Below are 124,431 nucleotides of genomic sequence, written 5' to 3'. Positions count from 1 at the left end.
TTTTTCATATAACTATATTGTTATCATATAAATGTTTTGTTATAATTATGCAATTTATATGAATAAAGGCAACATAAATTAAATGCACATTGTTTTTATATAATTCCTTTATAACTCAAATAATGTATTTGATGCAATAAATAAATACCTATTTCAGATTTAAGTTTAGTTGAGTAGATTTAACCTCAATTGAAGTACTTATTCAAAGTGAGATTTAGATTGAGATCTCACGGTAATGGTCAAAACATTAATTTTTATAGTAGTGACATCCTACGGCCATGAGATTTAATTTGAGATCTCAGTTTATAATTAAGTTAAACCAAAAGGAACATTTAAACAGAACAATTTTAAATATAGGTACAAATTTTGAATGAAATCAGACAATTTTTTTTCCTTAAATTTTTTTTAGTAAACCTACAAAACCAGCTGTGGCGGTCAGGACAATTTTGATGAGATCTCATATAAGATCTCATGGCAGTCAACGTGTTAAAGTCATATGTGCCCGATTTGTACGTAATTTATTTTTTTTTCTACATTTAAAATAATTTTGATTAAATATAAATGATAAATATTTTCTAATACATAGATTCTGTTTCTATAATGAATAAAACATCTATCTCTATAGTTAATATTATAATCTTGTCATATATGTATTTGAATAAAATTTAATGCAAGTTCTACATTTTATTGATAGTTACAATATCTATTGGATACAAGTTTAATATTTTATAAATATTAAATAAAATAATTTTAACTTAACTCAGTTATACAATAAAATTATAAATTTATAACTCCTTATAATTACATTTCAATTATTCTATAATAAATACACCTTTAAATACTCAATATAATTTTTAAAGTATTTATGTGAATTAATAAATTATTTACTAACAATAAATTTATTGTTGATGCAAAAATATGTTCATATGTCATATCCTATAATTGTTTGCATTAAAGCCGCACCCTTAGTCACAAATAAATCCTTTACTTTATTTAATTTTATATTATTAGGAATCACTATAAAATATCGATATTAATTTAAAGTCTGGAATTATGAAAAATCTATTCAAATTTGATGACACAGATTAATCAACATTTTCGTTTTGCAATCATGCAAAAAATGAGTAATGATAAACATATTGTATTCAAAAAAGAAGAACAAATCCTCCATTAACCCCAGACTTAAAACATTAATAACTTTTAAAAATGGCACTAATAATATATTTATTTATTAGTAATAAGAATAACTAATTAATATTTAGCAATAAATAGGCTACAACAACAACCATTTACTAAAAGAATGTCAATATTTAGCATGTTCCTAAGTAATACAATATAACTTTAAAAACATACTTTTTTAAATATTTAATTTTAAAATTAGGCATATTATATATTTAAACGACTACTTAGTGATCATCATACACGCGTGATAGGTTTCTTTTTTAATATTTATTTAACATTTATACATAATATAATTTTATTATTATTATTATTATTATTATTAAATACATAAAATGTATGAATTAAGTTCTAATGATATTACATTTTACCAATGAAATATTAAAATTACAATATATTTGAAACTAACATTTTTTTTATCATTTTTAATTTTCTTTACGCATTATTTTTTTATAGTTTATAGTTTTCTTCAGGAATGTAGTTAAGAAAACTTGATTATTTTACATTTTTTTGAACTACATTATCTAAAAAAGAAAGAAAGTAAAAACCTAATAACTTGCCCACAGAATTAAATAATGTTACAGATAAAAAATATTTATACACACATAATTAATGTTATAAAAATAAAAAACAATAAAATATTTAAAAAATTTTAGTTTTCATTGTTCTCGAGTTTTTCGAATACAATAATAATTGTGGTGTATGAATATTCTTTAAATCATCTGTCCAAAAATATTCAGATTAGGTACATAGTAATAATTTTAGAATATCAATATGCAGAATTTTAATATGCAACATATATTCTGAATTAATAACTGAAACCAATAGTTGTGAAGTTATGATGCAACTTGTTAAAAAGTTATAAATTATATGAATTATATTAAACTATGAATATTACATAACAAATCAATAATTGTCAATCGATATAAATTTGTATAGAACTGACAAAACTGTAATTAAAATGTTTCAAATTTATTATTTATTAAAATTTCTATAGCAGGCTAAAAAATTAGTAAAACTTACCAACAAATTGTGCAATATTCTCGATGATACGCCAATTAGGTACCTACTTATTTAATTCACATGAGAAATACCAATTCGGATGATACTTAGGTTTTATTAAAATATAGTAAACTAAAATAGGTACATCATAAAAACCATATAGCTACCTATCATAGATAGTCATAATTTTAATTTGTATAACAATATTATACTACAGATTACAGAATAATAATTGTTTCAATTGTAATATGAATGTTAGCGTATGACGTGTTTAGTGTTTACATTAGTAATGAAAATAGTGAAATAATTCAATTATTTTCAAATTTTCAATCACAGAAAAAACGACTTGAATTATATTAAATGTCAAACGAGTAATGACAAGTAAAGAGTAAATTACTAATGAGTTTTATACTTTTATATTATTTTGTGCTTAAAAGTTTGAAGTTAACAACATTACCAAAGTCCACAAAGGTCCATAGTCCGTATTCGTATTGTAAGTATTAGCAGATACAAAACTATAAAGATATGATTAGGTACCTTGGGTCGAACGATAACAATTTATTATTTGACTACTGGTCTTTACAAACATGAAACAATAATTATGTTTTAAATTTTAATCAATGCCTCACAGCCGTAATAACCTGTGAGACAAACACATAAAAACCTCAAACCTTTTAAACCACCCAACATTGAGCAACTATAACTCGTTAACGATTAAGTTGAAACAAATAATTATAACGTTAAAATTCATAAAAAATAGCCCTATTATTATATGACATTTAAAATATAGATTGCCATTTCAAAATCAGAAGTTGATCACTATTAAGTAATAAATATAAACGTGAAAAAAAATAAATTTTTTCTATAGTTCTAGAAAAGCATAAAACTAAACAATTTGAAAAATAAATTGAAAAAATTCAACACATTAAGAAATAATGAGTGTTCAATGATAAAAGAATCACCTTGTATATACACTCATATATACTTATAACTCTTTTTTTACTCAACTTAATATTATACATTAGGTTAGATGCTATTTATTTTTAATTAATGAATAACTCTCATTATCATTAACTTAAGGAATAAATTAATTATGATATTTTTTAGCAAGTTTTATTTACAAATTTAAATTTATATGATATGATTCATAATATTATTTTTCTCGTTCACGTATAGGTGAAAGTTTATTTTATACATGTTGATAGGTTTTTAATGGATATCGTGTTTGTTTTCTTTGTATTTCATTATAAAAGTAAACATGTGGTATAAAAGAGATTACAACAAAACTATGTCTCAAATATTGTTCTATTACATTATGTATTATACTATGACCTCTAACATTCTTCTATCTTAATTTTAAAATAGAAATTTCTTGTGATGTTCCAGAGGTATTTTTTTATTAAAATGATCTTCAAGAATTGTTGCACAAAATACATTTAACACATGCATTTTTGAAACCGTTATAAATAAAATCTTAAGAATATATATCATAATATGATGATATAAATGATATAATAATATTTACGTCATGATATTTTATTTTTTGGTTTTAACAAATGGTTTATAATTAAATATGTGTCGAACTAAATTGAAAATTGACACCAATTTAAATCAACTTTAACTATAAAACATTTTTCTCGCTTAATAAATTATAACAAAAAATCTACTCTAATGAGTCTAACGTATGTCATGTATTTTAGAAATATTAACTTAAGCTGAAAGGCTAATAGATTATTTTACTTCTTATACCTTTCGTGTTAGTATAGTATCTATATAAAAACCCCTTTTAGAAAATTCAAAACATAAAACAAGTCAGCCTACAAAAAAACCATTATCGATTATATTTTATAAACGTTTTGCATTAAATTTAAAATAATATTTATAAAAATAATGTATTAGACAAATATTTATTTTGTTTTAGTATTTTTTCAAAACTATATAATTATTTATATATATATATATATATATGTTTTTATATTTCAGTGCAACGCAGCAGTGGGTATGAAAGCATTTTTCGATATGATGCACGAAGGACCGCATAAAGTAATGCTGTTCGGCGCTGCCTGTACCCAAGTGACAGATCCAATTGCAAAAGCATCCAAACATTGGAGAATAACTCAGGTAAATAATATTATTGACTTAACCCACTACACAATCATCTATCATTTTAATCTTACCAAAACCACTATCCTGCTTTTTAAATTTCAAAAATTTTCATTAGACAAAAATGTAGACTAATTTATAACTTTATTTATATACTTACATTTTTTATATTTATTATATACAATGGATGTCTAAAATTAAACTAAATATTAATTTTAAAAACTTTAATACTCGATAAACGTAAAGATAGCAATATTAATAAAAGTTACCAACTAAAAGCTCTATGACTTTCAATTTTATCTAAACTTAAATCAATCTAATCAAATAAAAAAAAAAAAAAAAAATTTAAAAAAAATAAAGATATACGATAGTATGATTTCATTAGTCTCGTAGTTTGTGCTGTATAAATTTCAAGGGTAGCAAAACTCTTTATATTAATCGTCTGTCAGATATATAAAAATATATATCTTGTGTTATTACTGTTATTTTTTAATATGTGATAAGTGCAGTGTACTAATAAACTAAAAATTCAATATTTCCATTAAGTTTGTGATATTGCTCTACAATAGTTATACAATAGTTTACTCTATCGAAGTATAGGCAAGGTAGAAGGTAATCTTATAATTACAATTATACTTTCTGTTGGGGTGCTACCTAATTATAAAATATTACTATAATTTAAGGTAACCCAATAATAATATAAAACAGCAGCACCGGATCTAGAGGGAGGCAATCTGTGGCATGTGCCCCGAATACTAGTCATAAAGGGGCGCAAATGTTTAATTATGTAATAAGAAAAAAAAAGGTTATTGGTATAAAAGGGCGCCAATTTCATATTTTGCCTCGGGTTAAAAAAATGTTATATCTGGCACTGTAAAACAGACAATTGTAATTTAGTGGACTGTATAATTAAATAATAAAAAATATCACACAAATAATGATGAAAGAATATAATATTTGAAAAATAAAAACAAAATGATGACTCAAAGGTCCAGTAGATATAAACATTAAACAGTGTAATAAATAACAAATATATATATATACATATAGCAATAAACAATAAATGTGGCACTATTATAATAATAGAATCTATGCCTTCAATGGTATTTTAACACATATAATAATAATAATAATAATAATATTTTATGCCTCAAACGGCCCTTATAACAGTATTATAATAAATAAAAATTAAGTTACTAATATACTATAATAACAAACCATGTGGTGCACCACGTACCTTAGGTATGAGTATGGTGCTATTCAGTTCCCAGATCCGTTTAATAAATTTAATTAATTACAATAAAAATAACAAGTTAATCTGGCACACTTAATAGCTACCGCTAAACATACAAAGAAGAAAAGAATCTGTAACCAACAATGCAATGCAAATGGACAAAACCATGCAACAATAACCACGAGTAGTCGAACAAAGACGATGGAATGCAAAAGAACTTTCTGCTAAGTGCAAATATAATATTGATATTAAATTGCCCAGCAGAAAGCAACCGAACGATACATACCAAAACCAATCGACGTTCACCGGAAAAATGACCAACACGTGTAAAAAAAACTAATACAGAAAAAACCAAAAAAAACCAAAATGGCTGCAAACAAAACTGACAGCAATGAGTAACGACAAAACGTTTTCGACCGCACCGAAAAAGACGAATCAAAAAGGGAATAAAAAAGTGGCAAGACCGAGCACCATAACGAACAAAACTTTAAAATAAAAAAGTGAACATAGGAACAAAACCCCAGTGCCACACACACAACCAGAAAAAATTCAAGAAAAACACCGTACATCTGGCGGCATTGACACAATGACCGCAAACAAATTCATAATAATAATAATAATAATTTAATAATATTATAATACAAACAATAACCAGTTTGGTTATTGTTATCCTGCTTGTGTGAGCGGGAACACTTTCTGTATTAATATTTGACGACTCAACTCGCACATATAAGTGAAATATTAATTTATTAAACTAAAATATATCAATTAAAACACCAATTAATTATCAATAATCAACATCTTTATTACAAGATCTGATGTTTTGTGAAAAGGTATACAGCCATTTTGTATCTTATTTTATATCTTTTCTTCTTGGTATGCTAACATTTCTTCAAAGAAATTATGCATGCCAGAAATTTTTTATATAGCAATAATTTTAAAACTATAGTTACAATCGATTAAAATATTTATTTTGTTGATAAATGTTTGTCCATGTAAACTAAACATGATAAAAGAATTTTATAAACATGCTTAAAAAGTTCATATTTTTTTATTTACATTAAATTACAATAAGCTTTTTGTATTCTGAAATGTTCAGTAAATTCTGAACAAATATTTATTTTTTTGTAAATATATAAATATATTTGTCAGCATTATTAGTCATTGATTCAATGCTCAAAGAATAAAAAAATGTTTTATAAACAACTCATTCTCCTCAGTACAATATGTATATTTATAATTTATTTTTATATTACAATAATTTACATAATTTTATATTTATTATACAAAACCTTCGTATTATTTTACAATATAGAATCGTATTATACTCAATCAAATTTATAAATAAATATAATCTATGAACAGTCGAAATAGTTATAGATGAAAATGGTTCACCTACATACAATGCACATAACTATAATACCAATGTACAGTTTTTTTTTTGTTTAAATTCAAATTATATTATACAGTAATTGTATAGATAATGCCCATCATAATCAAAGTATTACATATTTAAATTTAAAAACTAAAGTTAATGATAGTAACAATCATTATTTATTCTATGACAATCGATATTTTATTAAATGTTTCCCTCAATTCAAATTTACTTTATACTGGTAGACCTTAGATTTAAAGCTTATTTATTGACAAATCGTCTTAGTTGGGATTTTTAAAGAATAGTATAAACGTAAATCTCTTGACATTTATAAACTTCTTGCGAAAAGAAAACTTTGTGACGGAGTATTCCTGAATATTATGGTCCTAATAAGCTACTAAATACCAAATTTAAATATCTAACATAAGATAACTGTAATACGTATATTTAAAAAAACATAAAATCTAATAATTGGAATGAATTTTATATTTTATATAGGAAACTTGAATAATACTTTAAAATTTTACGATAAACAAAAAAAAATCAATAAATATTTATTTTATTTTAGATTAAATGAAATACATTTATATTTATTTACAATATTAATTTTTCAATAAAGATAGATTTTTATATGATATACACTTTTCATTTATGTAATAGAATTAACGCACTGTGGAGCTTTAACAAAAAATGTAGTGAAATTCTATACATATTATTTATATATGATATCAAAATAAAGTTAAAAAAATTAAACAAAATGCATAAAATGTATTAGGTAAAAATAAACAAATAGATAAGTAGTTAAATATAAAAAAAACATCAGAAGTTAATTAACTAAAATTTAAAAAAAAAAACTATTATTTGAAATATTTTATGTATATCTAAATATTAAACAAAGAAATTAAAATAATTTATAACTACGCATTATTTTAAATAAGAGGGTGTTCATGGATAAATTTAAAATAACAACAAGTTTTAACATTTGTCTAGCTGGTAAAAATTTGACATTTTATTGATATGTGTATATTTATTTATAAAAGTGAGGTACAGAAATCTCAAATGATATGTTCTATGATGAATTAGAAAAAAACACACAATGATTTAATAGGATATAACATAAAAATTGTATTAGAAAACTTAAACTCACAAGTTGAAAAAAAGATGATATACTTACCTAAAATAGGCAATGAATGTATATGATGAAAATAATGAAAACGGTACTTAGACTAGTTTAATTAGCAATCGATAATAACCTTATAGTGAGCAGTACATTTTTTTCCCCAGAATAATATAACAAATACACGTGAACCGCGCCAAATTGAATTTATCGAAGTAAAATAAACTACATCTTGATTGATAAAATACATAAATCATGTGTTAAAGATGAATAAGGTTAAAAATTTATTTTAAAAACTTAAGTTATGGCTGTAGTGGTTATACGTTTAAACTTAAATTATTAATAAATTTAAAAGAAGTTATTCATACACAATTAAAAGGTTTATTAACTATTTAGATCATACATTAATAGTTAACGAATAATTCTATTGATTTTCGGGGATTAATAGAATTTTGATAATTTTAAGATAATTCCCTAAAGACCTCTAAAATATTTTTCAGTATCACTCCCTCTTTTGCAATAAAGCCTACGCATCTACATATACATACACAAATAATATGAATAAGTAGTTTTCTATTTATACATGCATGAATAAATGTATATATTAATTAATATTTTTCTTATTTTTTTTTTTTTTTTTTTTTAATTATTAATTGATTTAATTTTTAGTTGTCATATGCTGATACCCATCCAATGTTCAGCAAAAGAGATTTTCCAAATTTTTTTCGAGTTGTACCAAGTGAAAATGCATTTAACGCTCCTCGACTAGCACTGCTGAGACATTTCAATTGGACACGGGTAGGCACTATCTACCAAAACGAGCCAAGATACGCGTTGGTAAGTTTCAAATATCACATATATTTGAAGGTATTTATTAATATTTTTACAATTATTAATATAAGCGTATTTTAGTAGACACTACATTAAAATTAAAACATTCACATCGTCTAATTAATAAACTCTAATAGATAGTATTTTGAACAAAAATATACAAAATTAAGCAAAAACTCTTAAGAGAGGTACCTTAAAACTATTTTCACATCGATAACATTATTATAATTAAAAAGTTAAATTCTATAATCTATATTAGTTTTTTTTTTTCAATAAAAAAAATATAAAATTAATATACTAGTATATTAAATCTATGGTATAACTAAGTAATACAAAAAAACTATATACATAGCAGTAATGTATATTAAAGATATCAATGAAGATTATTTGAAAAGAGAAAAATATCGTTATTTACAGAGTATTCCAAACTATTGAACTTGAACTGAGTGGGAATTCAACTCAAATTGTGCACTTGGCTCTCTGTTTGATTAATCAGGTTCCGAGTTTAAATAAACATATCAATAGATTTTAAATTAAATCTTACTTGATACTTTTTTTAAATTACAATACATATTTTTTTTTCTCTCTTTCAATAGAAATTATTGATTTAAAAAATTGTATAGGTAATTTGAAACCTATCTAATAATGTAAAGAAGTGAGCACTATAAATTCAGTATACTTAACGAATAACCACTTGGCTATCAAATATGAATATTTAATAAGTGTGTAAATTATACCTGACTTGAACATGTGTAGCTTTACACTTTTACAATAAGGCGATGCATTACAATTAGAACTTAGTCGTTATTATACAGATTATTATGTAAATTGCCTATATTTAACTCTTAAAAAAATAAAAATAAATTGACACATTGCTTTCATTTAAGTTTTATACTATAGAATGTTTAGATATACAAAATAATGATAGCCTTGATTTAATATTTTTATGATTGTTACTAAAATAGGTATCAATATTAATTGCGTTGTTGTTCCCTGTGTATTATATATAAGCCTAAAAATCAATATTCTTAAATATCATTAGAATTTTATTGTAAAATACATAACATGCTCAAGAAGATTTAATTTATTGTATACTTACTTAGTACCTACTATATATAATAATACTTTCAAAAACAGTATCTTTACTATTGCACTTTTAATAAAGACTTAGCAAACAAATTACACAATACTTAATGGATCTTTCATAAAACCCCTTGATTCATACTAAAAGTTATAGGAGAATTATACACGGAAAATTTTTTATACATGTCCATGAGCCTAATTCAAAATTCAAATGAGTAGTTTCTCAATTATTAAAATGTTTACACTTAAGATAAATGCTCTTGAAGATGAGTTTACGGAAATATAAAATAAATTAATATTAAATCTAGGTTTTATTTTTTATTATATTTAATTGAACCATTTTTACAAATTTTAATTACTAATACATTTTAATTGACTTATATGAATTACTAAAATTGTCAAATCGCCATTATAGCTCTCAAATTATCTTCCTAACCAACTTAACATATTGTCATGGACAATCTTTAGTATATACAAAATTAAATAGGTAGAAACTCAGAAACTGATTATTAAAATTTTAATTTTAAAACATCAAATGTTCAGAAAAATTATTCACTAAATAATTTATTGTAGAAAGCAGTTATCATTTGCAAAACAGAAGCTTGTTTATTTACAGCATAAATCTAAAGTAGTATAAAACATCACAAAAATTTAAAAACTTAGTTTTTAAAATATATTTAAAAATTTCAAAAATCAGATTTTGAATAATTGCATTATTTATATTATTGAAAAAGAAAAAAAAAGATGAGTATGTTTGATGAATCATTTTGTATGATATGTATGCGTTGATGACTTGATAATTTGATGGTTTTTTTTTATCAAAAAATGTAAGACTATTTATTTGGTATTCACAATATGTCATAATATGAATACAAATTGAGTATATTATACATTTTAAAATAATTACTTACAAAAATATTTGAATTGATAACTAAAAATAAAAATATTTTGCTTTGATATTTTATAGATATTAAAGTCTATTTAATATATATTATCAATAAAACACTTTATAATTAAAACCAGAAAAATAAAATTCATCACTTATGATGCTTAGATATTATTTTTGTTGACTGTTTTGTTATTAGAACAATCAGTAACAGAACATTTTTATCTTTTAACTGTAAAAAATATCAGGAATATTATAACACTTCAATAAGTGCGTATTAAAATAGAAAATTTATTTCTACAATCATTATTTTTTTTTAGAAAAGTCTATTTTAGATTTTATGAATTTACGTAGTGTAGTAGTTAGCTTTGTATCAATTAAAAAACAATACAATGGAAACTGTATTATTCAGTAAATAAAGAACCATAAAAGAATAGTATTGAAAATCTGGTGAGAATTTAATTGAAAAAACAAAAACAAGATGCAAGCCTATTATAAAAATTGAAAAATATAACAATATTTATGTAAGTGGTAGTTTTTTTGTTACTTCCCTGTTTATTTCATCAACTATTTGAACCTTATATATTGATAACAATCTCATATTTAGAATTGACTATTACATCATGCTATAACTATAATAAAATATTTTATAAGACTAACATTCTAGATTTCACTTCCCATCTCTATCTTCTTATAAATTTTCCATTTTGTTTTTGTATACCCTATAATTAATGAAAATAGTATATATTTCTCCAATCGTAGATTTTTAATAAATTAAAAAATATAATATAATAATATGTAATATATCTGTCTGTTTATACGTCTATAAACTATTTATTTATTTTTTAAACTTAATTTACATTAAAGCTTTATAATTCAACATCAATGGTAACTCTGTAAAACTGTTAGAGAAAAATGCATTTAATTAATAACAATTTTAAATTATCAATTAATTTAGTAATTAAGTTTTTATAATTCAATTTTTATTCTTTCTCCTAATCAATTAAAATAAAATTAGTTTGAACATCAATATTTAGGTACTTACATATCATATAACTCTTTGCAATCTACTTTGAAAATTGGATCATAATTTATAATAAGAATAAAGCATAGAAACAATTTTCATATAAAAGTATAAAGTTAAAACAAAAGTGTAATTTAATTTTAAATTGCGCATTATTAATAAAATAATGCATTGTAAAATTACCGAACTATCAATTCTAATAAACCCTAAGATACTTTTTCAAATATAAATACTTATAATTAATTTAATATTAAACTAAATAAAGAACAAGCGTCGAATATATTCAATTATAATTTTATTGGTATTATGACATAAATTTAAATATTTATTTTGTTCTTAATATACTAGTATAAACGCACGTAAATAGGTTATTAGTTTTAATTACAACTGATACAATGACAGAGTGATGTATACATTATGAGAATGACAGCATTAATCGTATAAACAAAATTCCAATATAATAATAATTTAATATACTTAATTAATAATCTGATAGTTCCTAAAATGTTCACGTATTTAAATATGCTGTCATACATCACATCATGTTATTTTCATATGACGTTACAATCTCGTCAATAGCTATTCTTTGGTATGTAAGACCGACAGCAGTAGTAGCCTAAAATCAAATAACATTTACAATAATGCAATGTATTTATTAGTTTCCTTCGTAAAATATCGTATCTTAACAGATTAATCTACCATGATTATTCATGTCAAAAGGATTACCCAAGAAAACATACTATAAATTTTGTCGTATACAAAATACATATATTCTAAAAATAAAAATTTTTGCAATAACGCTTATTTTAACAAAAAAGAAATTAAAAAAAATAATATCACTGTAAATTTGATATATATATTACCTTTCTTATAAGAATTTAATAAAATGTTTTTTTTTTTAGTTTGGTTTAAATAGTATACAAATAAAATGTTTAGCAACGTTAGTAAATATTGAATACAAATATTTGATAAATATTTAATATTGTTCTTGTTATAAAAATGAAATACTAAAATATTAATTTATTATATAATATTTTACAAGAATTCTTTATAATATCGTATCAATTGTTGTCAATTTTAATTAGTGGTGACATTTTAACAAAATACTGGAAAGTCTACCTTATTTTTTTAACTCTACAAAAGTGAACATTTTGAAATTAATTAAAAAACGTGACACTTTACTGATTTTAATTAAACAAAACAGCACTGTTAAAAAAAAAATACTTCTACTCTGTCTTCAATTAAAATATATCACCTTAAACATATTAAATAATTTTAAAACCAAGAAACACAATATTATTCTAATCTTCACTTATTCATATTCTATAATAACTTTATTTATTTGTTTAAAAATTGGTGCAGTACCTATTCACAAAATAGTTAATTAAATATTATATAATTTTATATTTTATTATATAAATTTAGTGTGAAATCACAAAATCACCAAAAACAATTAGATGACATGATGGAAGTGACACTATAATAGTGTGTGTTGGTCTTTATACTATATAATATATATATATATATTTTTTTTTTTGGAGATCACGTTTACAATATCTTCGTTGTATACGTTGTGCAGAATTATCTGGGAAAGTTAAAAATTAAAAATTATATACTTATGGATTTAGTATCTTTAGTGCCAAGTTGAATTTTTTATGGTGAACAAGACCAATTAGAGTGTAGAAATTCTTAGGTCATTATGAAGATTGTGATTTCGTGACATACACTACTACAGACCTTTAGTTAATGAACGTAAGCTAATTGGTTGGAAGAATTGAAACAAATTATTAAAATCATAGAATTAAACGAAGAGTTTTTGAAAAATAAGGAAGTAGAGTAATTATTCAATAGGACAAAAGGAGATTTAGAAATTCGTCTGAATTATGAATAAAGATAATAACAGTGTTTCCAATAATGATGGTTGTAAAATAAACGGAGGATAGAAATGTAGTCATAAAGATGTATGTAGGATGTATAATAATTGATTCTTACAGTAACTGTTTTATGATTCAATTTGTTATTAAGCCGTGTCTAGTCTCTTATTATTGAAAAATTTCTTGATGATAAGTTAAGTATTAATTATAGGATATACTGGTATATTTAGTAAATAATAATATTAGTAGTATTTGAAATAAAAAGTATTCAACATGTTCACTCTCAAGTATATCCGGATAGGGAATAATAGTTGAATTTAGAATCAAGACAAATTGTCAAAGAAACTATCTGTGTTAACACAAATAATTATCATCATTCATCATATTGACTTTATGCTTTGTAATAAAATGTACTCAAACAATTATATAACTATAACTATACAACTCATAATAACTATTTATCAAACTAATATTTTATATTAAAATTTTTTCATTTAAACTATTTTTTTTCCGTGAGTAAGAATTAATTAAAATTTACCTCATTTGGTTGACCTTAATTTTTAAATGAAAACATATTTTAAAATAAAAAAATAAATACAATCATTTAAAAAAATTTGAGATGAAAATCGGTGCAATAATAAAAATCAATATGAACATTTAAATAAAACTTAAAACTTCGCATTTTAAATCAATTTAACCTTTGATAAATAAATTTAACGTGATGTTTTTACAATATAGGTTAAGATTTACTTATTTATACACTAAATCTAAGTTATAAGTTTCATAAAAATTAATTTTAATATGTGAATAATACAATTTTATTAATTTTAGCCTTATGGAACTTTCTAAATTAGTTTTAGAAATGTATTACATATTTGTATCACAATTTTTTAAACTTTCTAAAAAAATATTAACCAAGCAATCATAAATTTTCATTTACCTAAATTAAAGCACAATATTAAAAAAGTAAACTGTAAACATAAAACGACAAAATATATAGGTTATACCATTAATTAATTATATTTTTAATTAAAAAGTATCCCTACTCCACTCTTAACTAATGAATAATAATTCAAACATTTTCATTTTTTTTAAACCTACATATAATATTTCAATATAATAATAAGGCGTTTTAACTCGTATACATATCCGCTTGCTCTCGTAACATATTAATACACACAGTAATAATGCATTTATTAAATCTCGTGTAAGTTTGCGGTACTCCTATTTCCGTATCCAGCTTAAATTTTAAATCTTACAAAAGTATCTATTATAATACTTAATAAAAATTAATGATTCAACTTATTAATTAAGTATATAAACATTAACATAATATTATATATTATTTATAAATCGACTTTCATCTCTCTCTCAATTTGTAACAAATGTGACCACACAAATGCATATTATTTAAACATAATCAACTACTAGAAATAAATAAAAACAATTATAACTTTATTATATAGTAAAAAATATATCTTAAGTTCATATTTAATTATTTATCACACTTTTACTTAATTCTTATAAATAGATATAAAATTACATGGTAATTGATTTCACAAATATTTCAAATTTTAAAATAATATCATTTTTATTTTACTTATTTAATTTTATATGACCTAAATATTAATTGAATTAATAGTAACTAAATAGTAAATACTTAAGTATTTAAGTTACTATTTATACATAAATATTATAATAATTATAACTTCAACTTTTTTTACTTTTTACTTTTTCTGGCAAGCCAGTAAAAAGTTTTCGTGGTATGATTTATTCAAACAACTAATTTCCAACTAACGACCAGTTAAGAAGTTTCCTCCCTTTTTATCTTCTAGCTTTAAAATAATATATGTTTTAAAAAAAATACGTAAAAAACACAAGTCTTAAATATAATGACTAGTCTCAGGTGCAGTGTTTGTTAAAAAAAATTAGAGAATTTTTTTTTACTTTCATGTTCTAGCATATTATTATAATGATGGTAATTGATTACAAATTTACATTTCTTTTGAGTTTCTTCTACTTTATTGTTTATTGTCAATTTATGCACTTTTCATCTCTTTAATAAACTCTACTTTGTCGAAAAATTAATTAAATCATGTATTTATCTTGTTATTTTCAATATCACTGAAATGTTAAAAACAAATACATAATAAGTATAATTTTTATTGAAAAGATATTAAAGACTTTTTAAATATGATAAAATAATTTAATTGAATTATAGAAAACTGTTAATTGAATAATTAATGGCAATTACGTTGAAACCAAATTTGACGTAGTTAATAACTATAAAGTAATAACTATAATTTATATAGTACATAACACAGTAATTTTATTAATAAGCACCATTTTTGTTTTTTTTTAAGATTTAACAAAGTACAATTCATTTTTTTAATTTTTTAATTCTAAAAATATTATTTATTCAAAAAATCAGAGAATTTGCTTTGCTGTATAAAAGGTTTTGCGTATATAGTCATAGAATAAGTCACTGTAATTTGAATTCTAGATTAAATCATTGTAAGCAAAGTTAATTATAAATAGTGACGGTATGTAGTCCCAATTTTTAATAATATTTTATAACACCTATGTTAAAATTACTATAAGTAATTTATTTTTCTAATAATACCACTATAGGTTGAACTAATTTATACCAAAAATAGATCACATATTTATAGTAGTTATTATAATATTTCATATAAAATTACTTGTTGTTATTCAGTTTAAATAATTTATATTATGTCAATATTAACGAACCACGGAAGGGTAAAAATAGGTTAGTGGTATAAATAGTTTAAAATTAATCTAAATACTTTGAAAGTTTCTTAGTATATAGTGAATTATAATATACGTGTTCAAAATTGATATAAATATTTAGGGATTTTCATTCTTCATATAAATTATATATTTTATATTTTTTTTTTTATTTTTTTTTTTTATTAGGTAAAAGAAAATATACAACTATACAAAATTTTGCACAAAAAGTATTAATGATGTAGATGGTTTACATATCGTGAAAAAGGCATGATGTAGGAGGGCTCCCAATGGAGCTACTCACTTAAGGGAATTTTTTTTTTTCTGGAGAAAATAGTAAATTATATTTTTAGTAATATTTTTTAGATAATAATAAAATAACAAACACTGTTTGAGGATAAATCGTTATTGCATGTTTGAATATCCAATATATACAATATTTGAAATTTAAATACTTATTTCTTTTTATGCATAAGAAATAACTGAATTTTTATTTTCCATATTTTTTAATTCTTTTACGAAAAACTTATGAAGTTAGTTATATTAATAACTAACAAAATTTAAAAATTAAAATATAAAAAATTTAAATTTTCATTATGTCTGTTATCATGTATTGTGTGTTTGCCAATTTAGGAAACTTTAAATTTCTCGACCGGATTAAATTGGAATAAATTTAATTTTTTTTTACAATTTAGTGGTATATAAATATACATTTATAAATAAATTTCAAAATTTTTATCATTTCAATATACAAATGCCCAATAAAAATATTATTTTTATTTTTGAATAGCAACACCTATTTTAAACACTATATTCGGATAGGCCTAATTCTTCTAAGTAATTTTGATGTACCTATCAACTATGACTCTAAATTAAAAATTGACTGAATAAAAGCCATTTGCTTTTTAATAAATAAATACATTTTTATATTTAATTTAATTGCATTTAAAATCATTTTTAATTATTTATTATTAGTTAATTTTTGAATATTTTTACGTATTTTTTTTTTTCACGTGTTATACTAAGATTTACATAATGTAAATAAGGTATACATACATATCGTACATTTGTTTATTAAATATAATTTTTAACAGTTATTTTATAACTAAACAATTTATTAAAGAAATTGTTCAAAGTTTCCTTCATTATTTTCTACGCATAATTGAAATCGTTGTAGACATCCTATATTGGTTGCTGACATTATTTGACTTTCAGTTATGTTATTACATAATACACACAACCACGATTTTGTTTTTTAAATTTGCAAGACTGACTGATGGATCTTTATAAAATATTCTTTCTAAATTCCCTATAAAAAAAAATCAAATGAAGTAATATCTGAAGATCTTGCTGGTCATTGAATGAGTCTTATATTTAATACAAGTATAAAAAAAAAAAAATACGTAAAAACATTCAAAAATTAACCAATAATAAATAATTATAAATGATTTTATACACTTAAATTAATCATAAAAATGTATTTATTTATTTAAAAATTAATTGACTTTTATTCAGTCAATTTTTAATTTAAAACCCTAGTTGATACATCAAAATTACTTTAAAAAATTAGGCTTATCCGAATATAGTGTTCAAAATAGATATTGCTATTCAAAAATAAAATATTTAAACGGTAGTTTCTCAGACTATAAATGATTTTAGTACTTACATTAATAAAATACCTATAAATATCGATTCCTCTATGTATTATGTCTTATATAAATGTTATTATACCTATATAAAACAGTTAATTTTATTATAAGCCGTTTTATAAACTATTATTCTCTTGGATGATAAAAATAATAATATTTCTTGATTTTTATCATAAATAAAATAATTATGTTTTTATTATTAAATAATTTTCGGTGCATTGTAAATGAAAAACTTCATTTAACAAATTATAGTCGATATTTTTTCAGTTATTAAATAATTCTGATTGATTCCGTAATTAAAAGCTACTTTAAATAGAATATTATTAAACCTATTGTAATAAAAAAATCTCAGAAGAACCATATTGTAATAAATGATAATGATTAAAAAATACTTTGTATACAAGCATGGATGGATTTAAAAATGTTCCACCCTATACCAAATAAAATTTACCACAACATTAATTAACTTATTAGTTTTTTCTTTTGAATGTTGTTTTTATTAAGATCTATCTAACTTTTATCTGTTCGTATACCTAATGTATTGCGTAAAATTAAAATAAATATTAAATTATATTTTAGTCTATTATATTCTATAATATCAATATGCTCACTAAAAACTAGTAAATGCCACTATTGTTAGTTACTCATCAGTAATCTCTCTAAATCACTGGTTCTCAAACTGGAAGGGCGTGCCCTCCTTGGGGAGCGTGTACACGTTTCTGGAGAGGCTTAAAAAATTACTACGAAAAAAATTTTTATTTTAAAACGTACAGAAAATAAAAGTAATTGACTGATTCCTTTTATCCGTTATCGGGTATCAATAACGGATAACCGATAAATTACCATCAACAAAAAAATAGACATTCCGAATATTGTATAGTTTATTTGTAAAGCACACGAAAAAAAAGTGATTGATTTTTTTTAATTTATAGAAGGGGGGAGCGAGATTTTTGAAAATCTACAAAGAGGGCGAAGAATAGAAGAGGTTGGGAACCAATGCTCTAAATAATTCGCATGTACGTGTATACTTATCGGTGGACAGACAATTCAGTATTAAACAGAAAATATCGTACTGATATCAACCCAACAAATCAAACGTTTATATAACGTATAGTATTGTATCTTAGTATCTATATATTCTATAAACAATCAGATAAGCTATAATTATCGCCATCATCAATGACTTCCTGAGAAAAAATAAGTATTAGTTTGCTAAAAATAAACCGTTCAAAATTTTGAAATATTAAAATAATTGAAATAAATGATGTATTTATTACATAAAAACAAAATAAATATTCGACACAGTTTTTCCACCCAATGTGGCTGCATAATTTACAGTGTCTTAAATCCACCTCTATATATAAGTTACATTATTTGAATATTTTGAACACTATGTCTCAAAATCGTATCTTATTTTGTATACAATTAATTAATAATACATACATAGATTTTTAATCTTAATTTTAGAATTCTATCATATTAAACAAATTTTTACTGTGACGTAGAGTCAAAAATGTAAGACTATGTTAGGATATTTTAAATTGATGAATGTTTATTATTGAACCACGAGTGTTTTACATATTCGTGGATCATAGTATGACAATATGCTATGAATCATAAATTAAAAGTTCAATATTAAAATACTCTGATTATTATGTTTAAACAGTTATTTTTAATTATTTCTACTTATTAAAATGAAAAGGAAAATATTAAGGCTACTGAAATAAAATGTTTAGAACAATAATTGTTTAAATTTAATTGTTGTTTTTTTTTTTTTTTTTTTTATATCTATCTTATTTTAACAATTTTTACAGGCACACAACCAACTAGTTGCTATGCTGGAGAAAGACAATTTTGTTGTAGATGACACGCAAAACATAGCTGGTGATGTATCTCTGCCGATCAAAAAACTTCAAGAAAAAGATATTCGTATAATTTTGGGTAATTTCAATGAAACTTGGGCGAGAAAAGTATTTTGTGAAGCCTACAGGTATAATAATACATGATTTATTAAAACTACTGAAAATTCATTGACTTTTCAAATGTTTCTCAATTAATTAAACCTCCGCTAATTCAGGGTCGGTATGGTTGGTGGCAAATACCAATGGCTTATAATGGGTACTTATGGTCCAACTTGGTGGAATGAAATGAGAGCGCCTTGTCCTGTGAAACATTTGAGTGCGGCACTGGACGGATGCATACTTACAGATTACCTGCCTCTATCCACTACAGGGGAAATCACTGTGTCCGGAATAGTGAGTAATGTGTTTATTATCTTTGTTAATCACGGACGGTAATTACTTATAATCTGTAAAATATTTTTTTTAATCATTAATTATCATAATAGTTTTTAAAATACTTCTATACAAAATTTACCTTTATTTTCATAAAAACCAATTTCAATTTCAATTATTAGGTAATCTAAATAATATTTTATGGGATGTGTATACAATTTGAGAAAAAACCGACATAAAACATTATAGTAATATTATTACTATAGTTATTTAAGTTTTATTACACTATAAAAGGATAGTTATTAAATTAATATCAAACATTAATTATTGCGAATAAATGATAATATTTTTTTAAAACTTCTGTTTATAAACGTGTATTGTAAATTAAATCACTATCATCAACTTTTGATTTTTTTTAATTTCAACCTATATGTTTTATATTATAATCTAAAGCAAAATACTTTTTCTTATAACTTTGATGTTTATTAATTAAATTAAATATTGAACAATATTTATAATGATTTTTATTTTTAAATAAGCATTTTGAGTTCATCAAAAATGTTAGTTCTCCCATTAGGTACTATAATTAATTATAATGAAAGTAAAAAATAACTATTAATTTAATATTCGATATTTAAATGCAAAATATTTTAGAAAAGCTATTTGTTAGGTTATTGAATAAAACATTATGTAGCTTAAAATTAGCTAACATTTTAGACCCCGTTTATTATTATTTATCTGAGTATTTTTCAGTAATGTAATAACAACTTTCCAATCGCTTAAGATTTTTTTATTTTTTTTTTGGAACCTTGAATAAATAAAAATTAAACACCAACGGTTTAATGCTATATATATCTTTAATACAATAAAAACAACTTTAATTTTAATAGTGTATGTTTGAGTATTATTGCATCCATATACCCTTTGAATCTGTGAAAATAAAAAAAATATTTTTTTAAGTCATTGTGATAAATATAAACGACAGAGACAACAAAACCGTTGTGACTTCTGATGTAAAATAGATATAACGACAAAAAATGTCTTATCGCGTTTTTAGAATTTTCCGTGTAATTAACTCCTCTGCACTGTACTATAACCAACAATCGTCCAACACCACCTCTGTCGTCATGGGTATAGTAGCGGCTTTGTTACTTACGTTTCCCAGGAAATGAAATGAAAAAATAAAAATAAAATAATTTACTTCTTCTACAGAGGGAAACCAAGATGCTGGGCGGATAGGGCAAGAAACTATTAAGAAGGAAAAAAAGTTGGCCTTCTTTCAGGCGACGACTAAAGCGAATGCGATGCTAATGACCGTGGAAATTATTTACTTCGTAGCCCTTAAAACAACGATCGCCACCCTTTTTCTTTAGTGTAGTTTTAACAATGTAAATAACGACTTTGACTGATGTGAAGGCGTCTTTAACAGACATGTTATTTTCTCTAGAATATTTCGCTCACATCACCCAAAAAATCTCGTTTAAACGATACATTTTCATTAAATTATACTTGAATTACTTTTTTATATATTTTTATGTAAAATGCAGATAATTTCTATTGATAAATCAATTTGTTTTGTAAACACTTAATGTAAAAATAATAAGTTTAGATAATATGACTTACCAATTTTAATCACATTTTTATTTTTTATTTATAACTATACCTAAATTCTGTTTAATATTTTTTAAAGTAATATTTCCTAATTCCTATTTTTTGATCTATTGTTATAAATTAGGCATCAGCCTAAAATAAAATCCTTCAATTGAAAATTTGCTATAATTAATTTAAAAAATATATATAATATAAATATTTTATATATATATGTATACATATTTATATATATTTATATCTTATATAAATCAACAAGTACCTATACAATTACAATACATTAAAAATACGATATCGTATTGCTAAGAGTTAAATTACATAAATAGGATAAATTAAATTTGTATACTCGAATTCTCACATGGTCGTAAATAATTGTCAATATTATCGCATTTTCAGTAGTTTTTAAAATATTATCTCATGGATTTACATTCTTTGTAGACATAGACATTGATTACCTATAATTATTATAGATTTGTATTGTTCAATGAATATCGTTAAATTAATCACCTAGTGGTAATTAATGTTTTTAGCCTCATCACATATTTGAACAATTTTAATGATGGAAAACAAATCATCTTTATTCTCCAGAGCTATAAATTTAATAATTTAATAATAAATCATACATTATATTACACTAAAAAATAAATTCAATTAATATGAATGAAATAAAATAATTAAAACAATTAAATTACCGAAGATAACACGTTGACATACATACATTTTTCTAACCTACAAATGCAATGAAAAGATTAAGACATAATATTATATTTATATGTCATAAGGTCTAAGAATTAGGTTGGTAATAATATCCATATTATTTCATTCAGTAAATAAACAATAAATGTATCCTACTAAATATACTTACATAGCTGATTTGATTAAAATTAGTACTAATTATAATTATATTTAATGTGGATTTTTCATTAAAGTTGTCAAAATATTATTAGAGTATCCATATACAATCATAATTAGAAAATTGCATACAATTAGCACTCACTTCTTATTCAACAATTTTGCAAGACATTAGTTAATGAGTCTTTAGAGAAACAGCCACAATTTTGTTAAGTAGAAAATGTATAAACAAGATTTGAATTGCACGTGCATAGTAAAATATCTTGCTATATTTTAATAGCAAATTTGACATTGTACATAAGAAATATTTAAATGTATTCCTGGCTATTCCCCAAGTACATACCCGCAAGATTCTATTCAATTCCTGACAATTATTTATGCTCTGCAAAACACGCGGAATACCTTTCCTCCTTTACTCTATATTCAGTTCTGCTATACAATGTAAAATGTTTGAAAAATGGTTGGGATATTTTTATTTCCCGTCAAACCAAATTTTTCTTTTGTACACATTTTTCTTTTATGCTCGTTTATTTAATTATTTGATTATCGATAAATAGATAAACCATTGAATATAAAACCACAGTACATTCTTATATATGAAAAATAAAATCAAATAACCAATTCATACAATTTCTACAGTTCAGTATATTTGTAGTTTTAAGTAAGACGTAATTAAAAATATTTTATACATAATAATATAATACCCTTGATTTTGTTTGAATAAAATCCATTTTACACAGTTAACACAAAATAATAATAAATTTAATTTGTGTATTAATACTCAAAACGTAATTCCTACTGTTTATATTTTGTTTATATACTTAATTGATTAAACCTTTTTATAATATTATACTATATTTATACGTACCAATAAATAGAACGGTATATTCATATATACTTATTAGTTATTTGTACACAATGAAAATTACAATGAGTATGGTCTTAATTTCCAGTTTCTTATTAGATAGGTATATGAATATTAAATTAACACAATACTTATATCGAATATTTTAATTTAAAATGCATCATGTTAATTAAATAAAAAAAAAACAGCTTAATTCTCTTAAGACACTAACTTAAAACTTGTTACATAATTTGTTTAAATTAATTTCAATAACTATAAAATGTGTGCTTATTACTAACAATTTAAGGGTAATATTTTATACTTAAGTTTCTCTTACAATTATTATAAATAATACAAAAAATAATTAAAACTGTCATAAAATGCCAACAAAATTACTCATTTCTCAATTGCCATTATTAATTATTATTAAATGTAAATACTGTTTTAAATTCCGAGTGGAACAATTAATATAATATATGTTTTATAATGACATTTACTTCAAATATATATATATATTGTGACTTTCGTCTCCATTTGGCGCAGTAAAAATATTTTCATTTTTGACAGTGATTTTTGAAAGTAAATTGAACCTAGTTACTTAATGCTTTTTAGAGTCAGAAATAACAGATTCTTTGTACTTTTCAAAATAATCGGTAAAATAAAATAAAAAAGATGGAAAAACGAGAATATTTACAGAAAGCTTCTTTTTAACAAAATCTATATATTTTTTTTTTTCATTATTCTTCAAAAATTATCAACCTAAACTTTTCACTGTATATTTATTTTAACGTTTCTTAGATGTATAATTTAAGAAAAATTATAATATTATATAATATTATGATAATTTATAGTAAAATATACGCGATATTTTGGTAAATTCAAGTTAAACGTATATATCATATCATGTTACTAATAGTAATATAAATCTATTGTTAAATATATCAATTATAAAATATCGCTATAGAAATAAGACTAACACATTATAATGTCTGCTAAAAATCGTTTATTTTTTTTATACAATAATTTATCATTGAATTCAAATATTATATATCAATTACAGTTTTCTATTACTGCATGACGAAATACACCCAATACTTATTATACAGCAGAGCTATTCCCCTAAGTTGTTTTTTATTTTGTTCTTAAATTTAAATTTACATTTACATTTTTAAGATGATTTCTCTAATTTTAAATGTGTTATGAAATTAAAAACGACATTCACTAATGAGCTTAACAGGTAACATGTTGCCCAAATCTTAAAAAGAAATTAGATAATTAATTTTGATCTTTTGTTTTATATTCGACTATATCACATACAATATACTATTGAAATGAAAATAAAACCTAAAATTTTAACAATAGAATATTATAATATATAGCATTATAAGTATATTGTACATACGTGAAATTAAAATAATAAATAATGCAGTGTTGTGTGGTGGTATTTTTTAAAAATTATTAATCAAAAGCTTTTAACTGTAAGCTTTACATATTTTTTTGATAGATAGAATAAAAATTAAATGAACGCTATTGTCAAGTACTGTTAAAACTATAATAGAGTTTTCAGGAAGATTATATTCCTAGCGGGTATTATTGTTACAATCCATCGTATTCATTTATAAATATTACAACTAAATAAAGTGATGTACACATAAATAGCGGGTACCTTATAAATTATAAAATACATTAGCCATAAATTTAAAAGAAGCTACTTATTTAGGAGGTATGTGTAATAATTTTTGTGTTCAAAAATCAATTGACTAAATCTTATTTATCTATAAATGATTTGTTATTGTTAATTTGAATAGACATTTTAATTTAATAAATGCTTAATATTATTAATGCTCACACGTAACACTATAGCTAATCAAGTTTCATAAATGTAGCTTATCTCTACAAAATGTTTGTTTGTGTATATATATATATATATACGCCATACGAGGATATTTTTTTCATTGTAAGCCTGCCTGTACAAATATTATACGGTTTAATTACTATTATTTTTTTAATAATCATATGATATCCAATTTTCAATGCATTTATTTTCTAAAAAAAAATACTTAAAAATATACTATTTTAATGAATCATAAGATATTAACTCAAATTTAACTTTTAAGAGTCACGCATAAAGAAATAAAATTTTAAGTATACCTAAAAAGTTTTTATTATAATGGTAATATTTAAAGTATTAAAATGTTAAATAAAAATAAATTTTCTCCAGGTTATAAAAAAAAGCTGCAAAATTATACAAATCGTGTGATGTTAATAATTTAAAATAAAAGAACTTTGTTAAGTGGTAATAACAATAAAACATTATTAATATCTAATGCGGTATAATATAAGTGACAGATTTAATTAGAAATGAAGAAGGACTACGAAAAGATTTTGAAATTAATAATTAGACAAAACAAATTAGTTACACTGAATGCAATTTAACGTATGATGAAATAAAATATTAATATAATATATTTTACATTATTGGTAAACTGGTAGCAATACACAGAGCAAGCGATGAAACGAGAATTCTCTTTGACATGCGTACCTAAATTTGACAACTGAAAGATTATTAAAATACATTTTTGAAGAGTTATCAACAAAATATATATGCGGTGGGACTTCGTAATAATACGGAATCGTTGTAAGATGACACACATGTCTGGAAATGGCATAAATACAGTGGCGTCAATTGGATGGTGTAAAGTGTTTAAAGTCCAATATTATTGCGATTAAGCCCACTTCTTTTTATGGTTGGCCTAAAAATAGATGAAATTCAGACAAGATGTGTGTGTATGTGGTCTGCAAAAAAATATTTGAATAAAAAAAAAAATGGAAATAACGCAACTGGATGAATGTATAGTAAATTATATATGTTACAGTTAAAACCCGAAATCCGTTGAAACTAGTTTTAACTAGTCAATACTAGTTTTCACAAATCCCTTTAGTCACTTCTAGTTTTAACTAGTTAAAACTAGAATTAACCGTAGGTTTAAATAAGTCAGTAAAAACTAGTTTTAACTAAAACACATATATTCGAACTCATACTACATAAAACGCACTCGACCACAGACCTTATATTTTTAAATATTGCACGGTAATTCCAAAAAATCATATTTTCCTCCGTGCAGCCGCAACAAAAGCATCAACGGGCTCAGGGCAAGGCTTTGTAAAATGCACTTGCAAAACATCCTGCGGAACAAATCGTTGTTTATGTAAAAAAAATAAAATTCAATGTAATTCTAAATGCCATGATAGTTTGTCCTGCCGAAATAAATAATATTATAAAAGTCTATATTTAATAATTACTTAATATGTACTAAATGTTTCTACTATTCCCTAATTAAAACTAGTTTTACCTATCAATATAAATAATACGGATTTTTACTAGATAATTCTAGTTTTCACTAATATAATATTTTAGACACAACTAATTCTAACTAAATAAAATAAATTAAAACTAGTTTTGACGGTGATAGTCTTAGTAAATTCTAGTTTTAACTAGTTAAAACTAGAAGTGACTAAAGGGATTTGTGAAAACTAGTATTGACTAGTTAAAACTAGTTTCGACGGATTTCGGGTTTTAACTGTAACATATACATTATGTTCATTATGAACATTATAATAGAAAAATATAAATATTGCGATGGTGTGAACCACTACCTTTACACTTTTACATTATAATTATTAGGTATACTTAACGTCGGTACTAGATTTTAAGACTTCATCAGTGATAATATTTGAGTTGAATAGGAGCCACTATACAATATCTCGGGTTCGCATAATTGGCCCGTGTTGGGTAATTGCATGACCACAAAAAATATTTTATTTTTATTTTGTACCACTTACACATATTTATAATACATAGTTATAATTTTAAAGTGTTTATTATTTTTACTATCACAATCTCCTGATGTAGTTATCACAAAATTTCCGCAAATAGTAATTTTCTAATCCTATAATCACATTTCTAGACTCCGCCGTAACTTATACAAGTGGCTTAAAAATATACCCAACGATATATTACGACTAGGCTAACACTTTAAAAAAAAATTGATTTCAAGATTGGTCACAACTTACAAGCGGTTCTAAAAGAGAATTTATTAACATCCAACCTTTTTAATCAATAGAATAAAATATATAATTATGGAGCTTACTGCCAATAAAATAAAATAACTGCAAATCCTCTCTTCTTCGATTTCTAAATAGATTTCTGGTATAACATTTTTATTATTGCACTACTATTCTATGGTGACTGATAACAAATTGAGTTTATGTGAACTTTCGGTATTATTGACCTATTTTAAAATTAATCTTAGTAATTGCAGCGAATACCTAGAATAATCAAAGTAAAATGGTATTTTTATTTAGGTGACAAAATTCCAATCGATTTAGTTAAACTCATGAATCGGAAATAAATATGTTCCGTCAAGTCTTTCAAACATATCAAAAAATATAACAAATTATTAGTATACAATTATAGTTATTATTGCGCTTAACTTCATTATCGATCCAAATCAATATCTTTTTTTTATTTATATTTTAATTAATACTATGTTGGGTGTTATTAAAGCTTTAAATAATAACTACTTAACTATAATAAATGTTGTAACAAAAAGTTCTTTATGTAGGTCAGTGGCGTATTTACGGATAGAGAGGAGAGGTATGAGGGATAGTCGGCCTTAGTTTTTTTTTTTTTACTGATTTAGGTATAATATTATTTTAAATATTTGTATTATTTTAAAATAATATCACAAAAATACAGAATACAATAAAATTATCGAAAGTGCTTCGAAAATATTTATACATGTATTAAACACTTGAAAAATTTGAAAATATAAATTTATACCCGTATGGAATATACAGCTAAATATGATTGAAAACGTTTTGTATTATAAAAATTGTCAACTGTTATTATTTATCAATATCAATCCGGCTATAACCATGCTTTTAATAATAATAAGCGTTTGATTGCTATTTTAAGGCTCGTAGATTTTATAAACTTTGTTTAAAGAACAGAAAATTAGATTTTGTATTACAGTCATATTGTCATAATTTATAAAATTAAATAAATAATTAATGCCTATAGATATATAATATATTATTTTATTTTAAGTTTCATTAATCACTACTTTTTGTTTTAATAAAACAGTTTTATGAATAAATGTATATACTTACTGATGAATCAACCCTCAAAATGTTTTTAAAAAAAAACGGTAGTGATAGTGAAACTAAGTATACATTATATTCCCCCAACCTTGGAAAAATATATGTTTGCAAAAGAATATCCCTACTCGACAAAATCATAAATACGTCTAAAAAATGACAATGGATCCAAGACCAAAACGTTCATACAATACTATGAAAACAAATATATTTAATAAAGAACAAATAACATTTTCATCTATAAAAGCTTAACTAACTCATAAATAAAAATAATTTTAAATTAATTGTCATCAGTACCTTATAAAAGAAATAAATCGACATTTTTGTTCATAAATTTGAGTTAAGTATTTTACTGGTTAAAATATTATTAAAATATGGAACGTAGATTTACATAGTTAATACATAATATTTTAAAATGTATCTGTTTAATAGAAAAAGAATAAAAATATTATACCGTAAATATAGTATTCATAAACAAGATTTACATATTACATGAATAAGATCGATTAAAATGAAAAATTTTCGTTTAAAACATGGCTTATATTATATATAATTATTACGATTTTTTGGTAAATTGGAAAAATCAGAAGTAATTTAAATGAACTGTTGTAATCAAATATTGTGTATTTAAGTTAATTAATATTTTGTATTCGTCTAAACTTTCTTAGCTAATGTACCAAATGTCAAATATTTTAGAACTGAAAATTAAAATTCAAAAACGTATCAAATATTTTTATTATTAATTACACGAAGTCATAATTATTGATAAATGTTCCTTGATATTCTTATTATCTTTAAAAATTATATACGTGATTTTCTAATACCTATGTATTATATATAGTTATTATTATTAAATTATTAATATTATTAATGATTTTATATGTATTTATTATGAAAAGATTTATTATTAAATAAAATAGTATATATTTAAACCTAAAACTAAGTGTAGTATAATTTATCAAGTATAATATTGATATTTTAGAGTAGATATGCCATAATTTAAAATTGTAATGACATCATATTATACGCACATATGTGTCAGTATTTTATTTATGAAAATATATTATAATATTATATGCAAATATGTATGTTTTACCTTAAAATTTAGAAATATTTTATTCGTTCATTGGTATTTTTAACATCAAAAAAATAAATACTAATGTTAAAAATTGAATTATATTTAAAATGAAATTAAGGTATCAATTAATTGTTTACATTTTTTATCTATAGAAAATTAGTATCTTTAAAAGTATTTCAATCGTATTAAGTTTTAAAAATTAAAAATTAAACGTTCCAAGTACATAATTTGTTTCAAAATAACTAAATAATATAACCAAACATTTACCAAAAGGTAAATTTGTTTGATTATTTCTTTAGAAAATAACTGATTAATCATTCCAAGTTTCTGAGTGCGTAACATAAAATATATTATGTTTCTAATCAATCATAAATTGGTATTAATCGGATTAAATCATTCATAAGTGTCATTGAAATCAGCAATATTACATTTTAATTGTATTGCATTACACAGAAAATAATTGATAGGTATCCAAATAGAAATGTTTCTAAAACATACAATAGAAGATTGAAATGAATAATGAAGCAAATTTGATACGAAATTGACGGATGTTCTTTTTATTTACAGACTTCCAAAGAATACCAACAAGAGTATGACATGAGGCGTGGAAGTGAATATTCCCGGTTTCATGGGTACACATACGACGGGATATGGACCGCCGCTTTAGCTATACAGGAAGTGGCCCGTAAAGTGCACCAATCATCGCACGATCAAGGCATTCTGAATAGAACCATAGCAGACTTTCAGTACAGAAACGAAGAGTGGGAAAGTCTCTTTCTAGATGCTCTCAATAGAACTAGCTTCGAGGGAGTCACGGTAATGAATTACAATATTCACATTATGTGTGTGCTCACTGTTTTATGCGATTGGTTTCAAATATTTGATTTATAACAGGGTCCAGTGAGATTTTACGACAACGAAAGAAAAGCCAGCATATTATTGAAACAATTTCAAGGTGAATATTATCAGTAAAATTGTTTGACTATATCTACTAGAAAATCTAAATTTTTAATATATTAAAATTAATTCATTATTCTTGGATCTTCATAATTTCATAATCTTCATAAATGTTTAATATAAATAATAATATATTTTTATACTCAGTTTTTAATTAATTAACTAAGCACGATAGTGATGTAAACACTAGAACTGGGCTGATTCTATACTTTTTTCCGATAATATTTAATTTAATCGAACCCAAGATCCGATATAAAAACCAGATATGGATACCTATATAAAACAATAAAAATCATACAAAATATTAAAACATCTTACATTTGTTTATTTGTTTATTTATATTAAGTTTTTTAATACAAAATTTAAATATTATTTTAATTAAATTACCATACAGTTAATCAACACAATCTTGGGTAAACACAGTAATTGTATTTATTTTAATTCCCATTCAAACGTTATTCAATTATTGAGTATAGTAAACTGCGAATATTCTTAGTGTTCTCGACCAATTAAATGTTTAATCACTTCACATTATTGTTTAATATTGAAGGGTTTTTGGGGTCAATGTAGATTAATGGACGTTTAATGCAACTGGACACGATAGAAAAACAGTATGTCCATTAACACAGCAGTGAAACTGCTTACTAAACTAAAGGCCTCTCTAATCTCAGTTATTATATTACTCAACTTTACCCTTTAAATCATATTCCTCTTGTGACAGTGAACCTGCTCGATCTCTGTTACCTAACAAACCATATAGATTTCAGAAACGTTAAATTTCACTATATCAATGTCTATGTCTTCATTTTTTGTTACATACATAAACATATCTAATATAGGTATATAAATATAAATATATCAATTTATATATGTAATATGTATATATATATATATATATATATATATATATATATATATATATATATAATTATTTGAAAATCATTAATTTAATTCGAATTCTCTTTTTAGAAAATGTAATACATAATCCCTATATATTTATTTTTCTACTACATTTTTTACCTGTATATTTTTTGATGAATTAAATTTTAAATTTTAATTTTTTAACAACAAAAGGTGCATATGATTTCATAGTCCAAATCTGCAGAACATTATTTTTATTTTATTTTATTATGTATAAACATAAAATATTGAATGAAATGTTATTTTTAATTAAAGATTAGTGAAGTAGTAAAATGACAAAGAATACCATCAAATATACACCATAGAATATTATGAACCTCTTTAAACTTTGAACGCTCACTGATAAAAAATTCATATTCATTTAATATTTTATATTTATATACAAAAGCTTACATAACAGTGGGTAGTAGCGGTAAAATACAGTCGAACACAATTTACAACTGCCACAACCGTACCTACAAAACAATAGAATTTTTACTCTTACCATATTGCGAGCCTTAAAACATTTTCAGAAACTATAAATTACGCATAAAGTTAAGAATTGTATACGTATTTTATTAGTACAACAATAATTATATTCATATTTACACTTGTGTAACGTACGGGTAACAAAAATAATTCTTAAGAAAATTGTAATGATACGTGAATTTAAAATACGTGAAACATAATATTTATAAAATCCTTTTAAGTTTCTCGACTAAATCAGCATATTGCAAGTATCAGATAAACCTAGTTTCAAATTATTTAAATGTGCCTAATTAAAAAAATAGGAGATTTTACATGATGTATAATATTCTTAACAATATCAAAAGAATAAATTTAAGAGTTATTCGAATGTGTCCTGTAATAAGTTGTATTTTTTTATAGTTTAAATAACTAAAAAGTTAGATTATATAAAAATCATTTATGTGGAATGTTGTTAAACAAACAGTTAAAATATTTTAAAAAAATAAATGATTGCTTCCGGGTATTTGAAAAATTAACTTCATAAAATTAAACCAGTGTTTTGTGAAACTGTGGTTATTATTTTAACATTTTAAGAAGTGAATTCCGTAAAAAATCCCATTTAATAATACTTGGATTATAAAATCAATCACTCAATCATATATTCTGAAATTAATAGGAAAATTAACAATTTTTTATTGTATAAATATTAATCTTAAGTAATGCGCATTGCACGTCAAATAAAAATAATAAATCTATTGACTTTTTAAAAATATATTTTCTCTGGCAACAAGATTCTAAAATTATTTTATGGGGAAAAAATAAGACAATTCAAATAACACTATTGTTTAAGTTAAAATCTAATTACATTCTCTAAATAAAAAACAAACATTTTTTTTTTTTTTTATGACATAAAACACCATATTGTGTACCATTGTTGTCAGTTTTCATGGTCCTATAAAATTTAATAATTAAATAAAATAAAAACTATTTATACATACATATATAAATTATACACAGGTAAATAGTTTTAATATTACTAACCAATGTTATAAATTTAAACCTTGATATTATGTATTTGAAATAATTTAGTTTATATTTTGAATAAGAATTATCTACATATTTTCAACTTCACGTATTTAAAAATATTTAAAAAAAAATACAATGACATTTTTTCTATTTTTAAAAATATTTAAAAGTTGTTTGAAATAATAAAAATGTAAAATAGTTATTTATAAGTCTACGGTAAGTAGTCTAAATATTTTTTTTGATAAAGTTACTCAAATAAAATTATATAAAATAATTTTAATTGATGTACTACTTAAATACAATTCTAGGCGTTTTCCTTTTTATCCTAGCTTAAAATAACTTTTTCAAAAAAAAATTTCTAAAATGACAAATCAAAAATTAATTTTTAACTTTATACAGCTTATAATAGTATCACATTTGAAAAAAAAGAAATCTTTCGTTTACAAAATAATATTTTGTGATTTTCTTTAGAGTATCAAACACTTATATGGTTTTTCAATGATTTGAATTATTTTTCTTCAGACATTCAAAAATGTATTACTAGTAATAAGATCAATTAAAACATTTTTTATTAAATTACATTTATTTATTTATTTATTTATTTATTCTAGTAAATCTTTAAGCACATCTGTGTGAATATCTATAAGACATTAAAAACCATTATTGATAAAAGGTTTTAAATTTTTGACTACTATTAATTATTGTGAATTAAAAATATCGTTCATTTATCGTTCTACACCAAATTTCAAGTGAAAAGTTTAACAGCTCGACATTTTTTTTCGGTTAACAGTAAAGTTTTAATATAGTAGGTATAAATAAAAAATAATTATTGCTTATACCAACTTCAATAAAACATATAATAATAATCTACTAATTTTTTTTTTTTTTTTTTGTCTGAGCATCATTTAATATTTAATTATTCTACAAGCAAACTGAATATGAAATATTTCAATTTCATTATACGCTCCTTAAATCTTGCTAGTAACCGTTAAATACATTCAGACAAAATGGCATTGCCACTAGTTATTATAAAATATTATGGTTTATTTAAGATTGATAAATATGAGAGTCGACAAACTACCTAGTTGATTTTAGTCCATACATCATAAACAAATAAATATACCTTGATAATTCAAATTACTTGAATATTATATTATGTAAGATTGTATATTACTAGTTATTACTAGCTATAGTCTAGCTGTGTATTATAACCAAAAATTATAATATTCTATTAATATACCATGTATAGTACTATTAAAAAACTACATCTACACATCATGCATTGTTTTTAATCAAAGGTATTTACTTCAAATATATATTATACATATATGCGTTCTAAAATAAAATATATTTTATTGACAAAATAAACATTGTCAATGAAAATATATTAAATTTATTCATGTCAAAAATTATTACATTATAGTATCGAAAAATATTTTGTAATACTTACATATTTATTAAAAACTTTAATTTCAAGTTATAAACAAACACGGTCATTGGTATAATCTAATTTTCAATAATAATACAGAAATAATACCTGTTTTTTTTTGTCACTCAAATGCTATAAATTATCTTTTAATAAGAAAATGTTATTGCTGTTCATTTATATCACGTCGTTTACAAAATGTCTTGCTACATAAGGCATGTATTCTTTATACTATATACTTATTTATACAATTATTTTTTATTCTCTCCTTTAGGAGACAAAGAAGTGAAGATTGGGGAGTATAACGGAGTAACAGGCACACTAGACTTGAGTATTGGTGAAGAAGTGAAGTGGAGAGCCGGTGGCAAAGGACCGCCTAAAGACCGGACTCTTACTATTTATGAAGACTCTCATGTTAACGTTGGCGTTTACCTAGGACTTGCTGTTGCTGCGGTCGTTGGTATCGTCATTGCCACTGTATTCCTCATTGTTAACATACGGTACAGAGATCAAAAGTAAGTAATGTCGTACATATAAATAAAACCACATGAATAAACTGTACACCACATTTAACTTACTCAGTATAAATTAATTATACCTACCGTCATTAAAAAAAATATATTTATTTGTGACTTAAAATGAGTAAATTTAGGTATAATTTTTAAAACTTTTGTAATGAATAAAATAATCTGTTAAAAATGTGCAAATAACAATTTTATTAGTAAATAAAATACGATAAAATAAAATAAAACTAATGAAACGCATAAAATGTTTCAAGATTCGAACATGGCCAACGATATCAAAAATGTAATCGAGAAAAATGAATTTAAATTTTAAACGATATTTTAAAAATAAAATATTATCTGATATAAGTCTTATTATTTTTTTTTTTTTTTTTTTGTTATGTTTATCAAAACATTATTAAATGTAGCATAAAATTTTTATACAATTATACATTCAAAATTAATAATTGAAGTATCACATTTAAAAAAATAATCTTTATTACATTATTCATTTTTTAATTAAACCAAAATAGATGTATATGAAACAGATATTATATAGATGAGTTTTAATATTTTAATTTAATTTTCTGAGTAAACTTTCTAAGTACAATTTAATAAAGAATATTTTATAATTTATTCTTTCCATAATCTATTTCCTTTCATATAAAGCAGATACCTACTCTCTTCTTTAAATCTTGATATTTCTTAATTTTTGTTCTACAAATTTCCATGTTTGTCATCCAAATGTAATTTATTATTTCAAGTCAGTAAACTTTAAATAAATATAACTAATATTTAATTTTATGTTTCCTAAATAATAACGCTGCAATAGAGTATTTACTTAACGCTTTATAACGTACTAGTCACGTACCTAGTCAACAACAAAGAAATCAATTGCTTCAAACAGCGTATAGTGATTCCTTTCAAAGGGGAACGACAGTAATATTAAACTGTATATAGATCTTTATTAAAACACGAGGTCCTCTCTTAGTTTTGTTTATTAAAAGAATTTGTATTTCATTTTGTACAAAGTAAACTGTTATACAGCTCGTTATAACCCTACTTTTTCTTTTTCGTGCATTTAGAATATGTTTTGAAACAAACGTTACGAATTCATATTTGTTGAAGAATTTTATTAAACTGTACGTTATTAATTTATTTGAGAAAAGAACACTAAAAAGAAATCTTTCGTTTGCACTTCATAACATTTTTTACGAAAATTGTACCTAATATATGATACGGTACGGAAAAAACTCGAAAAACTACTTTTATTTTTATACAAAGTTTTACGGTGACGTACGAAATGTTTAATGTTATGAGTTGTTTTTATTTTTTATAACCCGCGGTTGTTGATGCTTGTATGAATAAGATTGTAAGAGGACCTACACGAACTACTAGGCAGTTTTTCGCGTGTGTGGAAATTATAAATAATTATTGAATGAGTCGCAACTTGCAAGTATGCCCATTATCGCCGACGTGATAACAGTATTATAGATATAAACCTATATAACACAAAATATCAGAATATAGAGACGTTCAATATTTATGTATAGTATTGAAAACTTATAAAATTATAAATTATTATAAGTAACACAATATCATCAACTGCAACACGCTTATGGCATGTTTCAGGTACATAAAAATGTCCAGCCCACACTTGAACAATTTAATTATCATCGGGGCTATGTTGACGTACAGCAGTGTCATATTTCTTGGTCTCAACAGTCAGATGACCAGTATAAACATGTTTCCTTACATATGTGCGGCGCGAGCGTGGTTGCTGATGGCCGGGTTTTCATTGGCGTTCGGTGCGATGTTCTCGAAAACCTGGAGGGTGCACTCAATTTTCACGGATATCACCATCAACAAAAAGGTGAGCTTAGTATAATTGTTTGGTGCAACACAAAGAAAAATCTGATCATATAAAAAAATAATAATTGGTCAGGCAAATCGACTTAATACATATGAGAATCCTCAAGACACATTTAAATGCGTAGTAAAAACGCCTATTTTATACTTAATAAAACATACATATTTACGTAAATGACATGATTTAATTGTATACCTACTGAAAAAATTGACGTGAAAAAAGTAATTCTCTTTTCGCAAATTCCATTTTTTTTTTTTTTGAAAAACGTTTACAAGTTATTTACTAAACAATAATATTATACCAACACGAATTATTTTGAACGTTACAGATCGTAAAAGATACGCAGCTTTTCCTCATGGTTGGCATATTGTTATGCATCGACTTGGGAATAATGTTCACGTGGCAGTTTTCAGATCCGTTTTACAGGGAAACTAAACAAATGGAATCATATGTGAGTAAAAACTTGAAGTATGGAAGCAAATATTAAAATATATATCAACCTCATAACGTATACAATGACACGCCTAATGTTTTCCTTCATAATCCTAATAGCTTGAATATCCTCCACATTAACTATAATAATATCTACATATATGTACATTTTACATTTACAAACGTAACAATATAATGTCAACAAATTCATTTTAACTTCAGTATATTAAATAACTACTTGACAAATACAAACATTTTAGACTTAAAAGTTTAAACTTCATTCAAATTATAAAGTGACCATTAAATTACAAACAAAGTTAAGTGTATTTATGAAGATGCGTACATAAAATTAACATGGTCATAAATAATGACACGTGCTATAATATTATTTCCATAAAAAAAAAAAAAACAAAAAACTAATAAATGTTATTTTCAGTCAAATAGAAAGAGCAAATTAAATTGTGTTTAGATACCAAAAAGTAAATCACAACAATTAATTTTAATATTATTCAAATTGATTAATTTTTTTGTTTTTTATAACTATATAATTAATAAAAAATCGTTATTTCTATCAAAAATAAAATATAAATAATATTAAAATAAATACACGTAATATTTCTATACATATAATAGATTAAATAAACTTTATGTTGGTCAGACGCATATCAATTTTAACAAACATCAAATGATCTTTAAAAACCAACGTAATTTTAATCAAAAGAATACTTATTAAACTATAACTAAAAATTAGGTATACAAATAATAAGTTATAAAAAAATAATTGTCTGTAGGAAAAAAATAAATTATCACCAAAAATAACATAGTAAAACATTTAAAACATCAGTTTATAAAAAAAAATTAAAATAATTACATAAATATAATTTTTTTTAAATAACGGAGAATGTGAAAAAGAGGGTTAAAAATGAATCCTTTGTACTATTTAAAATTAAAAGCACACTTGGTTAGTTCTACCATAGTGGAAACGTGTTTGTATTTTGTTGTTAAGCTCGGTTTGTATAATCTCCAGAATAATATATAATGGATGTGGTGTCCAAAAGATCCAAAAAAAAAAAAACATTTTCACAGGGTAACTTTGGCAAAACTCAATGTCTTTCGTGCTCGTTTTTGATCCGATTATTCAGAGGTCACAAAAACACAAAAAGTACCATAGGGTACCTACCGTTAATATCTGTATACAAATAATTTAATTATAATAACTCGTCACAAATATTTTTTTCCGTACCGTACAAGACTTTATATTTTTATTATTTTTTGCAGCTATAATTCATATGTTGAATAAAATGATAATATTACGACATATAATTCTTATATTATTATAAAAATTATTTTTCTCATGCGGCTGAGACTGTCCAATTTATATGACCCAATAACTTATAGTGGTTAAACATAAATCAAGACCTAAAAAGTGTATATCACGCTATTATTCTAATATATTATAAACATATTTTATGTATATTTTTACCTAATTTTTTTTTTTTTACTTACTTTTAACTAAACTCAAAATGGAAGACATTTAAAATAATAATAATGATATAAAAAACAAGCATGAATAAAATATTTACTAGGGTGCCTATCACATAATTTTATTATTACATATTTTTTACATGCATAAGTTACCTATTTTATATTGTACTATTGTACAGCCACACCCGCACAGTGACGACATTGTGATCATCCCATGTAACGAGTACTGTCAGAGTGATCATATGACTGTATTTCTTGCCATTATATACGTCTATAAGGGATCACTAATGGTAAGCAAAGTTTTTTTCTTCTGTGTTATTGTTTTTTTTTTTTTTTTTTTGTTAACGCGAAACAGTGTCAAGTACAAAACTTACCGCGGTACATTTTTGTATGTGTGTTTTAGGTATTCGGAGCTTTTCTAGCTTGGGAAACCCGACACGTGAGCATACCCGCGTTAAACGACTCGAAGTACGTGGGCATGAGCGTATATAACGTGGTATTGATGTGCGTCGCTGGCGCAGCAATTTCTTTCGTCCTGAGCGACCAACAGGACGCGTCTTTTATCATCATATCAGTGTTTATATTGTTTTGTTCCACTGCCACGCTTTTCCTAGTGTTCATACCAAAAGTGAGTACTAGCTCTATACATGTATATTCCACTGCAACAATACCCGTTCCTACTGTGTTTTTATTTTGTACACCATCTTCCAAGCTGTACAATATAAGTACCTACACTAAAATTATCACGAGATAAAACTCGTTTTAAATTATTTGCAACAGTAGATGCAGGAATTAAATTTAAATAATTATAATTATTTGATATAATGTATGCCCTAACATACGAGTATATAGCAATAAAGCTGTTATTTTATACAAAATTTGACTCTTTCTAAAATTATTCTTTTCATATAGATTGTAGAATTAAAAAGAAATCCGCAAGGAGTAGATAAAAGAATACGAGCTACTTTAAGGCCAATGTCTAAGACTTACAAAGATGTTTGTGACACGGAAGAACAAATACGAGCACAAAAAAATAAAAATCAACAATATAGACAGCAAATATTGGACGTAGATCGAGAAATCGATGCGATGGTATTAAAGATCGATACGTTCCGGGCTCTCAAGTTATCAGAAATGAGTTAGTTTTAGCTAAACTAAAAATTACTATTCAAAATAATTTTGATACTATGAATATGATTTATTCGAGTTATGATTGATTTCTATGTAAATATAATTACAGAACATAAAAAAATAACCGAAGAGAAACAAACTAAAGTCGATGTTATACAAGAAGAAGATTCAAATGGTGTTATCGAAGTGCATGTGCCCGAACAGTATTCTCCAGAAAAGTAATATCATTAAATAACGCTTACACCTCATAATTTTACTTGAACCTCAAAAATAAGTTTACATAAACAATTTATTATATTTACACACGTTACTTAATTACACTGTATAAAATATTTTCGGACAAATTTGTAATATTTCACATAACTTGTTGTTTCTATTCTTTTTATTATTTATTCATAAATTTATTGCTATTCTTGTTTAACAATTTAATAAATTAAGTTATCTACTTTTTTTATTATTATTTTTATTAAAAAATAAAAAATTGTCTACTGTAAAAATAATTACGAGGATATACATAATTGTGTATTAAGGAAAAATGAACATAGACAATTTTATGAAGAAATTAATAATTAAGACATAAACTTATATTGAATTTTAATCTAAATCTAAAATTAAATATCGTTATTTTCTGACAATATCATCAATAATTTTCAATTTCAGAAAAACGTGTCAAAGACATACCAGGATTCCATCAATTTCTATCGAACCCGCCAAACCACCAGACGAACATGTGAATTTCACACCGTCTCCTACACGAGTATGTATTATACTATAATATAACATTTTACTCAAAGCTAAAATTTAATAGTTTACATTTTTAAAAAGAAAAATGTATAAATATTGCATACAAAAATAATGGGAATTCGTTCATTTTGTTTTTCACAAACTTTTTCTTGGTATTATTTATATTGTCTCTTTAAGAGAATTTTTCAGAACTGGAATATTAAAAAATGAATTTCTACTCTAAATTAAAAATAATGTAACTTTCAGACAAATTACGAAAACGTTTCAAATATTACTTAAAGAATAAAAAATAATATTCTCTCTATTGATCCGTTTGCGACAAAAGTTCTACATCCTGTGATAAACTATTGTATTTTTATTAATACTCACTGGGTTAAAGTCAAAATAATTATGTCCAAAAAATTTTCTCAATTTAATATTGATTTTAATTGGAAACAATTGGTTTAGTTAATCATGTACTTACAATAATAATAATAAAAGTGTTGGTTAAGTGTACGTAACTTAATTTTTATCAAAGAACGAGGAGAGATTCAGACTGACATAAAACGAAAAAATGAAAAACATCTTATCAGAGTGAATTTTTCTCTTCGTATTACGATGTCGTTTGATCAAAAATATACGCCCAAAAGTAAAAACAATATCGGAAATCTCGTATTTATTTTGCTCACATCACAGTGATGTTTATACATATATATATATATTTATATTTTTTTTTTTTTTAACGAGTATCAATCGCGTTTTGGAAAACTCGTTACCGAGATAAATAAACAAATAAGTAGTTTACCTGGCAGATTTAACTTTTTTTATAAAAGCGGTGGACAAAAAGAGCGACGAAGGGCGGCAAAACTTTTGGTAAATATTGGCAATACTCATATTGTTGTCTGTGTGCCTTTTCGCAGTCGTGTGACACGGGCCATCAGAGGCGGGCCAGTGGTAGCGTGACGACGCCACAACATCAATCGGCCACCGCCGCTACGTCGCCGCACACGGCGGCGGCCAGTTGTGCGCACAGGTGGCCGCCGTCGATGCCGCAGACCAAGAGGACGTGCCAACAACCCACGTTCGTGCACCAGGATGAGCTGTGGCTGACGCAAACGCAACGACATGCGAACCGGTCACCGCCGCCCGTCACCAGAGGCTTGCTCAACAATAATGCGGATTCGCCGACCGACGACGGTAATGACGCCGAAAATTTATGATTTGACGCGAGCCCCGCCAACACCCACAACGACACCACCCACCCACCGTCGCGACTACCTGCACCCCGGAGTTTGGCGTTTCGTCACTATTCTATTCAGTATTTTTTATCCCAAATCAATCCGCGCTCAGAGGATGTGTGTGGGGGGGGGGACAGCGCGCGTGAAACGGTATAATCAAAAACTAAAATAATATGAACTCTATAGGCGTCCGATAATCGATATTTTACTTACTAATCGCGATAACATTAACATTGCCCGAAATTAAGATCTTTCATCCATACTTTTAAGTTCAACATGAAATAAAATTATATTCAATTTAAACTTATTTTAAGTTGTGTACTGTTCGTTTTAAATAATATTCTCATGCCGGCGTAGAACCGCCAGCGGCAGTACACCGATATTCTTTTATATTTCAATCTGACAAAGCTAAAGGCAGTTAAATACTCTAATATTATTATTTGGGATAAAAATCGATGTGTCATGTTCTCTTTAGTGGTTAACTCGGAGTAAGAAAGTTTAAATTCGTTTACTTTTTTTTTTATATACGTTTTTTTTTAAAGGTATATGGGTTTTTGACATTTTTTTTTCTTTTTCGGAATGACATTTTTATGTGGGATGAAAAAAAATACTATTATTTTGACTCGGTATCACAGTATCAACATATTTTCACTTTTGAACCCTAAAACAAACGTTAATCAGAAAAAACACTATAGTTTTCACATTTGTTTTGAAACAATAAAGCCGCTTATCTTAAAACAAAAATATAAACTTCCCTAGTTTGATTTAAAATATCATAAAATTATTTTTTTTTTTTTTAATATTTAATTTGAGTAAAAAATACAATTAAATCTTAGATTAATTTAAAAAAAAAAATATTTTTTTAATAACTAATTAAATAAGCATCTACTTTGAACGAGAGAATATTTTTAAAATTATGTTCATTGTATGAAAAATAAAGAAAAACCGTAAACATGCAATACATTTTACTTTATACAACTATAATAAAACAATTAAGTTTAACTATATAACTTTATAAAGTCATAACTTATAAGAAATATCATTAGTTTTTATATTTTATAATTGCATCAAATGATAGTATGTAGTTATTATGCTTATAAAAATATTGCATTGTTATTAGTTACTATTTATTATTATTAATATAGGTAGGAGTTAGTAATTACTAACAAAGATAAGTTTTTAAAATACTCAATGTTAAAATATAACTACTTACACAAATTACTATCATTAACACAATCATTAAGGTTCAAAAATCATAACAAATAATATAAACAAAATTGATAAAATTATAACAATTATCAAAGTAATTCTTGTACGCAAGTAGAATTATTAGAGTATTACTGAACTGTGACTATAAACGATAATAAATAATTCATTATCAATATTTGCCATGTCTAAACACTAATCTATCTCAGTATATCTGCGTAAAAAATATATACCATGGAAAATTTTCAACTTTGAAATATTTCAAATTTGACTTTACATGTTAGTCTGACCGAATCATTTGTATTGTTTCTCTACGTTAAATGTACGAACTTTTTAATTACTTGAAACTGAATAAAAAAAAATTACTCATAAAACACTAAACAAATGACTATTTAATTATGTTTATTTTTAAGTTTTTAATGACTCAAATCGTTCAGTAATGATTAAAATTTATGATTATATTTTGAAATCTTCTAAGTTTTAAATTACCAATATTTCCGTACATTGGCACTTATACAATTTCATATCATGTGATGTCTAAACGTAAAATACTAAACAGAATTTACTATCACGTCAACTTTCACAGATCAATTCAATACAGTTTCGCGCGAATTGCCCTAGTCAATTTTAAATACTAGTATTTGCATATTATAATCGTATTAATTATTAAGTAGGTACTATCTTTGACGAAGTCAATCATCGGGTCACAACGACATACGGGGTATAACGACGTTATTTTCAAGGACCCGGCAAAATTGGCAAAATTCCGTTTATTTACACACACAAAATAACTGGTTATAACGACATAGGACGTAATGACATTATCGGTAAATATCCGCCCAGAAATCGAACTTTCAATCCAATTTTTATAGCGATATATATCGTAAAACTTTGAATGCGTTAACCGTGGTATGAGATTCGCTCGCGCAACGAATTCAGCAAGTCATCTGTTTCTTTAAAAGCCGTGTACCATATTATCCTCTTTTTTAAAAGAATATTTTAGATTAGGTGTACCGTGTCAACACTACGATAGTCTATATCGTGCATCGCATTCCAAGACGATATTTTCATTTCACACGAAACAACGCGATATAGCGAGGGGAAGTGATGGCGGGGGTAAAAAATCAAACACGGTAGATATAATTAGGCGTTATAAGTCGTTATAATAAGCTGGGCGAGAGGGAGATGTGCGCCAGCGAGACGGTCGCGCACATGACGTCCGGAACGTGGACAAATAATGAAATTATTAAAATACCGTTTTTGTTTTGTTTGCCTTACAGAGGACGACAGTTCGTCGTCGCTGACCACAGGCAGTTCCATGCACCGTTCGGTGTCCGAGAAGAGCGGTTCGTGTGGTGCCGGAAGCGGCGGGTCGTCGACCCGGAACCGCGGACCGGGGCTCAGACGGCCGTCGGCGCCGCACATGCACAGCACGCCGAACGTGTACCACGGCCGGAGGCGCGAGTCCGGCGGCTCGGCGGGCGGCGGGTCGCCGACGAACGCGCCCGGTCTGCCGCCGACGCTCGGCGGGGCCGGCATGTCCCGGGTGAACACGCTGTCCGAGGGCGAGCTGCTGGACGTGGCCATTCTGCCGATATTCCAAAAGCTGTTGACCGAGAGACGGGCGCACGACTCGTTGTCGTCGTCGTCTTCGCAGCACCACCACCGCCACCCGCACCACAAGGCTCACCCGCAGCAGCAGCAGCAGCATCCGTCGCACCACCATAACAGGGCGTCGATCGCGTCGTGTCCCAACATCGCGGTCAAGTGCGACATCGTCGAGTACCTCTAATCGCCGGCGCGTGTCGTCTCTGCCGGTGCCGCGTTACCGCCAAAACGGATTTGAACGCTATACGGCGACGATGTAGGTGAGTCGATTCGGCGATAGGTATACTTACGTCCGCCGCGATATCCGACGTTACGTCATATTACACTGCAGGGGTCGGCAATTAAATTCTATCCAGAAAATCAAAAAAAAAAAAAAATTATGAGGGCCAGCAAAAACTAAAAACTCAGATATTATTAGCTAATAATTGTTGTGTTATCGCAACTATTATTGTAAAAAGCAATAAACGATAAACACCATCGTAATCTCTAAATACTTCATAAAATAGATAAAATATATATTATGTGTGGAAAACCAGAATTATTAAAAAATATATTTTTTGTGGTCCAATTATTTTTCCTTCGCGGGCCGCCTATTGCCGATCACTGTAATACTGCGTACGGTTCGTTAGTATACTCGTATAAATAATACGCGCGAAATGAGTTTTTTTGTGATGTAACGGGAGATGTCAGGAACTTACCGAACGGATTCCAACGGGTGTTTTTCGATGACTTAGAGATAACGCGACGGAACGGGTTTTAAACGGGGGCTTGTGAAGTGTTTATTTAAACGAGCACCCCCCCCCCCCTCATCCACAATACGTTCCGCCTGAAGTCCCCCGCATCGCCGAATCCACGTGCACGACCCTGATTCGTGTTATTACTCTTATTAATAGTCATTAGTCTTTTTAAACTGTGTTTAAGATGTTTTGACCGTAGTGATCTACAATAATATATGATACAATAACTCGATAGGTAGGCAATAGTATTTATATGGGACACAGATAACGTCCTAACAGTGTTGTGTTGTGCAATTCGCTACACAATACCAAAAAATAATCCAAGTGATATCTAAACATCCTAAAGATGAATTAATTACACTGGGACTTTTTTATTGTGTTGGTAACAAGTGATAAATAATGATTAACGAGAGACTAAATTTAATAATTGATACCTAACTCAATACTATACGAAATATTAAGTCAACCATCGCAATGTTTGAAGAATATTGCGGATAACTCCATTGTAAATTGTAATGTTAATTTTATTTTATTGGTTATTAGTGTTATTACCTTAATCTTTTGCGAACATCTTACCAAAATTATTATAAACATTAAATAATTTATTATCATTTATAAACTAAATATAAACCTATTATATCATCTGATAACGTACGATAAGCTCTAATGTCTCCTGAAACATGTGTATAATATGAAAAAATCTCAGTACAAAAAGTTTATTACCATAGTTTATCATAATTTGTTCATCTTTTAATAGTTTTCTAAATTTATTGACTCTTAGTCTATTTTTATTTTTAGTTTTTTCCAATATAAAATAACATAATATATCTATAATCTATATTAAGAAATGTTCATAAGCATTGATGTTATTCACAGGGTATTATATTTTCATATTACCTACTATTTAATTTAAACTAAAAATGTACTACCTGAAACGGAGATAATATTCTCTTATTTTCTTGTCCACAGAAAGAAAAACTTTTAGATCAAAAAATACTCTTAAAAAAAACTTTAACAGTATACATAATACATATACAGTATATAATACATTTAATTTTCATTTATAAGTTATAATATTACATAAGGGTTGTTCTTAAATATTAAATTGTAAATAGCATATGTCCTAGAAGACAATAAGAGGTACTAGTACCTATAAGCTATAACCAACCAACTTTAGTCGCCATTTATATAATACTATACCTTTTTGATATAATATTTATATATATTTGAAAATAATTCACGCGTCTCTCAGGAAAAAAAAAGTAAAACTGAATTGATCGGGGAGAAAATAAGAAGAGTCTGTCGGATTTACAGTGAGGCACCTTATTTAGTCTATTGTGTCCGTTAACGGTAAACTTTATACAAATTTTATAAAATCACTATTGAACACCACAGCTATTTTGTCTCGACAATTTTTTTTTTTTTATAACCTAAAATACTAGTACGTGTACTTTCTTAAAAAACTGCCTTTGATTAACAGCACCAATGTGAAATTACGATGCCTTTTAAGACGCTTTAAAATCCTATTTATTATTATTTATTAATATAATATATCACGCCGAGAAGTAAATAATAGTAGTATAATGAATAAAGAATTTGTGTACGCCTATTCTTTAAAGCCACGTAAAGGTTCAGAGGTACTTATTTAGTATAATTAATAAATTATTACATCAAAAAAATTATGTACCTGTTTATCAAAATATTTTAACTATATTCATGTCTATAAATATATTTAAAAGGGAAAGTCGTTACCTACCCGGACCTCTCCCCACCGGGCGTACGTGACGTAACATATATATACATCAGATATTTCGGGAAATATCTACAGTATAATTTGACACCCCAAAATTGTTCGCATGATTAACAAATTTTTCAAATTATGATTTTATCGATGACATTCAATTAATCTAAAAAGCTTGAATCAATAATAAAAACGAGTGTTTATAGAAGTATAGTACGAGTATATTAGTATGTATAACATAATGAATGGAAAAGGTGAAAATCGGAAATTTCTCACCAGCTCTTTCTGGATAGAACATTCCAAAGGTAATTGCGTTAAGTCAAAGCAAACATAGTTTAAAACTCTTTTTCTATCTTTTTCTTTTATTTAATCAAAAAAGAGAGAATGGCAAGTTACTGCACTACGCAGTAGTATAGTACAACGTATATCTGTAATATGTTGTGCATGTGATCACCTAACCTAACTCGACAGATCATAAATTTAAAACCTCCCCAAAAATATGTTGTTACTATAATATAATACAATATTATTTCAACGAATATAATATTACAGTTAATTTTTTTAATTCATGCAAGCATAAAATTATAAGACAATGAAATAAATTCTATTACGTGAATACGTGATCATGTTGTGAGTTTAATAGTAAAATATGCATTATTATTTTCAGAAGACAAATCATACATTACGGGACCAAGAATCGACGACGTTCCAATGCCACATCACAAGCTCGAGGCCGTTTAAATCGTATTATAATAATTAATATTATTGTTATTTTTTTTCTATTCCATTTGTTTTGTGTAAATTACATTTTTAGAGAGAAAAACATAATGTAAACGAGTACCATCAATGTAGATAGAAAAAAAATGTTATGTAGTTCCTTAGTTTCGTTATTAACATTACGATATTGTTTTCGTCAATTAAATAAATTAAATTGTTTCTCGTGTTACTTAGTCAAAATTCATATTATTATATTTATATATATATATATATATATATATATATATATATATATGCACACACACATAAATGTATGCGTACAGGTTGAACGGATAAAACAATATTCGTATCAAACTGAAAAAAAGCAATTTTAGGACAATCGTTTCTAATTAATTTTACAAATGTTGATACATTTTTTTTTTTTTTAATTGCAAGGCTACAATAAATTATTTAATAAATTGAAAAAATCATACATTTAAAATACTTACGTCTAAACTTCGTCAATACCGATTCAACGACTTACGTCTAAACAACCATAAGAATTAAAAACAAATATAGTGACAACATCTATAACTTAGGATTTTTTTTTTTAAAGTTCTTAATGGAGGTCTTTAAAATTGACTAGATTTAAAAATTCTAAATTTTAAATCAAGTATTGCAACGAATATTGGTAGGAAGGCCGATCAGGGGTAACTCGGTTCGTCTCTGCATCAAACTATCGTAATAAGATCACTTACAGTTGTTTTTTAACCAGAATAACAACGTTATACATTAGCACATTGTACCAAGAAACTTTCATCTTTATTAATAGTTCTTCTCAAACCGGTATCCCAACCATTCGCTTTTGTACTGATAAGAGCGATGATATTGCCTCTGTCACTATTCTTTTTCCTTGACATAAAGATCATATGATATATTCCATTCTATACATAGGTAGGTATCTCGTGTTTTTTTGCCTTAGTAACATGGTTGTGATAATCATATCCAGCAGAACGTCTTCGCATAATGTTTCCTCAGTGACAGGCTCGAAAAGAATCACCAAGTTACCGAGTTTAATTCGGTAGATTGGACAGTGAACACATTTTAAAAAATTAAGTATTAAACTTAATTACTCTAACCTATTTTAACGAATCTTGAGCAAGTAAAAGTTCTAAATCTTGATGGCGCGAGTCTACCCCACACTGCTAACCCTTTGTAAACCTACCATAAAAGATGATGAAAATTTAATTTTTTTTTTGCACGATTATAATTTATTATTTTTTTTTTTGATGAATTTAAAGATAATAAAATTTAAAATTGGAGGTTTTTTAATATATTTTTGAGGAGTGGGACAACTAAGTCCCATTGGTCAATTACGGGGTATACTTAAAAGTCCCTATCAGTAGCCGCTAATCTAAAGCATTTATAATCTATAAATGTATCAAAACTTATTTAAGCATTTAACTTAGGGACGTAATTTCAGGCTTTTTTCGGGTGCACAAGATTTCAAGCAGGTCATTTTGAAATTTCTCCTGCAAGCCATAATAAAATAGATATACCTACGTATATAATGTGCATTATCCTGTTTTCAATTGTTTTCTTACATCATGGTCTATGGACCAAATCATTGCACCAACATAAACAGTAAAAACAAATTCAAAAACTAAAATACAATAAAATAAATAATTAATTAATTACCTTAACAGTGAAAATCAATAATCGACGAATAAAAAGCTATAAGAAGAAATGTAGCTGCAAATAAAAAAAGTATTAAATGCATGTAATATGGCATTTATAAAATGTACAATTTGTGGTTATTTTTTTTAGTCTTCAATTTCAAAATTCCCTATGATATAATAATATACAACAGTAGAATTTAATATCGTATTTTTCACGTTAATGAAGATCTATCAATCTACCACCATATTTTAATATTTTTTTTAAATCAACCACCATGAAACTACTACATGAAAAATTATTTCATTAGTAAAAACTTTATCAATTACAGTGGCAACAAATGAAAGATTTCTTTCATCGCTCAAAACAGTAAAGTCATATTTACGCACTACCATGGGTTATCTATATGGTACTGAATATTGAAAAAATATAAGTTAACGATTACCAATCTAGAAGAAGCTGTAGATGAATTTGCTTAACTTAAAAACCACCACTGTCCGCTTATTTAAATTTAAAATATTTTATTTATTTATTTATTTTTTTTTTTTTGAGTATTTTGCTTTTACAAAGATTATAAGTATAAAAAATAAACAGCAATTTATAAATGCCATATTACATGCATTTAATACTTTTTTTATTTGCAGCTACATTTCTTCTTATAGCTTTTTATTCGTCGATTATTGATTTTCACTGTTAAGGTAATTAATTAATTATTTATTTTATTGTATTTTAGTTTTTGAATTTGTTTTTACTGTTTATGTTGGTGCAATGATTTGGTCCATAGACCATGATGTAAGAAAACAATTGAAAACAGGATAATGCACATTATATACGTAGGTATATCTATTTTATTATGGCTTGCAGGAGAAATTTCAAAATGACCTGCTTGAAATCTTGTGCACCCGAAAAAAGCCTGAAATTACGTCCCTAAGTTAAATGCTTAAATGAGTTTTGATACATTTATAGATTATAAATGCTTTAGATTAGCGGCTACGTTGGGCTATTCTTGTATCACAATGTTATTAAAACAGTTTTGGTAACCACTGTCTGCCATCTGCCTCACTTATCATCACAAATTCCTCCTTATCAATCACTAATTTGATTATCTACATACGAACCACGGTCTTAGTAGTGAAAAGAGAGTGGATGAACTGTGATAACACTTATCATGATACGTCTGGATTTTCACTATTTTCAGTCCGTGTACGCTTTATCTACACGGGCACCCGGGTATCTAGACTCAGCTATAATTATAACCTAATCTAGAGTTTTTTTAAATTACGCGGTACATCATTTTGGATTGTGGTTTCCATAGGTCAATGGTAGTTGGTTAGTGGTATAAAATCCATGTACAGATCAGTATTTTCTTATCAAATTTAAAATTTAAACTTTTCTACATTTTTTATGTATCAAGAATTGAAGTATTTGAAATATCATTTATTTCATAATTCATATTAGTTCATGTTACCTAGTACTTACAATATTGTTGTTAAGTACTAAAATATTGAAATTTAAATAGTTATAAATGTACTAATAATTTAATAGTTAGTAATCTCATATCTACTAATAATTAATATTACTAACTAGTAAATGATAAATATAACAAGTGGTTAAAATTCTGTAATTGTACCATATTATAACAAAATAATATTAATGCTAATGTTCAATGTTAATTTTATAAATATTGTTTATATTTTATATGTTATATTTCTTTTTAAACGGCAATTTTGGGTAATTATTGTTAACTATTTTTATAGTATTAATTTTACAAAAGTATCTTATTCAATTAACTAAACAGTTGTCTTCATTAATGAGTTAATAATTTTTATTTTTTATACTTACTAATCTTATTATTTTTTTTTATTATATTAAAGGATTTTAATTTAATATAAATAATCAGTATTAATTCAAACAACAATATTTATCATTTCTTGTTATTGAAGTCTTAATATTATTTATTACTTGATTTGTTCTTTCACAATGAATCAATTTTTAAATATACCAGAATCGTATAAAGACATCACAACTGTTGCTATAAAAGGATTGGGTAAGATAATATTTATTTATAACTTAATTGTACTTTTTAATAAGATACTGAAGTGGTTGATCAATGTTTAAATGAGATTTATTATTTTAAATGTTTTTTTTAGGAACTGATAATGACACAGTGATTTGTACAACAGATAAAAAACTTATGACGTTTTTTAAAGGATGTCTAATGAAAAATTGCAATGTGGAGATTGAAGTTAAACATTTAGAACCATTTCTTGTGTATAATGAACCTAAAGATGAAGTTTATTATATTTTACATGGAGACAATAAAGTTTTAATAGTCAAAGAAGAAACAAGTCTTAAGGTATAACAATTTAAAATATTTACATAGTCTAGTATGCTAACTTTTATTTGTATGATCTATATTATTTATGTTTTATTACTTAATTTATCTTTTTTTTTTTGTTACTTTGATATTTTTAGATTATTACAACATATTCCAATGTATATGAAATGGTTGTAAATGATCATAATAGTTCAGGAATACCTCAACTTTATATAAGAACAGACAAAGGTTTTGAATCGGTTGATATTTTTGATAACAAGGAACAAATTAGTAACATTCACCAAGAAACTTCAGTTGTATATACATTTTGTGTAAACAAATTACAAGTAATGTTTTTTAATTTTTTATTATAAATTGTATATTATACAATATGCTCAATTTTAAGGCACTCGTCAAAATTACATAGCTTTCTGGGTTAGCATTAAAAAATACTCAAAATGTATGTTATTTTATATTGATTAAATTTAAAGTTATACTTAACATATTAAGTAAGTATATCAATCAGAAAACACCTACATTAAATGCTGGTTTTCTTTTGTAAAATTTTAAAGTGATTATTGAATCATTTTTAATTGAACTCAGTTTTACAATATATGTATATTAAGGTGGTCCTTATTTTTGAACTTCATTGATGTTATATCACGGGCTCAAAATTTTGTTTGGTATATTGACAAAATAATTATAGTAAAATTTGAATGTGATAAGTCAATCTATTCACATGCCTCAAAGGGGTAGAAGTTCTATAAAAAGAGTTGAATTTTCTTATTTTGCGTGTAATTTATTTAATTTTATGGTTACGTAAAAAATTTACAAGACTGTTATTATAGTACTAAATATTCACAAAAAAAAAGTTATCTTGTGTTTTCTTTGTAAAATTGAAAGTTTTTTGTAAAATTAAAAAAAGACAGTCAAAGTTAATGTTACAATAAAATATCTAGGTTTTTAGTTTTTTAACTGTATTATCTTAAATATTAAAATTACATTAAAATACAAATAAAAAAAAAATATAGATAATGAAAATTGCAAATTTCATAGGTAAATTTCAACTGTAATTTAATATTATAATAATTTCACAATATTTTAACTTTAAGATGAAGTTAATAATATTTATTCTAGTTCTGAGAACGAAGATAAAGATATAGAAGAAATAGTTGAAGAAATACCTGATTTACCCAGACCATCAAAAATAAAATGTGCAAAACAAAATATTATTACACCTTGATTAGCATCTGCCATTGATAAATGCAAAATCAGTGATCGGGATGCTGTACTTTTATTAACAGCAGCAGCAGCAGAAAGTTTTAAGGTAAATAGTTCTGAATTTGTGGTAAATAGGACAAGTATAAAACAAGCTCGAGAAAATATTCGTAAACTAACATCGGAAATTATTAAGACTAATTTTTTAAATCTTAACCTAAATTTTGCAGTTTTGCACTGGGATTCTAAATTACTTCCAAGTTTATTAAATAGAGAAAATGTGGTACTATTATAGGGATAGACTCCCTATAATTATTACGGCTCCTAACATAGAAAAACTTTTAGGTGTACCTGCATTGTCCTCAGGTACTGGAAAAGAAATTTGTTTTGCTGTGCACAACACATTACAAAAATGGTGTCTATTGGATAAAGTCCAGGCTTTTGTATTTGATACCACTGCGTAAAATAGTGGTCGGTTAAATGGAGCATGTGTTCTTTTAGAACAATTATTAAATCGTAATATATTATTTTTTGCATGTCGTCACCATATTTTTGAGTTTATACTACAAGCAATTTTTTTTCACACAAAAATTATCGTCATTTCTGGTCCAGATATACTTCTATTTAAGCGTTTTAAAAATAATTTAAATAAGTTTAGAATATTTTCAACATTTCCTAGGTCACACAAAAATTTAAAAGCCGTGGCCGATGAAATTAATTTATTTTGTGTAGACAAACTCAAAGAACAATATCTAAGAAACAATTACAAAGAATTCATAGAGCTAGTTTTGATATTTTTAGGTGGAATACCACCAAATAGAATACGATTTCATCAACCAGGTCCTTACCACTTAGCACGATGGATGGCGAAGGCTATTTATTGTTTTAAAATATTAATGTTTTGTGATCAATTTAAGATATCAGCAAAAGAAATTAATGCACTTGAAGATATATGTTGCTTTGTAGTAGAATGTTATATTCAAGCATGGATTTCTGCTTCAAATATAATTATAGCTCCTGTAAATGACTTAATGTTTTTAAAAAAGTTATTTAACTACCACAATAAAAAGTTGGGAGAAGTGGCCTTAAAAAAAATTTGTAAGCCACTTGTGGTATTTAAACGAAGAATGTACTGTGTCTTCATTATTTGATGATCGAGTTGACAACAATACTAAACATTGAATGGCAATCAAAATTTTACAAGGATACGAACAAAATATAAACAAAGAACTAAAAGAAAATGAAGGATCAATTAAAAAATAAAACTTAAAATATGATGATATATCATTTTTTTCTCAAAGAAGATCTTCCATTTTCACTTCTTAATAATAATTTTTGGAAAGTATTTCAACGATTTAAAATATCAATACATTTTTTATGAGAAGATCCAAGCACGTGGCCAGCTATAATTGATTACAATAATGCAAAAGAAATATTATCTTCGCTGAAAGTTGTAAATGATACAGCTGAACGTGGGGTAAAAGTCGTAAAACTGATGGAAGAATACAACAACAAATTTTCTAAAAATGAAGATCAAAAACAATTTATATTACAAATATGAAATAATTATATGATTCTGTGATATTTATCTGTTTAAATAATATAATTAATAATAACTGTTTTAGGTTCAAGAATATCTCCAACAATATCCAGGGTTTACTCGAGAGATTTTAAAGAAAACTTATACCAATTAGAAATTAATAACCTTACATTATAACGCTAAATTACCATAATATTCTTTTTAACATAACATTTGTCAAAAATGAATATTTTTCATATGCATTTAAATAATACATATTTTGTAAAAAACAATATTATTATGTTTTTTCGCAAAAGGGTTAAAATAACTAATAAAACTTATATAACCTTTATTATAGAGAATTTTATATTTTATAATAGTACTATTATACAATTTTAATGTAACTTTAATATTTAAGATAATTAGTTAAAAAACTAAAAACTTAGATATTTTCTTATAACAAAAATTTTGACTGTCTTTTTTTAATTTTACAAAAAACTATCAATTTTACAAAGAAAACACAAGATAACTTTTTTTTGTGAATATTTAGTACTTTAATAATAGCCCTATGCATTTTTTACGTAATTATAAAATTAAAAAAATTACCCACAAAATAATAAAATTCAACCTTTTTTATAGAACTTATACCACTTTGAGGCACATGAATGGGTTGACTTATCACGTTCAAACTTTACTACAATTATTTTGTTAGCATACCAAACAAAATTTCGAGCCCATGACTACTATTTAAAAAAAAAAATTTTTTTACCTTTATAGCTAAGGACCACCCTAATATATATAATATTATTTTATCTAGAATTAATATACTTAGATAAACCTATCATTTAATAACAATCATTGGTTATTTATAAAATTAAATGTTTCTTATATTTGAATAAAATTCAAATTAATTATAGCCTAAACAATTAAGAAGATCCTATACCTGCATATGTTGTCTTATCTTATAAATGTATTGCATAGCATATTGTTGTTCAGTAGAACCAATTTTGTTTGTTTAAATTAAATGTTAGAGTGAGATGACATATTATCAAACTTAAAGTAAGAATTCTTACCTTAATATAATATTGAATGAATATTAACTGTATTGTATGTTTATAAGACAGACAACATATTATGTGAGTGTGGTGTCCTCCTAAGCTAGAAATAATATAAGAAATGTTAAAAAAAATAATTTTTAAACATCAAATAAGATCCAATAATTTGAATTTATTAAAAAATCTAACCACAGAGTTATTTACCATGAATTTTTTGTTTGTTTTAATTGGTTTTCTATTTTACAGCATTTAAAAACATTATATGACATAGAAAGAAATAAAATATCACAAAAAACTTCATCATTCATTAGTGCTGTAATGCAAGTGTCAAATGATGCTACTTCTGATGTTAAATTATTATCAAATGTTGTTACAAAAAATTCTTGGCTAAAATTATCTAATGAAAATCTTGTGTATGGATTTACTTTACAAAACACTTCAAAATTGTAAAGTATTATATAGAATTTATTCATTATATATATTAATGTAATTTAAACTACTTATGTCTTTTTAGACCTGTATCAAATTTTAATTTAATATTGTTAGAAAACAATAAACAAATTTGGTCAAGATTTCGATACGAATGTTGGGCTGTTGAAAAAAATAAAAGTGGGTTTAACTTTTATAGTGATCATGAAAATACTTGCATTTCCAAAAGTATTGAAAAAAGTTTTATGAGTTTGAATTCTGAAAGCTCAATCATACTTACAAGTAATAATAATTGTTTTATCGTAGTATGGTTCTAGTACTATTTATTTTTTAAATCTTATTTATAGTTGTCATTGATAGTTGGAATACTAAATTACTTCCATATTTTGTTAATAGTATGGTATACATAAATGACAAAAATTATGATAGTAAGTAGCAAGTTAAGGTATTTAGAATTATAAATAAACAAGTTAGTATATCTTATTCTTCTACATTCTTTTTTTTTTATAGTGATACAATACATTTATTCTGATAAAATTATGGTTACTGCAGACTTATTCTTGAATAAAGAATTTGATACATTTGTTAAAAATGGAATTTTTGGTAAGTGTATAACTGTATAAGGATATAAATTATTTTAAATTTTAAACATATCTTCAAATATTTTAATTAATTTTACATAATGTATTAATTTTCCATGGTTAAAATTAAGAATATCAGTTTAATTAACAAAAGTAGGTACATTTTTAGTAATTTTAATATTATTTTCATCATAACACATACTTAATAATAAACAGTTTTTTATTAAACTACTAATAGATTATGTTACATTCACATAAAAAATTATTTTATTGGGTAAAATATTGGTGATTTTTCATATTTAAAATTTGTATTAAAACAATGATAATATATTTTGTGGTGTATAATTTATTACTTATTATTTGAACGTGAATTAAGATAAATGTGCATTTAAAATTAAAACCCACGAATTCAATTATTTAGTAAATCACTGATATTTATTTAATGTGTATTTAAAACATAATACTTATTAAATTAAATTATGATATAATATGATATAAAAGAAAAATAAAAGGTTAATGATTGTCTTAAAAAATTAAAAGTATTTGTGCCTACTATTCTAATAATAAATATTTTATAAGCAGTATTATCGTAACAAAGCCCTGGTGGATTTCTGATTTAAAATAAATAACTGATGCCAATCATTGATATTAGAAACCATTGGAATATACTAAATCTATTGATAATAAAGTTTCATGCATAATAATAAATCCGTGTATAAATAAAAATGTGAAATTAAACGAAATAAATTCACTAACTTCCGTGAATTGAATTAACTTTTATTGTTAATCTTGATGTTATCTCTGATATTTAATTGCTACTTATAATAATATTTAGTTATAACTTATAAGTATTAATTATCTTAACACCAAACTATAACTATATTCTTGATCTTAGGTTCTGTAGTTTTTTTTTAAATTTATAATATTCATTTATTTAATACTTTTTAATTTACATTTTTATCTATATTTTATTATAGTTGAAGATTTAGTGACTTTACGTTGCACTAAATTGATTTCATGTTATCAAATCAAGAGTACCATGTGTCTTAAAGATCTAAAAAATATGATGATGAACAATTTTAAATTTGATATAAAAGATGATTGGTTTGTTCACAGTTCTTTATCATGGTTAAGAACGGTTGTATGCTATTTGGATCTAATATCGCCGTTAGAGTATGTTCTTAAAGTGTATTCAGAGTATGTTTCTTATTTAATTAAGTAATAATATATACAAAATAAAATATATTTAATTTGAATTAAACTTATTTTGCAGCTCATTGGGGTATACAAAAACATTTATTCAAGTACTGACTACAATGTTATGTGAACACACTATTATTAATTATCTAGATACTAAAGTACCAAAATCTTATAATATTGATACTGCTCTACTAGATTTAAGGGAACTCCGAAAAATTTTTAAAAGATATTTGAATAAAGAAATAATAATACCAAGAGATCAATGGAATATCACACGTTGTAAATTGGTAAGTACTAATTTAAAAAAAACTCAAACTTTATTTATTGCACTAAAAAGTGAACTTGATTGCATATTATATTAAGAATGTATTTATTTCTTTAATCTAATATTTGCAATTGTTATTTTTTTTTTTTATATATTTCTTAATATAACTGCATCTACAAAGTATTAGACTAATCTAAACTAACCTTGTCAAGAAGTTTTTAAACAAATTTTTTGTTTAATTATTATTATAATATAGTTTTTTGTTTATTACTAAAATATGCAAGCAGTAAAAAATGTCAAAAACTTAATAAATTATAATATATAGGTAAAAGATCAAATCAGTTTATTCACAATATAAATAATTAAACATAACAATATTCATAATCAAATCTAACAATAAAACTTAACAATAAAAATATATATATTATAATAATATGTTACATGCTCTGATATTCTAAAACAGTGGTGGTCAAACTACAGCCTGCGGGCCAACTCTAGCCCACTATCATTTAAAATTTGGTCCTCAAAAGTATTCTATATCACAAAACTTATTTGTATACTTATACCTAAAATTCTAATAACTTTAAGTTTAAGGGAAAACTTCAAATTTTAGGCATGGCAAAGAAAATTTTTTTTATGGCCTGAGGTTAAAAACATTTGGCCACCACTGTTCTATAACAATATAACAAGAAATAGTTAATTATGAAAATACTATGTATAATTAAGGGTAGACCTAGTATGTCTTGTACTCATATAGATATATGTTAATCGTAAATTATATAAGTAATGATTTATAATCTCATATATTATAAAATGCATTTCATATAGGAAAAGTGTAATTTCACAGTAGTTTAAACTAAGTAGATGCAGATGGCATAATTTTAATCTAAAGGATTTAGGTATGGGAAATACATTAATATATTATCAGACTCCATAAGATAATAGGATCATCGCACATAAGAATTAACTCAAGGACGCGTGAACCATGAGTTTATGGTGGTATACATTTCTTAACCAGAAAGGATATAGTCTAGAATAGTGAGAAAAAGCCTATTTAGGAGAGTCTGGGGATAGAACTTTTTGAGACATGATTTACAAGAGTTAGAGCAAGTTTCTGTACACCAGTTCTTGTTAGGATTTAACTATTTGGACTTGGAAATATTTTTAATTTCAAAACACTAAAAATATTTTCAATAAAAATAAAATATTTTTATAAATGTTTACTACTTATTTATTTTACCACAACTACTGCACAGCTCCATAAACAGTTGCCTACACTTGACTTACTATAAATAAATTGATTTTATTATTAAATAATTCATAATTACTGTTCAATTGAACTTAACTAAGTGTGTTTACTTAGTTAATTGTTATTTGATAGGTACTGTTAAATATAACTTATAAATTATTCTAACAATTAATATTTTAATTTTTATTGTTTTTGATGTATATGTAATACATTTAAATTCATTTTTCTAGGAATTTATAATTAAATGGGTATCATAATTAAATGTATTACATTTCTAATTATATATTAAATTCAAATACAACCGTTTCATTAGGTTTCTTAATTTTATTAACATAAAAGTTTAAAGTCATATTAAAATACTGCAATTAACATTATAACTCAAACAAATCATAAGATAAGTTTTTATATTATATTTTCATTACTTTTTACATTTTTAACTTGGAGAAAAATAAAATTTTATCTCTAGATTAAATAAATAATATACAAACAGAACAAATAATTATACATCAGTCATTTTACTTAACATCTATAATAATTAATTAATTGGACTGGCAAGATAACTAAGTATCTACAAATAATTATTATATTATGTGTATATTTTTTAAACTAAGCTTTAAAGTAATTGTATAACTCAATTATGAACATTTAAAAAAATAAAATAATGAAATAATTGAAGCAATTGAATATTATTTTCATAGTATTATTATTCTTAATTTATCAATTAAATTTGTTCCCATTTTACTTTTTTAAATTTATTCAATGAAAATTATTTAAAGTTTTAATAAACGTCATGTTTGTCTATATTTAAATTTGTTACTATGTATATCAAAGAATTAATGATTATAAAACATTTAAGTTCTGAAAATAGAATATCAGCTCACTATTTCTCTGACTGACCTATATACAAAATAGTAAATTTGCATTTAGCAGAACCAATCTTATGAGATAAGCTTTAATTTTAGAGAATTAACCTTGTTATTTAAAGTGAATTGACCTATTATTAAACTTTAAATCAAGAATATTATATGTGTTTCCATGATATATCAATCTCACAAGTGTATAATATTACATGTTCATATAGATATATCACAGAAAAATTAAATTATCATAAAATAACCAATGTACAAACACAGATAATATTCTTAAATTTACGTTTGATATTATATTGATTTACTCAAATATTAAGGTTAGTAACAGGAAATTGGATTTACTGAGCTTAATAATGGTATATTGTGATTGCACATAGATCAGAGACAGAAATTAAATGATGCATTAACATCCTCTTATGTATAAATTGATATTGATATGTATATAAAGCTTATAATACCATATTTAAAATTAATTCTTAATAATAGGCATTAAATTAATCTATAATTGCACTCAATCCAGCCTCATATGAAAATATATTTTCACATTTTTTTATTTACAGTTTTTAAATACATAATAATATAATATTATAATAAATAATAATAATACATATCTTATTATTCTATTTTAGTTTCATTTTGAACACATACATTTATTTTTATGGTTAAACAGTTAAGGATATACAAATTTAATGTCATGTGATTCCTTTGTTCAAGTGTATTACTACTTAATTGAGAGACAATAATATTTTTAATTTTGTCGTTTCTTTTTTAATTTTATTAGTATATAATAGATATTTTCAATGTTTAATTTAATTTTAAAATAAATTATTATATTGTAGTCACTAAGTTAATTAAGAGTATTTTCAAGATTATCAATTGAGAGTATTTTAATCATTATTATTCATCATATTTAATAAGAATATATAACTTAATAGAATGTTACTGTGTAAGTTAATATTAATAGGTATTTATTATGTTAATGTTTTAAATAAAAATGTCTTTATCAAATGGTTTATTTTCAAAAAATTATTCTTAGCAATTTAATAAGATTACATTTAACTGATAATGATATTGATATTGATTTTTGATCAATTACGAACTTAATATAAAAAAAAAAAAAAAAAAAAAAAAATGTTAAACATAGTAATTCACGAATTTTCCAAATTTCGCAATTTACAAATAAATCTAATGTTTGGTTCTTAACTTAACTAATTAAAAATAAATAGATCAAAAACTATATCTTTGGATAAATTATGATTATTGATTACCAATCACAGTAATTACGGTCTGTACGTGTTTTAAAAAATTTGAAATCTGTGTCTATGCTTTCTGCCCCAGATTCATCTGTATCTAGACTAGTAGCCACCACTTTGTTGAGAGATTCATTAGATTCAGTACTAAGATACCCGGAGTCTTCATATCTGTTTTGATCAATTGGCGAACTTTTGACAGCTTGTTTGTCAGAAGCACCAGCCATAATATCGTGGGTTCGCCGGTTAAATTTTGAGCTAGCGCAATCGGATTGCATGACTCCGGGTTTGCTAGTGCTTCTGACACAAACGTTTTTTGGAGGTTTTTGTAAAGATAAAGGCGATGGACACCTTTGCCTTCTACAGTGTTTTGGATCTGGTTTTAAGTATTTGGCCTCGAGTTGGCTCATATGCCTTCTCTTTTGCACATCAGCCATGACATTCTTGGCTTCGTATATCTCTAATAAACTACCAAATCCATTATTATTTATGATTTTTGGACTATTGAATTGTTCTAATGAGTCTGAAGAGTATACTGTTTTCAAATTTGGTTTTGTTTTTGTGCAGTTTCTATCTAACGTATCTGGTTCAAAACTATCCGAATCTTCTGCTGGATGATTGTCGGGACAGTCTTCAACTTCAATGGTTATTTGACCTGGACTCTTCTTTTTAATTTTTTTATCCAATGAATTATTAGGTGACATGCTAGTGTTAAAATTATCGTTTACATATACTTCACTAACTAAACTATAACGTTCAGATGACCTATTTAATATATCGGGTAAGATTTCTTTTTTGGGTTTTTCTCGTATACAGTCCGGACCAGATATATGTTCATAAAAGCTTTCTCTTTTTGTGATAGTATCATAAGTATATGTGGTTTTAATTGTAAGTTCTTCTTCCATTGGTAATGCAGAATTACTTAAAACTGGACTTAGGTCTGGTCTTACAAATCCGTACTCAGATGGTGTATGATATCCACATTTTCGTTTATAATCCATTGATCTTTCTAAACTATCGCACTCTATGTGAGTACTCTCTTCCTCGTCATCGTCGTCATCAACGTATTTTTCTTCGTCTACTAATTTTTTTTCTTCTTCTACTTCTTCTTCGTCAGTTTTTGATTTTATTTCGTTTTCCTTAAGTAGCAAGTCAATTCCATCTTTTTCGTCAACTTTTTCTTTTAACTCAATGGGAATACAAGGAGCTTGGTTTTTTTTTTGCTTGGTAACTTCTATAGGTACATTCATCAACCATTTTTGTATTGTGTCTGATTTAATTTTAAATTGAGTTTTGCATTTATTACAAGAACTTAATGATTCATTTGTGTTTTCATTTGCATCTTCTAAAATCATAACGAGGTTTGGTATGAACTTTTTCATTGTTATTTTTCTTTTTGCTTCGTGTATTACTTCACGAATTTTTTCTAAAAATTCTAACGCTGCTGGCGGAGGAGCCTAAAAATATTATTTTTATTTTTAAAATTATTATACTATTTATATTTTATTTTATCTATTAAATGAATTAAAATAAATCATATTTACCATTAATAATTCAAGTTCAAAATAGTCAGGATTGAAATAAAGTTTTTTTCTTGGATTAGCACACACTATCGATCTAATATTATCCGGTCGATCTTCTTTGTTATCTAGTGTTTCTACAATTGAAATGTCCTCTTCTGGATGCTTTTCTATAGAATTTGAATCTGAATAATACATTGAATGGCCAATACATGAGTTAAACGACTGAACAGGATGTACAATAGCTGTTGTTAAATTTCTCTGTAATAATATATAAATTATAGACATCAATTAGATATATTATTAATTAATTTTACATTTATTTAGATAAATTGTTTTTAATTCCCATTGATTTACTTACATTAATATTATTATTTTCTATCATATCCATAGAAGATTCTCCTTGTGTATTTATACTATAATTTCTGTCTTCATCTGACTCAAAGGCCTCGTTATCATTGTAACTGTGTTGTAACAGAGGGTTGTTTTTTACTATACCCTCTTCAGTAATACCGTTCGACATTAATGGATTTTTAAACGCCTCTATATCTCCATTTCGTCCTTTAGGTCGCCCTTTACGGACATGCAAATACAACAAAATAGACGCTACGTACATTAGTCCTAACAGAATTGAACAAATTGCCACAGCTATTAGTTCGCTTATTGTTAATCCTGAACTTGAAGCATTATCCGATGAACGATTGTCAGTTGAAAATAAAACTTCTTTTACACCTGTTGTAGATCAGCATATTTATAAAAATACATTTTATACGAGATTACTTAATTTTTTAATTATTTTTAATTACTTGGAGTTCCTGCTATTCTAAACGAAAGGCAAGGTGTTATGGCTTGATCAAAACTGCTGTCATAATCTTGTGATAATGTTTCTTTACAAATCATTTCAATCAATACTAGCCTCCCTTCAATGTTGGTCCTCGATTGTAAATCACCTAACCACTATAAAATATATTCAATATATTGTAAATAATTGTAATACATTTTTCATATATGCTAAAAATTTAAAATAATAGTTAGGTAATAGGTATACTAAACTATTCATATTTATTTTTTTTTTATTACAAAATTATTTTATATTAAAATAATATAAATATACTTAAGAAATATCCGTTTTACATTAAAATGATGAATAAATTTAGAATACGTTTTTTATCTAAGAATATTTGTGAACTTATCTAATTTACAAATCAATGTTATATATAACCGTTTTAAAGAAATCTATGCTGATTTTTTTATCACTAGTATTCTTAATATATTTTTTTTATTTAAACCGAATTACTTATTGAAAAAATATACAAAAAAGGAAGTAAAATAAAATAGTTTAATAATAATATTATTTTAAAATAAACATTTAAATAACTTTCTCATTAACTCAACGGGGTATAATTGAGATAATTTGTTTGTTAAATATTCTTTGATAAATATTATTGTTATAACTTGCAAGTGGGTTATAAAAACAAATAATTCTTGATGTCAAAACTTCAACAATTTTAGTTTTTAAAAAGCTAATAATAAATCATAAAATATTATAATACGATATTTTTTTTATTTTAAACTAGAAATTATTTTTCTATTTTTGAATTTTGAATTATTAAGCAAGTTGAAAACCATTTATCAAACCGCTGTACATTCCTATAAACATAATTGTTTATTGTTGCTCTCTTACCAGTTAATAAAAGAAGAAAATCAGGTATACTACTAGATCTAATCTATTTACATAATAATCGTGTATCATTGTATGCATTTTAAATCCCCCCATATTGTCGTAAATTGAAATAATTAAGTAAAGCAATTTTATTTATCTCACTCTTATGATTATTTAATGTGTGTGTATAATATATGTACATTTATATAACACTATAATAAGCTACACGATTTAATTTTTTAAAGTAGATATTTGTTAATAACAAATTGTTATTTATTTTTATTGATATGTTATAAATTATAAATATATTAAATAGAGTTTGTCAATAATAGAAAATAATTATTAATGAACTTACTAATAACATGATATGTCCATTTTCGCGGTGTATTTGGAAAGGAATTTCGAAGTCTGATTGATTTTTAAAATTTATCCAACCTCCTCGTGTTAGATATGTCGCTTTTGAAATAGCACAAATAGGATATTGCATACCTGTAAAATAATAAAATATTATAATTATATGATTATATAAATTATTAATTTTTTTAATAATATTCTACTGTTTACTGTTTACTAAAATTTAGTATAGTTGTATTCATTTAATAAATCTTAAGTTATAGACGTTTTTATTTTAATAAAAATAAAAAAATAAAATATAGATTAGATATTAAAATAAAAACACGTGACAACTTAATATACCTATTTTATAAATCGTTTGTTTTCAATGGTGGTTAAAACTTATACTGGTCGTGAGCTACAAATTAAAATTGATTTTAGTTATAATCTGTTTAAAACTAAAATAATACACAATATATATTATATCTTTAAATTTGTATACATAGTAAATATTAAATAACTATTTACGGTTGTATTTTTGTATGGTAAATATTAAGTGAAATATATGCCACGAGGCTCTGTAAGATACTAAAATAACGAGTAGATACCACGTGCAGAAATCAACTTGGTTATTTGAATCCAGATGAATAAGTTCAGTTAAAACGTTTTAAAAATAAATATTAATGACTACAAAAAACGCGTACCTATACTATTATACCTTTAGGATTGACACGTCCATTCATATGTATAGCACGCGTGTAATTTTAACATCAATAAGAAAAAACTTATAAATTATCATGATTATGTTTTTGACTTATAAATATTTTATATTTGCATATATATTCCTTTTCAATAAAACATTATATGTATTGTTATAAGTAACATTAATAAACAAAATTTTTTTATTATTTTTAGGATAACTAGATAGGTAAGATACATGCAGTCATACAGACTTGTATTATATATAAAGTTGTACAATGTACATAATATTATCTTATTAATATAACGTTTATGTTTATTTAAAAATAATATAATGTTCTGAAATAAAAACCAAATTTTTGTTGATCCGCCGATGATGAACCATTACTGGTATACAATAGTATAATATAATACATATCAAATTTAGGTTCAGTAGTTTACGTTTAGCTATACGTTAGTAGTAATATTAGTGTGAATTGAACTGATATCAAACCTAAAAATAATAAAGTTGTCTATTTTTGGTTTATAGAATATTTTCGATATTTTAATCTTAAATCAAGTTATAAGAGTATGAAATACTAAAACTTAAAAGTTCTCATAACTCTTCTAGTGATTATCCAAAAATTGACCTTACAAAAATCACAGACAATAATTATGTTACTTTAGGTTTGATAATTGATTAACTAATTTAATAATAAACTAACGAAGCTTAACGATAACTATTGAGCAAACATTTTATTTTACTTGTAAGATAGAGAAAACAAAAACGGATGAAACGTTCTCCAAATATTAACTAGTTTATCGCAATGTCTAGTGTTCACTATTAACACTGCACATTCTACAAGACGTATGAGCCAATAAAAAATAATAATAAAAGTCTAATAAAAAATGTCCCTATACAATTATATTTGACTAAAAAGAAATATAATCAGCCGAAATAGTACTATGCAATTATACTGCGTGTTTAATGTTATCATCAATTTTATATTCCTAGTATAAACATGATCCGTTTAATTGGTTGAATATGTATTTATTAGGAAATGGTTGTAAAACTTGTATTTTTGTGCTTTTTATGCATCTATTTTGAAACAAAAATTTATATTATATTATCCAAAATAAAATACGTACCAGTAATTTTAATTTCAGCACTAGGGTATACAATTTGTCCTTGTAGTGGTAAAAATACGTAAGGTATCTTTTGTATCGTTGTGCCAGACACGAATGAAGCTAACGAACATTCTGTGAACAGTTAAACAATAAACAGTATTTTTAAAACAAATATCTTAAAGACGTGTTTAGTGTATTTGTGTATTAATTATAAACTCAGTTGTTATTTAGTAAATAATATTTACGAACCCTACTAACTGCTAACTAGAATCTACTTTAATATAAAATACATATAATTTACGATTTTATCGTCATTTGGTAATGACGAAATACAAGTTGTACGTATAATAATTTAATAATATAAATGTATATTCGAATGATAATAAGTAATTTTTTTTTTCAATAATATATTTTTCCTCAACTATTATTACCCATTGATTATTTAATTACAATTTTAAGGCGCAGAAAATTTGTATATTAATGGAATCTCGAAAAGTTATGATATGTGCGTGTTGTTTTCTGTATATAGTTTAAGTCGAAGTAAAAATTCTGATTAACGGGTCATCAGCCTCCGTATAGGTATATAATATAATAAACAAGCCAATAAAATAGGTAGGATTACAGGCAATGCATAAATGTATTTTTACGACCCAAATTAAATGTATATTCTACAGTTAGTCATTCACAATCGGTGGCTATATATAAATATACATTATAATATATATAATGTCGTTTTTAAACATTTTTTCTTTAAATTACTGTGTTGAAGTCGTAAGAAAACAAAAATTAATAGCTTTATTATCGAATAAGACGTTAGTTAACTTGTATGTTTCCAAAAGTAACTGTCGTTCGAAGGTGACATCTTTTAAATGTGATTGAAAACACTTATTTTGTTATTAATAATTGTTGTCAAAATGTACAATATGGAAAAATAACAATAAAAAATTGAGAGCCTATAAATACGAGTATATACTAATTTTTTATTTTGTTTATTGTCAAAAATTTGTTTTAAAAATAATATTTTTGTATTGATAATTCATTTTGAAGTGTGTAACCGATATAATGTTTAATGGGAGTATTAACCTATCTATTTAGTATTTGTTGTTTATATCGTTTTATGCACTACTTTTAATTAATCGATGTGTAATATTATCGTAAATATTTTAATCGGAATCAATTCGTGGAAATATTTGAAGCTTAATATATCCATGTATTAAACTGTTATAAGTTTTTTTTTCTTTAAATATATTGAAAGTTATAGTTTACATCTCTTGGGTACGATTTCGATAATCACATCTCAGATAATAGCATATTATCAATTTTATTTGGTACAATAATGATTGTGTAGCTTTATTTAAAAAAAAAGAAACAACATATTTGGACTTAATATTTTACTCTAAAATTTTTAAATGGTTACATAATTTAGTAAGCTTAAAGCGTAGTTTGGTATTCGTTTTAAATAATTAGATAATAATGCGAGCAAAGAATAATTTAGTTAAATGAAAAAAATCTCAAACTGTTTAATAGTAAATAGTAATAGGTTATCATTCACGATATCGAAAATGTATTCATGTGTCTAACTTGACAAGTTAACAATCGAAACTATAATTTAAAAAACCAACAAAATATCTAAATCCAAAAGAAATATCGCTCTGACTGGGAAAATATTCAAAATGAATTCTAGATAAATTACGAATGAGGACTTGTTGTTTGGAATGCGTAACGAAGTTCATTATATACACTGTATATTATACAGCGTATAATTGTTATTATTATACATTTAAATTATGGGTCAATATAGCGTCATCTGATTTGGTTACGGTTTCGGTTTTTGTATACTAAATGTATATCACGAATTTAAATTTTAATACAAACACAATTTTTCGGTTTTAATATATGCAAAATTTAGGTATACACTTAGTATAAATTATAAATATAATTATTTTTAAAATCATGAAATTTTCATTTGCTGTTAAATTGTAGGTAGACAAAATAATAATTTGGTTAAAAAGAAACAAGAGACTTATCAAGAGTATTTATACCATATTAAATGAAAAATCCATTAAAATAATATTTCAAAAGACAAGATTTACTTACGATTATTTAAAAATGTTGCGTTTGTAGTTTATATATTCGCATTGTATATGCAAACATATGATATAACTTAATTACTTGGATTATAATACAAATTCGATATTCAAATTTCGGGACAAAAATACGACTAAAGTTTTCAAATTGTAATATCTCTCATTATTCGTCATCGTTTCCATGTGTTTTAATTATTTTTTTAAAATTCTAGTGATTTTTTTCGAAATCATATATAACTATTAAAAACTGAATCGCTCGGTTTGAACACAAACATTTTTTTTTTTTTTAATGTCGACGTATATGATAACAAATCAATAATTGATTCACATTAGATTCATCTAATCTATGTTATTAGGTTAGCGTTGCTATATTTTAAAATATTTTACGTCTTCCGTATACATATTGTTTCTCTTCAGATATTCGGATTTCTCTCTATACGCATGTTGGTATATAGGTAACACGGCTGATTTAATTTTTCACGGTTTATTTGCTCACTGTCAGATAAAATGTTACTTTATTATTATTATTATTTTTTTTTGTTCGTATACGAAACTAACAATTGGCGGCAACGTTCAATAAGGTACACCATCGCCCGTCGCTATACAATAATTGTATTATTGTACGCGCGTGAAAGAAAATGTCGCACGTTTATAGTATAGACATAATATAGTTTATACTATTACTATATATAGTTATGTCGTTATGATTAATAAGTATTGATCTACAGTTTTGCAGAGTAGATTGGGAAAAATAAAAATTTTATTAAAATAAAGAATCTATATTTGTAGTAAAGTATATATTCCTATATTCTAAAAAAATAAGTTTTGCAGTAAAGTAAGAAAAAACGTATGTTTAAGATCAATTTTCATTAACGCTTATTAGTATTGAAGACAATATGGTTATGTAAATCAAAATGTATTTATCATTAACATAGGCTCTTACTTATTTTATATAATTTAAGTTTAAAAAATTGATTAGTGAAAATTTCATTGATAATACGTGGTGTGTAGCCGTGTAGGGACGTGTTATGTTAATGTTCACTAAAATACAAAATCCAACTCGACGGGACGTTACAGCAGTCATAAATTGCACTTACCTTGCAGATCATCGACGCATATCCGTAAGTCATCCCTGAATACGGGCACAGGTTGTATACACTGACACCTGCAATTGCCATTTTGTAACGATTCTGTTGACGTTCCAGTCGATTGTTTGTAGCCTCTGCTGCCGACCGATGACGGGTAATCGCGTTCTACCGACACGATACCGTCGACCAGCGACGCTGTACCGCTGCTTACACCAACACAAGTTTCCATCGAACATTTCACGTCTGTGGAAAAAATATTTGATTAAAAAACGTTCGTCTTTTTCGGAATTGTTAATTTTTTTTGTTATTGAAGGGGTTGTAAGTGAGGTTTGAAACATGGGTATAGTAAAAAAATATCATTTAAGACACGTACGTTCATGAACCAATTTGTTACATCATTTGAAAGTTTACAACTTGTATTATAATTTCAAAAATTTCATAACATTTATGAATTACTTAATATAAATTAGTATAATCGTTTCGGTATTATTATTTATCGAATATTTTAATAGTGGAATAATATTGTCGGTGAAATTTTCACTTTAAATATTATACAAGGAGTTTGCTGCGGGTTTAAATGGTTCTCTAAAAAGTTTCTTTCCAAATGATATCCGCAATGATGGAATGGACTTTTATAAATTCACTGTATACATTTATTTGGATCATTTATATCTAGGATCATAACTGTGTTAGTGTTATATAACACGAATAGGATATAAATTTAGCGAATACGAATGCAAATTGCTCGAAGAAAGGCATATTGAAGTTTTAAAACAGTTTAAATTCAAATGTTTGATTACAAATTCTTGGATTTATGTTAAGACTTAAGACTTTATCATTTTTTAAATTAAATTAATTAATGACTGCTAATAAAATTTATGTTTTTTGTGTAATTAATACCTATATACACTTGTAAAAAAATAATAATAGTGGTTATCGACTATCATTACATAGTATTTTTTTTTATTTAATATTAATTATAATGTTTATATAATGTAAATGAAATTTATTCTATAGACTTTATATGAATAATATTAATTATAGCTAGTACAAATAGTACAGTGTAAAATTAAAATTGAACTAAGATCTCGAGTTACGAGAGATCCGTTTTATACAAATGTAATATTTTTTGAGTTTAATTAGTTGAAAAAATTTGTTTCTTAGTTCATATAAATATGCTTCGAGGTTCAGAAAACATATCATTTACATCTGTTGGAAATTAGATTAAGTGGGTATTTATTAATTTTTTTTAATTTCTCAAACTTTTCAAGGTTTTAAATGTTGGAAAAAATCACTATACTTTACGTTTTGAAAACGCGTAATATTAATAGTTATTGCTTCTCTGTTTGTTAGTACGATAACACTAAACACACCTGTATCAGGCGTTTTTCTGATACTTAATACTCATATTATAATATAGTATATTATAAGTACAAACACTGTAACCAGTTATATGATATAGTTATATTTTATTTTTATTTATACGCCCATTTATAAAGAATGCCCGCCTTTTTATTATTATTTTTTCTATAGTAAACATTCTATTATTTCTACACTGTTATTAAAACTGATAAAACCTTCTTAATAGCTTATTCGAATTTTATAGATAATAGGTATATAGTTAAATATTGTCAGTTTTTAGACGATACACATCTAATTTTTACACGACTATAATAATTATTGTCATACAATACTCAATCCTATGATGTATAATTTTTGGCATCCACTGACTGTGGATTACTGTCATTCTTTATTGAGATTAATCTGTTTTAATAATTAACCGATACCGTCGCGTGCCATTCGCTGTCCATATAATATTATATTAATAACAATAATTATTAACAACGGTATAAGCCTTCAGGTATGTTGTAAAACTTGATGTTATGATTAACATGGGTTTGAATAATTTATTGTGTTATTGGTACAAACATGACGGCTCATCAAAGTAAACAATTTTTTAAATAATTGGTTTGGAAAAAAAACCTATGTAGGAAGTTGATGACATTATTATCTATTGTTAATAATTAATAAATATAAATATCGTATCATTTTTATCATTTTGTATTTTAAATATAGTTTTTAATTGGTTTTTTTTTTTTTTTGAACTATCATAACAATTTATTTGGGAGTTTTCCGTAACCGCCAAAATAATATAACTTGTTTTTGCCATAGCCCTTTTCTGCTAAAAAAGAAAAGGGTAAGATTCCCGTTTCTGCTAAAATTTATTTTTGTAAAAAGACGTTTCCGCCAATTACTATTTGAGAACCATGTACAAATGTTTCATATTGTTATCATATGAAAATATTCTTATTACGTATTATAAATTATAACACGTAATAGATAATAAGTAGATAATAATAACTCATTATTCGAATTTAGGTACAGTTAAATTAGAGTTTATAAACAGGTATTATACAATGTCATCTCACATATCTATTGTATTTAAATATTTTGATATTTCAAATTATAATACAAGTAATAATTATACTGTCTTAAAAATATAAATTATAATACAAGTAGATGATAATAATACATTAGTTGAATATAGGTACAATTAAATTAAAGCTTTTAAATAATATTATATAACTGCATATCACATATTTCGATATTTTATATTTATACATACTACAACATATATTGTTTAAAATTAAAACCATTGGTTTTCAAAGATTTTTTGACGGAAACGGGAATCGTATCTTTTTCGTTTTTGGCGGAAACGGGTCACACCTATTAATTTTGGGGGATTTTTTTTTGTTATTGTTCATAAATATAATACACAACATTAGGGTTTTAGTCGAAGAAATATGGGTACGTAATTCATGTAGATTAATTTTGAAAAAGTATCTTTATACTATTAAAAAATTCTTTAAACAGAATCATTAACATTTTTTATTAAAACGTTAATTATTGAATATACTCATTAAAGTATCACCAAATGTAGTATTTATTCGTAGTTAAAGTATTATTTGTCACGAAATCGACCTAGCTATTGAGTATTAGGTTATGGGGAAATAATTTAGTAAAAACTAATAACAATAATAATAAATCGACTGTAAATTTATTCGGATATTAATATTATAAACCTTATACCCGCATTGATAACTAATATTTGGTATAATATCTGACCAACTGTCGTTATCATGATTTACTGTGAGCTACCGCTGTGAGGCTACAGATATTTTAGTTAGTTATCTGTATATTATATTAAAATGATTTCACAAAATTGTATAAGTATTCACACACAAACGTTTATCATAATATATACGAGTAATACACGAAAAGGTCGCACTTTGACGAATATCTCAGTATAATATACCGACGTTTAGTTTTTTTTTATTAATCGATTTGTCGGCACGTCGTGGTTGTCTATGCTCAACAGGCTGTGGGTTTTTCAACCGATTATGATTGTGTTAAATTAATGTGATGTGCGAGCACAACACACCTCGATATTTATTTTACGACCGTAATTTTATAATATGTTTTATACGTTGTTCTAAAATCGTTGTCGTTTGTATACGCACACATATATTTTGCTTACTTTTGAAATTTACGACCCATTACTCCGTTATATTATTATTATTATTATTATGATTCAATTCCGCGGCCAAGGCAGTACATATTATTATACGTATAACACGCTCCCAAAGAGCCAATCCGCCATGCAGTCCGTCGAAGTTGACTACGTCACGACGCAGATAATATCAGACTAAATTATTATATTATCCGTTTTTAAGCAATTAATATAAAACCACATGTATCGATTTATTATTTTTTGATCAAAATTTTTAACTAAATTGAATTTATATTTTAAAAAACTTGATAAGCTGACAATTTTTTTAAAAAATATTTATACTAATTATTCTTATAAATCGGCTAATAAAATTATTAATTGTTTTGAATTCAAGCTAAAAGCTTAATGAATGTTGTTTTTTATTATAGTTATATCTACTTTCAGCAAAGTTTATGAAATAGAATGCGCATTATTTTGAGTTTGGAAGGTTTGTGTTGTTTGCTGATATTTTTTTGATAATTATTTATTGCATTAAGTGTTATTATCCCATGATCAACAATTACCTTACTCTACACTTAAAATTGTATATTGTTTTTTTTTTTTTTTATACTTTATCATATAGTTTATAATCATAGTTAATATACACACTACTCTTCCAAAATTATTATCATAATATTTTTATTATATCGACCGATAAAAGGTGTATCAAAGGAATGGCTTGATCTTAATTAGGTTAGCCGTCATCGCTGACCTTATATAAATGTATAAAGAGTAATACTAAAAAATTAAAAAATTATGAGGATTATTTGCCAGCTAACGGATTTATTTTTATTATTTCAACTAAGTGTGTAATAGACGTATATCGTAAAATATAGTAATTAAATATTTTATTATTTACTTATACAATTCATTACCTATATATACTATTTAATTCTAACATACTATACTTATTTATTAGTAAAATACAGTATTATATGTTATTATATGTGTCTCAGTACCGTTTCGTAGTTATTTATATTTACTTATAATCTTTAATGGTTATAGTGATTAAATTTATTATTTGAACATCCCTCAATAGTCAAATGACTAAAAACAAAAACTCACTGGAATTTTTATTATCCTTGTTCATGCAACAAAACGTGTTTACACACATCAATTTTATAAAATCACAGAATTGAAATTTTCTATTCAAACATTTAAAACCTAACTGTAGAAAAATAATATTTTTAACGAAATGCCAGGGAAATATCTTATTTCTAATATTCATTTGAAAACCAAAACTGTTTACTACCAATACCTTTTTATTATATAACAAAACAGTAGCTGTAAAGTTTTGTTTCAAATAAATATATATGTGTGAATGATGTGATATTTATGATGCAACATTATAATATATGATATTAGTGGGTAAATAAAATTGAAATAATATGATTACAATTCACAATAATATTAATATTCATAATTTTACAAATTATTTATTATGAATATTTGAGTAGGTACGACTCAAGTGAGTCTAAATTAGAGGTTTTCCAACCAGTGCAGGATTTTCAATTGAATAAAGGTCGATCGCAATACGATTTTATCAAATCAATGTATTTATTCCAGTCGATCACATTCATAATCTAAATATTTACGTAAAAAATAATATCGATGAAAATTTAATCAACGGAAAATTTCTGTGAAACTTTCTACGTTATGCCATAGTACCTTAGTAATTATAGTGATACTGACACATTTCACGATTGCTAATTGTTATATTATATTTTTAAGTAAAAAAATAGTTAAGAGTAAATAAAATATATAAATAGTGGTCGATCATTAGAAACTTGAAATGTAACTTACAACTTATACTACAGTTTAAAAAAATTGATGATTTTTGCAAGTTTAGACTTAAAGACTCTCCTCTTTTCTTAGTTGTGTCACTGTTAAATAGTATATTATTTTTAATGTTTAATGTGATTCGTGTTCATCGAAATCGTTAACTCGGGGCACGTAACCAGCCATATAGGTATATACATATACTTACGCATACCGTTTCTAAATCCCCTTTTATAGAAATACGACTATACTACACCTTCGTAACCACTAACCAATATATAAATAATTAATATTAATTAGTAATAATTTTATTTTTTGTTTGCTACGCAGTTGTTTACCTGACACGTCGAACACGTCTCCGCGATGATGCCGTGTGATGGAAACAGTGGCGGAAATGGCATCCAACAGGAGCGCGATAAAGAACGCCGTCATTAACGCCGGCAAAGGCTGCGAACGAGACGTCATCACACCTCGTGTCGTTGATGTCCGTGCACGCTGCCCTGCAGCACGCGTGACGACGACGACGACGACGATAACTTTTGCCGTCCGTTCTTCTTCAGCCGGCACCGTCGCCGCACTCGTCCTCCATCCGATCACCAACGTCCGCTGCCGATTTATCTTCTATACATCGTCGGGAAACACGATAAAAACAAAAACAAAAAACAATCAATATAATATCGTTCGTCCTCCATTTTGTATTGTTGAATTTTGTAATTAGAATTTACGTGCCATGATGTGTCATATTATATTATTGTGAGTTTTAAAAACAATTTACGTTTTATTACTTAATTATATATAAGTACACGTATATAATATAAATATATAAGTTTATCGAATAATTTGAATACATATTATACCTATACATCTCCACGAAGTACGGAATAAAAAAATAAAAAAATTTTATTTAATAATATATTTATTCAAGTTTTGGCTCTTGTAGGTAATGTTCAAATATATTTAAAATCGTATCATTTTAAATTCTTGAGTTTTTTTGTACTACTTAAACAGTGTTCTATGTAATGACTACTTTTGTTTTTTAAACAAAAATTTTCTTTTTTTACTATTTTAATTTAAATAATTTAGAGTTTATTTACAAAAAATATAATATACCTAGATGTATAAGTAATTTTTGTTTTATTAAACTAGACCCCAATTTTATCGATTATAAATATTTTAAAATAATAATTAACAATAATAATTTTTGGTAATATTAATTATCAAAAATTTTAAATTACTATAGCTTCCTTATTTTCCAAGCTCATTACCACGAACCTATTATCCTTAATAAATAAAGTTAAATAATTTAAAAACTACTTATTAAAATTTTGATCTTAATATAACAAAATTCAGCAAAATTATCCGCTAAATATTTTACAGTGGCAAAGGTGGTTATCATTTGAAAAACTAAAGTTTGTATCTCCATAGGATACTCTTTAACAGCAGCAACAAAATCTCGAGAATTTAAAAATACGGTTTTAATTTAAAAATAAAATTCCTAATATCAGTTTTTGATAACTTCATCATATAACGATAAAAGGGCGTTAGCATGTTGATGAATCACCTAGTTAGTATATAATATACATACATATATTAATATATATTTTAATGTTTGAACCAGGTAAGGACAATCGGTCGTTAATAAAAATTTCTATAATTAACAATTATTCGACTTTTAAAGTGTTTACATAATTCAGATCATCAGATCTACAAATTGGGTATTTCAGATACTAACAAATTACGAAATATTTTAATATATTTATTTAGAGCTTGAGCTGAGCTAAAAAATTATACTAATCCTAGCTCTCTCTATATGTTTTTTTATAACTGCGATACGATGTACTAAAATTTTATTGAAGTATATTTTTTTTCGTATCATAATGATTATTAAATACTTCAAATATTATTTAAATAGGTTTTTGGTATCTACCCACTAATTAAAAGTATGAGTATTAAGTACAATTTTTAATTAATATCTTTATACCTACCATGGTTTGTTGAATATATTAAAATACATTAAAATTACCCTATATTTATATTATATTTGTAAAAACATTATGTATAATTATTATTCATAATATTATTATTTCTTTAAATCTAAAAATTTAAAAATATGTTTATTTTAAAAAGAGTCTTAAATCATAGTTTTTACCCGATTTAATAATAATCAATAGCCACTGCAAGGTATTAATTATTTGCGAAATGTTATTAAAAAAATATAACGAGAAAATAATTATTTCGGAAATGTTTTTTTTGCAAAACGTATAGATTTTTAGAAAAAATTTTATTTACTTTACGGTTTCAGTTTCAAAAATATATTAACTTAATATTAGGTTTCTATCAAAGTTTTATAGCCCTTGTTTGCATCATAACTATATACCTATACAATTTGTGGTTCAATTAACTTTTTTACTCGGCACGTGTACAACATTAAACGATTTAATCTATAATGAACACAATTTAATACAATTATCGGGGAACTATAAACAGCATTGCTTCAAACAAGCAATCAATTTAACGGTAAAAACAAACTTCCTAGTAAATTGTGTCTTTAATTAAAAAATTCTTATTTACTTATATAAAGACGCGTCATTATATGGTTCAGAATATTACGTAAGAAACATAAAACAGTCTTATTACGTATATCAAAGGTATTATTAATTGGTTATTATTATTTTTTTTTTTTTATGAAAACTTATTTATTAGTCTTGACAATTATGATTCTTCTTAAAATAATTGGGTACAAATTCATATCGTGAGTTTATTATATATCATTAATTATTATATCCTATCTATTATATTTTTTCTTTTAATTTTGTCGAGAACTCGTGAACCTCAACATTTCATTTATTAACATTTAAACATAATATTTTTTATTATATTTACCTACTTCAACTTATTAATTATTCTATCCGGTGCTATACAATAAATTACATTAGTTATAATAAAATAAATTATATTTTAATATTCCATATTAAATTCAGTACTCGTAATTCTTTTAATAGATTTTACATAGCGATAATATATTGTGCTATTAATTATATTTATCCCCAAGACAAATACATTTCATTTCGAGTGCTATAAGATATACTGATATCAATAAGTCTAGTATAACAAATGGAATAAAATCTTTTTTTCATTTCGATATAATCACAATTTTCGTGGGGCTGTGATATACATCAATGGTTATATAAACAAAATACGTGATAATGATGAATAAATTATTGTACGTAAATAGGCGCATACTACTGAGGTTCTAATAATAGGTATTGTAATCTTAATCAAGTCATTATTCGTCTGCAGCCTGCAGTGCGTTATAACTTATTATACGCCAGTTTGAATATATTTATTATGATTTTATAAAGTATATTATTAAGTATTATTTACACGTTTTATCGGTGTATAGGTAGATAACTAAACCCTAGTACTATGGGTTACGAATACGAAGCGTATAAGATATTTAAGTGTTAATAATTATAATTCTATTATAATTTGTTTGTAATATATTTATATAATGACAGCCGATTATTATTGTAATATGCGTATAGTAGTTGAATATATAATAATGTAATTAAGCGCACGTCCTCAAAATTGAGCGCGATCGATCACACAAAATACTCACGCATACTAATATATTATACTTTATTACTTGTGTTTCTTGAGCCCGATTTACATTATTTAAGTTCGTACGCAACAACGGCATGAAGCCATCAAATTTAATAAATTATTATAGACGCAGGCAATTTGTCTGAAGCGCATAGCTACAGCGGCATACCTTTAGGGGAAGGGATTATGGTAAGGTTAATTTCCCCCCGTAGAATACATTTTTAAATATATTAACTGTACAAGTTTCAAAAGTAACTAAATGCTAATATTAGTGCTTCAGGGAATTTTAGTGTTTTTATTTTAACTTATAGAACTTGATTTGTTCAATTTTGTTTAATTAAAATGCAAATAATTTGCTATATTATTTTAAATACATAAACACCTAATATTGTATTTTAGTCAATTAATTTACTATTGACAGGGCCGGATATACCATGTATTTTACCTGAGGCAAAGTATAAAATTAGCGCCCTCTCATAATTCAGCCACCCTCAATAATGCTACTGTTATATACATGTATTGGTTACTCTCTCTCTCTCTCTCTCTCTCTCTCTCTCTTTATATATATATATAAGAAAAGAAAATCGTAGATACTTAATTAGGAAAAATGTGTAATCAATTCAAAACTTAGAATAAAAACTGTTATTGCTTGACTTGTATATTTTCTAATACAACACTTTTAACACATATTTAAAATAATTTTACGAAATTCTAAAAAAATTGTGACATAAATATTAAATATAGGATTGTACAAAGTTAGCTAATAAATTAAATACGAGAAATGAGAATAATTTTTAGTGGACTAATTATTGACTATATGAGTATTTTAATTAAATTGAGTACATATAACAAATTATCATTAAATTTTGATTTTTCTTAATATTTGGCGGAAAAATCTTTTATAGTATTGTCATCAAAATATTAGAACAGGCATATTGTAAATTATTTTTATAAATACAATTCAAAATAATTTTTATATTTTAATAACTTTCAATTTCGTAAATAAATTCAATTCTATTTAAGTCGTTTTCATACTTATTACATGAGTCAATTGGGGGTTTTTTTTTAACATCACTTAATGGGATTTCAAACAATATTTTACCATCTAAAAATAAAAAATGTCGATTCTATATTTTTCATTGGCTCAAAAGGATCTCTTAATCCTGATAAAATATTATCTATAGGAGATTTTATTAAAATGTTGAATTTTTGTTTTTCACTTATAGTTGTTATTTTATCTTCAGCAAGCTCACCAGCCATTTCATTATATAATGAATAAAAACTGTTAATATATTCACTTATTATTTGGTAATTTTGTGTTTCTTAACCAAGACTTTCAGGGCAAGTGTCCTGGTTCGCCCCCCCCCCCCTTAGATCCGGCCCTGACTTGATATTTTTTTGTATATAGCTATATGTTATACATGTAAACCGTAGTTGCGTTTTAGAATAGGTCAAGAACGGACTTATATGGAATTAGTGGTATTACACTTTAGTATAGAAATAACCATAACAATGATGTTATTAACACTTCACAAACAAAAAAAGAGCGAAAATTAGATTTTGTTCAAATAGGTAACTTTAATTTACATTTTGTTTAGCATTAAACAAGGTATTATTACTTGTATTGCAATATCAAAAATAATGTATTTTTTTCAAATTTAAATTTAAATTTTGTGATGTAGGCGTATATTTACTTATTACATTTTTAAATGCTTTATCATTCTTAACGTTATAACATTTAAGTCATTATTAGAGCCCAGAATTTGATGACCTTAAAATCTTTAAAAAATACTCTCAAAAAAGTATTAAAATGACTTATAAAAATCAAAAAATGGTCTTAAAAATACCAAAAAATAACATAATATTTTAAAAAATTATGTTTTTTTTAAATAATAAATCATCAAAAAATTTTTTAATCATTCATTTATTACTTTAATCCTCTAAATTTAAACAAGGCTAATATTTTTATACATTAAATATATTTTTTTTTACAGACACAGGGCCTAAATTAAGTTTAAAACGGAAATAAGAAATAATGTCACTAATACAAAATAATTACAAAAAATAGATCGGTATTTTTAGACAAATAATTAAAGGATTGGGCTGTACAATATACGTTAGTTTTTTTAAATATTAAGTTTTGTAAAAATAATATAAAAGAAAAATGTAAAAAATGACTGTAAAACCATAAATTGTCGAAAAATATAAAAAATGCCAAATAAAAATGGTTCCATTGAATTTTACATAATATAAGACAAGCCTCGTATAAACGCATTAGAAAAAAAATGCAAATGCATCAAGTTCCGGGCCCTAGTCATTATATTATATAGTAACAATGGTACAATGTGGTGATGATAATACCACAAATGTAAACGCATCTACGATAATTCGATAATATAGTTACGCTACGCATAATTTATAATCAACCCGTAATGATTTTTTTAACCAGTTTTAATTTTCACTAAACAGTTGTCCCGTGTGCTTGGTATCGATTGAAAAGAGCGCATATAGTTAAATAGTGAATCATATTATTATAGTTTATTATTACGGCTGCAGTAGTCTACGATTTTATATATGTATGATAGTTCTATATAAATTATAATATAGCGCGCGTGAATAACAAATCGTCCGAGACGGTTGACCAACAGCTGCTGTTTACCTAAACTAATTATACGCGCGTACACGAAACATTATGTACTTAACGGAACAATAATTGTGGGCATATGTACCTATATTTCTATAATGCTGCGTCGCCTCCGAAAGAGTTCGTCCTAAAACGTAGACAGGTACTCTTAAGTATAAATCAGTAGCATAAAATAATATTGTATGCTAGGTTAATGGATCAGAACGTGTATAGTCGACGAGATGCGCATTTCGTCGGGCATGATAATGTACACGTGCGTTTGCACATGTGTGTACGCCGTGTACATAACTAGGCAGGTACATCAGTTGTATAAAAATATCAATAAAAAAGTGTACATGCACTGCTCGGATATTTGTGCCATTAATTTTGGACAGATTATAGATATCCGTAAAAAGAAAAATTGTTAGTTTTGTATGATATAGGCAATTATACTTGAATGCGATACAAATGTATACATAACATTGATTTATGCATGAGCTTGAGAAAAAAAAAACATGTAATAGATAGGTATAATGTGCGTGTAATATAATATTGCAGGTAAGTCGCGTGCTCGTTTTCTCGCGTATATAATATTATACATTTTTATGATCATGCGTATAATGTATATGGACAAGACCATCGAGTATTTAAATTTTTTTTAATAGTGGTCTTGAAATTTTAACCGACTTATTGACAATCTAGACTACATGCGAACGCGCACCTATCAGACGGCTATTTCGTTAATAACGGCTGAGCCATGAAGATTAATAATTATTCATTTTTTATACATAGGTATAAAATATTATATTATTAGGTACTCGTGCGTAATTTACGACTTTATAGTGAGACGCGAGTTGCGAATGTGCCTCGCGGGCGAAAATATTTCTACTGGAAAAAATAGAGTTAAACGTGGAATCACACCGGTACGTATACCTATAACGATTTGTCTTAACTAAACAACAGTTAAACCCTTAGAATATCTTATATTATGTAATAATATCTGTAAATAGATGTGATTCCTAAAACTCGTATATGCGGTGAAACAGTCGTATTTTGTCGGTAATACTTCATCTTCCATATTGCACGTGTACAGCGTATGTTGAATAATAGTATATACTAAACATTTACCCATTATACCTACCTACCGCTTGTATATATTGATATATACGTGTATACATATTATATAATATAGTCAATATAGTGTATGTCTCGCTGTAAAAAAATAATAATTGTTGTAATGCAGTTAGAAAAAAATAAATAAAATATCTCGGTGCATCAGTTTTCTGTATATGGTATCATACCGACGGACAAGGCAATTATATCAATGAGAAGATATACACGGATGATATACAAAATGCACGACTTATATTCACCGCTATACATTATATTATAGACATATTGTACGCGCGTTGTAAAATGATACTACGTATATTTTTTAAACTGTAAGTTGAGTTACGTAACCTATGGTTCGTCGTAGGTAGAGACGACGTAGAGTACCTATGTGGTTATATGTACATGATATGTTCAGATCGTGTGTAATTTACACGATTATGTGCCTGTAATGCGTAATACGTTCAATTTGTATATGAATAAGTTATACCATTAAGTACGTCACTGTAAACTTTGATTGATTGATTTTTGTGTAGGTACTCGTACGTACCGCTACGATCAAATATTCAATATGTGTATTTTAGTTATAACTTGGTCTACTTTTGATCATTTAGAAATAATTCTAACGTTATAGTATAAGAGTAAAAATGTTAAACCACTGAAAATATATATTTATAAATAATCAATTCATGTTCAAGTGTAGTGGGTTTAGTAAAGTCAAAATAGAGGGACCACTGGAGTATATGTTTGCTCATTTAGTTGATTAGCGGTTCTCTTAACAATAAAACGTAAATAATAATATTATTATATATTTTGCATGCGTTGTAATGAATATGTGAATGAGGTAGTAAGAGGGATAATGAAGAAAGACGAAGCTTAAGTCGCGATTGATGGCAATTATGATAGCTCTGAATCGCAGAGTAGATAAAAACAATAGAATTGTTACTTCTATAATAAAGGACGTTAAGAGTTACATTAACTTGGACAATCCAAAAGATTTACCTCACTCGACACACACAATTTTATCTATATTATTCTGAATAGTTTTATAAAAATCATCAAGAGAGTCAATTTTAATAAAAATTTATGAGCTATCGTTTGCTATAATTTATTATATAATTAAAGATATGTTTTGTATAAACATATTATGATGTTTTAGAAATGGAGACTTTAACGGTCGGTAACTTAAAAGTCATTATTTTTTTTTTAAGCTTTTAATTTATACAATTATTTTAAATGCTATTATAGGTGCAACTAATTATTCTCATTTTTTTTTCTAAAACGTGTAAAGTGTAACACAGTCATAACGGATATAGTTAACAAAATATATCAATACAATTTTATTGCATAATACAGAATGTCGCTAATAAAGGCAATTAGCTTACAAAAATATTATTTTACTTTAATAATAAAAATATTAAGTTAATAATATTATGCTTCAATTAAATATTAATATTTTCAATTTATAAATGTGTAATATATTTTTTTTTTATTATTTATCATAAATCATAATACGCAGCTATAAAATTATATAAATATCTATATATACAGTTAAAAAAAAAACTGAACTTAATCTATCTTTGATGAGTGGTGACCCGATTATTAAGTTTAATAATATACAATACGTCAATACTAATATGGTTAGATTTTTATAAATAATTACAATAATATATTAATAATATTTTTTTATAATTATATATAATAATAAATGTCGATCCGTCTTCCTTAGGTAATAATCGGTGATAACACGCATGGTTTGCACTCGAGAAACCATATAATAGTATAATATAATTTAACAGTATTGCGTTTAAGCACCTAAATACGCATAGATCGTATAAAATACATGCATGGTACATAATATAGCATTGTATACAAAATAATGTGCGCATTGTTATGGTTAACAGAGCACTGCCAACGCCCACAGGCGCGCAGTAATAATTATGACAAATCTCGAAAATGTGCGAACTGTGTCCGGTTCGCAGTCGGCACTGTATATTATTATTATTACTATTATTCGCGCATGCGAGAAATAAAGTGTCTGAATATATACATGTTACATATATGATAGATATTATATTATAAAAACGTGTGTGTGAGAACACGCGTAACAGCACGAGCTTATACTAGTTCGCGCATTATAAGAATAGAAAAGATCAACAGCCAGTGCGCGGTTTAATCGGTTGGTCGGCCCTAAATCCTATAGGTGTATAATGTATAGCTAAAACTATACTATTATAGCTGTATGTAAAATTATTATACGTTCCATTTATATAGCTTGTGTATATACAGAGTGATTTATCAAGCATATTCGCCCCCATGTTTGAATATTTCTGTACTATTTAAGGAGTGTCTTGTGACGATAAATAACCCCCTCCTTTTTTTTTTACTGTAAACTATTAATAGCAGACAATTTTTTTGAAAATGCTGACGTAAAAAAATCAAATCAAAACGAATAATTTTTGATTTATTTAATTTTATGTACTGAGTATATTAGATGCATAATAATGATCGGTTTGGAAAATATGAAGATTGGCTATTTGAATATTATAGTAATTAATACATTAATCTATCAATGTTTATAATATAAAAAAATAGTTATATATATAATAAATACTAGATCTCATATTATCTACATCTATTTTTTTTTTTTAATGCGATTTTAAAGTAATCATCTTTGATATAATATATATATATATGTTACAAATGAAAAACTACTCATTGGAATTTTGAATTGAGTTCATCAAAAATTTTCAAAAAATTAGCTACTGAATAGTTTACACTAGTAAAAGATGATGATTTTCATTTGAAAAATAGAAGTTTATTTCTTCGCAGGAGTTACAAAGCACTTCTTAAGTAATATGAAAAAATTAAAAATATGGTCTTAAATTAAATTTGAAAATCTTACAAATCAGATTTGGAATAACTGCATTATCGAAAAAGAAAAAAGAGGTGATCGCATTCTTGGCGAATCACTCTGTACATGTGTGTATGTACGTATGTGTAACCGAACCGTTGTTGATGTACATATAGGTAATCCCAAATTCGTATTGTCGGCATGACTGCATCACTTTTTTGATATTTTATTTTGTTTTGAAGCCTATCATATATTATAGTGTATTAAAAAAAAAAAAAAAAAGAATAAAAGAAAAAAACAGTACTAGTGTACAAGCAATTATAATTTATAATATAGTTAAAAGAAAAAATGCACACATAACATTAAGTACAACTATGTATGTACAGTATCTCACGGCCTACGGGTTCGACCAACGACGGTAACCAACTGTCTAACTACCTATATAATAATATAATGTATAATGATGCACACTTATTGTACAGACCGTTTTGAGCTCCTGCGTCATCGACTGACCGGTGTTTTATTTTTTATTTATTTTACACAATATGTATATTAATAATGTATACGAACGTATACGGATAATAATAATAATAATAATAATAATAATAAATTATGCGAACAGTAGCTTGACGCGTTTATATATACATATATATATAATATATACAAATATATATTATTGAGTGGTAAGTATTATATAATATATACATTCAACAACATGTCGACAGATCGTGGGTTTTCAAGTGTGTAATAATATTGTACTTTGATGATAGGCAGTAGGTAATAATATTATAATATAATAACACAGACACATAGCACTTATATTAAATTATTATATGTATATACAAATACAATCGCTGGTCACCGACAATGTAGGTAACAATATGATATTGGATTTTTAGAAGTTCCGAAGAAGTGCCCGTTATGAAATATGCAAAATTATTACCTACTTTAATAAATAATTTTTTACAGTAAATTTTATTATTATGCACGCGCACGATGCAAAACGTATAAGTTATGGTTTGCTCATAGTGAAAAAAAAATACCACGTTTTATTTTCACTGGACTATTTTTGATGCGTTGAACAAAAAACGAGTGTGAGGACGTATCCTGTAATTTTACAGAAGTAAAATATTATGTTTTACCTTTTGCAGCACGCGTTGTTTATGTGATTTTAAAATTATGAAAAATATATTGAAAATATTTTTAAAAACAAGTTTTTAGATGCATACATTATTATACAGAAGGTAATTGCATGATTGTAATTCGTAATAATAATGCATCTGTAACCGGTGAGCATAGAAATACCAATATACACGAAACACTACACTTATGTTAATTACTTTTAATTTTTCAAAATTCAACAAGATTTTCTAGTTATAAACTTGCGTGCCGTACAATTTTATTGCGACTTCTATAATATGCCGACTTTGTGAAATCGTTATAACATTTTATTTTTCTAAGCGTGTAAGAACATTTTTGTAGTCCGACTAAAACATGTTATATAAAACACTTTGATATTGATATTCGTTCGTCCTAGAAACTATTATTAAAATATACGACGATAGCCAATAGGGACGTTTAAACGTGTTCATTTTTATTTCCAGCTAAATGAAAATTGACGTAAATTTATGTAATATAATATTATTTACTATTATAATAATAATAGTAAATAATAAGTAATAAGTACCAAAACTCACACAACGCCGTCGCCGAGATATAGAATAACAAATTCGTATATAGGCTCACTTGCAGTAGCATATTCAGAATTTAATTATTTATTTTTTTGAGGGGGCTATAAAAAAGTAACACAAATTAAATTTTTTGATTTTAGTGTAATTTTTAGTATATTTTATTACTTTTTTACAATTTTTTTTACGATTATTGTAAAAGTTTAAGTATGCAATTATTTATGTTTTTAAAACTATAAACGTATCATTTTTCGTTTTAATGTTTTGGCAGGTTCATCTATCCAAAATAATATTCACTATAGCTTTGCTTATTTTATTGAAGGTATTAAATAAATAATAAAACGCTACAAATACAGATCACTATACTACAACAGTCACGCTGCGATCGGTGTAATCATTACAGACTAGTGACTACAGACTGACTGCTTAATATTTCAGCATAAAAAATAAATTATTATGAAAAACGCTATCGAAATTCGAAAATACACTTAAAATTGGGAATCGTAAGATATCGGTATAGCAATTGGTGTTATTATTTAATTATCTGTATCGTGTAATGTGGCCAATAAAGGTAAGCCGTGGTGCTATATATTCGTGTATACGCCGTATACGTATATAATACATCTTACAGGAAACTAATAGTTATTTTTGACGTGTAGAAGTGACCACTAACTATTTACTCTAAACAAACTACATAAAAAACAAATTTTATCTGAGAATAATTTTATTCGATATAATATTATAGTAAACGAAACACACAAGTTGAATTATTATTTGTATTTTTTTTTAAATTATAGTGTTTTGTATGTATATATTTGATATCAATAATATTTAAATATTCAGCAGATTACATCCCCCTAACCACCTTATGGATACGCCACTGAGCTCACTTCTTTTTTAAATTTTTATTAAATTTATAAAAAATTTTTATTTTTCTTAAATAATAGTTGTACAATGTACATTATACACTATTACATGATGAAAGTAATAAAAGTTGTGGTATAAATAAATAATAACAAAAAATAGTAGGTATTTTGTAATACTTATAAAATATAAATAGGTTATAAATTTTTTTCTTTTTAAGGATAGGTTATTGAACAGTGGTCATCTCTACAATTTTTATACATCTCTATAAACCCATTGGGAATAGAATACCAATGTTTTTTTTTTTTTTTAAGTGGTTATAGCTTTTTTCAGAACCTTTAAGAAAAACTATAGGTATTAACAACATTTTTCAACAAGTAACTATAGGTAATATTTATTTTTTTCTAATGCGTAATAAGTTTATTTTTTATTGATTTAAAATTATTTTAATATATTTACAATTATTTAATACCAATGTGAATAAAATTAAACAATGACTAATACAGATGGATTTTATCATGTGTAACTTTTTAATTTTAAATTGCTTAATTAAGAGGTACAATAATTGTTAAATCATTCCGTTAAACAATCCAAGAAAAAGCATTCTTGTTTAACTGAAATTATTTGATAGTATGTATTTAAAAATAATAATATTAGTATACGTGCATATAATATAAAAATAGCATGTACAGCTGTAATTAATTATGAATAGTTCTCAAATTGTTTATTTTCTCATAAGTCATGACAAATAATTCTTGCAAAAGAAAAAAAATGATTTTACTATGCTATGCTATATTTGTATTTATCATTTATGGCATTTATGCATTATCATACTGTAGTTCAACGCGTGATAACATAATTACGTATATATGTATGTTAACAAAAGACAATGTTTGTGAGTGTATTAGCAATCCACAATCAAATTTATCGTACTCGTGGTTCTAAAAATTGATAAATATATAGGAAATTCCATACCTGAGGGTATGCATGTCGAAGTCAAAATTTAAAATTTTGAATTCTAAAACATGTTAAGAACTCTGTGGGTTTTTATAGTTTTTTTCAATGTCGCTATGAGACCCAAATTTGGTTTCTACATAGGGTTCACGAAAAATGAATATTTCTTTATTTTTATACGACCACCTTTGAAATTAATCGAAGTATTGAATATTTAAATAATAAAGAATCATAAAATTTTAGCCGTTTAAGTCTTATTTTTATACTTGTTAACTTAATTTTTTATTGATCTTTGATTATCTATTTGCGAATTTATATTTATTATGCTCTTAAATGATATCGCACAGCGTCCTGAATGGTCGCCTGTAGGTACTCTGTCGGTTCGATTATAAGTAGCATAATTATTATAATAATATAAGAACAATTTATTTATATATTATTATGTAAGTTATGTATCTATATCAGCACACAATAATTTACGTTCAATAATGATTTTTCCAGACATTTATCTAACAATTTTTGGAATTCAACCCTTTTCCTCTTGTTACGAATAGTCACGCGCTTTATATCCACAGAACGACGCGTGCCTTATACGATTTTATCATTATATAAATAACATCTACTCACTGCACGTGCAACTCTCATACACACTCACACACCAGTCTCTATAGCTGACATTGTATGAAGGTATTACTCTTCCATGCGTATAATTACCGGTTAACTGCCACGTTTGGATAGTTCACATGTTTTCACGTGCTATATCTTTTAGCCACTGCATTCGTTAAGTTGTTTTAATTGGTTCGGAAGCAAGGAACTGAACTCGTGGCTCATCTTCTTTATCTGTATTTTTCAATCGCAGCTATACCGAAGTCATTACTACTGATACCAGCACAATGTATTATATAGTATATAATATGCTGCAATCATACTCTATATAATATACGTATATAATATAAAATGCAACCAGAAATTTCTATAATATATTTAACTGAATCATATTGTATTATAACGATTTAGATTAACGTATTATTGGTATCTAACCTCCGGTATACCGATGTGATAATATGTACGAGTACCTGTATTAATAATACACTTCAAAATCGAATAATTTTCACTATATTTTTAGCACAATTAATCAATTTATAAGATAAAATAAATAAAAGTACTAATTTCAAATTTCTATAAATAAGGGTATAATGTCTCAATAAGAAATCTAAATGCTTGTATTTTTTTTTTAAGCTATCAATTTTAATAATTAATAAACTAATAAATTAATAACTAACTAACATTTATTTCCCTTACTGAATCATCATGCGTATAATAGCTAACGAAATGTCAATTTTGATATTTACCATTACATTATTATTTCTAATATTAATTATATATTTTCGTAATATATAGTTATGGAATGCGTTTAATGTAGCAACAACAGAATATATACAATTTTGATAATAATTTAATATTTTAAGATTTTTAGGTTTCCGATTTAAAAACTGCGGATGGGTTACACTAACGTTTCCCCAAAATTACACCTATGGTTAAAGAATATAAATTATAGTTAAGCTACTGATTTAATAACAATTAACAAACACACCAAATAATATATTATAGATTATAATGATGTGTTCGTTAATTTTTAATCTTTGCCAAGTTTTAAATTCTATAAATTCAATATTAAACAACTAGAAAATAAATTGTTCTCATGTTATTATCTTCATTAAACTTTTTCTTAGATCTCGGGCCACATCATACGCATTAGGATTAATTTCTTTACCAAACTAATGGCATTCGCAAAACCTGCATTACCTTCCTGGGCGTTTAACTAAAATTACTAATTAGTTTCTCGGCGAAAAAAAAATTAAGATTATACCTGCGTACACGAACGTGACATCTGAAGTCCGGAACTCAATACGAAGCGAGTAGTAGTAGCATTAAGATAAAACACTCGATATAAACGTGTTTTCCCACAAACCAAAGAAAATAAACTTTCAATATTATAAGAATAATACAACTACTTTATATATAACAGGACGATTATATAATAAATATAGTAGTCTTAGTACTCTGTATTTAGTATTTACATAGTATAATATATTAAAATATATTAAACTTAGCATTACAGGTATCATAATATGATCATATAAAATAAGAGTTTAGTGGTTATAAACTTTTTTTGATCAGAACAATTTATTTTGTTCACTGGCAAATGGCCGACGTCTCATAATACGAGTATATTATACATATATAGTAGGTATAATTATATACACTATTATAATTTACTAAATTAAACCGTATCTATATACGCCTATATAACCTAAATATGTAAATAAATTTCATATTCATTTTATTGGTCATATTTACGCGAACAGATATAAATCAACGACTACTTATTAAAATATTATTTATTAAGTTATATTGAAATTATTTATTCAGATTTAAAATTTATTTTTTCATTTAATATTATTTAATATCAATTAAGTCTTTGAAGTGCCCTTAGAAGCTTACTTAGGAGTTAACGAAGGATGCCATCGTTTCAGTGGAAATTATTTTGAGGATTTAGAGACTGCAGCATTATTGTCCACAACCTGCCTCTCTATTATCCATGTACATTCGAACATGGATAATTCGAAATCGTCATTACCTTGAACTTTTTGTCCGGTCCTTAAAATTTACTATTTGAGTAACGCAAAAAAATTTAAAATTTAAATTTTGTTTCTAAAATAATGATATTTCCCCCCTAGATATGCACATTTTATGTACAATTTAATCAGATTCAAACATTTTAGCATCTGCAATGGCTGTAAAAAATACTCAAACATATTTTGACGAAGAAAAGGAACAATAATGTTCTTAATCCTTTTATCCTTAGAATTGAAAAAGCACAAATTCATTAAAATAAATTTAGACAATTTATTGAAAACGAACCAAAAATCAGTAATGGGTTTTTTGAAACTTTAATAAAATTTAACGATTTACTACAAATGCTGCGATCAAACACTCCAAACAAAAATAAATACTTTTTTATACATTTTTAAAATTATACTATCTATAAACAAATACATACATATTATAATAAATATTATAAAGTAAATATTGTACTGTTTAAAATAAAATACCTATTTTAAAATTTGATTTTTTATTTTCTAGATTAGGTACCTACTCAAATTCTTGGATAATTTACACTTTTTTGCAATTTCGAGTTACCCAAGTCCGATTGTAAGTAGTTATTCGTCAATCAAGTGATATATAAAAACTTCCATATAATTGTTAGTGAAATGCGTCGTTTAAAGGAAAAGATATTACTATATTAGAGATAGCATCAAATTTCTTTATCGAGAGTGCCACAACTCTAAGTATTTATCTGAGTTTAAATGACAATTATATTTTTATCATTCAAAAATATCTAAATATTATTTTTATTATTATTATTATTTATTTTTTTTTTTTTTGTACGTACATAATATTATTATAACTTGTAATAAGTACAAATACTTTAAATGGTAAAAAAAAATTGTCAACACAAAAATATTGACTGAGAACACTTTAGTGGTTAACGTACGTTGAAAATTTAACTCGTATATATACAAATCTATACGTATATTAAAATCACATGGATAACTCGCGGAAATATATATCATGATTAATTATGCATCTCGTTCATTGCACTCTCTTCTTTATTAAAAATCCGTCTCACGTAGTCTTCACTTTTTGTGTTAATTATTATTTTTTTTCAATCCGTCATTTATTCCGTATTTGCGTAATTGCATGAAATCGTGTAATCTTCCTTCATCCATTTTAAGACTTGTGTGACCGATGCACCTCAACTGTATAGTGTATATCTATAATGTACACAGTTGTCGTTATATATGGAAAGAAGAATTTTACTAACGAAAAACATCGCTCGTTATTGGAATCCTTTTCCAGTAAACTTTGCACTGTACATAAATATGCGTTCGTATGACAAGAAAATGTGTGTGTATACGTTTATGTGTGTGTAGGATAGTGACCGTTAATGAAATTTTATTGCACGTTTAAATTATTGTATTATACGCTGCGAATACCGGTAGCGGCGAGGATGTGCCTTATGTCCCGGTGAGCCTGCGTCGGCAATAAATCAATCCATAATTAGTGATCGATATGATCTAGTCGCGGAGTTTGACGGCAGCGATGATGGTACCTATAGATATAAATATTATGTGCTTATTATATTATACCATTGCTCGTCTTCTCGTATACTCGGGAAACGGGTACGACTACGCGCGCGTGAATGTATAATATACGCAAACATTACTGGTTTTAACCGGTTCCTAGGTCGCGCGCAACATGAAGATATTATAAACAATAATAATCGTTTTTTATTAATTCATCGCGTGTCAGAGAGTCACCATTGCCGCCACAGCTAGTGCGTCGTCGAAGACTGCTACAAGTGTAGTACGTCATGTATTTTTTAATTTATTTACATTTACATTTATGTGGCACGTTGCATCGTCAAGCATCGAATGAAAAAATATATATATTGTATAGGTTTCAATATGTATATACATATATGATATATACCTCAAATGACTGAATGAGTTTAATACTATATTGTAATATATATTGTTATGTTGGCCTGAAAACTGATATCGGATAGATTTAATACTTATAATATGCATTTGTTGATGTGCGTACACGATGATATAGCTATACCATTTTATAATAAAATATTTGTTATAATATAAACAGTACAAACATTTTTTGATGAAATTTCACCGGATAAAGACTAGATTCTGGTACGTTATATGGAGATATTTTACTAAAAACAATTTTAAAATACAATTATTCCCCTTAAAAGTAACATAAAAATAATCATTGAAGTCAGTAAACAGTTTTACGAAAAATCTTAAAATAGGGCATATATAAATGGTGTGTGGAAGTCTGATCCTCATTTATAGTCATATGGCCCTTCTTTTTATAGTGGTATCAAATGTCATTTACGATCATATAATACGTGTATAATTAAGCAAATGTGTTATCTATCTTAGTAATACCGGGTTGTATGTTAAATTGATTAATTTAATAACTTAATAAAATATAATTGGTCAATCATTAATCACTAAATCATATTTAAGGAACCGTTATAGCTCATTGATTCATTAGTAATCGTGGCATCTAGTGCATACTCAGGAGTATCACTTTTAACTTTGTGCAGTGTGCACTATTTAAACCAGTGGTGTAGCCAGTATTTTTCCCGGGAGGGGGGGCTGATCAATTTTTACACATCGGTGGTTTACCTAAAAAAAAAGTCATCAGATAAAAAAAGCCCAATATCTTTTTATTTCAGAAGGGGGGGGGCTGCAAATCACTCCCCTAGCTATGCTACTAAGGTAAATTAGTTTATCAAGCACGTTCAAACGTTATCTGATAAATTTTTGTTATGAATGACTCAAAATTAAAATATATTTGTAGTTTTAACTTTTTTAACTGTAATGATGTTGTTTTAAATTATATTGTAAAGAAACATTCATATTACTCCTGGAAAAAATAAACAAAATAGCCAAAAAAATAATAAAAAAATACATCAGATTTTATAATTTCATTACATTAGGTGCATTTTAATATAAAGTGTACAGTGAAAACTGTGTAATGTGGACCCTGAATAAAATGGAAAACTATCCAATAAGGAATTTTTCTACGGTCCTGACAATGATCCTATAGTTTTATATAGATGTTGAACCTCAATAAAACGGAACCTTCCTAAGGCAGAAACGGAACGGTTTTGTAGGTCCAATGCATATAAAAACCTAGCATAAGCCGGAAATATGACACGCATCATGTTACATTGATATAAATATGTAAGTACATCGTAAAACGATAACTAAGATAAAACTGCACTACATATAATAGTTAAGTAATTTGTATTTTTTGGTTATCCTATCTGCAAATCTGCAATACAAACTTATACCGAATGTATAATGTATAGCTTTGAAACAATTATGCACCAACAGTCTTACACTGTACAATTTGCTTGTACATACAAAATTATGTCCATTCAAATACATATAATATTGGAAAAATAGCAACAACAGTGACAAAACGAAAACTCTACATGATTTTTAGAAAAGCTAAATGTTTAAATTTAATTTTCAACCTTCATACTTATGTAATATGTTTAAATCGTTAATAATTTTTTAAGAAAATAAGTATATAATTATTCAAAAATAAGTTTTATAAAGTAAAATAATAAATTAAGTTTATAATTAGTCTCTAACACAAAAAATAAAAATTATAAATGTTGTAAACTTATTTTTTAATGTGAAAAATTGATACTAATTTATAATCCGGAATTTTTCAATTTTATTCAATAAAGTGGAAAACTACTTAAAATAGAATTTTTGACTAGTCTCATGCTATTCCGCATTAGATAGTTTTTACTTTAAATACTATAATAAGTTTTATTACTTATTTATTACCATAATTTAATTTGTAGATAGTTGGTAGTTGACTATTTTTAGGTTTATTCAAGGTTAAAAATCTATAGGTTATTCACATAATTGCAAAATATAGACGTAACTAGTAACAAAGACAATTAGATAATTGAAATTTAGTGGCTTTAAATTCACTTAAAATTATTTTTGAACATTTATATTAATTTTTTTCAAATAATGAACAAATTGAAGACGCTTTTTCAAACATAGGTGATGGGTTAGGAATTTTTTTCCTCAGACCATAATATATGTATATATATAAATTATTTATGCATACTGCTAGCTAATATAAGTATATTAATTGATTGAGATTATATCATAAGCTGTGTAGATGGGCAATTATAAATTAATAGATTGTAAATAGAAACCATTTATAAAATAGAAATCGATAGAGAAATAGAGAATAGCTTGATTTTAGAATTTATAATATGCTTATAGGTTATCACTTAGTTAAATATTACGCTTTGCTGGAATTTCTTCACTATTGAGTGAAAACATAATTACAATTTTTATAAAGTGAAAATGTATCATGGTTTAGTATTCGATCAAGTTCCAAAAAATTACCAAAATAAGATATTTTATTAACGTTACCAAAAATAGAATCAATTGATTTTTAAGTTACCTATGCATTAATTGTGTTTTATTTCAATAGTTTTCATTGAATATTTTATTTTTATATTAACAAGAATAGTTCCTTTTATTTAATTGTTTAATTTAGTATATACGTTGAGTACAGCGTACATTAGAAATCAGGTAAAATAATCAATAGTAAACTTTTACTTATAAGCAAACAAACAGCACATTAACAGTGATATTAATGGTGTGTTACAAAATCCACCTTATTGTGCCTTCATAATAACTTTATATATTGGCGATACAAATGTCATATAGACGAAAGTGAGAGTAACGATAGATGAAGCTGTTAGTTATAGTTTTTAATTTTTATGATAAATTAATACATCAAGTTTCACAACGTTTTTCTAAATAATTTTGTGAATAGATTTAACAAATTCATACCGTAATATAATTATCATAATCGAAACTTTACCGTACCGTTACTATTTTGCAGCTAGACACTCAATTACATCAGTTATATTATTCTATGCCTATTATTATAACTAAACTGGTAGTAAATGGTTTCGTCTCGCATTTATTCACTTCAACTATTGACGGATATAATAATAGAATAGAATGTTTCTAATGTTTTATGATAATAATTTCACTTCAAGTACATTTGATTTATATAACAAACAAAATAGTCTAATTAGTTTTTACCTGACTACTTAAGTCGCGTCTGTTGCAAATTCGTAATAAGTTTTCTTAAACGTCAGGGAAATAGTGATTATTATAATATTTTAAAATCGTAAAATAATAAGCTTGGAATTGTTTCACTTAATGCAATTTATGATGCCCATTTGTCAATAAATCCACTTTTGCACTGCTAGAACAGTTTCGGTATAGTACTGTCTTGTACCGATTTTCAAACTGTGCTTAAATATTTGGTAGATGTTGATAACTGATGTATATATATATATATATATATATATATATACTGCTGGTGTTTTCTTGTTTTCTCACTTTGTGAGACGAGTAAGGGAAAATTTAAAATTACGAAAAGTTACATAAAGTCCAAAAAAATTTGGGTGCCAGTCCAAGTTACTACTCTTGTTGTACCTATTTGGTAAATGATTGATTTACTTATCCACCACTATTATAACAAAATCATTCGAAATAAAACAAAAATGAGATCAAAGAAAATCATGATGAATACGTACGTCATGATATAATACGTAAAGCTACAGCACAAGTATATTTGTTAAGAATTTATTATACTGGATATGTAGATCATCCGGAAAAATGTACAAAATGATAATTATTATTTACCGCACGTGTTCATAATGGTTAACTATTACCTACATTGTATATAGTTATTACTATAATTATTTTATACGATTATATTTGCCTTAGCTATAGATAGTAATATACACTTTCGAGACCTATATTTTATTTATTGTAAAAATATTAAAATAAAATTATTCAACGCATTGGACATTTTAATTCCATTGGTTAAAGTAACTGTTCTACTAGTACATACGTTTTTTTTTTTACATGCTATACTGTATTAATTATATATATTCATAGTAATATTAGTATAAATAATCATTGAAGTAGTTTGATGAAATCTTAAATCAAATCTTTATTAAAAATGTTCAATAAAGATACGCAAATTCAAATATTGATATAAATTATGACGAGAAAAGATAATAAATTGTAGTAAATTCAGCCTTCGGAAATCGGATTGGATTAGGTACAAGTGTATGGTGTATCATTAGCTTTAATGTAAAGAATATTGTTACAATAAATACTATATTAAATATTGTATTTTTGAATATTTATATTACACCAGTTTCAAAAACAACTATGTCAGCGTAAAAGTAATAGTACAGTTACCTATTTAATATTTTGAATTTGCATAGGTATTATACAATATATATTTAGTATATATCTCAAAAATTATTGAAAATCATCAACAGGTATTATCCAATTCTACTCTGTATACATAATATAGTATAATAAATCATAAGTAATGTTATATTATTTATGCTTAAATTTTCTCAAAATACTACATATTATTTTCTTGAACATTTTACCTTTAATATTTTAATTAGATCCTATTACATATTTATAAATATAAAAATATTCTACAATAGTTAGTAGGTAGTAAGTTCCTACATTATATATTACTAGGGTTCGGATTTAAAGGCAATATTATTAATAAAAAAAAAACATTTAGTTTATAAAAAAAAACAATTACAAAATGTATTAAAAAATTAAATAGTTTTATATTGCATATTTTATAGTTTGTATTAAAAAGAAAATTGTGGACTGATGAACAATTTTTAATCTAGAATCTACGCATTATGAACATATTTTAATCTATAGATACGTATAGTATGGTTACTTTTATAAACGTTAAATTAACTGTCAATACCTGCAAATACTCGATAAAGTATTTAGCGATATCGATAATTATCACAAATAATAAAAAAAAACCAATTTAAAATAGTTGATAAACGACAATAAATGGTTTTCAGAATATTTTATAGATTTTTACCGTTAAGACACATGGTATGTATAAAACTATCAAATCCGTTGAAAATAAAACACAAAAAAGGCATTTATAAATCAAAAATGTATTTATAAGAAAAAAAGATAAAAAAATAAATACATTCATCGTCTTACATATTAAATGACACACTTTTTTTTATACAAAAATTATTTTTCTATTATTATTATTAAAAAAAGGCGTTTGATTTAAAATCTGAACCCTTTATATTGCTATTGTATGAATTTCGATCCACTATGACTTGTAATCTAGTTTTTCCTCGATGTATTGATTTATTCGCTAACTATACGGTGTTAGATGTTATTTATAAAAATTATTTAAAGGGCTTTGACAAAGTTTGACATATCAGCTCATTTAAAGATTAAATTTAAGTTCATAATGATATTATCTTTAGTCCGGTGTAGTTGACTCAATAACACTATTTGCCCCCTTATATAAAACGAAGTTCCTCGCTATTCCTTTCAAACATTACTTACCAATTATGGACTAAACTCTCCAATCAATATACGTGACTTGTCAATACAAATACTATTTTTCTTCGTTGTTTATATATTTTTCAGAAATGATTAGCATATTAAATAAAACAAAAGTTTTGTTACAAAAACGATGGATTTTCGGTATACAATTTAATAATATTTTGTTAATATCAAACGCATTACGTAATTGGTATTATATTGCTATTTCCAATATCGGTGTCTTGAAAATGAAATGGTTATTTTCGAATGCTCAGAAAAAAAAAATAACATCACAAAATACTTGAAATACAGAATAATTTATTTTGTACACTAGACCTCCGGAGAGCGAAATGTTATAAGCCATTATTAAACGTACTCGTAAATACTGGGTTTAATTTGCTAAGGTGGAAAATAACAGATTTCATCTACCAATACTATAATATTATATGCTTATTATTTAAACGTCATGGTACAACAGTCTCGACCTGAGGTCCTGCGGATTCCACACGAATCAATTATTTTTTTTTATCAATTACACTTAGTCGAATGTCATTGAAAACATATATAAACCTAAATATCTACATCATACAAATACATATATTTATATATGTACTAATAACTAATTTCTATCTATCGTATATGTGCTAATCATAATAAATTATACAGGTTTTACTGACTAGCTAATTATTTTTCTGTTTGGTCAGTCAAAAATTACAATTAACATTATTGGAAAAATTTAAAAATAATATGCGTACAGGAAACTATTGTCTCAGTTGTCAATATTTAGATAAAATAATAAAAATAAAAATCCGAAAAGCGACATGAAATATTTTCTTAAAACATTATGTGTTATTGATGTATATTATACATAAAATAATGTACTCTTTTTATTGATAGGTAGATACATTAATTTATAAGACCCTTTTTTTTAGTTATCGGAATATTTAAAAATATTTTACTTGAAGATTAGTAAACTTTAAAAGCTATAATTACTTTTTTAGACTATTATACTGAATAAGTCACTAAAATACTTATAATTTATAAACATTAAACATATTATTTTATTATATTGATATAGATTATTGCAGAATTGAATAATCTACATTAAATTATTTATTACTTATAAGTTTATGTATTCGAAATTCAATCATACAATATAACAATAAAGTTTTTAATGTTTCTGTAGTAGGTAGTTAAAAATTGTTGTTGAATTGTATTAGAAATTAGTAATTTTTTATTAACATCAGAAAAATTTGTTTAACTTTCCAAAATAATAATAAGCCATTTTATTAACCACTGTTAAAATAATACTGCACTTAGATACTAAAAGATTTATACGTTCTATTGAACATAGTATTTACTATTTACTAACCACTTTTATTAAAATTCCAAAACTATAAATGTTCACAATTTTTATTTTTCGTAATTAGTAATTTTTTGTTTTCATTTGTAATAAAATCCAAGTTTGGATAGTAATTGGGTATCCACTTATACGAGTAGAAATTTAATATTTAATTTATTTTCGGTAATTTTTTTATTGATAATATCATAATATAAATTATTTTATTATACCTGTCCGAACACAGAATATATAGTAATGAAGAGTTATAAACTCATAACTAAAATAAATAATGATAATAGGTTTTGAATTACAACAAAATAAATAAAATCGTTACTTATATTGTTTAAATTTATAATTTTATCGATATCTAAGCTTGAAACATGTAAAAAAATAATTGTGCATATGTCTTTTTGGTATTTTTAAATTGTAATGAAAACAGTTTAAAAGGAATTTTTATAGCATTTTTAAGCTATTTGACTCTGTAATAAATTTTTAGCACTTACCTATCATTGTTTTTAATTGAATAAAGAAAATATGACAAAATCGATTTCGTTATTATATATACCAAATACGCTTCACTCAGAATTTAAGAATATAAAGTTTTTAAAAAAAGGCAAACTGATAAAATAAAATTTTTTATTGATTCAACGAGTTTCAATAATTTATAAATGAATAATCTAATTTTTTAAGAATAAGGAATGTATAATAAAAGCCATTCCTACCATAAACTTGTATACTGATTGAAATTCCTAAACAGTTTTCTTAATATTCTTGTTATATTTATTCCAATTAAATTTCTTTAATGTCGATATTTACTAAGAGTAATTTAGGACCAATTTAGTAGTTTTAAAAACTTTCATTCATGTTATCTTTCAATACCTACATATGTATCAATATATTACATTAGGAATTATCTATAAATTACTTCAATAATTATGAAATTTGAGTGCTTTAAAGTTAAGCAAATTCCCAAAAATATTATTTTCGTTAAAAATGAAATACATTTATAAATATAAGTAGGTCTTGCTTTAACTATAAAAGACGGAATTCTAAATTATATTTATGTGTGACGCATAATATATTTTATTGGCTTACTTAATACACGATTTGCCGCTAGATGGTAAAAATGAACTATTCACCTGATATAGCTATATAACTTATTTAGTCACTAATTTTTTAAGCTACTTAGAAAATACTGAATAAAATAATGTATAGAGACATAAAGATGATTCGCCACTACGTTTTTCTTATTAAAAAACTGGTTTGACAATGCCATAAAACAAAAAAGTACTGGTTAACTAGTTTTTCGCTATCATTATAATAATATAATATATAACGTTTTAATTGTTAACTATACTATGTATATTATAATATATCATCATATGATGATAAGGTAATATTAATTTTTATTTTAATATTACTTTAAGCCCTTTAAATATTTTAACTGTTATCTATAAATTACTGTAAATATTTTAAATGGATTCTTTTTCAAAAGGTTTCTTGCTAACTTATTATTCTGCTTCAATTTGGAAATTATAAACTTATATGCCAACTACCTAGCAATATATTAAAACAATACACTAACATTTATATAATTATGATTGATAATTAATATTTTTAAAAAATTCAAAATCATCAAAAAATAATAAATATAAAATAAGAGAGTAGATTACTGATCAGCAATGCATCAACAAGCTTTTTATAGGGAAAGTGGGTTTGGCTTGTAATAATTATTAAACTACCAATCATCAAAGTCAATAGATACTGGAAAGCTACTACACGTTATATTTTCTTATCCATGTGACTTTCATAAAAATCAATGTACCTACACATCATTTTGTTTTAAAACTACTGTGGTATTTATTGTACATACATTTAATTATCTATAAAAATAAATAAACACATAGACATTTATTTTTGTTTTTATAATTTTTTTTTAAATTGCTGTCAGAATTCTATGAATATTTGGTACATGTGTGAGTACTTAAGCATTTTCTTAGTTTTTCTCATCTTAACACACGATAATATATACGATAATATTAAATATACTAGGTATACCTATAGTATATACATATTAAAAGTAGTCAAAATGAAATTCGATCGCGAGCTACATAGATAAATAAAATGAAATCAAGAGCCAAAATGTTTATTTATAAATACTTTACAATTGAATACATTTTTATTAATGTATACCAAAAAAAAAATTACAATAAATTAATTTTTATTTCATAAAAACTATTCAAGTTGCAAGTTAGGTTATATAGGATTATGGTATAGTAAAATGTGTTATAACATTATAAATATGCGAGTGCAATCGTGTACCTATAAATGCATGTTTTATTTTATTTTTATATTATTATAAAAGAGATCTATTACTTATTCAACTTCATATTATATATTTGTATTTATTTATTTGTACAGAAATAAAATCCATTTGTACACAACTATGAATACAAATACCTGCATATAGTTGTTAATACCATATAGATAATATTTAGTATTAGTACAAGGAAAATCAATTATTAAGTTAAATCTAACATAAAGAAATAAATTAAACATACACTATACGGCGATAAAACAAATTAATTATTTTATATCACCATAATTATAAGAAAATCAATCAAGACCAACAGATAAACCTAATAGCATAAGAAGAAAGAACTATTACAGGAGACAGTTATAGTGAATAATTGTTTTTTATTTTAGATATGAAGAGTGTATCATCATTGCGAATATTATTAATGTTAATTTTTACATTAATCGTTTTTATGAGATTATATTATTAGTCATTACATGCAATTATGTTCATAGGATCTGTGAATTGCACAGCTCCTTTGGAATATTTTGCTAGTATTGGTGTTTTCTAAGATTAAAGACGCATAATGATAATGATATTAGGCCATTTTTATGTAAGCTTTTAGGTCAAGATATTAAATTGGAAGTTCAAGTAATGAAAACAAAATATTTTCATTATTACATTAATAAATTTCTGGTATTTTTGTATTTTTTTTTTACTTTAAAAAAAAAAATTTCAGTAAAGAAAGAAATTTTATAAATATTATTAAATGATAAATTTGTCTTGAAAAAGTAATTATTGACTTATTTTTTGTGAAGGGTGAAAAGGTGAAGCCACTCCCAAAATTTCGATTTGGCTTCAAATACACTACTGGTTACATCTCGTTTAACAACAAGAAAACTATGTATAGCGTTTAATTAGATAAAACCTATTTTAAATACATATAAAACAATAAATCATAGAAACAGAATGGTTGCAATAGTTTATCACAGCTTTTTATAGATTAGAATTAGCTATGAAAAATTTTAAAAATTGTATTTTACAATATATTAAATAATAATATATTTGTAAAATTATGAAAAAATTCAAGTCCCAAAAATTAATATTTTTTTTTTAATTTTAACATGATAATTAAAATTGTTGGATAAACAAATAATATTTTTCGTTGAAATATCCAATTCCACCAAAATGTAAACTTACAAAAAGTAAACTATAAGCTTAAAGAAAAAAAGTTGACCGTGTTCCTATTTATGATATTTTTTTTTATTACTGTAATAACATTTTATGAGAAACCTTCTAAATAATTTTCAAGCTTTTTTAGTAAAATATCATAAAAATGAATTAAAATTTACTTAAAAATTCCACTAAAAACATTTTGAATTTCAAATGTCAATAAAAAACTTAAAAAGAGATACATTATTTTGAAAATGACATTGTGTTTAGAAAAAGCTAGTAAAATTAATATTAGATGTAAACTGTTTTAATTGTTAGGTTCGAACGTTATCGGTATTTTGAAGAATATTTTTTAGTAGGTAATGAATATAATGCAAATTTGTAAAAATGTTTTAATAGCTATTTAAGCATGCATACAAATATTATAAAATAATACTAAAAAACATGATTCATGATCTAGGAATGAGGATAAAAACTATTAAAATTTTTATTTTAACGATTTCAATTATAACGTGAAACATGTAACGTAACATTATTTCCATAAAATTGATTCAAACGGGGTGTATTTTTTTATAATTTATTGGTATTTAGTCTAAACAAGTCCTGTCCCGTGTTTGTATATGTATAGTATGATATTATTATGTATTATTTATGTATACAAGTTAAGTATTTTTTATCAAAATTAATAATTATAAAAAATATAATATTTAATGGTTTTAGAAATGAACCGGTCCAATGGAAACTCTTTTCATTTGTTTAAACTTACTACAGTACCAACAACTAACTTTTAATTTTAGTGAATTTGTTAATAATATTTTATAACACCGTAAACAGCATTTTATTGAGTAAGACATATGCTACAATCGTACAATACTATAATATTTCAAAATTATTAATGCGTATAAATTATATTTTAACTACTATATTTTAGTTCTATCTCGCTTTAAGACACAAATTAGTCATAATCATCATCCTTCAACACATATAAATATATAATTATCATTTATCATAATTTTATTTTATTTATAACATTAATTTAACGTTAAGGGGGTATAACATACCGTTAACATTAACGTAGCATACAAAGGTAGTATGTCTGTTATCGGGATCAGACAATATAATATAGAATGTTCTTTAATGATATGCGATTTATGGCGTTATTTTACTATATAAAACTCCCAAAACAATTAACCGCGACAAATAATTTAATCACATTTTATATTTTTTGAATAAAACATTATATATTTGTTTAGTGATATCTTATAATTTTATTAAATTACTCACTGGTATTACTCTTTAGTCCTCGTATAAATGACAACTATTTTTAAAAAGATAATCAACATTTATCTCAAAACCAATAAATAAAAGTAAAAGAGCCATAATATTAGGTATATCGCATTATCTCCAACTGTCTTATACAGTTATAACCTCTTATTTATAACTGGCCATTTAAAAAGTTATCTTTTTGATTACTATATTATCTTATCCGTATTTGTATTTATTTTTTTTATCTCATTACTTCACTGGTATATTAACCTCTAGAGTGTAATCCGTATTATATGTGACGTTCAATGTGAACTATCATTATTATTTTATTTCTTGAGTAACGTTTTCTCATACAAATAATAATTATGAAACAAATTATCTTTCTAAATTTTTATTTAATTACTTGAGTAACTTTACAATGATAAACACGTGGTAACGAAATCAAAAATTTTAAAATACTACTTTCAGAAATTAACTAATGCGCCTTCCTATATTTCTAATCATACATTTTATACACATCTAAGATAAAAATTATGACATAATGAAGCTATATTTTTTAATAAATTATTTCACGATAAACTACTTTACTATCCCAATATTCTTATTAAAAAAATAAACGTTCTTTTTCATTCTGAGAAATACTCAAAGATGCTTAAATAATATTTGATGTTAAAATCTTTATGGTGGTTAAAATAGTATTATAAGCATAACATTAATTCACTTAATTTAAAATGAGTAGTGTTATCAATGGGTGGGCTCTTTCATCTTAAGTTTCACTTACATATATTTTACCCTTTTCACATTTACTTATTGTTCTCTGCAGAATAAATGATAATATAATACAGAAATAATAATAAACTAATAAACACGAATTACGAATATTTAAAAAATTTAAAACAACAATAATATTAATATAAATATTTTATTGTCAAGATACGACCGTTTATACTATAATGTATCGTTTTCAATAATAATTGTCAAATGTACTACAATAAATTGTAGCTGGGCTTGATATAGGCTGTAACTAGTAAATACTAAATTTTCGTTTTTTTCCTAAATCCTTGTATAATAAAACATATTCTGTTTAATTATCATTGAAATCAATTTTTTACTGCAGATGCTTACCGTATAAATTATAAACTAAATATTACACATGATAATGACGTATGACCCAAAAGCCAAGAATTAGAACAATCGATTTGGAGGTTCTCACGCACTACATGTAAATAATAAAATACTTATATAGGTATATTTATCGTCCATATCATTATTTATTATACAAACACCGAAACACACAATAACATTATAATGCTATACGTGTAACAGCAGGCTATATAATACGAGTATAAAGGTATCTAGGTACCTACCAACTATGCATAATAATAATAATATATTATATTGTTGCGCCTTCTACAGTAACTTAATATATCGTAATAAAATACAAATTGGGAATCGCGGGGCTATCATTTGGCGTTTTAACTCAATTACGACCCGAAACAAAACTGTTTTGTTATGGCCAATGATGGTGACCACTATAGGCAGATATTTCGAAACAGGCACGTATAACTATACTTATTTAGGTACTGCGTATAGTATTTCAGTAAGTATATATATAAATATATATATATATATATGGACAACCGGGATGTTGCGTGTATTTACAATACAGGCGTAATAAGCAAAAATAATAAAATTATATATAGTAAATAAAAATAATAATAATAATAAAACAACCGCAAAGATATCTTTGGCAAATATCAATTGGTTGCACTTCTTTTTTCGGTATTGTATTCGCTATTATACGTAAGTAAACGTACATATTTAAATTATCGACGGTGGTATTTTTTTGTGTAAATTGCAGTCGAAATGCTTTCACCGTTATATATACACGCCGGACAATATTGAAGACGGTTATCATCCGCTACGTAACATTTTCCGTCGGGTCTACGCGAGACCCAACGTTATACCTATGTATGTATCATTAATAATTTTCTTATATATCGTTTGAAACATAAATAACATACGTATATGTAAGTACGTTTATACGCATTATAGCATAATAATACGTAATACTTTTTACGTTACATTTTTTTTTCTTCTTGTCACCGGATTTTGAACAGATTATAATTATTATTATTATTATTATTATTATAAGAAACGAAATAACCCGTAGGTATATATGCGGCAGTCTGATGTATTATAGTGTTATTACCACACCGTAAATAATAGAGACGTCTAAGAATAAATACATACGTACCAAGTTTTTGTCGAAATATCAATACGCCGCTTTTTATAACAACTCATTTGTATAATAAATTATGTATCCGTTATGTTGTATAGTTCAAATCGTTTTTTAAATTCTTATTTTTCTTTTATGTAGCCCATATACTAATTGATACACAATATATTATGAATATCTATACACCAATAAACTTTGTTTGATTAATAGACAAAATTAAACGAAATGTTTCTTTTTGTCGACCTATTACAGACATCGTGTATTTTATAACTTTTATGTACCATGCAATGAACACCAATTTATCAGTGAATAAATTTACAATAGAATATATTATTATCTAATTCATATTATGTTTTTTTATTTTTTTTTATTATTTCTTATGAGTTATGTTTATTAAAGAATTTTGAAAAAACAGTCTAGAGTTTAACGACCAAAATATTTTTATTCGATTTCATTATGGTATTCAAGAATTCAGTAATCTTATAAATACTGTCTATTAAATAATAATCACGTATTCAGATTTCCGGTCTTCCGTTAAGATTCTAATTAGGAAGATCATCTATATTCTATTAGGTTTAAGTATTATCATATAAATTACTGATAACTATATTATACATAGACATGGGAATTGTAAAACACTATCGTAATCGAGTCCACAATCTATTTTTATACAACATTACTTTAATGCATAACAATTAAAATAGAAATTTATTTGAAGTTTAAATTCATTTTATTTAATTAAAAAAAATACATAAATAGGTTTATTCACCAAGCATACCCATCTCCTTTTTCTTCTTCAAAAATATAGTTATTCAAAATCTTATTTTTAATATAATATTTAAAGATCATAAATTTTGGAAATATTTGTACTAAGTACCAAAAGTAATCTGTGAGGCAACAAACTTCTGTTTTTCAAATAATAACACTCCCTTTTCTAATCTCAATTATTATTTAGTGGACAACTTTTCTAAAATTGTTGACATATTAAAATCCAAATTCAAACGAGTAGTTTTGAGTCATTTCATTTTGTGTAGGTATAGAGGTACTAAGGATAATATAGATTCTTGATGGATTTGGTATATGGGGAGTATGATAATATGAAAATATGTTAGTAATTTATCAATTTTTAATATTTATATTTTATTATTTATAATTATAAAATAAAAAAAAAAAAAAAATATTTATAAAAATGGTCAACGTTTAATAAATAGAAGTATACTAAATTCGATATTATATATTTTTATAATTTTGTAAAACCATTTTTAAGAACAATTTTTCTTAATATAAATATTTTAATAATTGAAAAACCACTCGTTAAAAATGTAGAGTTAAATAAATTAAAATTTTCAAAAAAATCATCCAGAAAATAATTTATAGTGAAAAAGGAAGGTAATTCTTATTTGAAATACAGTATTTGGATCGTCATAAGCTATAGCTCATTCTTAAAGTAGTTTAAAAATCTTAAATAATCGTCTTTAAATATTATTTAAAAATTCTAAAAATCAGAATTTAAATAATTATTATTAAATTAAAATATGCTCACCCTGAGCATACTTTGTGAATTGCTCTAAACCTACAGTAGCATAGTGCAACTTCCATATCATGAAGTCTCAGCAAGAAGATGTTTACAATAGAAAAATTTGTTGAATAGATTTACATAAATTTGGTATTAATTTGATTATAATTTTCAAAAATATTTCATTAAACAGAAAATGTTGTTAAATTTTATTTTGATACATGAATTTATATGTATGTGTATAAAAACTAATATATTTTATTAATTTCAGGATAATTGGGATCTACATTATTAACACATTTTATCATTATTCATTACTCTTAATCTTTATACAAGACTTTATGATAATTTTTTTTTTTTTATAATTTAGATGATCGATATCAAATATTTTATATAATTATGACCTATCGTGTTTTAAAATCTAACTAGATATATCTAAATATACTAAGCTATTTAATGAATCTAATACAAAATAATAAAACTATTAAATATTAATAATTACTAATATTTTATGCTTTTTACTTCCCGGTGTTTTCATGTATTTATTATAAGTATTGTCTTTTTTGTTATTTATATTGTCAAATTATTTATTTATTTTATGATAGTATCCACTAAATTTTCAACAACAAGAGATTATCCTCCATGGTAAATTGGGACACAAAACACGCTATATTAATTGTATCTAATTATATGTAAATATACCATTAGGTATCCAATAAAAGTTTGATTAGTCTCATTTTATCATTTTTTTTAAATGTTAGCTTGGATTGCTTATTACTTCTAACATTGCCATTGCTATACTCACATTTGTAATATAACCACTACGCAGCATTAAAATACAGTTTGAAACTGTTGCAATGGAGAACATATATAATAATTTAATATTGTAACGATGAGAGGTAACATTTACTGATAAAAAATTAAAACAATAAGCTAATATACATTGCATTAATCGTTAATTAAATTAGATTAATTTTGATCATTAACAGTTGCATTTCATGATAAGTAATACACCATGTGTAGTGTAAGTAAATAACTTGAGGATTTATTAACTTTCTAGCTAGACACACAACCATAATGATCTAATGTGTATTCACTTTTCATTATTCTTTTAAATATAACAGTGGGTATTATGAAATTGCATAAAGTCTATTGTTTAGTATTATTATTTTTTGTTCATACTTAACACATTATTTTAATTTCTTAGTTACTTGTGTATTCATTACGGCAAGCCTAACGTCTCGTATTACACAATACGATGTGAAAAATTCCCATTCAAAATATAATAATTATACTTCAGTTATTATTATAATATTATGAGTAAAAACTTTAATATCGTTTGAAATTATAATCGCAGAGGAACCAAAACGTGAGCCGGCTTTTTACCTTATTTGTATTTACGTCGATTTTAGTGAAAGTGTGCGATAGTTTTAAAAAACAATACCTGATCATTTAATTTTATTTCAAATGTTCGTCTATTGTTTTCACTGATTAACTAAAACCATTAGTCTTAAGTTAATGATTAATATTCCAGTACCTATTCCTATAAATTCAATTAAATGAGAATAATGTTACGTAATATCTTTTCGAAGTCAGAACATCTACCACATTATACGAATATAATTTTTATTATAAGATTTTTGTTTAAATTAATATCATAAAATGGTAAAAATTAATAAATTTACTTTCTAAATACTAAATAGTATTATAATTTGTTATCATTGCATTCATAACCATACAAAAATTTCTGTCTGTTTTTTTAGCAATATTTTAGTGTATATTTATTCTATATGTTTGTTTAAAATAAAAACATTTTATAAAATTCAAAAAATATAAAAAAATGTATTTATTGTTGGCTTGCGTATATAAAATCATAATAATTTTAATGTGATTCTAAGTTATCAAAAGAAAGTAAGTCACGCAAAAAAATACATTTTTGAAATATGATATACACTATCTTTGGTTGGTAACAACCAACATTTTATTAATCAATAATAAACATAATATTCTTAGTTATGAAGGCATATGATTAAAAAAAATAATTATTTTTGGACTTTATAAAAATAGCTATTTTTTCAAAATCCTATTAATATAAATGTAAAGTTAAAAGTTTAATCCTAATAATTCTTTTTTTTTTATTTATTTATTAATACTTATGTTTCAACAAATTTTTGTTTTTATAAGGTTTTAACATCCTAATAATTCTATAACTATCGTCATTTTATCGATTTTAAAAATTACAATCAAAAAAATTGTGCTTACACATATTATTAATTATATAAAGTTAAGCTGGATTATCTGTATAATATATTTATAAATCTTAATTCGTTTATTTTTAACATTGTATAATTTAAGTATAAAAAAACTATATTTGTTAAGATCTGTATTATTTTGTCAAAATTTAAAAATGTTTACCATTTTATCTTCTTCAAAAATAATATTTTACTTGGTTATTATAAATTATACTGAATAGGAATTCATTAATTCAATAGGGTTAGGTTAGGTTATTATATTTGCTTGTACAAATTAAATACAAGCAAAATATAATCGCGGTTTTTAGTACCTATACAAATTTATTTTTCAAGCATGCTCAGCTCAATTTTTTTCTTCAATAATGAATTTATTTTAATGATTTTTATACAAATTACTTGAGGACTGTATTTTCAAATCCATACAATTGTTTACTATTTAAAAACGAATGTCTAAGTTTAAATTTAAATAATATGATTTTATTTATCGATACATCAAAAACGTTATACTTGATAGTTATTACATAAATTCTACATAAAAAACAAGTCAATAAGATGATAAATGATTGGTCAGAAAATACTATCAGCGACAAAAGTGAAAAGTCTTCCAATTATTTTTTACGAAATCAAAAAATTCATGTATCTAAAATATTATTATGGTAATACTATAATGAGTACTCACTTATATGTAGGCGTCTGGCTTGGCAACGATGACACGTCCCCTCGACGACTGCTTCCAGCTCCAGTGCGGTGTATATAGTCAGTGGCGATCAGTGGCACTAATATAAAACGCGACAACGGTCGCCGCGAGATTTATCGGACTGTGCTAACCTTTATTAAAGTGCGATTTCATCACGTCGATGAATAAAATAACGTACATCGTATCGTGCTCCTGTGGTATGACGGGAGCGACAAATCAGTTGTCACGAGACGGATCAATTAAAGACTGGCGATCGTGCAACGACGGAGGAAGAAAAACAAACGGCGCGATATTCTGTTGTGGTCACATGCGCGTCCCGTCCGACTGTCCGTTATCGACGTTAGATCGTGTTCTTTCTCCGGCCGACTGTTGATTCGCGGCCGCCGAACTATCGCTCGCTGAACGTACGATACTAGTGCCACTCTCCGCGATTGCACCAACACGCCCCTTCTGTGCCGCCGATTTTTCTCCACCGATCAACGCGCTCGTCCTAGTCACAATAATATTATTATCGTCATGATATAAAATCACAATAATATAATACATATATACATATGTATACACAATACACATATTGTATACAGGGCCGTTCTTTGGGGTGGCATGGAGGGGGGTATCTAATCACCCTTCAATCGTGATTATTCAATATTTAGTCGGCAAATTTGATATCTGAGGTTGGCAATTCGGTATCATCAGAATTCTAATAGGTAGTATTTTTATTATTTTCAAGAAATATTTTCATGTATATTTTATATCTGTATAAAACAACGACGACAAATTATTAGAATACACCGAATTCTAAAAATAGACGAATTTATCTACTATCAACACAACTGTAAAACCATGTTGAATTATTCTTAGTATTATACAATATTAATTTATTATCGTCGCAATCTCTTGTTGTCTATTCGACTATTCGTCTATGGTAAGAGGTAACATCGTTTGTAGCTTCTAGACATGAATAACATGAACTCTTCTCTACAATTTTAACGTTAGGTACGAGATTATTTTTTTTCGTTTTCGTTTTTTTTGTTTATATCATATTTATTATTTGCATATTTATACTCTTTAATAATCATGAATATCAACAATAAAAATGAAAAATATTTCGGCAAACCTAAACGCATTAAATTAAATTAAACACGAAAAAAACATTCATAATGGTACAAAAGTCGGGGCTTAACATTTTGGTGCTGCTAAAAACCTAGTTGAAGCTTAGAAATCAATTTCAAAACTAGTAAGTAAAAATATTGGTACTCAAAATAAATAATACCAACTGTTAGTATGTTATTAACAATTAATATAGGTAGGTATTGTATTAATATTTACAATGTAAGTAGATGTATCGCATGAACTCATACATTTTTTCATATTCTCGATTATTAAATTCAAAATATTCAGAGATCTCTAGAAAAAAGTTTTATTAATTTAGACGATCTTCCAGCAAAGGTATTTTAAAATTAATCAGAATGTATGGAATTTTTAGCTGTTAAATGATCAAATATTATTTTTTGAGATATGAATAATATAGTTTTACAATTTAATCTTCCTCCTATTTATGAATTTATGATAGTTATACTTTTCCTAAGATAAATATATTTATTAAATGTTATTGTACAATTTTTTGAGTCGGCAAATTAATAGGCCTACCCCCTACCTCCCCATGAATTGTTATTCGGGACGGTCCTGTATATATAGATATAGAGTGATTCACAAAGTGTATGTATTCATTCTCAATTTATATTTTTAAATCATGAATTTTTAGAGTTTTGAAGTATAGATTACATTTTTAAATCCTTAAATTTCTAATGATATTCTCTAAGAGTGTCTTGCAGCAAATGCAAATGTTTTTTTTGAAAATTTTAATATTATGTTTAAGTATTGAGTTATTACGTTTTATTAACTAGAGCAATAATACGTAGTAGGTAAGCAATAATTAATATATATTAATATTTTATTTTATAATTTGTAAAATTTATCGAAGTATTTATAATAATAATTAATAACTTAATATTAGGCCTTTGTATTTATTAACGTTCCTGATTTTAAGTGTGTTAAAATATTAAAATACTGGAATAAAAATAATTAAACAAACATTTGGGTGCCCAAAATAATCGTCATTGAATGTATATGACTGTTAAGTAGTCCCAGGCAAGACTAAATAATTGAAAACTGGGTGATTCAATTTATAGAATATTTTTTAGATATTATTTAAACAATCTACTTATCTACTAATAAAATATAACTATGATTAAAATTACTTTTAAAATTTTAAATTTACATTTTGATATATATGTTACGGGTAATGTTAACATTCGGATAATGTCGACATTATCCGGCTAATGTCGAAATTAGCCATCCATGTTGGCTAATGTGTAATTTTTCGTTTATAAACTTGAAATATCAACATTATCCGGATAATGTTAACCTTAGCCAGTCAATTTTGGATAATGTTATCTTAATCCCTATTTTTATACCTATGAGACGTCGCGCTTCGATCTGATGTTAGTCTGTTTCAGTTTTCACGCGTGACAGTTTCCAGTACAGTGTTAAGTGTTTTAATTTTAATTTTAAATAAAATGGAAACAAAAACGGAATTTTATAATTTATTTGAGAAATTGTTGTCTGAAAAAAGAGAAGATAATTCATCTTATTTATCAGATGAAAAATATTTAAATATAATAAATGAATTGAAAGGCAACCATAAATCTCGTCGTTTAAATAAATTTGAAATTATTAATATCGGAGGAGAAGAAAAACTTATAGCACCCGTCGAAAAAGGTAGTACTAATTTACTTTATTACGTAAAAAATAATGAATTATATGATATACTAAATGAAATACATCTTAATATTGGTCATGGTGGTAAGTATCGAATGATGGCAGAAATAAAAAAAAAATACAAAAATTGTACTCAAGAAGTTGTACTTATGTACTTAAAATTTTGCGGACCTTGTCAAACAAAACTGTCATCTAAACGAAAAGGCCTTGTAGTTAAACCAATTATTCATTCAGAAATGAATAGTCGTTGCCAGGTGGATCTTATTGACATGCAATCGCAGGCCGATGGTGAATTTCGATTTATTATGGTTTACCAAGACCATTTAACAAAATTTGTTCAGTTACGGGCTTTAAAGTCGAAAACGGCCGAAGAAGTAGCGAACAATATTTTGGATATATTTTGTATTTTTGGAGCACCAGTAATTTTACAATCCGACAATGGGCGAGAATTTGTCAATAAAATTATAAACGACTTAAAAATTATGTGGCCTACGCTAAAAATCGTGCACGGTAAACCGCGCCATAGCCAAAGTCAAGGTAGCGTGGAAAGAGCTAATCAAGATATACAAAATATGTTGATCACTTGGATGCAAACTAATAGCGTAAAATCATGGAAAGAAGGTTTGAGATTTGTGCAGTTAATGAAGAATAAAGCGCTTCATTCTGGTATTCAAAGGTAGTTTAAAATTAATATTTAGATATTTATCATTTTTTTTATTTTGTCAAATTTTCATATAATAAAATTGTATTATTAATATATTATCGAAATACTTGTAGGTCACCGTACGAGGCAATGTTTGGAACAGATATGAGAGTTGGTTTGACTACACATTTTCCTAGCGAATCCGTTGATAAAATAAATACTGAAGATGATCTAGAAATATTTTTAAACAATATCAATGTAGAAGAAAATGTAAATGCAAAAAATAATATTCAAGTGGTGAATGAAAATTGTTGTTCGGAAGCATCAAAGGACGAAGGATTATGTGACTTAATATCTATAAGACAGGTATGATATTGATATTTGAAAATTTGAAATTGCCTATATTTTTCTAAATAACTAAATATAATATAATAACTATTTTTTTTACAGAAATCAATCGATAATAATAGAAAAAATTCTGAAATTTGTTTGATAAATCAAGCTGAAAAAATGAAATTTAGGTCTATCCATAAGTTTCCCCCAGCTAACGTCGGAGATAGTGTGAGAGTCACTTTACCCGATGTCGACAGAGGACGAGCAGACCCAAGAAATATTTTATTTGCAGTTGTGGCTATTGAGGACGAACAATATTATAAACTTGGTAATAAATATGGTACTTTGCCACAGTTATATACCAGAAACCAGTTTGGTGTTTGTCCGATATCATTAATACCGCTTGATGAGGTGGTACCTATAGAAAAATCATTGAGGGAAATTGCTGGTCTAATATCAGACGGTAGTGGTGGTCAAGGATACAAAAGGTGTTCATGCAAAGGTAAATGTGATACCAATCGTTGTAAGTGTAAATCATCTAATATTTTGTGTAATTCAAAATGTCATGGAAGTATGCCATGTAATAATAAATAATAACACATTCATTCTATTCTTAAATACTATTTAAAAAAAAATCTTAAAATATAAAATAAAATTTAATATTGTATTATTAGTAGATTAGGTTATTAAAAATGAAAAATAAGCTCATTTAAATTATACTCGTATTATGTATTTTATGGTAATTAGTAATTATTGTATCTTTTTTTTTTTGCATATGGTTAATTGTATCTAAAATATATTTAATATTGCTAATAATTTAAAATGATTTCCTATCATGCATGATACAATTTTATAGTTGTTAAGACATTATCCATAAGTCCTTGGCTAATGTCATATTAACCGGTTAATGTTAACATATGGCTAATGTCGACATTAGCCGGATAATGTCGACATTATCCGAATGTTAACATTACCCGTGACATATATATAACCTAACTTGTAAATTAAAAACAATTTATTTCACTAACAAAATTACACTATAATATTTTGTTTGTCAATAATCATTATTAAAAAATTAACTAACTACTAAAACACATACTAAAAGATTTATCACTTATGAATATTTTATGGCTAAAAGGGTTTCAGTTTAAACTAGATGTTTAAAGATAGATTCAGATGTTTTTAGTAAAATCCATTTGGTGTATATGGGTCTGATGTTTGAAATTTTAATAATTTTAGTATTTTACGAATGTTTTGAGTTCTGGTTAATTTTACTTTTAAGTGCAAGAATTAAGTATTCTATAAATATTTTATATTTATCTTCTTAATCTATTATTATGGATTACATAATGAATATTCTTCTTTTAGAGATGTGTTCGCAATTTAATTACTCAAAACATCAACATTTTCAAAAATAATCATTTGTTAATTTTCGGTAAAAATGTAGTTCTCATTTGATAAAAATATGTTTGTAGATACACCATCAAAAGACACTCTTTGAATGACAAGATGTAAGTAAATATTTAAAAAATTTTAATTTACATTGATTCACAATTAAATGATAAAAAAGATAATTAATAGGCATGCAAAATGAACCATCCTGTAAATATTATACATATTTTAAACCCGTATTTAACATTATAAATTAAAATGTTGCCGATCCCTGTAGTACACAAACGTATAATTTTATAACGATATTATCATTATGCGTATAGCTATAATAAAGTATCTAAATTATTATTATGTTTGTTGATTCATTTCGATGAAATCTAAGTAGGTATCATCCGTAATTTTTGGTAATTACAAATTTATTACGATAAGAAATAAGAATATAATATAATTCAATATTTTTTTCATATTCCTATAATTTATTAGAAATCTTCGATATTAACCACATATTTTGTTTTTAAGTTATTCGCGGTTATTATAAAATAATCTATTATTTGTAATTATATATACTACGTAACTACTTACGTATGGATTATTTATTTTAAGGGAGGCGTTATTATTTTTTTTTTTATTATTCCAATGAGAGTTTTCTGTTAAAGTCTAGCTAATAATATCTCATGCCAACTGTGTGTAAAAATTAGAACAAATGTTATATATTTAATTTATTTTTGTGAAAAATATTTTATGCTAAAAGCCTGAAACACAAAATCGCAAAAAAAACATTAAATTTGCAGAAGCAAATGTACGAATGTAGTGTTTTTATTTAACAATTTAATTTTATACAGTTATATTTTACTAGTTCATTAGTAAGTCATATTTCTGCACACATACATAATTTATCTTGAATATCAGAATCTCATACATATATTATATTATTTACATCTTGCATTTTTTTTGTCATATTTTAAAAATTTGTTGATTTATACTGTCAATGACCTTAAACGATTTTCCAATATCAATGAAATATTAATAAAAAAAAAAAAATAAATAAAAATGAAAAACTGATACGTGACAGCTATGTGGATGACATATAGTTTATGATAATTTTCGATTCAAAATAAAAATAACAGTACTGTCAATCTGAAAATACAAATAAACTATTGTGCGTATTATAATTTACATACGAATTTTAATATAGGTAATAGGTATAGGTATACAGTATATCTAGAAAGTTAAAAAAAAAACTATGGCCAGTTGGTCACTTGCGATGTAATAATAGTACATACTCTTAGTTAATGATGATACATAAATTAAATAAAAATAAGTTTTTGCATAATGTCTATAAATGTTTATGATAAAACTACAAAAAAATATACTGTGCATGTTTATATAGTATATACTATATACATATAATATTATATAGTATATACCTTTTTAAATAACTAATTAATACACGATGTTTACATTCTTAATTACGGATATAACTTCAATTGATAATTATTTTACTCAACAAAAATGAAACTCATGATTTGTCTAAATAATGGTTAATAACATAAATGTATTAGATATTATGTTACATTTTTCATAACTATGTGTTTATATTTATATATTTATGGCCAAATGAAAGTAAATTTTTTTTTATCAGTCAAATGACTTGTTTAAAGCGGATTTTACTTAAGGGATACACGTCAAAATATCGCGGCAATATTGTCGCGGTAAAAATATCGCGGCAATATTATCGCGGTAAAAATATCGTAAAAATAAATATGTCGTTGGTACAAAAATATCGCAATAATATAGAATTCGTTACAATTTAAGTAAAAAAAATATTATAATACAAAATAATTAGTACAGTCATATATAATCAATAATAGCGTTTTATTTTCATTATAAGTTAAGTCATAATATATATAATTTTAATTTAATTTATATTTGTTGGTATTGGAAATGGTGTGATATACCACGTAAGTAGTCGTCAACTGATCTATTTTTATAGTCATCACATATTTTCTTCAGTTTTATTGTGGAATCTTTATATTTTTTTTTCTTTGGTGGTTCAAATCCTGCAGTAATATTGTTCAATTTTGAAACGGTTTAAACTTTCTTCTTTTTTTAATGCAGTAATGAATGCCCAAATCGATGGATGATGCGCACTTAGCATAGAATTAAAAGAATTATGCCAACCTTCAACCGAATTGTTTGTTCGTGGAATATCATCGTCTAACATTGAATAACAATTCCAAATTTTAATTGAAAATAAAGGGGCTCTTCTAGTTCTACGATTAGGTCTACCGATCCATGTATCTTCAAAATAATCAATTAAATTTGATAACATTTCTTGTTGGTAAAATTGAGATTAGAGTAAAGTTTCAAAGGCGGACAATACATCATTTTCTGGAATATAAGCAAGTGCAGCTAGTTTTCTCAAATTAAGAGCAAAATCGGAATCATTTGAATATTTGGACTGTAATCCGTTGGACTGTATATGTCGCCAAATACTTTGACATAAATGAAAAAAACAGCCCTTTATATCGACTGAAGGAAATACACATTTTGCAGCATTCATTGCACCTTTTTCGAAATCGAACATAATAGATTTTGGATTGAGTTGTGGATGTAAGGATTTTAATGCAAGAAACATGCGTTTATAAGTCTCTTCTTTCTTATTTGGTAGTAAAATATATGCAGTTGGTACGACATTTGAATAACTAACTCCGTGTATTGTGTAAAGTTGATTAAAAATATGAGGTGAGCATGAAAAAGTGCCATCCGCCAACCAATGTTCACATATTTGCATTAACTTTAAATTTGTTTCAGTTGTAAAAATTAAAAACCTATCAAGGTAACCGTCATAATTAACACTATCATACTGTAAAAAAGTCTCACCACTTGTTGTTTTCCTGTACTCGTCTGGTATTATAAGATCGTTTAACGATTTTGGAATAGGTGGAGCACATGTTTCGATTTTTCGAATTCGCTGAACAGTACGCTTTAATTGATTTAAACTCGGTAGTTGTCCTGCTGCGCTTTGTGTAATCTATAATATTATGTAAATTATTGTCTAATAAAATAAAAAAATAAAATTATGGTAATAAAAATGTGCAATGAAATTTACTTCAGATGTTATAGTCCCCACAACACAGTGAGTTGTTAGTTGCGTATTTTTTGCCGTTTCTTTTAATTTTTGGATAGCCTCTTTTGCTTCAATTTTGCCTATGTCGGGAACGTGATTATTATGATCGGTTGTATGAAGAACAACTTCACCAGAAGAATGTAAACGTCCACGGCATTTTTTTTTTGTGTATTCTAAACACCTCCAAATAATTTTATCTGTTGTTTCACGTTCTTTTTGGTATAAGAAAGATTTATATTTTAGTAATATTCCACCTTTTTGGTTGGTAATATACTCCATAGTGCAGGCTGTGTGCTGTGTTATACTGTTATATTACCAAACGAATACTGCCGTGTACGAGCGTTCGTACAAAGCAAACAAATTATTGCTATCTTTTAAATAATAAATATTGCGATAATAATGACGCGCGAGATTATTGATATGCTATGAAATTAACCACGACGTTATTTCCGCGATATTATTACCGCGACAATATTATCGCGATAATTTGACGGGACACCTTACTTAAGTATTCAAAAGGTTTAATATTTTTCAAAACATTTATATAATAGCATGTAAATAATAATAATATAAATCCTATAATTTAAAAATAAATTATATATAAAAACAAAACTTAAAAAAAGCATTTAAATATTTACTATTTAAAAATTAAAAACATGAAAAATACATATTTATAATTTACGAAAGTTTATAAATAATCAAAAAACAATTAATAAAGTAGGTTATTCGATACGGCGTTATGATGACCACGACGAAATAAGTGATAATAACCTTATGCTAACCTTTCGTCGGGAAATCGAAACGGCAAAATACGAGTATACTGTACTTAAAGAAAGTATTATTATTTTGATTTTTAAAAATAACTCTTTATTTATTTTTGAACAAATATTGTAATACTTTGACATTAATAAGTCGTTAATTAATATAAACAGTAATAAATATAGAAACGAAGTTATGGTAAAAATAAAAGTTCATAATGCTAAAATAGTATGAATTTGTTATAGGTGTTATCTATTGATTGTTCAATCTCGTGAATCAAAATTAAACTTGAATTCTTGATTGTATGTTATATACATTATATTTTTTTTGTAAATATAGTGTGCATTTAATTTTTTACAAAACGTAAGATGATAGCAATTGTCATAAAATATTATTATATATTTAAAAAATCAATTTCTCGATAGAATATAAATGCATTCTTATTTGATAGGTACTCTAAAACAATACCATCCCAAGTACATACTTCAATTTGTGGTCTTATAACAGGTAAAGTGAAACCTTTGAATTTTTGATTTTTAAAGCGTCTTTTAGCATTTTAGTTTTTTAGGTAATTTTATTACTTTTTAGAGTTTATTTATACATGATTTTTCAAGTTCTTAGTGAAAAATAAGTAATTTAAAACATTATCTCAAGACATGTTATTAGATGTAAAGTAGGGCTCATAATTTAACAGATGTATAATTATTGTACATGAAATTTAACTTAATATAAGATTTATATTTTTGTATTTTTGAAATTAATTATACAGCACTATCAACTTCCACATGGTGTTTCAGAAGATAACGCTAATAGGCTAAAGGGACTCAACTCGAAAAACCTAATAAATAATGGTTGGAGTTAACCCCGATAACCCAAAAGTGTTTGTGGGATTTAATTTAATATCACCCTGAAAATTATATCGGTGATTGGTGTTCTTCGACATATTATATGATTGTTATTACGATTGCCTTTTTTAATCGGTACGATATATTTGTACATTTTATGTAACAGTTAATCAGTATTAATATTAATTTCTATATACAGAGTGATTCATCAAGAATATTCAAGTTTATTTTTTCTTTAATAATGAATTATTTAAATTCTGATTTTCGGAATTGTTAAATACACTCAAATATTTTATTTTTTTGCTGCTTAAAGAATACCTGCTATGATGGTATAAACTTACTTTTGTTTTTCAAATGATAATTCCCCATTCTTAATTTTTTACTGTGTATTAATCTGTAAATAATTTATTTATAAATTATGGTGTGCTTAATTCATTAGTTAATAATTTCAGTTATTAAATTAATTTTAACTAAGAATAAGAGCTATCAAAATAGTTTTACAAAAGCATAAAACATTAAATAGGTGTAATGATAAAAAACATAATGTTTATTAACTATTATATTTTGATTGTATTTATAAATTAGTATAAATAACTAAAACGTTAATATTACCATAACCTCCAAAACTATTATCATAAACTTATTATCTTTAACGTACAAAATAAATACATACTTCAAATTTGACAAAAATTACTGGTTCAAATTTTAATTTTGATAAATCAAAATTTTCAGAAAAAAAATATTTGCCAAATAATAGTTTAAAGTAGAAAATGAGATTTTTATTTGAAAAAACAACAGTTGTATATCCATAGGACACTCCTTTAGTGGATAGTACGCATAATCTCAAAATATTGAAAATAAGGCTTTAAATTGCATTTAAAAACTAAAAATCAGTTTTTGAATGATAGCAATTTTGAAGAAAACATTGGAGTGAGTATGCTTGGTGATTGGCTTGCATACAGCATACCATGTTATTGAATAACGAGAACACCTAACCTGCATCAGTCCCTGGCGTGCGTACAGCTAATAATTAGATCACGTCCTTGGTACTCCATTCCTACATAATATATTATTCGGTCGTTATTATTATTTTTGTACTATAATTTACAGTGTTTGCGTCGGTCAAATACCGAGGTGTTGCACAGTCGTTAAATATAGGTACAATTATATTATACAGTAGCGGAAAAAATTTGAGAGCACACTCCGTCCGGTCCCGCAAACGTGTGTCGTTTTGCGGCAACAGCTAAGCCCCAACATGATATCATTATACAGTCGGCCTCCGGGTCTGAACTCTAGAGGTCAGCGGCGGACAATAGCGCAGACCGCGCGGTTCGGTAAAACGAATACAAGAACTGTCGCCGCAGCCGCGTACTTGTGTCCGGTTCGGCCATCTCCGCCTTTATAATGGTAATATTATATAAACGTCGTTTTCTTCGCGGACATATTATATTTATTATTATTATTATTATTATACCTGTTACAGTTGTCTGGGCACTTATATTATATCGGTGGTCACGTGAGCACAGACGATACCGCTATACAATATTATCATGTATAAATACGTATGGATAATAATATACGTGTTGGTAGGTACTCACTACTTTCGTGCAGATAATAGATTTATACGTGTAATACAGTCGCGTGTGCAAAATACTTATTACATTTTAATTATTATTATGCCGCCGTTTGTACAAGATCATAATATTATAATATTGTGCGCGTCTAAACCAATTTATGTATATATCGTCGTATTACACCTATTATCCATTGCACATTTGATTCCGCCGCACCACTCGTCAATAAAAAGTCACTTGTGCATAGGACTGCAATAGTCGATTATCATGCACAGGTCGTTTATAATATGCATATATGTACGTATTATTTGCACGGCGTACAAAGAAAATCAAACAACTCTTTAGGTTTAAACGATATCCCCGATACTGGCAATACTCAGAAGTCAGATTGCCTATACATTATAATATACCATACATAATACATACTATACTACGCTTCACGATGGATTTATAAATGGTACATTTCTTTCCAGTTGCAACAGTTGTGTGTACCATGTAGTCCTGAAACTTACAACAAAAATTAATTTTAATTAATTAAATGATTCAATTCAATTGACGACGCGTTTTTCAAAATTATTTTTGGTGATTTTAGGATAAGATGAGTTTATTGGGATTATTTTGTATTTTTATTTAAATGGAAAATACCTAAGTCAAGAAACAAAAAAGCTTGAATAAAAATACATTTACCTATACGAAATACGAGCGAGTATTTAAAAAAAAAATTATAAATCCTTTTGAATTTTTTAAAACTAAAATGCTGTTTAAATCAAGTGGCATATTTTTTCAAGTAGGAGAAGATATTGGCGATAAATGAATTGCTCATCTCGTGATTTTAGCTTTGGTTTTTTTTTTCTTTAATGTATTTATATATTTTTTTTTTATTGAACTTAAGCCCGGCGACTAGGGCCATTAGCTGTTATAGGGGTTATGAACTGTGGAAGGGGTAAGGTTGGTACGGTAAGTTG

At 25.4% G+C, this 124,431-nt stretch overlaps 4 protein-coding genes and 1 pseudogene across 7 annotated transcripts; 3 read left to right on the top strand and 2 right to left on the bottom strand.

The window, feature by feature from the left end:
* Positions 1 to 413: 413 nt before the first annotated feature.
* On the top strand, positions 414 to 48,278 carry LOC112591670 (gamma-aminobutyric acid type B receptor subunit 2-like). 3 transcript variants are annotated; one of them, XM_025335552.1, is made up of 18 exons: positions 414 to 509; positions 4,165 to 4,302; positions 8,680 to 8,847; positions 19,920 to 20,095; positions 20,183 to 20,360; positions 30,449 to 30,697; positions 30,776 to 30,836; positions 34,933 to 35,173; positions 36,794 to 37,034; positions 37,360 to 37,482; positions 39,128 to 39,238; positions 39,352 to 39,576; positions 39,861 to 40,086; positions 40,189 to 40,297; positions 40,740 to 40,836; positions 41,723 to 41,999; positions 44,527 to 45,110; positions 48,000 to 48,278. In XM_025335552.1, exons 1-17 carry the CDS (start codon positions 450 to 452, stop codon positions 45,036 to 45,038), a joined length of 3,192 nt encoding a protein of 1,063 aa, XP_025191337.1. In that variant the 5' UTR covers positions 414 to 449; the 3' UTR covers positions 45,039 to 45,110; positions 48,000 to 48,278. The 3 variants fall into 3 exon arrangements, with proteins under 3 accessions (XP_025191337.1, XP_025191336.1, XP_025191338.1); XM_025335551.1 differs by having other exon boundaries at positions 44,527 to 45,114; XM_025335553.1 differs by lacking the exons at positions 414 to 509; positions 4,165 to 4,302 and adding an exon at positions 6,185 to 6,351 and having other exon boundaries at positions 44,527 to 45,114.
* A 3,356-nt stretch (positions 48,279 to 51,634) lies between these two features.
* On the top strand, positions 51,635 to 75,915 carry LOC112591680. The gene is made up of 10 exons (XM_025335575.1): positions 51,635 to 51,752; positions 51,856 to 52,061; positions 52,181 to 52,369; positions 56,061 to 56,260; positions 56,329 to 56,525; positions 56,591 to 56,671; positions 56,754 to 56,846; positions 57,802 to 58,021; positions 58,098 to 58,311; positions 75,814 to 75,915. Exons 1-10 carry the CDS (start codon positions 51,686 to 51,688, stop codon positions 75,823 to 75,825), a joined length of 1,479 nt encoding a protein of 492 aa, XP_025191360.1. The 5' UTR covers positions 51,635 to 51,685; the 3' UTR covers positions 75,826 to 75,915.
* On the bottom strand, positions 61,605 to 112,387 carry LOC112591679. 2 transcript variants are annotated; one of them, XM_025335574.1, is made up of 9 exons: positions 111,992 to 112,387; positions 75,822 to 76,104; positions 70,164 to 70,397; positions 67,001 to 67,111; positions 65,196 to 65,329; positions 63,984 to 64,134; positions 63,539 to 63,909; positions 63,202 to 63,438; positions 61,605 to 63,114 (listed from the first exon to the last, which is right to left on the bottom strand). In XM_025335574.1, exons 2-9 carry the CDS (start codon positions 75,946 to 75,948, stop codon positions 61,672 to 61,674), a joined length of 2,808 nt encoding a protein of 935 aa, XP_025191359.1. In that variant the 5' UTR covers positions 75,949 to 76,104; positions 111,992 to 112,387; the 3' UTR covers positions 61,605 to 61,671. The 2 variants fall into 2 exon arrangements, with proteins under 2 accessions (XP_025191359.1, XP_025191358.1); XM_025335573.1 differs by lacking the exon at positions 111,992 to 112,387 and having other exon boundaries at positions 75,822 to 76,283.
* Positions 112,388 to 114,588: 2,201 nt separating this feature from the next.
* Positions 114,589 to 116,362, top strand: LOC112591692 (KRAB-A domain-containing protein 2-like). The gene is made up of 3 exons (XM_025335590.1): positions 114,589 to 115,466; positions 115,568 to 115,799; positions 115,884 to 116,362. The coding sequence occupies exons 1-3, from the start codon at positions 114,589 to 114,591 to the stop codon at positions 116,358 to 116,360; spliced, it is 1,587 nt and encodes a 528-aa protein (XP_025191375.1). The 3' UTR covers positions 116,361 to 116,362.
* A 2,719-nt stretch (positions 116,363 to 119,081) lies between these two features.
* On the bottom strand, positions 119,082 to 120,144 carry LOC112591691 (annotated as a pseudogene).
* Between the last annotated feature and the right edge of the window lie 4,287 nt (positions 120,145 to 124,431).

This window comes from Melanaphis sacchari, unplaced genomic scaffold (assembly GCF_002803265.2).
Source record: "Melanaphis sacchari strain LSU unplaced genomic scaffold, SCAv2.0 Contig141_pilon_pilon, whole genome shotgun sequence".
NCBI classification, from domain to species: Eukaryota; Metazoa; Arthropoda; class Insecta; order Hemiptera; family Aphididae; genus Melanaphis; species Melanaphis sacchari.
The sequence above is the reverse complement of the archived record's forward strand: the minus strand, read 5'-3'. Positions and strand labels throughout refer to the sequence as shown.

What these genes read in the sequence shown, in the direction of transcription:
- LOC112591680 (XM_025335575.1), top strand. Translation starts at nt 51,686, where the DNA reads ATGAATCAATTTTTAAATATACCAGAATCGTATAAAGACATCACAACT. An exon ending in AAATGACAAAAATTATGATA is followed by an intron (nt 56,672 to 56,753) that starts GTAAGTAGCAAG and finishes TTTTTTTTATAG; the next exon opens with TGATACAATACATTTATTCT. An exon ending in GTTCTTAAAGTGTATTCAGA is followed by an intron (nt 58,022 to 58,097) that starts GTATGTTTCTTA and finishes CTTATTTTGCAG; the next exon opens with CTCATTGGGGTATACAAAAA.
- LOC112591670 (XM_025335552.1), top strand. Translation starts at nt 450, where the DNA reads ATGAGATCTCATATAAGATCTCATGGCAGTCAACGTGTTAAAGTCATA. An exon ending in ATTATTGAAACAATTTCAAG is followed by an intron (nt 30,837 to 34,932) that starts GTGAATATTATC and finishes TCTCTCCTTTAG; the next exon opens with GAGACAAAGAAGTGAAGATT. An exon ending in ATATCACCATCAACAAAAAG is followed by an intron (nt 37,035 to 37,359) that starts GTGAGCTTAGTA and finishes TGAACGTTACAG; the next exon opens with ATCGTAAAAGATACGCAGCT.
- LOC112591679 (XM_025335574.1), bottom strand. Translation starts at nt 75,948, where the DNA reads ATGACGTCTCGTTCGCAGCCTTTGCCGGCGTTAATGACGGCGTTCTTT. An exon ending in AGACGTGTTCGACGTGTCAG is followed by an intron (nt 70,398 to 75,821) that starts GTAAACAACTGC and finishes TTTTTTCCACAG; the next exon opens with ACGTGAAATGTTCGATGGAA. An exon ending in TAGAATAGCAGGAACTCCAA is followed by an intron (nt 63,910 to 63,983) that starts GTAATTAAAAAT and finishes GATCTACAACAG; the next exon opens with GTGTAAAAGAAGTTTTATTT.
- LOC112591692 (XM_025335590.1), top strand. Translation starts at nt 114,589, where the DNA reads ATGGAAACAAAAACGGAATTTTATAATTTATTTGAGAAATTGTTGTCT. An exon ending in CTTCATTCTGGTATTCAAAG is followed by an intron (nt 115,467 to 115,567) that starts GTAGTTTAAAAT and finishes AAATACTTGTAG; the next exon opens with GTCACCGTACGAGGCAATGT. An exon ending in ACTTAATATCTATAAGACAG is followed by an intron (nt 115,800 to 115,883) that starts GTATGATATTGA and finishes TTTTTTTTACAG; the next exon opens with AAATCAATCGATAATAATAG.